Source organism: Lontra canadensis, unplaced genomic scaffold (assembly GCF_010015895.1).
Source record: "Lontra canadensis isolate GAN:19392208 unplaced genomic scaffold, GSC_riverotter_1.0 scaffold18, whole genome shotgun sequence".
NCBI lineage: Eukaryota > Metazoa > Chordata > Mammalia > Carnivora > Mustelidae > Lontra > Lontra canadensis.
In genome coordinates this window covers 13,074,012-13,188,831 of record NW_022631012.1, presented here as the reverse complement: position 1 = coordinate 13,188,831, position 114,820 = coordinate 13,074,012, and the positions used below count along the sequence as shown (strand labels likewise).

General features: G+C 37.9%; 3 protein-coding genes across 10 annotated transcripts in view; 2 read left to right on the top strand and 1 right to left on the bottom strand.

Annotated features, from left to right (window-relative positions):
• Positions 1-4,371: 4,371 nt before the first annotated feature.
• Positions 4,372-75,036, bottom strand: FAM126B (family with sequence similarity 126 member B). Of its 4 annotated transcripts, XM_032860098.1 has the most exons (14): positions 74,863-74,984; positions 74,217-74,250; positions 49,054-49,149; positions 40,594-40,687; positions 39,778-39,879; positions 34,657-34,836; positions 30,286-30,366; positions 28,596-28,711; positions 23,083-23,178; positions 19,187-19,303; positions 15,258-15,345; positions 11,930-12,089; positions 11,009-11,176; positions 4,372-6,718 (listed from the first exon to the last, which is right to left on the bottom strand). In XM_032860098.1, exons 4-14 carry the CDS (start codon positions 40,642-40,644, stop codon positions 6,120-6,122), a joined length of 1,758 nt encoding a protein of 585 aa, XP_032715989.1. In that variant the 5' UTR covers positions 40,645-40,687; positions 49,054-49,149; positions 74,217-74,250; positions 74,863-74,984; the 3' UTR covers positions 4,372-6,119. The 4 variants fall into 4 exon arrangements, with proteins under 4 accessions (XP_032715989.1, XP_032715988.1, XP_032715987.1 ...); XM_032860097.1 differs by lacking the exons at positions 74,217-74,250; positions 74,863-74,984 and adding an exon at positions 75,016-75,036 and having other exon boundaries at positions 40,594-40,671; XM_032860096.1 differs by lacking the exons at positions 74,217-74,250; positions 74,863-74,984 and adding an exon at positions 56,400-56,424 and having other exon boundaries at positions 40,594-40,671.
• A 316-nt stretch (positions 75,037-75,352) lies between these two features.
• Positions 75,353-83,809, top strand: NDUFB3 (NADH:ubiquinone oxidoreductase subunit B3). The gene is made up of 3 exons (XM_032860101.1): positions 75,353-75,472; positions 81,338-81,479; positions 83,522-83,809. Exons 2-3 carry the CDS (start codon positions 81,340-81,342, stop codon positions 83,676-83,678), a joined length of 297 nt encoding a protein of 98 aa, XP_032715992.1. The 5' UTR covers positions 75,353-75,472; positions 81,338-81,339; the 3' UTR covers positions 83,679-83,809.
• A 27,746-nt stretch (positions 83,810-111,555) lies between these two features.
• The window catches only part of CFLAR (CASP8 and FADD like apoptosis regulator), a 43,874-nt gene continuing 40,609 nt past the window's right edge, over positions 111,556-114,820 (top strand). For 2 of the 5 annotated variants that reach the window (XM_032860092.1, XM_032860088.1), the window contains exon 1: positions 114,227-114,369. The gene's annotated coding sequence lies outside the window, so the exon portion shown is untranslated. Of the gene's footprint in view, positions 111,648-112,047; positions 112,313-112,398; positions 112,741-114,226; positions 114,370-114,820 lie in introns of those variants that run through there. The other 3 variants (XM_032860093.1, XM_032860091.1, XM_032860087.1) reach the window with 3 other exon arrangements.

Below are 114,820 nucleotides of genomic sequence, written 5' to 3'. Positions count from 1 at the left end.
TTGTTTCCCCCCCAAAATCATTACTTAATAGTTTAAGTAAATCCACTGTTCTTATTGGTCTATACATCTAAAAAATGAGTATTTTAGCTCTTTTCTGCAAAGAAAAAAAACACCCAAGTGATCATGTACATAAGTTACGTAAAAACATACCATTTTAGGCCAATATCATACTTACTGGAAATAACTCCCATTACTTAAAAGGTGCAGTTCCAGAACTTCCCCCTCAATTTTATTTTTAAAAATCCATGATCTCATACATACAATATACCAATTTAAGGAGTTTCCCCCTCTTTTTAATTCAATACTGACGAGTAGAACCCTTAATTTGAGTTAAGGAGACCTGAAAAATGTGTCATAAGAAATAATATTTGGCCTTCTCAACTGGTACTTTAGCTGGAGGTGCAAAATGTTGACATAAGAAAACCTCAAATGGAATCTTGTAGGAACTGTATACCTATGTTGCAGAGCAAAGAATCTTAGAGTATTTATTTCCCCTAGGACTAGAAAGCAATCTTATGTTAAAGGGACCTCACTCTTTCGCAGTTAGGTACTTTAAAAATTATATTTGGTTGAGACATTTTCTTTGGTAAATTTTATAATCAACAAAGTTGTAAAGAATTTTCTCTGATACAATTAACACTGAGCTGTTGACACTCGAATACAGCAAACCAGTTGGATATCAATTCTGTAGTTAGGGATGGATTGTCCAATTAAGTTCATTTCTCTTTGAAAATAAAATAATTTCCTTATTGAACCTACCTCCAGATACACAATTATTAAAAAAAAAGACTCTTATATACTGTAAGTGACACTTAACTTTTTTTTTTTGTAAAAACCTATAAGCCTAATAGCATAATAGCAGACATCTGTATGTGCCTTAATTTGTAAACATTTTCTCAAGATCCAAAACAAAACATAGAACCTACATTTCTGTACTATGCTGCCAGTTATTTCACATCATTCCCAGCTATCTGCTAACTTCTATTCTGAATTGTTTGCTCTTGTGTGTATTTCTCATGTGACTAGTGGTTAAGAAATACTGAAATGACTGAAGTTTCCAAAAGTCTGTAGTTGTGTGGACAGGTAGGGAAGGAATGTGCCTATACGGGTAGGGAAGGCTTGGATAATGAGGGCTCCTCTCATTCTAATGGCAGGATCATCATACAGATTTCTGGCACCACCAAAAATCTAATATAGTTTAAGTGCACATTGGTTGATTTTATGAATTTATTTCCTATGTATATTCAGTGCCAATACAATCTACCAGTTAGGTACACAATGCAGGTAATACTAAAATTTATGCCTTGTAGTATCAACATGACCAACTAGAAATGGAAAATTGTACCAATCTGGTGACTCATGATTTTATGAGCACTGTCAACAATTTTACACTGCATTCCATCTTATAATCTGGCAAATATTCTAATTTTTGAGAGTTTAAGTTATCAGTAACTTCTAGTAGGTTTTCAAATAACTTGTTTCTAGAAAGCACTTTAATTAAAGCATTACAAATAAGTGTCTCAACCAACTTAGTGGTTTGAAACATGACAATAATCATTCAACTTGAAAGATCGAAAGTTTCATATTCAGACTTTAACACAGCCATATTATAGAAAAGTTGCTCTAAAATTCTTACAGATTTTCTGACCACTGGTATGACCTATTAAACATTTTTAACCTGAAAAACAAATATATAACTGGAATACTGATTAAAATAAAAACTTACTTTGTAATCCAAGATCAGAAATGGAGAGCTCCTCCTTGCCAGTGTTTATATAATAGTATAACTACCCCCTAATGACAGATACTAATTTTTTAAATTTACAAATGAACATGCAGAGAATTAAATGAGACAACTGATTGTCAACTGAAGTACTCAAAAATGGACGCATACAAACCTCACAAGTGAGGTAGCAAAAAACACCTCACTTCATTAAAAGTCAAAAAATAGTACAAAAAAAATCTGAAAGTTATTCTCAGTATTCCAGTGTCTAATAAATAGTTACAATTAATTTAAAGCTATTGAGTGGAACTTGAGAATATACATCAGAAATATTGAGCTTATATAGCTGAGACTACCCCATTTAAGACATTTTATATGGTATATACACTTTAAATGACATAATGGTCAGCATTCCATTTTGGAATCATAAGCTTCACACTATAAACCTTTATCAACCACATAAGGAAATATTGCTTGTATCTATCTATTCTAAAGAACAAGTAACGTTCAATTTTTTTCAACATTAGAAATTAATGGAGTAAAATTTATTTAATCTTTACTTTGCAATACTCCACTGTGCAACACAATTAACTTGCTACCCAGGTGACTGTGAAAGCTGGCTGATTCAATTACTTTTAAAATAGCTAGAAACACTGATCAAAGCCATTTCTTTGGGTTTATTTTTGCATTTACATAAATCCCCAGAAATATAATCAACTACAAAATGGCAGCATACAACTGTTATGTGGCAGAAAATAGTAAGGCATAAATTAGAATAAGAAAAATGTATCTATCCGTACATCTGTGGTATAGATACCTACATTTCTAACACTTCCCCATCTGTTCATTACTCTACATTTTTTCTGGATTAAGTACTTTTCTTAATGTGCTGTATTCACCAACTACTAGACCAGAACTGTAAAGAAACTGCAGAAATGGAGAGTGTTACATACCACATTTACCATAGTACGAGTACAGGGAGGCAGTGGGGTGTTAATACGCATTTGACGGGAGACAGGAGTTCTATTCTGGCTCTGCTTCTTAGTTATGTGATTGTGATCATGTCACAAGCTTTTGAGCCTCAGTTTCCTGAGGACAGCTATGTGGGGAGGGAGCACTGGGCAACTAGCTAGATTATTTATAGGGTCTCATCTAGCACAAAAATTCTGACTCTATAATAAACGGGCACAGAAGAATAATTGGGAGAGTAGGAGTGGGGGCAAGGGTCAGGGTTTTAAATTATAACCACTTCCCCCTTCAGCTTCTCAAAATATTTTTATATTTAAAAATCTTACTTCTAGGTTAGCTTTGCACACTTTACACTTTAGGTTGATTTCTAGTAACATAATTTAAAATTAATGTAATAGAGAAGAGTTACCAAAAGCTTCAGGTATTTCTTTGTATTTCTTAATTCAACCTGGCATAGATGGCATCAATCAAATTGATTTATTATAGAAAACAGGTATTTTCTCTGTAATAAGCTTTTCCATAGAGGGACAGACCTTTTCTTAAAGGTATAGAACAACAGGTTGTTAAAGAATAAAGTATGAATATTGCTGATATATATTTGTAATAGCTGTTATAGATCTGAAAACTATTTTGAATAACAATAAACAATGCAAATGAATATTTAAAAATTCTTTAAAAATTTGACTTATAATTCACTGAACTAAATTTTAACGTATCTTATATAGGAAACCTGTTCTAAGACCCTGAATGCACAGTTTGAGCTAAATGAAATGTTACTTCATTAAGGCCAAATCACATAACTTAAAAGAACAAAATGTTACAGGGTTATGAAACATTAACGGGTATGCATACATACAAAATATGTCTGTATATACACAGATAAATGACATCCTCTAAGTTGAAAGTTCTCCAAAACCAACTTTTCAAGTCGAAGATTTTTAACAAAACAAGAGAGATTTATTTTATTTATTACAGCTTTTGCTGTAATTTGGTACTATTTTAGGTGGTTTTTGTGTGTGCTTTAACTAAATCATGTTAGATTTAGATGCCAATAAACGCACAACTTGAATTCAAAACAACCTGCCAGCCTCCTAAATAAACCAGGCATTTCTGCCATAAAATGAATGACCTCCAGCCATGGCCAAGCTCTTACCCCTTGGTAAGAACAATGCTCTTTTCTTTTCCTACCTGAAACTTTCCTTTTCTCAATATTTTAGAGATCTCCAGACCTCATTTATTTTGGCTGCTTTCAAACTCATTTATCTGACATCCCTTAAATTAAGGGACATCTAACATGTTTTTGTGATATATACATATACACACCCTGCACACGCGTGTGTGCACATGCCCATGCACAAACACACATGCACACGCTCGCACGCACACACACACACACACACACACACCAATACATTTCTATTTATAAACTTTTCACTTTATCCCAGACTTTGGCAATGTTGTAGTAGTAGTACTAGTTGTACTAGTTCAGGTTCTAGTTTTCCATTTTCTAAGAGCTGAAAAGTGTTACAGACCACCAAATTCAAATAAGCATCTCATTGTTCTTAAAAAGATTCTAAAGAAAATCCCCTCCAAAACAAAACAAAACAAAACAAACCCTCTTACAATAAAATAAGAGGAGGAGGGGAAGGTTCTCGATGTGGAAAAAAACAAGAGGCATTTTTCTGGTTATTTTATCAAAATCTATTGTAATTTTAATTGATAGAGATAATATTTTAAACTTTGTTAATTAGGAGAATACTTGCTTTCTATAAATTCAGTATATTTTTCTTTCACAATAAAATAAAAATGTCTAAATGTACAAAGCGCTAATACCTCTGATGTATTTTGTGGAAGGATAACGTATAGCAGTTCAAGTCATAAAATGATTTTCAAAAACCAATATATTTTCTTTTTTTCAATCAAGCATTAGAGCCTGAGACCCAAAAGAACTTATAATGAAATCTTACCCAACCAAATCAGAACTAAAAAAAATTTTTTTTTTTTACTAGTAATGCATTTTTGTAGCCTCTTAGCACAGTTACCAAATGCTACTTACATACATTCAACATCTAGCTTACTGGCATGATTTCAAACTTTTATAAAAATGAGAAACTTCTGCAGATATATGATTAGAAGTTACACAAATTGCATTACATTAAACACAAAGGCAGTGTGGTCCTTGTAGGAGAAATCAAGTCAGTACCTCCTGGTAGAAATGTTCTAAAAAAGTGTCACGTTGAAGCATCAGTGTTTTCAGCCAATTATCTGTCCCTGATGTGTTTCCTTGGAGTATATGATCTATTAGGACTTCAGGTTTCTTAATCCAAAATATCTGACTGAATTTAGGTACATCTAGAAAGCAGCTGAAAGGGTTTCTCCAATAGTCTGACATCACAGAAAGTGGGTTGAGAAATCCCTCTCTTTACCTGAAGACGTACTTGTACTACTTCAGTCATCAGCTCACAAAGGAAAAGAAAAAAACCTATCAAAACTTCCCCTCACACACACAGTCCCACACAAGCTAAACAAAAACCACCCCCTCCCCCCCGCCACAAAACCCCAGCACCAAAGTGTCAATCATTCCTGGGAAATAGAACATGCCCCTTGGATTCTCTGATTTGTTAGTTGTTCAAACTTTAAGGACAGAAATGACCTATGTCCTTGAGGGGAGGAGGGAAGACATGTTAATAATGACTGTAGAGCCATTGAGAAAGTGCATTATCAATTACACAAACAACTTTGAGCCCTGCCCTCCAAAGGAGGGGGCTACAACTTGATTTAAATGCCTCAGTAACTGAACATTTGTGTCCTCGAAATAAAGGGATGGGGGGGAAAAAGAACCACCCACATTTTAATGAAAAAGTGCAGCAGTCTACCACCTTTCCCCATGCTTCTCAAGAAAATGATTGCACAGACTCAGAGAAGTCCAAAGTCATACAGCAGAATCTCTGAGGCACTCCTGGTTAAAAGAGAAAAAAATATGATCCAGTAATCTCCATAATTCTATAGATTATGAGAACAAACCCGTTTTGTTTTCTTTTTTAAACGAAAGCCAAAGAATCATTTCATAGGGATCATATACACCATTTCCTCTAACATATCCTCAGTCTCACAGTGTTGAAATGGGACCGATCAGCCTACGATGGATTGCACATCACCCAAGAAGGAAGGAAGGCATGGAAAATGCTTACATTTTATACTGCTTCACAAACGCATTTACAAGGAATAAGGTGAAGAGAAGATATAGGAAGGAGGAAAAAGAAAACCTTATTGCTGTTTCCATACAAAATACAGTATGAAGATACCTAAACTAAATCAGATCTGATTACGATGACCAATATTTTCACAATGTGGGATGAAGTGTCTTCTTATACAATGAAATGTTCAGTTTAAAGGGTAAGCAGAAAGATGAGAGAGGAGGTCAGAACTACACCTGGGATATTAGCTGCATATTGAAACTTGGGGATCGAGACTGCTTGGTTAAGGGGGCTCCTGGGCTGAGGAGCTCTTTACCTTCTCCAGCTTGACCTAGCCGGTCTTCCTGCAGACTGATAGTTGAGTATCGATTAACCTTGTTAGCTGCTAAATTAGTAACTCCCTCAGTGCCAACCCCAATGCTGGTACTTGCTTGACTGCCATTTACATAGTCAAATGATTTGCTTGAGGAAGCACTGGCTGTCCGGATTAGACTTATACTACTGGTTTTTGGCACCACCTGGCCAGCAGGCAAGCTCAGGTGTTTCTTCATCGGTGTCAGCTCGATTGAATCTACGCTAAGATCAGTTGGTTGCTGGACATACTGCCTGCGAATGACTGCATCTCGAGGGCTCTCACTGGATTTGATGACAGAAGCTGTTTCTTTATCCTTAGCTGAACGCCCCGTTGCTACTTTCCTTAAGCTTCCCCTCTGAGAAGAGGAGGATGGTTTGGTCCCAAATGGCTGACTGCTGAGGGAAGCCCCTGATGAAAATCCTTCATCTGCATCATTTAGGTTTACCGACTCTTCTCCATTTACACCCTCAGCACCTAAAAAACAAATCAGACAGACTCAGCAATAGCTAAATTAACAGAGAAGGAACTGAGAATAAAAACTCAACTGACCTTATCTCTTGGGTAATCTTCGCTACAGTTTGGCAAGGGCCCTGTTGTCAACGCTTCTCCTAAATAACTTAGGGGAAGAAAGCTTAATCTACACAGAATCCTAGTATGTTATTCACTGTGTTCGTTCAGCTTTAATTAGTCCAGCTTTTGTAAGACTATCCACAAACGAACTTAGTATCGCAATGTTTAGGCATATAAGACAACTTTAGGTGAAGTACAATTCGTTACAAAATCTTTATAATATACCCTTGTCTGAGGTGACCATATCTATTTAAAAAAAAAAAAATCAAAAATTTTCCTCGTATCTTCCTTTGCCTACCATAAAAAAGACCATACAAAAGAGACCCCCTTCTGACTGCAGTCACCCAGAATAATGCCAAACTCATTATGAACCCTACAAGCCAAACCCTTTTTAAGGATAGTACATTTTTACATTTACTCAACAACCAAGTGCTTCTACATGGCTTAAAAACCTTTAACATGGAATTACTAGATTTTCTAACTCAAAAAACTGTACATCACTTCTAGTAATTTCATACTTATATTTTGTCTTTTGGAGATATCTACTCAACTTGTTTCCATTTTTTCTCGACCAATTAATGTGAAGAAAATATCTGATTATCAGAGAATAACTAGCAGGGATAGTTAAGAAGAGTTTTCACTTTCTATATTATGCAGCTGTAATAATTTGGATTTTTCATCTTGAGATGCATTATTGTCATGATCACAAAATACAATGGTGTCCCATTACATTTTATGCAGAAATACAGTTAATGAAATAATCCTTATCTTGGGATTTTTGTTAGAAGGGGAGAAGCATATCTAATACATTCAATTTGGGTTTTCCGGAAAGCCTAATTCTCTTATCGAAAGTATGATCAACACCCTCTTGGAAAGTAATACACTTGCTTCTTTCAAAATGGATAGCAGTTCACTATATTATTATGTATGTTTGCCAGACAGCAAGAAGGTTTAATCTGAATCCACATACAGATATCAATATTACAGTTAAGGTAAAATATTAGGAAAGAATTCTAAACAAATATTACTTTGAGATACAGGTTATCTAAGTAAAATATACATAAAATATTTAAACACAATCTTTATTTAACATAGTACCTGGAAAAATAAAAATATTTTCTTATATGGATTAGTTATTTCCTTCCTTCAAAAGAACAAAATAGTCTATCTTTAAAGCAAAAGGCATGTTATTATATCCAGCAGTTTAAAATCTTCAACCATCATGCAAAGCCATATGAAAATGCAGCTGACACCACTTCTCTCAACCCCTTCTTCGAAACAGTATATAATGTAACTCAAAATGAAACTCTAAATTATATTTACATGTTATCATCTTAGCAATTTACTTACAGTTACTATAAATAACTCCAAAATGCCCAAGATAAGATATTTACTGGTTCACAACTGGCATGAGTAATAGAAAACTGGAGTGAACAGAAATGTATCATCAGATATATTATCTATGCATACTGAGGAAAGGAGACTGAGAGACTTAGTGCTAGCGTCTAAATCTTGCCTCATGCACATCTGATGCCCAAGCAGTATGGTCATAAAAGAGATGATAGTAACATAAAAGCCACCATGCAAAAGAACCCACTGATATTTTATACACTCAGAAATGTTGTTTCAATACAGTGGAATACTGACTATACTTTAATCACAGGCATTGTCCTCAGTTTAGCAATAATTTTAAATCCTAAAAGTCACAAATAAAACGTTACTCGACCATCAGGATAAGGCTAGGTGATAGGCTTATAGCCTCCCCTTCGATTTCAACATATAACAAATATAATTTTAATTGTAAACTGATTTAAAACCATCATACTAGAAAATTCTTTTAAAAGGCCAAATATTAATGTCAATACAAAAGCTCCAGCTGACTTCAGAATCACTAAAACTTTTCATAGGTTTTAGTAATTTCCTTCCATTTAAAAAACCTCAAGGAATAAAAAGGCAATTATGTCTTACAACTTTTTTTCCCTTTCTAATTTTCTCCCTGGGTGATACTACTACTCATGATCTATAGGGAAGATAACAAAAAAGGATCTTTAATGAACTTACTTTCATTCTTTCTTTTTAAAGATTTATTTATTTGAAAGAGAAAGTGTGTGAGTGGAGGGAAAGGCAAAAGGAGAGAGAGAGATAAGCAGACTCCCCACGAAATGGGAAGCCTGATATAGAGCTCATTCTCAGGACCTTGAGATCATGACCTGAGCCAAAATTAAGAGCCAGGTGCTTAACCAACGGAGCCACCGTGCACCCCTGTAGTGAACTTTTCTATTCAGTCTGCCTTTCCTTATAAATTTAGCTCCTATTAATATTGATTTAATGATACAATTAATCCAGATTAAAAGTAAAAGTAATTCTTGAGAAATTTCAAACACACTGAAAGAAACTACTCCTTCTTCCTTGTGGTGATACCCCACCCTCACAAACTGAAATTTTTATGAGTGATAGGAGATATTAAAATATGGTATTTTAATATTAAATTAGATAGTTTACTTTTTATTTTTTTAAGGATTTTATTAAGTGATCTCCACACCCAGTGTGGGGCTTGAACTCACAACCCCGAGATCAAGAGTTGCGTGACTCTACCAATGAGCCAGCCGGGCACCCCTTAATAGGATATTTTAAAAGAACTACTATTTTGGTTCCTTTTTCAAACTACATAACTTCTGATGAATTGGAAGAAATGCTTCAACCTAATCCCACACTCTAGAATTTTATCAAGTCTTAACTATCATAACATAGTACTACATTTAGCACAAACAATCCAACATTCTAATAATGGTAGTGGATATAGCAAGAGGCTCATTTAGTCACCAGGAATGTTGAGAAACAGGCTTTTGTTCAATGTAGGCCGACTCTGGGTTTGGCATCTATACATATACTTATTTTTATTTCTTCTGACTACCTCAGAGAAAGAGAGAAAATGAAAAGGGAAGGTTACATCTTTCACAGGATCTTGTAAAACAGCATCAACTCCTTTGGGTCCCTAGATCATGCACATGCAACACTGTTAAATGAAGTTAAGGTCAATGTGGGCAAATGGGCAAGGGAACAGACGGCAGATTTAGATTCTTACTGAGCATGCTCAAATTTCCGATGCACCAAAGAGTAAGATACTTCCTTAAGGTGGAAGGTAACTGCTTCATGTATGTTTGGTCTTATGTAAAAATATATAACCTATTTTTAAACTATTGGCTATATTTTATTAAAATGTATGAAGTTTCCACAGTAGCAATACATTAAATAATGAAAAACCATTAGGCCACAGTTCGCTCTTTCACAAAGTCAACTCCTATGGGCATCACATGTAAAACAGCAAATAAATAGTTTTCTATTGGAGAGAAGTATTCTTTTACAGATGGTGGTGGTAATGGTGGTGGTGGTAGTGGTAGTGATTTGGGGGTAAAAAAAAATTTTCATTTTGAGATACCTACATTGTAGAAACAAGGATCTACTAGGATACCTGAACTCTAATATATTTAAATTCTGTTTGAGAGCTATAGAAAACAATCACTATTTACAATAAATGACAAAATGTAGTGTGGACCAGTATAGCACATTTATAGAGGGAAGAAGCTAGTAGTTCGTTAGTCAGACCCAAGTAACTTGACCCACAGATTATAAAAAGTGATAAATACTGGTTTACTCTGTCAAAGAAGTAAGAAATTCTTGTTAACTGACCAACTTGGAATTAGAGATAAATCGGCCAGCTCCACTTTAATCCAATTTCTCAAGGATAATGTATTTATGTTTTAAAACTTTCTTCATGTATTTTTAAGGAACAAATTATTATATAATTGAAATCAATTTATATTGACTAAAGGCTCATGTCCATTGGGTACATTTTTCCTTTCCTAATGTTAGAATAAACATGCTCAGTAATGAAAAAATCCCAAGCATTTGCAGACCTTTTGGAGACAGGCCTCTGCCTTGTTAGTAGCCATGCCAAGCTGCTCTTTGATTACACAGAATGCAGACTCCAGGCCAGCACAAATGGTAACTAAAGATCGTACTTGACCTGGCGCTAGGCATATGGGGAGGTGTGCTTTGCAAGGAGGAGCTAATACACCCTAGGATAGTGGAAACACACACTAGAATGAAAAGATGTTCTGCTTGGGGATAGAGAGCCAGGATCCTTCTCCAGCAACTGCCTCACTGACTTCTGCCTCCTCATCTCTGTCCTACCCTCTGTTGTGGCTGCTGCTGAGTTGGGCTCCGGTGAGCCGTGCTCAGGGGTCCTGCGCACCAGCAGCTCCCCCTCTTGAACACGTTTGATCCCTAGGTCAGTGGAGCCGTGTTGGATCGGGGAGCCAGGAATACTCGAGTCAGCCTCGTTTGAGAAGTCAAAGCCATCTGGGATTCAACATATAAAATTTTAGTGCTTTTGTGCTGCTCTATTCTTTTCTGAGCATTTTGACCCAGGCAGATAAGAGAATGTATATATGGATATGATAAAAACACAAACACTATTTATATAGTTACATGTGTGTGCACAGCATGCACACACATAAGGCGGCAGATGAACAATGTGAGGTTCGCAAATGAATAGCACAGGAAAATAGGGATCATTAAAGTGGCAATTAATAGATCTTAGGCAAGACAGCTTGACTATTCAAGTACCATATGCCTATGAAATACTGCTGGATTCAGCACCTCCAAAAAAAGGAAAAGCAAAGATAAAGATCGAAAATACAATAATCAACTCTTTTATAGATAGCTTGTATTTCACCATTGGTTTGGTCAGTTATATGATTTTTTTCCCACAGTGCTCATACATGCACCTTTTTTCCCATTACGATAAAGGCTTAAAGAAATTTCTTCCCTATTCTTATTCCTAGTTCAAAAAAAGACAAAAATTAACTTGATCTTATTTTTTGTTTTAACATTCCCAGAGCAATCTAAATTAACATCTTTCTACCTTATAAAAAAAATGTATCTGTATCAAAATAAATTCAGGCATTTAAACACATTTCTAGCACTATATTTAAAAAATTAAATTTTACTTGAATTATACAGAGTACTAAAAATCATGTGTTAACTTAGTTTATAAAAACAGTGATAAATCTGCTAGAATCCATGAATGGGCCATAGGAATTTTATACTCACCTTCTCTCCTCCATCTATGACGACGGATTGAAGCTGTTGTAATCGCAGTCCGAGAAATCCTCGGCACTGTTGGAGTGACTTCCACTTTAAGTACCTTCTGGCCTTCTTGTGAAGAATCAGGAGCATCAAAGGGTAATGAGTTCTTCATGGCATTGGCAACCTAAAATATAATATAAAGTCTATACGTATTTACACCAAATATATAATTTATGCTTATTTTACACTTCACGTTTCCATAATTTTTTGAATATGTATATAAAATGGTACTATAAAATGTAGAAGTACACAATGTGTTAGAAAAGTAGGTGCCTCCATTGTTCCTTTGTTTTTGTTTTTTTAATGGGGGGAGATGGGCAGGGAAAGAGAGAATCTTAAGCAGATTCCATGCCCAGCATGTGAGCCAGACACAGGGCTCAATCTTACAACCCTTATGTCCTGAGCCAAAATCAAGAATTGGACATTTAATCAAGTGAGCTTAATCAAGTGAGCCACCCACACACCCCTGTTCTGTATTCCTTCAGGCAGGCTTTTAAAATGAGAATTTACTTTTAAAATTTGGAGTCACATACCCCAGAGATTCCTTAAACTTGTTCACTTTCAAAGAGAGAAGGCATTCTGGGGCGCCTGGGTGGCTCAGTGGGTTAAAGCCTCTGCCTCTGGCTCAGGTCATGATCCCAGGGTCCTGGGATCAAGCCCCACATCGGGCTCTCTGCTCAGCAGGGAGCCTATTTCCTCCTCTCTCTCCGCCTGCCTCTCTGCGTACTTGTGATTTCTGTCAAATAAATAAATAAAATCTTCAAAGAGAAAAGGCATTCCAAAGAAAGAAAAATTATCTAACATCTGAACCCTGTTAAAGAAAATTTAGAAGTTTCTGATTCTTCAAATGAAAAATGACATGCAAAATTTGATTTCTCTTAAAAAAAAATTAGCTTTCTTTCCACTCCTTTGTTTCCAAAAGGAGAAATTTTCCCTGAACATGTCTGGGATTTTGCTTTCTGCTCCCTCCACAAAAAAGGAAAATATCTGGCTGGAAAGTAACTATCATCGACTGACCCATGTTTCTTAATTGGGTAGCGTTAATCTAGCAAAGATCTTGAGCTGAAGAACTTTCTCCTTTCCTCTCCACTTGGAAAGGACAAGTAAAATGCAGCAACCTGGACAAGTGTGCCAGCTCTGCCAACTCAAACTTCTCCAGAGGGCTGTTCTGACATACAGACCAAGAGGTGGGGAGGTAAGTCTTTCAATTTAGCTTTCATCAGGAATAAAGATGAAGCCTGTCTCTCTACCTGCCAACTATTTTAGCTGTTATCACCTGCTCTAGATTTTAAGAAAGGAGTGTTGTTTGTTAGCAAATTATTGTAAATGCTACCTCAATAAATTAATAAAGTATAAAAAATAATAAAAAGAAAATGGCTTTAAAACTTGTACTCCTGGGGACACCTGGGTGGCACAGTCAGTTAAGCCACTGCCTTTGGCTCAGGTCATGATCCCAGCCAGGGTCCTGGAATTGAATCCTGCCATCAGGCTCCTTGCTCACTGGGGAGGCTGCTTCTCTCTCTGCCTCTGCTGCCACTCTGCCTGCTTGTGCTCTCTCTCTCTCTGACAAATAAATAAATAAAATCTTTAAAACAAAACAAAAAAAACCTTGTACTCTTGGGGCACCTGGGTGACATACTTGGTTGAGTGCCCAACTCTTGGTTTCAGCTCAGGTCACAATCTCATGGCTCTGCACTCAGCACAGAGTGTACCTGAAAATCCATCACCCTCTCCCTCTGACCCTCCCGCTTGTGCTCTCTCCGAAATAAGAGAATAAATCTTTTTAGAAAGTGTAAACTAATATAATTGCAATTAAAATCTAGAAATAAACTTGATTAAAAAATTGTACTCTAAGTTTACAAATTTTAAAATCATAAATATTCTTAAAATACCATTATACTACTATAAAAACCTTAGAAAATACAAAACTTACAAAGAAAAACCATCCAGAGTTGAACCACCGAGATAACCGTAAGCCTTGGTATGTTGCTTCTGTCTTGTCCAGATTAAAAAATAGTTGTAAACTGCTTGACCACTTGACATAAGCTAGCATTTTTCTTTAGTACAAAATTTTTGAATATATAATTTTTTTTTAAGATTTTATTTATTTATTTGACAGAGATCACAAGTAGGCAGAGAGGTAGGCAGAGAGAGAGAGAGGAGGAAGCAGGCTCCCTGCTGAGCAGAGAGCCCAATATGGGGCTTGATCCCAGGACTCTGGGATCATGACCTGAGCCGAAGGCAGAGCCTAACCCGCTGAGTCACCCAGGTGCCCCTAATATATAATTTCATCAAGTAAACATAATCATTCTCTGCTGTGAAACACCTTTTGTTTTGATTCCTCCGCAATTAGAAATAACACTAATGTTGTGCTTATAATACATTTAAAAAAATTCAAAGTAGTTTTCTGGGATGTGTTGCTAGACATGGGGTGGCAGATTAAAGAAAAAAAAACACATTACTGAACTGCTTCTGCAAAGGAATGTTCAGAGTTGTGTTATACTGCTACTGGTAATAGAAAGATTTTTTTAGAAATATATTTATTTTGTGGAAGAGTACGAAATCTTTTTATTTAGAACAAAATATTAATTGGCTTTCTTGTCATGCCTATTGAGAATCTTTTTCTCAGTTTTTGCAATACATATTAATTTTGTTTTTAAAAAATCTGGAGGTTTAGGGCGCCTGGGTGGCTCAGTGCATTAGGCTTCTGCCTTTTGTTCAGGTCATGGTTTCAGGGTCCTGGGATCCAGCCTTGCATCGAGCTCTCTGCTCAGCAGGGAGCCTCCTTCCCTCTCTCCCTGCTTCTGCCTACTTGTGATCTCTCTGTCAAATAAATAAATAAATAATCTTTTAAAAAACAAAATAAAATAAATTAAAAAACTGGAGGTCTAAAAAAAAAACCAAACTGGAGGTTTTGAATTTAGATGCTGATGTGGTCAAAAAAGAGCCCAACCCTTTTTTTGGTGACTTGTCCTATTACTTAAGCTTAGAAAATCCTTCCATCTTTAGAAATTTGAGTAAATGCTTCTAACCTTTTCCTCCTCCTTTTCTTAAAGGATTTTAAAACATTTAATTCTTTAATTTATCTGAACTTTATTTTTATTTTTGTATGTGGTAGTAGAGGATCTAAATCAATTTTGTTTTCTCTCCAACAGTTAACCAATTGTTACGGAATAAACCTTTCTCCCTCAATGATTTAGACTGCCTCAATGTTATATACTGAATATTTTCACTCACTAGTGCCGCTTTCAGGCACAGGTATGTTTCATAAAGAATAAATATAATAACTTACCAACAGTGGTTGAGAAAAGAGTTCTAGCTGAGCTCTATAAATGATGTCATCAAGGACTTCTTGGCCAAGGTCCCACTGCCCATTATACCTGTGGAGAAGCCAACTGTTTATTATCTTTAGCAAATTCTTCTAATATTTAACAATAACATTTTCATTGTTTCAAGTCCTACCTATAGGTCCAAATCCTATTTTGGTTCTAAAATGAGATTTTCACATTAAGTTTTGCATCATTTCATTTCTAAACTATCCCACTTTTGGTTACAAGAACAAATGAAGAGGGGCACCCTAGGTGGCTCTGTCGGGTAACAGTTCAACTCTTGATCTCAGCTCAGGTCTTGATCTCAAGGTCATGAGTTCAAGCCCCAGCTGGGCTCCACATTGAGTGTGGAGCATACTTAAAAACAAACAAACAAAAAACCGCACACACAAAAAACAACAAAGTGAGGATTTCAAATACTAATGTTTAAAATTGTTTACAAATATCTCTTCACAAACTAGTTTTTATCATGTGTTGATATTTAGGGTAATCTACTTAAATGCATTCACGAAAACTTGGGTTATGAACTATGTAGAAAGACAGTTTTCCAGAAAGCAAGCCTGACCAATTTCCAGACACCAATTTATTGACTAGTTATATTTGGGCTATTTTAAAAAGTACTAAAAGGAATATGAACAATTAGACACCAACAGACTGGACAACGTAGAAGGAAAAATTCCTAGAAACATACAACCTAGCAGGACTGAATCATGAAGAAATAGAAAATCTGAATGGACCAATTACTGGTAAAGAAACTGAAGCACTGACCAAAAACCTACCAACAAACAGAAGTCCAGAAGACTAGAAGGCTTTACAGGTGAATTCTACCAACATTTAAAGAAGAATTGGTACCAATCCTTCTCAAACTCTTCCAAACAAGAGAAGAGGAGGGAATACTTCCACATTCATTTTTCAAGGTCAGCATTATCCTGATACCAAACCAGACAAGAACACTACAAGAAAATAAAATTATAGGCCAATATCCCTGGTGAACATAGATGCAAAATCCTCAACAAAATATAAGCAAATCAAATTCAACAATGTTTTAAAATGATTATATACGATGGTCAAGTGGGATTTACTCTTGGGTGCAAGTATGGTTCAAAATCTGCAATTCAATCAACATGATACACCATTTTAACAAAATGAAGGATAAAAAGCATATATCTCAACAGATGAAAAAAAAACATTTATGACAAAATTCAACATCTATTCATGATAAAAACTCAGTGAAGTGGTTGTAGAGGGGACATATCTAAAAGTCATATATGACAAGCCCACAGCTAACATCATACTCAATGGTGAAAACCTGAAAGGTTCTCTAAGATCAGGAACAAGACAAGGATGCCTACTCTCCCATTTCTAAAAATTCAACATAGTACTAGAAATTCTAGCCAGAGCAAATTAGGCCAAAGGGGCGAGGGGAAATGCACCAAAATCAGAACAGAGTAAAACTGTCTCTATTTGCAGATAATGTGATATTTACAGGAAACCCTAACAATGTCACAAAAAAACTATTAGAACTAATACATACAGTAAAGTTGCAGAACAGAAAAATCAATACACAAAAATCTGTGGCATTTCTATACACTAATAGTAAGCTATTAGAAAGAGAAATTAAGAAAAAAATCCCATTCACAATTGCATTAAAATAACACACAGGAATAAATTTCAACAAGAAGATGAAAGATCATGTACTGTACACCTGAAGTTTTCATAAAGACACTGATGAGAGAAATAGAAAAACACACAAATAAATGGAAAGAGACTGTGTACTCATGGGCTGGAAGAATTAATAACGCTAAAATGTCCATACTACCCAAAGCAATATACAGATTCACAATAATCCCCATCAAAATTCCAATGGTATTTTTCACAGAAATAGAAATAACCTTAAAATTTGTATGGAACCACATAAGACCCTGAATAATGAAAATAAACTTGAGAAAAAAGAACACAGTTGGAGGCATCACGTTTCCTGATCTTGAACTATATTACAAAGCTATAGTATCAAAATAGTATAGTACTGACATATAAAACAGGTAGATCAAATGGAACAGAAGCCAAGAAATAAACCCACACATACATGGTCAGTGAATTTACAACAAAGGAGCCAAGATTATACAACCAGGAAAGGAGAGTCTCTTCAATAAATGGTATTGGGAAACTGAATAGCTACATACAAAGAAATGAAACTGGACCTCTATCTTATATCACACACACAAATCAACCTAACGTGGATGAAAAACCTAAATGTGAGACCTGAAACCATAAAACTCTAAGAAGAAACACAGGCATCAGCCTTAGCAACACTCTCCTATGACTCTCCTCAGGCAAGAGAAACAAAAGCAAAAATAAACTACTGGGACTACACCAAAATAAAAAAGCTTTTGTACAGAAAAGAAAAACACCAACAAAACGAAAAGGCAATCTACTAATGGAGAAGTATTTGTAATGATATATCCAATAATGGGTCAATATCCAAAATATATAAAGAACTTATACAACTTAACATTTAAAAAAATAATCTGATTAAAAAAGGGCAGAACACCCAAACAGACATTTTCCAAAGAGCACATACAGATGGCTAACAAGCACATGAAAATGTAACTGACATTACTAATCATCAGGAAAATGCAAAGCAAAACCACGATGAGATATTATCTCATACCCGTAAGAATGGCTTTTACAAATAAAGAAGTAAGTGATGCCGAAGATGCGGAGAGAGGAAATCCTGTGCACTACTGGTGAAAACATAAACTGGTGCAGACAGTATGGCGAACAGTATGGAGGTCCCTCAAAAAATTAAAAATGAAATTACCGTCTGATCTAGCAATTCCACTTCTGGTATACATCCAAAGGAAACAAAATCACTAACTCTAAAAGATCTGCAGTCCATTCATTGCAGCATTATTTACAGTAACCAAGACATGGAAACAACAAGTGTTCACTGACAGATGAATGGATAAAGAAAATATATTGTGTACAAACACACGAGTATTATTCAGCCATAAAAAAGAAAGAAATCTTGCCATCTGCAACAACATAGACAGATCTCGAGGGCATTATGCTGAGTATAGTAGGTCAAACAGAAAGACAAATACTATCAGAGCTCACTTATATGTGAAATCTGAAAGAAAAAAAACCCAAAATCACAGATACAGAAAACAGACTGGTGGCTGCCAGAGGTGGGGGTGGGGGGTGGGGTGGTATAAAGAGTGAAAGTGGTGAAAAGGTACAAACTTCTAGATGTAAGATAAATCAGTCTGGGGATGTAATACACAGTATGGTGACTAGAGTTAACCACACTGTACTGTGTTATTTGAAGTTGCTAAGAGAGTAGATTTTAAAAAGTTCTCGGGATGTCTGGATGGCTCAGTAGGTTAAGCATCTGCCTTCGGCTCAGGTGATGGTCCCAGGGTTCTGGGATCAAGTCCTGCATCAAGCTCCTTGCTCAACGGGGAGCCTGCTTCTCCCCTGCTTGTGCTCTCTCTCTGACAAATGAATTAAAAAAAAAAAAAATCTTAAAAAGTTCTCATCACAAGAAAAAAATTTTTAACTATACATAGTGATGGATCCTAATTAAACTTATTGTGGTGATCATTTCACAATATAAAATTATCTAATCATTATATCGTACACCCAAAATTAACAGTCTTATATGTCAATTATATCTCAATTCAAAAATTGTTTTTAATCATCATCATACTGCTTTCAAATAACAAGTATATATTCATTAAAAAAATACTAAAAGGAATTCATATTGGAAAAAGAAGACAACATGTCCACCATGGAACAAGATTCAGTGTTGTGCAGCTGATAAGGAAAAAGAGAAACAGTAAGTTTCCAAACATTACATAAATTCACTCAGTTTCATAGTCTATCTACTTACATGGCATAATAAACCCCTGTGAGAAGTTGCACCATGAATTCAGGATCCAATACTATTCGACCACAGAGTTCTTTCCAGTGTTTTTCGTGTTGCCGTGGAAACCCACTCACACAAACCCTAGGAAAATACGGCATTTGCCATGTGTGATTTCCTGATTCATTAAACATTTTTCCTTTCATAAATTCATTCATTCAGTTATTCATTCCTCATATTTATTGACTACCTACTTATGTACCAGTCACTGTCCTGGGCCTAGGCAGATAGTTATCAACAGGCAAAAAGATAAAAATAAAATCTGTGCCCTCACAAAGTATACACTCTAAAGAACTATATCCATAAAAGCAATACTTTTTCTCAAATAGCTTTGTCTGTCATCTTTCTCCCTCTTAAAAAATGTATAACTTTTATACATCCCAAATTTCATCAGGATGAATGAGTGGGAGATACAGAAATCTCAAAACAAAGGGACATTTCAAAATACCTGATGTCTATGAGGCCACTTTTAAAAAGATTTTATTTTTAAGTAATTTCTAGACCTAACATAGGGCTTAAATTCAAAACCCGAAGATCAAGAGTTGCACGCTATACCAACTGAGCCAGCCAGGAGCCCAGTGAGGCCATTTTTAAATTAAATTTAAAATTTTTAAATTAAAGTGCCACAACAATTCTTTGTCTTCATCTCATTAAGAGATGCTTCTAAAAGTTATGTTGAGTAATTATCAAAAGTTGTAATGTACCTATATTATTTTAATCAATTAATTTGTTTGAAAAATTATAATGCTGAGTCCAAAGAAACTTTTCAATGTTTAGTGCATTATGATCTCAAATTTTTTTAATTAATTATTTATTTGACACAGAGAGAGAGAGAGAGAGAGAGAGAGAGAGATCACAAGTAGGCACAGAGGCAGGCAGAGAGAGGTGGAGGAAGCAGGCTCCCCGCTGAGCAGAGAGCCTGATGTGGGGCTCGATCCCAGGACCCTGGGATCATGACCTGAGCCGAAGGCAGAGGCTTTAATCCACTGAGCCACCCATGTGCCCCTCTGGAAATTTTTTTAAAATCTCAATTTACAGGGCACCTGGATGGCTCAATGGGTTAAAGCCTCTGCCCTCAGTTCAGGTCATGATCCCGGCGTCCTGGGATTGAGGCCAGCATCGAGCTCTCTGCTCAGCGGGGAGCCTGCTTCCCCCACCTCTCTCTGCCTGCCTCTGTGCCTACTTGTGACCTCTATCTGTCAAATAAATAAATAAATAAACAGATAAGATTAAAATCTCAATTTACATACATATTTTTGTAGCAGAAATATACAATGAAAAGATCAATAAAAGACTTGGAAGCATAGGGGCATCTGGCTGGCACTGTCAGTGGACCATGTGACTCTTGATCCTAGGGTTGTGAGTTCAAGCTCCATGCTGGATATGGAGTCTACTTAAAAAAAACACTAACCGAACCGAACCAAACCAAACCAACCAAAAAACCCAGAGGTACAAATAAAACCTACAACAATGGTTAAATTGAAGAAGAAAAAAAAAAAGACTTGTAAAGCATAATATAGCATTAAGATAAAATGTGAGTAAAGTGGTAGGGAATTCAATTTTAAGGAGAAAAATAAATAATATAATGTCAGACTATTCAAAGCCTGTTCACCTATTCTTCGTATGGATGATGGTTGGTATTTACATTATACACATTTAAAATACTAACCTAGCAATTATTTTATTATGTCAATATTTACATACTAGCAATCATACCATTTGCAACTAGTTAAGATAAAATGAAAAATTTAAATGTTAACTTCAAATGTGTGAGAGCTATACAGATTTTTTAAATTCTTTATGGGATATATGAACGAAAGTGGGAGGATCACTAAACTCTATCATTTTTCCTATTAAGAAAATCTATTTTTAAAAGTCTATTAAGTGCCACAAAAATTATAGATTTGGCAGGTTTTGTTTTAATGAATCAACAATAGTCCCTTATAGACCTAACTGTAGATAGGCAGTAAGTGCTTAAATAGTGTACTCTCCTGATAACAGTAACCAGGTTAGAGATAAAAATTGTTAGTCATTCATCATATTATTATAGGCAAGTGAAAATAATACAGCTATTTTAAGAGAATCAATAAAATCAAACTTTTAGCTAATTAAATTGGCTTTTCCCCAAGTAGCAAAAACAGTTTTATTATAAATAGGACCCTACTCTCTTCCCAGTTAACACAAAAGCATGAACTTGAACAAAGCATTTATGGGTGGACAATCTCCTGGGGCGGCCATGAATCCCTATGATCCCTCTGTCCTGGTATTCACACTCTGTATATCCCCTAGTATTGAGTACGGGTGGGAACTGTGACTTGCTTCCAGCCAGAATATGGCAAACATAATCGGATTTCCATGACTACACGTACATGATTATATGATTATGTTATATAACGAGATTGTACTGCCAGGTCTTAAAAACTGGAGTCATCATAGGTTGCCTATGCTGGGAAGACAAAGAACTGAGGCCAGCCTTCAGCAGACAGCCAACCTGCAACTAAAAGAACTGAATTCTGTTAACAAAAGCATATAAACACCTCAACTGAGCCTCAGATAAAACTGCACTTCTCACTGACATCTTAACCACAGCTTTCTAATACCCTAAGCAGAGGACCCAGCTAATGCATGCCTAGAATCCTCACCCACAGAAACTGTGGAAATAATAAATACGCACTATTTGAGCTGCTAAGTTCATGGTATGTGGCAACTTGTTAGGAGGCAATAGGAAACTAATACAGCATTTGACCTTTTTTGAGGGGCTCAGTCTCCTCAAGTAAAAATCAGCGGGACAATCAACAGATGAATGGATAAAGAAGATGTGGTACATATATACACAATGGAAACTATGCAGCCATCCAAAGAAATGAAATCTTGCCATTTGCAACAATGTAGAAGGGACTAGAGGGTATTTGCTAAGCGAAATAAGTCAATCAGAGAAAGACAATTATCATATGATCTTTCTGATATGAGGAATTTGAGAGGCAGGGCAGGAGGTCCTGGGTGGTAGGGAGGGATAAAATGAAACAAGATCAGATCGGGAGGGAGACAAACCATAAGAGACTCTTAACCTCACAAAACAAACAGAGGGTTGCTGGCGGGTGATGGGGTAGGGACAGGGTGGCTGGGTTATGGACACTGGGGAGGGCGTATGCTGCGGTGAGTGCCGTGAAATGTGTGAGCCTGATGATTCACAGACCTGTACCCCTGCGGCAAATAATACATTATATGTTAATTTAAAAAACCAATTGGACGGAATGAACTAAGGGTTCCTTCTATAACTGAAATTCTCTAACTCAAAAGCTACTCTGACTCCAAACTAATTTATATTACTTAACTTTTTTTTCCTACAGTGGATGTTTACTTTTCAGCTCAGCTTAGCTCTGTCCAAATTATTAGAAATTCTGATTTAGGAATGACTAGAACACACAAATACAAATGAGACATACAGATAATTGGTGTTATTGCTAATCTTATCCAAAGCATTGTTATTTGTGAAATATATAAATGAAAAAATTCATATTCCTTTAGACTTTCTCCATATATAGGACTATTTATTCAAAACTCTCCAAATGATTTATAAAACTTGGCATACAGGCAGTGATTAGGTGTATCACTCAACCACCCTAAACGTACAACATTTTGGATTGATGTTCAGCTAGAAAATACTTTTTTAATGCTGAAATATTTTCAAAAGTCATGATACATGAGGGATGATAAGGATTCCTACAGGAATGTAAGCTTCCAGAGTTTTGTTTACTGTTATATCACAACAAATTAGAACAACACTTAACCACAGAATATGTGCTCAATAACTATTTGTCAAATAAATTAATATGAAAGTTGATAATAATTATTCTTCTCACCTGGAGCCCATCCGACAAAGAGACTGGTAAGATGAAGCAGGCATATACACAATAGCAGAATTATAACACAACATGAGGAAACTCAAGACTTCAAACCTAGAAAAAAATAAAACAAAGGAAAATTATTTCTACTGGAAACTGATTTCTTTGTTGGGTAGTTATAACAAGAATGCACGTAATAGTGACCTTCCTGAGTTCTCAATCAGATTGCTGTGATATCCTCCTCAATGGTTTTTCTGTTTTCATTTTCCTTATTAAAGATCACATTCCTTGCTACCATCTAGATTTTCTTCAACCAAAAATAAACAATTGCGCTTGAACAGATGACTCCTTATTACATTAATCCACTGTTCCCATTGACTACATGATAAAATCCAAACTCATCATGGCATAGAAGGCCTTTAAAATCCACCCTTGGGGTGCCTGGACTGGTTATGAGTGCCTGGACTGAGTTGTGCCAACTCAGCCGGCTGGGCGTCCAACTCTTGATTTTGGCTTGGGTCATGGCCTTGGGGTAATAAGCTTGAGCCCCACATCAGGTTCCGCACGCAGTCTGCTTGAGGTTCTCTCTCTCTTGCCCTCTTCCTTGTACTTTCTAAAAATAAGTAAATAAATCTTTTAAAAATACAAAACCCACCCTCAACCTACCTCTCCAACCTTACTTCCCTCCACTACCTAATACACCATACTACCTCAATCTTCTTACCACTCCATGAATATATCATAACTTTTCATAATTCCTTGCTTTTATGGAGGCTGTCCTTTCTTACTAGAACTTAATTTTTCACTTAGGAAATTCTAGCTTAGGTTTCAAGTGTTGGCTCAAATTCTTAACTTAGACATAATATCATTCTTAATTTTCCTGACTAAAGGAAAGAGTTCCCTTTGTTGTGTACCTAATATGTATTAGATACAGCATTTATGGCAGGGAATCATATCTTTGTCTTTACTGATGTTTTACCTATTTAATAACAAGCAACTTTACTCATTTATCACCTCTATCTCTAGTGTCAAGCACAGTGTCTAATACATTATAATTGCTCAATAAACTTTTATTGAATGAATAAATGATTTTATTTAATGAGTAAAGATTTCTCTTTTTTTAATTTATTTTTATTTTTATTACTTTTTTTTTAAAGATTTTATTTATTTATGTGACAGACAGAGATCACAAGTAGGCAGAGAGGCAGAAGCAGGCTCCCTGCTGAGCAGAGAGCCCGATGTGGGGCTCGATCCCAGGACACTGGGATCATGACCTGAGCTGAAGGCAGAGGTTTAACCCACTGAGCCACCCAGGCGCCCCTCTTTTTTTTTTTTTTTTTTTAAACCAGGGATTTTTTTTCTTATTTGAGACACGGAAAGAAAGAGCACATGCGCACACATTAGCAGGGAGAAGGGCAGAGGGGAGAGGAAGAAGCCGACTCCCTGCTTAGCAGGGAGCCTGAGCCTGAGCAGGGACCCCGAGACCATGAACTGAGCTGAAGGCAGATGCTTAACTGACTGAGCCACCCAGGTGTCCCTGAGTAAAGATTTCTTAATCTATACAGTCTCCAAGGAAGTGATTCCTTAACCTGGATGTACACTACTGTTACTTAAGGGTATTCTGGAATGATATACTCCCGTGCCTCAACCCAGACTGACCCAATTAGAATCTTTGAGGGCATGACCCAGGAAAGTTTTCTTCTAAAAAGCTTCCCATAGGTGGTAAAGAGTAAAAGGAAACTCTTTGTACTATTTTTTAAACATTTTTTGTAAGTCTGAAATTATTTCAAAATCAAAAGTTAAAAACTGAGTTGAAAGTCTGACTTGGAAGCAGTCATATCTTCAGATCTCTTCTCCTCTATGCTGTAGGTTTACTGAAGATTTATTTTTTTAAAGGATAAAAGAAGTTTCTACTTGAGAACCACCAAGCACAATTGTGGTTGGAGTGAGGGTTGGGGGAAGGGATACCATACTGAAAACAGGAAAATTAAATATTTCTTACTGGATATTGAAACCTGGGGCACCTGGGTAGCTCAGTGGGTTAAAGCCTCTGCCTTCAGCTCAGGTCATGATCCCGGGGTCCTGGGATTGAGCCCCACATCAGGCTCTCTGCTCAGCAGGGAGCCTGCTTTCTCCTCTCTCTCTGCCTGCCTCTCTGCCTGCCTGTGATCTCCGTCTGTCAAATAAATAAATAAAATCTTTAAAAAAAAAATAAAAAAAAAAAAAACAAAGAAAAACCTGAAGCTCTTCTTCCCTTCTTGACCACCAGATGCTAGGCAAGCCCTCTGAGGGCCCAGAAAGCGTTTTCTCTCAGGAATTTGACCACCCTAAGAGGAAAGACTTAAGAGGCAGAGATCTGGGAAGTTCTCCAACTGAATGGTTCAGTGAAGTTTACGGTCAACTGGCCCTACTCACAAGGTCAGAGCTGTGCATAGTTTATTTCCTTTCCTTCATCTTCCGGGGATGTCTAGGGAAGATTATCAGACATCTGAGGAACCCCACTAACATGAAAATGAGATCAAAATAAAGAAATACAAAAAGGGAAAAAAAACTTTCAACAGGGTGCTTGGGTGGCACAGTCAGTTAAGCATCTGCCTTCAGCTCAGGTCATGATCCCAGGATCCTAGGATTGCCCTCTGTTGGGCTTCCTGCTTAAAATGAGCCTGCTTCTCCCACTCCTTCTGCTTCCTGCTCCCCCTGCTGTGCTCTCTTGCTCTCTGTCAGGTATGTAAGTTAAAAAAAAAAAAAAAAAAAAACTTTAAACAAAGTAAATTATCATTAATAGTCTCAAAAATATAAGAGACGTTGTTTTGGGGAAAAACAACAACCAGGATCTATTTTAAAAGAACACTTAGAAAACCAAAAAAGCTAGATATACAAAATATAATGTCCAAAATTAAGAACTCAAGAAGACTGGTGGATGAAGTTGAGAAAATATCACAGAAAATAGAGCAAATGGAAAAAAATACAGCAGATGCGGGAGAAAAGAGGACCACTCCAAGAGTTCCAACATCCAAATAATAAAACCACCAGAAGACAGATAGTATAAGACCAAAGAAATAAAAAGAGACAAATAATAAAAGATCAGATAAAACGGAGAGGCTGAACTAATTAACAAAACAATTCAAGAAAATTTTCCCATATAAAAGGAATGAGTTTCTAAATAAAAAATGGGTCTACCTGGGGCGGGGAGGAGGATGGGGGAGCCAGGTGGTGGGTATTAAGGAGGGCACGAATTGCATGGAGCACTGGGTGTGGTGCAAAAACAATGAATACTGTTACGCTGAAAAGAAATTTAAAAAAAAACAAAAAAATGGGTCTACCTAGAGGGGCACCTGGGTGGCTCAGCAGGTTAAGCCTCTGCCTTTGGCTCAGGTCATGATCTCAAGAGTCCTGGGATCAAGCCCGAGTCAGGCTCCCTGCTCAGTGGGGAATCTGCTTGTCCCATTTCCCCTTCCCCCCATTCATGCTCTCTATCTCTTAAATAAATAAAATATATTTTTTAAAAGATTTTATTTTTATTTATTTGAGAGGGGGGAGAGAGAGAGCAAGCAAGAGCACAGAACAGGGGGAGGGAGAAAGTTCTCTGCTGAGTGGGGAGCCTGATACAGGGCTTGATCCCAGGACTCCAAGATCATGACCTGAGCAAAAGGCAGATGCTCAACCCACTAAGCTACCCAGGCACCCCTATGTCAGATTCTTAAAAGGATGAAACCATTTGTTGGTGAGACCACTCCTGCTTTTAAACCTGATAAACCTGCAAATCTGAGTGGCACTGTTCTACGAGACATTGTGGTAACCTGAGAGAAGAACAAACTGCAATAAGTTAATGACTGCGACTTCAGTTATGTGCCAGTGTCTGACTCATTCTTCAGGTCACACCTACTGCCATTCTGTGATATGCTGTAACACAGGCATGGTTGGTAAGCTTTAATACTCATATTGATGTACTAGTAAATTGAGTTAAAGCCTCCTTAGGATGAATGCTAAGAAAATGACTGGCTTGAGGGACTGGACCTAGTTTATCATCGGCTAATTTCTATGATCAGTATTTCTGCTCAAGTTGATCATAGGGTACAAATAGTAGTAGATGAGGGATAGGATGGGGTGGAAAAGAATCAATGATACAAAAATATGAAAATGTACATAGTGGCTTTATAGAACAAATTAAATTGCTTCTTCAAATCTATTCCTAACATACACTGGCTCTTCAAATGTTGGGCACATTCATAAGGATCATACTGATGTCTGTTATCTGTCACAGAAATGCTATACTAAAAGTAGATGCCCAGGTAAACACAACTATTTTTGTTTGAAAGAGCCCAGGTCAAAAGCCAGGGCATTATCTGTATAGTAAAGAATTTGGCCTTGCCCAAAGAAGTCTGGCCTTTGCCCCCTTGCTAGGAAGAAACCTAAGTCATACCTGACAGAAGTGTCTTTATTTAGGGTAAGGACTAGCCACATTAGAAACAACTACCATGGAGTGCCTGGGTGGCTCAGTCAGTTGACTGGTTAAGTGGCCAGCTCCTGATTCAGCTCAGGTCATGATCTCGGGGTCCTGGGATTGAGCCCAGTGCTCAGGGAAGAGTCTGCTTAGGATTTTCTCTCTCTCTCTCTCTCCTTCTACCCCACCCCCCCCAGTGCTCTCTCTCTCTCTCTCTCTAAAGTAAATAAATCTTTGAAACTAAAAACCAACAAACCACCATGTGATTTAGGGTGGGTCATACAGCCTCAACCAACCAGGAGGCTGAGATCAACCTTGCAAGCAGTCAGTCTAATCAATCGTACCTACAATAACGGAGCACAGTGAGAACTCTGGACACTGAACCTGACTCTAGGCATACTGTCACATGTTGATGCTGGGAGGGTAGTGCATCCTGACTCCATGGGTGAGGACAACAGAAGCTCTGCATTTGGAACCCTCCAGATTCTGTCCTATGCATCTCTCCCTTTGGCTTATTTTAATCCATATCCTTTCCTTTTAATAAACCTTAACTCTGAACATAACAGCTTTCATTCAGTGAGTTTTGAGTCCTAGCAAGTTATCAAACCTAGGAGTGGTTATGGGAACTCCCCAAACCTGCAGTTGGTGTCAGAACTGAGGGCAGTCTTGGGGCCCAGGCATTCAAACTTTGCAGTTTATCTAACTTCAGGAAGGTAGGTACTCTCATTCACCCATTCTGCAATGAAGAAAGCAAAGTGTAGAAAGTAGGTACACTGCCTGAGAGGACAAGCTTCTAAGCTGTAGTGCTAGAAAACAAACCTTGGCTTAGCTGACTTTATGCCCACAGTTTTAGTTTTTACATTACCTTATGCAAGATGATCACACACAGTACCGTGCATTAGATGGACAGGTATTTAACCATTATAATGTATTTCACTATTATGACATCTTATTTTTTTAAAGATTTTATCTAGTATGACATCTTAAACCTCTTGCCTCTTATCTCATCAAACTTGAACCAAAATAATTATAGTTAACTATTAAGCACAGATTAATAACTATTACGGTCTATAGTTTTGACCATTACCGGTTTTGTGCAGTGAATGTTTCCCTTTGAGGATGAAGATCACTATAAACAACCCTGATGAGATCATGCTGACACAAAGCCCCTTCTGTCAAAGCCATGGATCCAATTGTTGAGGGCTACAAAAAAAAGATAAAGTATCTTTAAGAGACACAGTATCTCTAAAATGAAGTAAAAATCTGTATCATGTAAGGATATTTAATTTTGCTTTAACATTGAGCCCATTTCTTGTTCAAAACCTTTCCATTTTTCAGTTGCATACATTCTATAGTTCTTTTTGGAAATTATATTTAATATATAAAACTAAAAATATACTGCTTTATTTTTTGAAAGATTACAGGATCAATCTATATTTAGGACAAAGAATAAGAAAAGTTGCTGGAAAGACTAAAGATTACAAATATACCACTTTCATTATTTTTTATTTTTCTCAAATACATCAATTTTGTCTGCACCCCAGAGCACACAGCAGTTCTGAGACTGCGCATTTAAATTCTGTAGTTTGTCTAACTTCAGGTAGGTGGATATTCTTATCAATCCCATTCAATAATGAAAAAGAAAGGTGCATGGGTTAAATGGGTGAAGGGGATTAAGGATACATTTGTCATGATGAGCACTGGGTGCAGTATGGAATGGCTGAGTCATTATACTATACATCTCAAACTAGTAACACTGTATGTTAACTAACTGGAATTAAAATAAAAACTTGAAAGAAAAAAGAAAAGCACAGAGAGTTATTTAACACAAACAATAATGAAGACTATGATCAAATGTTTAATAGTGACATAACTGATTTCATGTTTCTGAGGTTAGAAGCATCCATTCATAACTGTTTCACTATCCTCCATTTTATTACATAACATGATACACAGAACTTAATTAAAATCTATTACTCAGAAATATTCTATGCTAAAACAAGCCCATTTTATTGGAGGCATTCTATTTCCAATACAAAATGAAGTCCCAGGAGAATTAATTAAGAAAATAAATAGCTGCATGGAGCTGTAAGACAACTGAATACTGTCTGGTACTGTTAGTAAGAAAACGGAATATAATTTTTGAATTGCTGGTGAAGTTTCTTTAAATGCTTTCCTTATACTTTATACACTAAAGGTCACTATAGACCAGAAACTTGATTCATAACATATATCCTTAAATATAAACATACACCCTTAGATCTGGGATTTCAGTTCAACAGGAGTCTCCTACCTATATGATTATTAGTGTTCTCTCATTCTTCAACCAAATAAATATAAGCAAAACTCAGAAGTATAATGTATAATGTTAACGAATAGCTACAATTATATATATATATAATTATAGTGTTAATATCCTTCTAAGTAGACATTTTCCTAAAAAATAATAAAAAATTAAATTAAAACAAATTTCCAATTATGGGAGACTTTAAAAACTGAAAGAATATTTTTAAGAATTCATAAAAGACTAATAAAAAAGTGAAAATGACAGCGATGGAATAATAAGAAAGAAACAAGAACTAGAGGAAAATTTTTCCAACAATTACTTTCTACCTCTCTTGATAAGAGCTTGGCTTTAGATCACTAGTTATAAACAACTACTTTAAAAAAAGTAAATCCATAAAGATGTGTTAGGAGCATTTATCTCTGGTAAAAAATTGACTTTCATCTCTTAATCAATATAATTTTAATAATTCTACCTTTCTAATCTTACTTACCTCATGGTATATTGAAGGCTTGGATAAAGAAGGGATAGTAAAAGATAGAACTTTATTGTTTCCATCTTTATCAGCAATTTCCTATAGTTAAAAAATAATATACAAAGATAAATAATCACAGGACTATACTGTAAAAAATAGTAACTTCTTTCTTAATTTGCCTAATATATCACTGGCAACTAAGGAAAATTTTTAGAAACAGTAGTATATAAAGAATAGGGATACCTGGGTGGCTCAGTTGGTTAAGCATCTTTTAAGCATCTGCCTTTGGCTCAGGTCACGATCCCAGGGTGCTAGGATGGAGCCTGGGGATGGAGCCTGCATCGAGCCTGCATGCTCAGCAAGGAGCCTGCTTCTTCCTCTCCCATTGCCCCTCCCCACCCCCGCCCCCGTCTTCTCTCATATAAATAAATAAAATCTTAAAAAAAAAAAAAGACCCTCATTTGAGAGGTGCCCTCCAAGAAGAAAGATGCATCCTTTTCTCTGAAGAACAAGAAACTTTAAGAGGAATCCAAACAAACAGGCCTTACTAAGTTTCTCCCAAGTTTACCCTTAATCATTCCCTTTATGTCCCATCACATTTTCCCACAACTTCCCACTCTTCATCAAACCTAGTATAAAAATACTCAGGCTTGGGGGTGTCTGGGTGGCTCAGTCGATTAAGCATCTGCCTTTGGCTCAGGTCATGATCCCAGGATCCTGGGAGATCAAGTCCCACATTGAGCTCCTTGCTCGGTGGGGAGTCTGCTTCTCCCCTTGCCTGACACTCCCCCTGCTTGTGCTCACACCCTCTCTCTGACAAATAAACAAAATCTTAAAAAAAAAAAAAAAAAGAATATTACTACCCTAGTGTATCTTTTCTAACCAAATTTACACAGTTTAGTAGTTGAGTTACCCTTTGAGAGATATGGAGCACAATACTATAGCTAAATCAAATGCAATGTGACAGCAAAGACATGAAGCAGGTACACAAATCAATTTTCATGTTAAATATACAGACAGGACAGGGAGATTAAGTGATTAGATCTGAGTCAAAACAGATTATATATGTTTTAGCCAAGAAATACACTTAAAAATGAGAAAAACATAATATTTTAACACAGGATGAATCCTGACTAAAAGAAACTGTCACAATTATTTAGCAAAAGACTAATGACCTGAATTAAGTTAAATATTAACATAATGAATATTAGTCCTTGTGATTAAGTTCATAATTAGGTAATTTCTACTGAACTGCAAAAAAATTCTTGTGCTTTCTTTTAAAAGCATTTTATCTGGGACGACTGGGTGGCTCAATCATTTAAGTGTTTGCCTTTGGCTCAGGTCATGACCCTAGGGTCCTGGGATCAAGTCCTGTATCAGGTTCCCTGCTCAGCTGGGAGCCTGCTTCTCCCTCTATCTGCTGCTACCCCTGCTTGTGCTCACTATCTCTGACAAATAAATAAAATCTTAAAAAAAAAAAAAAAGCATTTTATCATTCAATGAAAAGGACAATGGTGTCCTTCATTTCTACAGTCTCTGGCACTTCCAGCTTTCTACAGTTATCAATAAAGATCTGCCTACAGACGCTAGCAAATAGAGGGCTGAAATCCTCCAGCATCACTCCTTTTCTCCACTGCCTCATTTTAGTCTGGTTTTTTTTTTTGACAACTCTTATTAGTATACATAACTAGCATAAAACCCAGAGAGAGAAGGCTGCCCCCCGCAGCATACCTAGAAGTTAGAGAGAGACTGAGCAGTTACACAGCACAAAAGGAAGAAACAACAATAAAAACTAGTCAACAAAACACAAACCCATAAGAAGTTCCCTGTAGGACTCATTTCTGAGTTTAATATGTCACAGGAGAGTACCAATTATATGTGAACAATGGCCGTACCTCCAATTTTGGCAGGAAAATGGGTTTAAAAATTCCTTAGGGAGGTCATTTTATGACTGTATAGTCAAACTAGTTACTACCACATTTGGGCCATTATGACTCAGAAAGTCTACAGTAAGGTGAACGGACCTAATTTAAGTTAGGCAATAAAACTTTAATTTTTATTCCTAAATTTCAAATTAAACCAAATAATTTTTATTTATATTTACATATATCTCTGAAGAAGGATGTTCTGAAATTTGTTTAAGCTGAGGGCAATATACAACTTCCCCTGGGGCTATGTGAAGCAAGGGAGAAGTTCTGGGGAGGGCAGGAGGAGAAAGAAATACATGAAAGAAACCCAGTGCAATAAGAAAAACTGAGGGCCACAGAGGAGAGAGAACACAGACAGAAAGGGAAATAGAAGAAAGAAGCCTGGTTACACTTCTGAGATATAATTGAGCATTTACTTTATAGTACCCATTTCTAAGATGCTAAAAGATCCAACACCAACAAGCACTGTCAAGAACTTGTCAGTATTCTGCTATAAAAATATTTGCTTCATTTGTCCCACTAGTGAATTTTAGTACACTAACAAATTAAAGGATAACTTAATTTTCAGCATAATCTAAAACACTAAATTTAATTATTAAATCAATAAACATCTATTAAGTGCCTGTGCTAAACACTAGAGGAGTGGGTAATATATGAAACAAATTTCCTGCTTTATTTATTTATTTTAAAGATTTTATTTATTTATTTTAAAGATTTTATTTATTTATTTGACAGAGGGAGAGAGACACAAACGGAACAGAAGCAGGGGGAGTGGGAGAGGAAAAAGTAGGCCTCCCACCAAGCAGGGAGCCCTAAGTGAGAATCCCAGGACCCTGGGATCATGACCCGAGCCAAAGGCATACTCTTAACAACTGAGCCACTCAGGCACCCCTAAATTTCCTGCTTTAAAAGAAAAAACAATCAGGCAAGTTAGAAACAGACTTTTATACCTAGACTAGTTTTTCATGTTAAAAAACTCCCCCTTAATTTTCATACTACTACTGCTGCTGTTGCTGCTGCTGCTAATGACATTTATTAAATTCCTCAGGCAACATGCAGATTCTATTTGTTTTTAATTCAACTAATCATGTTTTATTTCTGTTTTACAGATGAGGCAACTGAAGTGAAGATATTAAGTAGCATGCCCAAATTTAATGCAGCCAATAAATTACTAGGTCTGGTTTTAAACAAAATACAAGTGATTCCAAAGGCCATACTGCTTCCTCCAGATATATGTTACAGTGATAGAAATGTTTTCTAGGGGCTCCTGGGTGGCTCAGTGGGTAAAGCCTCGGCCTTCACCTCAGGTCATGATCTCAGGGTCCTGGGATCAAGCCCTGAATTGGGCTCTCTGCTCAGCGGGAAGCCTGCTTCCCCCTCTCTGCCTGCCTCTCTGCCTACTTGTGATCTCTGTCTGTCAAATAAATAAATAAAAATTTAAAAAAAAAAAAAGAAATGTTTTCTAATGACTTTTTTTTTTTTAAAGATTTTATTTATTCATTTGACAGAGAGAGATCACAAGTAGGCAGAGAGGCAGGCAGAGAGAGAGCAAGGGAAGCAGGCTCCCTGCTGAGCAGAGAGCCCGATGCGGGACTCGATCCCAGGACCCTGAGATCATGACCTGAGCCGAAGGCAGCGGCCCAACCCACTGAGCCACCTAGGCGCCCCTCTAATGACTTTTTAAGGGATAATACTTTGAAGACTAAGCAGTGGTATAGAAGCGTATTTATTTACTGGGAGATTCAATGTTTTATGAGGTACTTTATTACCTCTCAACTAGTAAACTTAATTTTATTATGTGGAGTGCTTGTTTACTATGAGTACTGAATACAGAGAAAAAGAGCAGGAATTTCAATACCAATGTTCTAACTGGACACTTGAAGAAAAAAAACCCAGAATAAGATTTATGGTAATTAAGAATTTCTTAGAAAAAGAGTTTCAAACAGTAGAGTATCAAAAACATATTATCAAATGATTATTAGAAATAATTTCAAAAATTTTAAACGCAGCACATTCAGAAACATTGGTCAAATAAAAAAAGTTAAAGTCACAAAATATTAACACTATCAATTCTAGTAATTTCACCTACTTTATAAAATACCATTATCAGCAAATACTTATTAAGTCTCTCTAGACTCAATTATATTAACTTAAATAAATTATTCAGTAAACCTTTCAATTCATTTTTTTGTAAGTATTCTTTTGGTGTCTTTTTTTTTTTTTGAGAGAGAGAGAGACAGAGTGTGCATGCACATAAGTGAGGAGGTGAGGGATAACGGGAGAGGGAGAGAATCCTAGACGTGGGGCATGATGTCATGACCCTGAGATCATCACCTGAGCCAAAATCAAGAGTCAGATATTCAACCCACTGAGCCACCCAGGTGCCTGTAAGTATTAAAGTATTACCTCAGAAGACTTTAAATAAAATATACTTAAAATTTCCCAATCATTTTCAACTTACCAAATTATAAATTCCTAACAGAAGTGCTTCAATGCAACCATTACTCTGTCTGTCTCGGCTAACTGTGAGCCGTAAATAAACCCACATCAATTCTGGCAAGAACTGCAGTGTGAACCTCTTAAGTCGAACTTCAGAGCTACGATAGAGCTCAAACAGCTGGTGGCAGACAGGCTCCAGAAGCTAAAAGAAAAATAAAGTGCATTAGCTATTTCCATTCTTTTGGCTGTCACTGTGTTTTTGTTTTTGATGCATATATACATGTATATTTTAAAAATAAATTCTCAATATTAATTTTTGCATTGTTGAATCAATGGGACCCAAACCTTAATCTCTATGTACAGACTACATATTAAACTGACCAATCTACTGGCTATAAGAATTTTGTGCCCATATCAACATATTTTTCAATACACTGTATCATTAAACTTATTAATTATTTCACCAATGTACTACATTTGTATTTAGTAAGTTTCTTTTTCTATTATTACTAGCCCTTCCTATCCTCCATTTGGAGGATATTCCATATTGGAAGAAAATAACTTCAAATGCTCTTGTTGGAAATAGTCTTTAAATCTCAACATAGACTATGATTTAAATAAAATCAAGAAAGGGATTTTGCAATTTATAATATTTAGACATCCAAAATGCTAGCTAATATTTTAAATACAAGTAAAACAAATTACTTTTATGTTTTAAGACTGACTTAAATTTTAATTACATGTATTTGAAAGCTTTTTGAAAAGAAGGCAAGTATAGAGAAACAGCTTTTCCAGTGTTTAATTTTTCATACAGTTTCCCTATGACTTATGAGGATCTTCATCACCTTGAAAACTAAAGAAAACAAGTTGTTTAAATAAACCTCTCCCTTTTTCCTACTACCAATCTAGATGGTTTTGTTGAAATAACTACAGTCTATACAAAACTGGGTATGATTTTACAGTGCAAACAAAACACTGATAGGAAACTATAAAATTATGTTTAAATTTTAATTTAAAAAATGAATCATTCAGTATTTATATGCTTAGCTCTATTTATATGCTTAACTCTGATTAAATAATGCATACACATTTGGAAATCTGCTTAAATGTAGTTACATATGTATGTAATAATCTAACACTCTAGAATAAGTCAATATTTTCACAACTGTAAATTAAAAGTAAACAAATCCAATGTTAATCATACAGTTAATGTATTTAGAGGAATTAAGCTTAGCTCTTAAGGAAAGCTAAAAAAAATTTAAAAATACAAACACCCTAGTATCTAGAAACTACTAAGGCTCTTTATTTGAAATCACTACTATAGCATATTTTAAAAGATTTTTTTATTTTTAAGTAATCTCTACATCCAGCATGGGCTTGAACTTACAGCCCCAACATCAAGAGTCACATACTCTTCCAACTGAGCCAGCCAGGCACCCCAGTAATATTTAAACTCTTTAAAGAATTCCAATTTTCCCCTTACACAGAAATCTCAACCAGTCAGACAATGTGCCCAAAGTCACAAAAGTAGTGGTAGAAGAAGACACTTAAAATTCAGGTCTTCCGACACCAAGCTGACTCCCACTACACCCCATTTCTTATACTAGAATAAAGGTGGAGGGTAGAAGGTGAAGATTGTTTAATTACAGAGAGCATATTCCACTTAGTGTCAGTGATGAAGTAATTTCTGAAAATAGTCAACTGCTGACATCTTTTTAAAGTACTGACAAAATCAATCAGTTCTTTTGGGGAATTAAAGATCACTGGTCTCATAAATTTATTTATTAAAAATATATATCCGTGTTTCAAATTATTTTTCTCTTCAGTAGAGACTCCAAAATTGCTGTCTCTAAATTTTATTAGCCATAGTACAACTACAATTTTTTTCCTTTTTAAGTAAACTCTACACCACACGTGGGGCTCAAACTCATGACCTTGAGATCAAGAGTCACACACTTGACCGAATGAGTCAGCCAGTCACCCCAATTACAATTTGCTTCTGTTATAAAGACCTTAAGTTCCCTTCCTCAGTAGCAAGAACCACAGTGGCATGTAAGAAACCACATTTTAATTAGGCATAGCAAAACCAAAATTTTTACTCTGCTTTTTTTTTTTTTTTAAGGGGGAGGAGGAGTAGCTGGCAATCTAATAATTTTGGTGAGAAATCAATGATGAGGGAAAGGAAAGGTGTAATTGCAGGAACAATCTTTGAGGTGGCCAGAGAAGCTGTGATCCAGGCCCAAGTGGAAGACAGTCTTCGATGCAAACTGGGACACTTCATCCATCGCAGCAGAAAAGGCAGGAGAAGGCAGGTGGAGAAGCTGGTAAAGTGGTAGATATGAAAAGAGAGTTCCCAATTACCTCCTTCTTTTTTAATGCTATAGAAAGCAAGCTGAAGATGACGGAAAGGAGGGTAAGACTAATGAGGAAAGGGAATGTGTAAAACCCACAGTGGGGACAGTGTACCAAGAAGGTAAAGCAAGACTGCAGGACAGTATTATGTGACTGAGATTTTTAGTCCTCCATTTTTTAAAAAAAGATTTATTTTAGAGAGAGGGAAATGGAAAGAGAGAATCCTCAAGCAAACTCCCCACTGAGCATGGGGTCCAATGGGAAGCCTCAATCCCAGCACCCTGAGATCATAACTTCAACCAAAATCAAGAGTTAGGACACAACCAACTGAGCCACTCAGGTGCCCCAACTTTATGCACTTTAAATGCAGGACTAGGGGCGCCTGGGTGGCTCAGTTGGTTAAGCATCTGACTCTTGATTTCAGCTCAGGTCATGGCAGACTCCCTATTGAGTCTGCTCTGTAGCAGACTCCCTGTTGAGCCAGAGTCTGCTTCTGATTCATTCTCTCTCTCTCTCTCTCTCAAAAACTAAATCAATAAAAGATAAAAGTGGAGAAAGTCAACAAAGTTGTTGTTGCAGCTGATTTCTCCAAGTATGTTCAGCTGCTCAGGTATAAGCATGAAGGTGAACAGCTGGGTTTTATCCAGTGTTGAGATTTTCCCAAAGAAGAAAAATTAATGGAATGAGAAGCAAAGGAGCTAAGAATGTTTGCAAGGAAACAGACTATGATGTACCATGAAAATTTAGCTGGGTGAAGACAGAAGTGAGATATGTGAGGAAAGAAGGAAAGGCAATCAAATCAGAAAAAAGTGATAGGATTAACAGACTGGATGGAGAGCTCCTTGAAATGGAAGAACTGCTAGTGTGTCCAAAGGATCTGGAACAAGGGAAAGGAGAAAAACTATGCAATACGTTAGTCTAGAGATTAAAACTTCAGGTGCAGTACAGGTTGGATATGACATATAATACCAAACTAGGAAATTCACTTTTTGAAAAACTTTAAAGGTCTTTAAAGCAAAACTGTTCTTAAGACTGTCATATGTTTCAATTAATATTATATATGGCATGTGATAATTTTCTGAAATAATTTCCTGTTAACTAAATAAAACAGGTGATTGTGTTTCAGAATATAACAAAATCAGGACTAAAAGGGCTTCCTTTTAGGACTAAGGTCCAGAAATGGTTTGTGATGCTATAGAGCTAAACATTCTGCTTTTCTGAAATAGGACGACATGGTTAGAACCTAATGAACTGACAAGAGAAGACGTGGAAAAACAGATCTGCTCTGGTAACTGGATGATTACAGTGACCGCTGTTGAGCCTGAAGCGCTCAAGCTGTAATTTTTCCCAGTTCTAGCCATGACAAGGTCTCACACTTAAGTATTGCAAAGTATTATAAAGAAATGTGAATAACTTTTTTAATGTCATATCTTCTAAAGTATAAAGGAAAAAAGGAAACCAATCCTTTTTATATACTTTTGAGTCCTAAAAAATACGATAGCATTTCAGAATGTCATTTTGTGTTTTACTATTCTTCTACTTAATATTTAAGCGTTTATCATGTACATGACAAAATATATTCTAGGAAAGTAATAAATATAGAATATAAGACCACTGCCCATGAAGAGCTTACAATCTAAAGAGAAAGCATAAAACAAATTTTAACAAGCAAAGCTTAAATGTTAAGACAGTGCAAAACAAGGGGCAGGAAATACACACATTCATTATTCAAACAGAATTCTGAAAACTCCTAACCAAAAAGGATATGAATATATATATAATACATATTACCACACCTAAAGTTGTAAAACATTCATAAATACACAGCAAGAGAAAAAGCAGCAAATGATCCCACAGCTGCCGCTACAAAGAGCAACAGATACAAGCCCAACTGAGAGCCGATCCGTGTTTAGGAGACAGGAGAGAAGGAGGTCAATAAGCAAGCTTTTAGTGGTAGGACAAAAATTAAGATGCACTTTAAATTAAGCTGCTGGTTAGGAGATGATTACCTGAACTTCTTCAAACTCATTCCAGTACACAGCAGAGGCACTCTTGGAGGCTGTATCTGGGAAGATAAGAAGCTACTTTCCTGTGTGTTCCTTTCATTTTCATTTTAAAGCATACACGAATCCAGTGGTGATACAACTGTGTCTACTATTGTGTTAATGGAAAGATACTGTGTGTATTTTGCATAAATTAACATATAGATAAAATAGCAGCATTTCCCCCTTCAATCGCAAAGGTGAGTAATAGGAAACTCTTTTTCTAAGTTTACTGATCTTTACTATTTACGCTAAATAGTGCTTTCTCCAATCATTTCAAGCTAATTTACTAGCAGCATCATTTCATGTCACCAGTTTGAGTTCACAGATAGGAGAAATATACACAGTTCTGTATCATCAATAGAACAACTGCAAACAATACTTAAAATAAAAAACTTTGAATCAGTGTATGGCTAAAATTCAGATTCCAGAAAAGGAAGCATTCCAAACAGGAAACAGAGAAGTTTCAAATTAAATAAGTAACCCAATGAGATGATGGTCATTCAAATCAAGAATCAAAACATACAGTCCTGAATAGAAACAAACCTGATCAAAACATTTAAAATAATAAGAGGGAGGGCAAAGGGAAGCCAAAGCAACTATCAGAATGAAACACAGCAGAAAGTTTTCCAGTCCCATAAGAAGGATTTTTAAAAAGAGAAGGGAGAACTACAAAACTTAGATATGCATTTTAGTACACATATTTCATCTTACTATGTTAAAACTGCTTTTCTTACAAACTTTCCTACCTCATTATTTGAATCCTGAATAACTTTATAGAGGGCTGGTACCAGTGTTTTTTTCCGGTGTAAAGTTGCTGCATAATTGGTGATCTGAGTGTCAGGTAATGCCTAAAAGAAATATCCAAGGAAATCAAAAGCAAACTTAGTATTTGGAAAATGAGGAAATTTGTTTATCCTCAGTTCCTCTTGAAAAGATTTATGATAGAGTCAACTAAGAAAAGTAAAAATAATACAAGAAATAACCACGAGAATTAATAAAACAAATTAACTTGGAATGTTATAGTATATAGTTCTTCAAACTATTCAACCAAGAAAAATGATTAGAAATCACACATTATATCAAGATTTGCTGAAATAGGTCACCCCAAATAATCTACTCTAAAAAAAAATTAAGTGTAGGATATATTTTAATTCTTGGATTTTATGTTTACAAAACATTTTTTTCTATAGTATTCAGAAATTACAGTTTTAAATCAAATCAATGGGTGATTTTTAATTACAGGAAATAAAAATGTAAGGCACAAATCCTACATCTGTGCCTTATTAAAGCTTGGAAGCTTCCCCTTTTATTGAATGTATTTAAAAATTCATATAACCTCTCAGCAATCCTATTTTTATTTTTATATATTACCTTCTAGTCATTATTCACCTTAGTGCCTTTTTAAAGAGTTACAAATATAGAAACACATTATTTCATATTGTGCCATTTCTACTTCATATCATAGCATTTATTTCAGTTTCTCCACAGAACACTTGGACTTATTGTTTGAATTACTGACATACAGAATCATATGACACATTCTTATCCTCAATCCAACTTACCTTGAATTCTGATAACCATTCTTCCACAACACCACGTTCAGATCCCAGCATCTTCTACCCTCTATTCCTCTTTTATTTCTGAAAGAAAAAAGCACTGAACTTGAGGATAGCATTGGGTACTTAAACTACCAAAGGTAAACGATGTGCACCTTTCTTCAACAAAGAAACTAACCTAGCACATACTTCAGACTGGAGCTCAATTAAAACAAATTTATATTTAAGAAATAAATTCTATTTTTAGTGGTACATCTGAAACCTATTTCCCTAGTACTTTGTTTTAAAGATTTTATTTATCTATTTGACACAGAGAGAAAGATCACAAGTAGGCAGAGACGGGGAGGCAGACTCTCCACTGAGCAGGGAGCCCGATGTGAGGCTGGATCCCAGGACACTGAGATCATGACCTGAGCCGAAGGCAGACACTAACAACTGAGTCACCCAGGCACCCTGTCCCTACCTAATACATTTATATTTTCCTCGGCAATCATATTTCAAAGTGGCAAAAACAAGTTTAGTGAAATCAAACTGTACGTTACCCAAGACGAATGAAAAGTCTACCTTTAGAGCCTCTACCAAATATACAACTGGAATTAGTTACATATCACAGAACAAACCATGTGACAGATTATGATGACAAAGACAGAAAAGCTAGAAATCAAGGGTCACATATTCAGCAAACTGATTATAAATGTATATGTACTATACGAATAAGGCCTTTGAAGAAAATGGATTTATATGTTTTCTATAATGGAAAGATGTCCAAGTACAAAAAGCAAGTTGTACAATTATATAAACTATAATTCCATTAAAAACACATATAAAATGTGAAAAAAGCCTGGCACATATATACTAAATTAAATTGTCTACCTCTGAGAGAAGGAATATTGAGGATATTCTAATCATGTAACCTTGAATTATAGAAAAAAAATGTATTATTTTTAAAGTGAGGAAGACAAAAGGTCTTCGTTTTTAATTAAATTTAAAGGCTCAAAAGAGGGGCGCCTAGGTGGCTCAGTGGGTTAAAGCCTCTGCCTCTGGCTCAGGTCATGATCCCAGGGTCCTGGGATCAAGCCCCACATTGGGCTCTCTGCTCAGCAGGGAGCCTGTTTCCTCCTCTCTCTCTGCCTGCCTCTCTGCCTACTTGTGATCTCTGTCTGTCAAATAAATAAATAAAATCTTAAAAAAAAAAATAAATAAAGGCTCAAAAGAACTAGATGAAATAAAGAACTTCTTTGAAAGGGAAGGAAACATCTTCAAAGCAACTGAAATAAAAAAGTTTCTTTATTAAAAAGATAATTTTTCCTAAGACTGTGTCAAATTTCACACTGAATTTCTACCTTAAAAAAAAGGAATCAGGGACGCCTGGGTGGCTCAGTTGGTTGGACGACTGCCTTCGGCTCAGGTCATGATCCCGGAGTCCCGGGATCGAGTCCCACATCGGACTCCCAGCTCCATGGGGAGTCTGCTTCTCCCTCTGACCTTCTCCCCGCTCATGCTCTCTCTCACTGTCTCTCTCTCAAATAAATAAATAAAATCTTTAAAAACAAAACAAAACAAAAAAAAAGGAATCAGATTTCCTTATTCTACCCTTCAATTCCAAAAGGATTCTTCAATGTCTCTATATAATGCACTATACCAAGTATAAGGGAGGAGTACAAAGAGTAAGACATGTCCTTTATTTTCTTTTTTTTTTTTAAGATTTTATTTATTTATTTGAGAGCGAGACAGTGAGAGAGAGCATGAGCGAGGAGAAGGTCAGAGGGAGAAGCAGACTCCCCATGGAGCTGGGAGCCCGATGTGGGACTCGATCCCGGGATTCCGGGATCATGACCTGAGCCGAAGGCAGTCGTCCAACCAACTGAGCCACCCAGGCGTCCCACATGTCCTTTATTTTCAAGTAGCAAATGCTGTAAAGAGAGACTGATGAATTTAGTCAAAATAAATTGCCGGAGAAAAAAGAGACAGTAGGGAAACCTACAGATTAAGAGAGATTAAAAAAAATCAATAGCCAAAGAATAAATCTCTTTTGGACTCTGATCCAAACAATTAAAAAGAACATGACACAACTGGAAAAAGCTGAACATGACTGGTTATTTGATTATATTAAGGAATTATTATAGGCTATTTTGTATTTGTTAATGGTATTATAGTTAACTTTTTTTTTTTTTTAATAGTGCTTGTCTCTTAGAGTTACATACTAACATATTTACTGGTGAAATAATGTCTGGGATTTGCCTTAAAATAATCAGGACAGGGGCAACCAAGTAAGGAAAGTGAATTAGGTATAGATGAAATACGATTGGCCATGAATTAATACCCACTCAAGCTGAATAACTGGTACACAAATTTCACTGCACTATTATCATCACTTTGTTGTAAATTTGAAATGTTCCACAACAAGCTTTTGTCTTAAACAAAAAGGATTAATGAACACTACATAAAAATTAAAATGCTATACCTACACATATTCAATTTTGCAAGCAATTTCTGGGAGTTCAGATCAACTAAAGCCATTATTAATAAACATGGACACCCAAGTTACAGACTCTTGCTGAAGAAATGAGACTCTTAAAAATAACTTCGCAATGACGTGGATGGAACTAGAGGGTATCATGCTTAGCGAAATAAGTCAATCAGAGAAAGACAATGATCATATGATCTCCCTGATATGAGGAAATTGAGAGGCAACAGGGGAGATTTGGGGGGGTAGGAGAAGAATAAATGAAAGAAGATGGGATAGGGAGGGAGACAAACCATAAGAGACTCTTAATCTCACAAAACAAACAGAGGGTTGGGGGAGGTGGGGGGGGTGTGTGGTTATGGACATTGGGGAGGGTAGTGCTATGGTGAGTGCTATAAAATGTGTAGACCTGGCAATTCACAGTCCTGTACCCCTGGGGCTAATAATACATTGTGCATTAATAAAAAAATAAAAAATTATAATAAAAAAATAACTTCACAAAACAGAGCACAACCATACATCCAAAATATAATGCCCTTCAAAAAAGTCATTTTCTAAGTTTCATACATTTATTACAATGATTATTCAAATCAATGTCAGAACTCCTTTTTTTCTTTTATACCAACTAAGTGGTAGTAAATACTTTCTGAAACCTAGTTCTTCACCTAAAAATGTATTCCATTATATAACTATGATTAATGTGCTTCTTACTCTATGCAAATTATACCTCAATAAAAAATTTTTTATGAACAACTGTCTAAATATCCTAAGGTAGCTGCCTCTGATAGTTTCTCAGAATTCAAGGAAGCAACTGAATAAAAAGCAAAGGCAAGAGTCAGTCAGAAATTCATTGATCCATACCATAAATATTTCTTAAACACCAACTATAACAGCCATTATCCTAATAGTTGGTAATACAATGATAAACAAAACCAGACATAGTTTCACTATATAACAGATCATTTATCTAGTGTAGGAGACTAAACACAAATTTTGGAAAGAGATGAGAGTAAGAAGAAAAGACACACAAAAGCATAATAAAAGGAACCTAATATTGATGAAGGAATCAAAAGACTTCTCTAAGGTAAGTTGAGGTAACAAAGATCAATAGAGTTAAGGAATTTGGAAAAGAACATTCTAGAAAAAGGCAATGACCTATATACAGGCCCTGTCACAAGAAGAAACCTAGAAGTTATAGAATCTAAAAGAAGACCAGGAACACAGAAAGCAAGGGACAAGAGTTGAAGGTGGGAAAATGGTATAAATAGGAATTTGTAGTCTGCATTAAGTGTGGAAAGGGCTAAGGTTATTAAGCAGATGAATAATAAAATTCAAGGCTTGAAAAACTCATCTGGGATGCCTGGGTGGCTCAGTCGCTTAAGCAGCTGTCTTTGGCTCAGGTCATAATCCCAGGGTCCTGGAATCAAGTCCTGCATCGAGCTCCTTGCTCAGCGGGGAGCCTGCTTCTTTCCTTCCCTCTGCCTGCCACTCTGCCTGCCTCTGCTCTCTCTCTCTCTCTGTCAAATAAATAAATAAAATCTTAAAAAAAAAAAAAAAGAAAGAAAGAAAAGAAAAGCTCATCTGGCTACAATGCAGAGAAAGGACTGGTATCCCTTTTCAAAGCTAGATACAAATTTCCCAATAGTATGAAGACTAAAAATTCCAGGCTTGCTACAGTATTTGCTCTGAGAGTTCCTACCAAGTGTCTGGAAATTAAAACACCTGAACAGCAATTGACAAGAAAAATGTTTTTTTACTTACAAAGTACCTGGAAGATAGGTAATCTGGGTTACATTTTTATTAAGCTTCAAATGAAGTATAGTAAAGCAAAACCTACATTAGTTTCTCCCGCTAACATCTCCATTCTTCTCAAGTCTCTTATGAAGGTATAAACAAAAGGGGTTGTTTTGTTAACATAACTTGTAACGTCTCTTTATCACTTCATTATTTCCAACAAGCTCAGTGGACCACAAGATTAAGGGGAAAAACAGAACTTTACACACTCTCTGAAGAGTGCTCCAGAAAAGGAGGTAAATACTTAATGATATATTTATTACCATGTAAGGAAGAAAAGCATAATTTCATTTTAGTGATGACAAAAAGGACTTATTTCCAATAGACAAAATGGAACTGAAAAATAAACTCTTGTATCTCTATTACTGGATTTCTCTTTTTTATTTTTTTAAAGATTTTATTTGACAGATCGCAAGTAGGCAGAGAGACAGGCAGAGAGAGAGGAGGGGAAGCAGGCTCCCCGCCGAGCAGGGAGCCTGATGCAGGGCTCTATCCCAGGACCCTGAGATCATGACCTGAGCCGAGGGCAGAGGCTTAACCCACTGAGCCACCCAGGTGCCCCATATTTTTTTACACAAATGTTTTAAATCGAAATTTTATTTTTCCATAGCAAAAACAAATTTGGTGGGATGCCTGGGTGGCTCGGTGGGTTAAGGGGCTGCCTTCAGCTCAGGTCATGATCCCAGGGTCCTGTAATCAAATCCTGTATTGGGTTCCTTCCTCGGAGCAGAGCCTGCTTCTCTCTCTGCCTCTGCTGGCCACTCTGCCTGCTTGTGCGCTCTCTCTGACAAACAAATAAAATCTTTAAAAAACAAAACAAAACCAAAAAACCAAAATTTGGTAAGGAAAGTAGTGTTTATTGTTTTACGTATTTTGCAAATCTCATAATTACTTCTGCATTTAACTGGCTGATGAAAACCTTCACTGTATATTTATCAGAGAATGACAATGAAGGCAGCAAATACTGTTTGACCCTACAAACCTACTTAAGGGATCTCTAGAACACACTTTGAGCATGGACTCTGGAAACGGTCTAAGTTTAAGGTCACTTACTACAGCTATGTGTAAGCCCTCTTACCCCCTTCCTAGCTATACTTAATTCCTCTGTGCCTCCTTTCTCTTAGTTCGAAAAGGAAAACAGCAGCACAGTACTAATTTCATACAATTATTATATACTTAGAACAGTTCTTATCACAAAATAACCACTATAAATGTTTGCTACAAGTATTATATACTTAATTTTCCTGATACTATATGCTACTTTAATATGGCCTCTGTTATTCCCAAATAATAGACAAGAAAATTAAAGTATAAGGAGGTCAAATGACCCACACAAGGTAACACGGTTTAACTGGCAGAATTCAGATTTTAATTTAATGTCTACTCTAAAACCAACAGTTGAAAAATGTACCTTGGTCCCTTTCTTATAACTCATACTATTCCCCACACAGCCTCCTATATCCTGGCCATACTCACCTTTCCGTTTTTTCCATAGCTTTGTGCACCCCTTTACCACAGGGATTCTGTATAGACTGTGCCAGCCTAGAATGCTGTCCTACTACTGTTATTTACATAGCTGGCTTCTTCCAGTCCTGTCAGTCTCAGCCGGCCAGTCTTAACAACTTTATCTAAACAGCATTCCTTTCTCCCTTTTCTAGTATTCTCCATTCCAACAAATATGTTCATTTCCTAGTGCTTTGGATTTTGTACCTTGCTTCTTAGATCTTATTACTTATTAGTTATTGTCTATCTTCCTCAACAAGATAGATAGCAAGTTACATGAAAACAGGATCCATGTCGGTTTCGCTCACATCTGAATGTTCACTATGTACTCAAAGCTAACAAGCACAGTAAGGTATCTGGACTTATAGCAGATAATTATGCGTGTTTATTTAATCAATGAACCACATGGCTTATATGACTTTGGACAAATCACTTAAACCCTCTGGGCTTCAGTTTTCTACAAGAGTAAGTTACTTACTACATTTAAAATCCTAAAAATATATTTTAGTACCTTTATTTGAAAATAGAATTGTATAGTTACAGAGAAATTTGTAAATATGGATTTCTGAACTATTCCCAGTATCTTAGTATCTAGAGGTAGCTGTGAATACAATTACAGATGTACTGCAGGTTTTCTCTTTACTTATCCATACAATACATAATTTTGAAGTTTTTTTCTGTTGCATATTATATCCATCCCCTTACCTGGGATATAAAAACTATATTTAAAAGCAAACATTGGGTGCCTGGGTGGCTCAGTGGGTTAAAGCCTCTGCCTTCAGCTCAGGTCATGATCCCAGGGTCCTGGGATCGAGTCCCGCATCTGGCTCTCTGCTCAGCGGGGAGCCTGCTTCCCTTCCTCTCTCTCTGCCTGCCTCTCTGCCCCTTTGTAATATCTGTCTGTCAAATCAATAAATAAAATCTTTAAATAAAATAAAATAAAATAAAAAATAAAAGCAAACATTAAGGGCTCCCTGACTGGTGCAGTCAGTAAAGCATGCAACTCAATCTCAGGGTCACAAATTTGAGCCCCATGTTGGGCCTGAAGACTACTTAAAAAAATAGTGAAATCTTAAAAGCAAAACTCAAGCCAATATTCCAGCTTGCAGCTCAATTCAGGCCATACTGCCTCAATTTCATAGTATTTAACAGTAAAAAAGATATCACAGAAAATAGTTATCCTTTTGGTGACCATGGTAATGGCAACTTTTATTAGCAAGCCCTGACGACTATGTCTTAGCTGACAGTAAGCATGTATTTTTCTCCCCAAGAAACTGTCAATTTACAGAAAATGAGATAATAAGAGGCAGTACAGCCTAATGGTTACAGTATGGGCACTAGATTGCCTGAGTTTGAATTCCAATTCTATGACCTTTGTACAAAGTATGTATCCGAGGAAAAGTAACTTATTAATTATATTGATTTTACTGATTTATGGCCTCAAATTCCTCATTTATAAAAAGGGGATAATGGGGTGTCTGGGTGGCTTAGTCATTAAGCATCTGCCTTTGGCTCAGGTGATGACCCAGGGCCCTGGGATCAAGCCCTGCACTGGGCTCCCTGCTCAGCGGGCAGCCTGCTTCTCCCTCTCCCACTTCCCCTGCTTGTGTTCCCTCTCTCGCCGTGTCTCTCTCTGTCAAAAAAATAAAATTTTAACAAAATAAATAAATAAATAATAAAGAGGGAATAACAGAAGTACCTACATCAAAGGTTTTTTTTTTTCTTTACTTAAATGCAATTTAGTTAACATATAGTCTATTACTAGTTACCAGGGTGATTCATCAGTGCATATAACGCCCAGTGCTCATTATATCAAGTGCCCTCCTTAATGTGCATCATCCAATTACCTCTTCTCCCCCACCTACCTCCCCTCCAGCAAACCTCAGTGTATTTCCTAGACTTCAGCGTCTCTTATGGTTTGCCTTCCTCCCTGTTTTCATATTTTATTTTTCTCAAAGGTTTTTTTTTAAAGATTAAATAATACATCAGTGAGAAAAACTAATTATGAAAACTGCTCTCAAGCATTTCTAGTAGACCAACGTTATTGGATAAGCAAAGCTATACAATTATCAGGGAAACATGAAATAGTAAAAAGTGGTTTTACAAACTAGGCCAACAACTATGAAAATATTTCAAGGTATAATTCTGAAATTTAAGCATTCAAAGACACATGATTATTATAAATAACAACTTCTTTAAGAAAAAACCTACAGTGCACCATTCAATATGATAGCCACTAGCTACATGTGGCTATTTAAATTTAAATGAATTTAAATAAAATAATATTTAAAGATTCAATTCCTTCATTGCACTAGCTACATTTCAAGTGCTCAGGAGCTACATGTGGCTATTGTCTCCCATACTGGAGAGCACAGACATAGAACATGGACATCATCACAGAAATTCTATTAGACAGCACTTATCTCAGTGTAGCTACATAATATGATTTTGCTGAATATATTCAATTATTCAATAACTGTAAAGATCTGGCAACAAGGTTAAAAGGCACAACTATTAAAAAAGAAACACTTTCAAAAGTAAAACTCAGGGCAATAATTAAGATGCGATTATTTCAAGTCTCTTAGGTAAAACTGCTAAATAAGTAGAAGCTACCCACCAAAGATAACCAAAAATTCTAACACGTCTAATTGTGTGGAAAACTCATTCTTTATCCTTTAAAAAGTTAAATTCCATAATTTTACCTCTGTTCTAAGATCAGTTTTCTAAAGGAGGAGGTGGCACAGGAATGCGGCAGAATTCAAGTGTGGAATTCATTTGTTGAGACAAATTTTCCAGCGCTATAAAAAAAAAAAAAAATTGAAAACTACTAAATACTGAGATGGTATTCTTAGAAATGTAACAAAAACAACTTTAATAAAAAACATAACACAATTATCTATTTTTATAAATAATGAGGGATTAAAAAACTTTCTATAATAACCAGCATATACTTGTGTACCATCATCAAACCTAATTTTAAAAATACCAGATTTGGGGAAAAGGAGTCTCACTTTTAGTTTCAAATTTCCCATTAATTATCCATAAGACCTTAAATACGTAACCTAAATATTCTGGAGCTTCACTTGAATTATCTATAAAACTAAGTCCTTTTCAGTCAAAAATTCTATGAATCCAACTTTTGAAACATGTTACAGTGATATCACTCTCGTACATACATGTACAAACACTCATTAAAATTTCAATATGCAGTATAACATCAAACTTAAGAAGTATCAATGGCTACAAAATCATTTTGGATAAGATTAACAGAACTGAAATTTTATCATTTTTTTAAAAGAACACAGAAAATGCTATTACTTGAAATTTTAGTACAAAACATACAAAAGCTTTTCTGATCAGAGAGAATCCTTTACAAATTGCTAAAAGTATAGTTTCCTCATAAAGTAAAAACTATTTTCAAGTAGTTGCTGACATTATGCTCTACCATTTTGACTCAGAACTGTACCACAACTTTAAATTCTAAAATACCCCAAAATGTTCATTAACGAAATATGATTAAAAAAAATACAAATAATGCAATAAAATTCTCTTGGAGTTAAGTTACATTATCATCTGCAAAGTCTCTGATGTTTTTCAAACTAAAGATGCATTAGGGCCTCCTAATAGAATGATAGCAACTGACTTGTTAGCTCTTATCTACTGACTGTCACATACGATTTTCATTTCCTGATTTCTGTGGGTTAAAAAACTTGAAAAGGACTAATATAATATCTCTGGAAAGATACACCAGGAGCTGGTCATACTTTGAGAAGGGATATTTGATTTCAAGGAAACTCATTGTCTCCCTTTTCTTAATATTTTATTTTTAAGTAATCTCTATACCCAACATGGGGCTTGAACTCAACTCTGAGGATCAAGAGTCCCATGCTTTATCAACTGAGCCAGCCAGGAACCCCAAGGAAACTCTTTTTGTACCTTGGGAATTCTGAGCCACCAAGACAACTGTCAGATTTTGAAGCAGTGTAAGCTGGCAGTCTTGAAAGCTATACTGGGAATCTCTGTAGAGATGGGTCTCCAACAATCTTTCAGGGTTAATGAAACAGATATTCACTAGGTTCTCAATTTAAGAAAGAAAGAAAAAAAAAGTATAGGAAATGGAGTTTTATTATACTTTAACACAGCTCGACTCCTGATAAACTGGAAAAAATAAGCCCCTCAGTCATTTGAACAACAGAAAAAACATATCAGGAAGGTAACACTATCTGAAGCTTCTACTGTTCTTTCATACATAAGGTCTGGCATACGATAAAAAAATTACTAAATATGTTCTTTCATATTCTTTTGAAATTATGTTCAAAAAATTACTAAATATGTTCTTTCATATTCAATGTTCTTTCATACATAAGGTCTGGCATACAATAAAAAATTACTAAATATGCTAAGTGACAAATATATGACCAATAATTAAGAGAAAACTACACAGAGTCAGATCCACAGATGATCAAGTAAGATTTAACACACAAGGACAACAACTGTAAATAATTCTGAATAACATACTAAAGAAAATAGAGGAGAAAATGGACAAAACTGACGAAATGAAAAATTTCACCAATGAATTAGGATATAAAGAAATAATTAAATGTACATTGTAGAACTGAAGAACAGAATATATGTAATTAAGAACTCAATATATTGGATTTATAGCAAACTGGACACAGCAGACCATACAATTATTAGACTAAGTCAGTAAGAAATACTGAACTATAGCTAGAGAAAGAAAGTAGGAAAGACGACAGAAAGAATAGAAGGTAGGGGGAAAGTTCAAGGAGAGGTTTAAGAGAAATGGAAGACATGCTCAAAATGTCTAATATACATACAACCGAGGTCCCAGACAAGAGAGGAGATATAACCGGGACACCTGGGTGGCTCAGTTGGTTAAGCAGCTGCCTTCGGCTCAGGTCATGATCCTAGCGTCCTGGGATCTAGTCCCACATTGGGCTCCTTGCTCTGCAGGGAGCCTGCTTCTCCCTCTGCCTCTGCCTGCCATTCTGTCTGCCTGTGCTCGCTCTCTCTCTCTCTCTCTCTCTCTCATAAATAAATAAAATCTTAAAAAAAAAAAAAGAGAGAGGAGATATAACCAATATTCAAAGAGAGAATAACAGAATTTTATAAAACTGATGAAAGAATCAGAGATTCAAGATACTCTGCCAACTCCAAGCAGAATATACTCAAGGAAAACCATGCCTACAATATCATAATTAAACTATGAAAGGAAGGAGTGAAGGAAAAGAAAAAGTCAGAGATATTCAAGAAAAATTTTAGTTGACCTTCAAAGAAACAGTAAGACTGACAGCAAATTTCTCAACAGAAACTAAAGAAACCAGGACATAACAGAATGACAGTTAAAGGACAAAAGAAATAACTACTAATCTAAAATACAGTAAATATCCTCTAACTACCTAGCAAAAACATCCTTTAAAAATTTAGGGAGTGGGGGGCACCTGCTTGGCTCAGTTGGTTAAGCCACTGCCTTCGGCTCACGTTGTGATCCCAGAGTCCTGGGATTGAGTCCCGCAATGGGCTCCCAGCTCCATGGGGAGTCTGCTTCTCCTTCTGACTTTCTCCCCTCTCATAGTCTCTCTCACTCTTTCTCAAATAAATAAATAAAATCTTAAAAAAAAAAATTTAGGTGGAGGGGTCCTAATGAGAAAAATATGCAGCCAAGAATACTTGATCCAGCAAGGCTGTCATTCAAAATAGAAGGAGAGAGTAAAAACCTCCAGGACAAAAAAGAACTAAAAGAATTTGTGATCACTAAACCAGCCCTGCAAGAAATATTAAAGGGGATCCTTTAAGAGAAGAGAGAGCCCAAAAATAACAAAGGACAGAAAGGAACGCAGACAATATACAGAAATGGTGACTTCAAAGGTAATACAATGGCACTAAATTCCCATCTTTCAATAGTAACTCTGAATGTAAATGGGCTGAATGCCCCAATTAAAAGATAAAGGGTATCAGACTGGATAAAAAAGCAAGACTCATAGGTATGCCGTCTGCAAGAGACTCATTTTAGACCCAAAGACATATCCAGATTGAAAGTGAGGGGGTGGAAAGCCATATATCATGCTAATGGACACCAAAAGAAAGCTGGGTTGGCAATCTTTATATTGGACAAATTAGATTTTAAACCAAAGACTGTAACAAGAGATGAGGAAGAACATTATATCATAATTAGCAGATCTAGCCAACAAGAAGATCCAACAATTGGGGGGAACTGGGTGGCTCAGTGGGTTAAAGCTTCTGCCTTCAGCTCAGGTCATGATCTCAGAGTCCTGGAATCGAGCCCCACATCGGGCTCTCTGCTCAGCAGGGAGCCTGCTTCCTCCTCTGCCTGCCTCTCTGCCTACTTGTAATCTCTGTCTGTCAAATAAATAAATAAAATCTTAAAAAAAAAAAAAAAGAAGAAGATCCAACAATTGTAAATATTTATGCCCTTAACATGGGAGCAATTATATAAATCAATTACTAACAAAATTAAAGAAACACACTGATTATAATACAATAATAGTAGGGGACTTTAAAAACCCCCTCACTGCAATGGACAGATCATCTAAGCAGATCATAAGGAAACAAGGGCTTTGAATGACACATTGGACCAGATGGACTTCACAGATATATTCGGAGCATTCCATCGAAAAGCAACAGAATCCCCATTCTTCTCAAGCGCACATGGAACATTCTCCAGAACAGATCACATACAGGGTCACAAATCAGATCTCTATCAGAATAAAAAGACTGGGATCATTCCCTGCATATTTTCCGACCACAATGCTTTGAAACTTGAACTCAATCACAAGAGGAAATTTGGAAAGAACTCAAATACATAGAGGTTAAAGAGCATCCTACTAAAGAATGAATGGGTCAACCAGAAAGTTAAAGAATTTAAAAAATAATGGAAGTAAAAAATGAAAACACAACTGTTCAAAACCTTTGGAATACAGCAAAGACAGTCCTAAGGGGGAAGTATATGGCAATACAAACATCTGTCAAGATCAAAAAAGGTCTCAAATACACAACCTAAAATTATACCTAAAGGAGCTGGAGAAAGAACAGCAAATAAAGCCTAAAACCAGAAGAAAAAGAGAAATAATAAAGATCAGAGCAGAGGGGTGCCTGGGTGGCTTAGTGGGTTAAGCCTCTGCCTTCGGCTCAGGTCATGATGTCAGGGCCTTGGAATGGAGCCCCACATCGGGCTCTCTGCGCAGCAGAGGGCCTGCTTCCCCCTCCCTCTCTGCCTGCCTCTCTGCCTACTTGTGATCTCTCTCTATGTCAAATAAATAAATAAAATCTTTTAAATGAATGAATGAATGAATATCAGTGTAGAAATCAATGAAATAGAAGCCAAAGGCCAGTAGAACAGATCAACAAAACTAGGAGCTGGTTCTTTGAAAGAATAAGATTGATAAACCCCTATCCAGACTTACCAAGATCAAGAAGAGAAAGGACTCGAATAAATAAAATCATGAATGAAAGAGGAGAGATCACAACCAATACCAAAGAAATACAAACAACTGTAAGAATATATCATAAGCAAATATATGCCAACAAACTAGGCAATCTGAAGAAACAGATGTATTCTTAGAGACATATAAACTACCTGAACTGAAACAGGAAGAAATAGAAAACCTGAACAGACCCAAAACCAGCAAGGAAACTGAAGCAGTAATCAAAAATCTCCCAACAAACAAGAGTTAGGGCTGGATGGCTTCCAAGGGGGAATTCTAACAAACATTTAAAGAACTAATACCTAGGGGTGCCTGGGTGGCTCAGTGGGTTAAAGCCTCTGCCTTTAGCTCAGGTCATGATCCCAGGGTCCTGGGATCAAGCCCCACATTGGGCTCTCTGCTCAGCAGGAAGCCTGCTTCCCCCTTTTTCTCTCTGCCTGCCTCTTTGCCTACTTATAATCTCAGTCTTTCAAATAAATAAATAAAATCTTAAAAAAAAAAAAAAAGAACTAATATCTATTCTTCTGACGCTGTTTCAAAAAACAGAAATGGAAGAAAAACTTCCAAACTCTTCCTATGAGCCCAGCATCACCTTGATTCCAAAACCAGACAAAGACCCCATCAAAAAGGAGAATTACAGACCAACAGCACTGATGAACATGGATGCAAAAATTCTCACAAGATACTAGCCAATAGGATCCAACAACGTATTAAAGGGATTATTCACCACCACGTGGGATTTATTCCTGGGCTGCAAGGGTGGTTCAACATCCACAAATCAATCAATGAGATACACTACATTAATAAAAGAAAGGACAAGAACCATATGAACCTCTCAACTGATGCAGAAAAAGCATTTGACAAAGTACAGGATCCTTTCTTGATTAAAACTCTTCACAGTGTAGGGACAGAGGGAACATACCTCAGTATCATAAAAGCCATCTACAAAAAGCCAACAGCAAATATCATTCTTGATGTGGAAAGGCTGAGAGCTTTTCCCTAAGATCAGGAACACTGCAGGGATGTCCACTAACACCACTGTTGTTCAGCATAGTACCAGAAATCCTAGGCTCGGCAATCAGACAACAAAAATAAATAAAAGGGATCCAAATCAGCAAAGAAGTCAAACTCTCACTCTTTGCAGATGACATGTTACTTTGTGTGGAAAACCCTAAAGGCAACACCCCAAAATTGTTAGGACTCATACAGGAATTCAGCAAGTGGCAGGATATAAAATCAATGCACAGGAATCAGTTGCATTTATACACACTGACACTGAGAGAGAAGAGAAACTGAGGAGTCAATCCCACTTACAATCACACCCAAAATCATAAGATACCTAAGAATAAACCTAACTGAAGAGGCAAAGGATCTGTACTGAGAAAACTATCGAGCAGTCATGAAAGATATTGAAGACACAAATATGGAAAAACGTTCCATGCTCATGGATTGGAAGAAAAAATATTGTTAAAATGTCTATACTACCCAGAGCAATCTATACATTCAATACAATCCCCAACAAAACACCATCCACTTTTTTCACAGAGCTGGAACAAATAATCCTAAAATTTGTATGGAACCAGAAAAGATCCTGAATAGCCAAAGGAATGTTGAAAAAGAAAACCTAAGCTGATGGCACCACAATTCTGGATTTCAACCTCTATTACAAAGCTGTAATCATCAAGACAGTATTGTACTGGATCAAAAGCAGACACATTAAATCAATGGAACAGAATACAGAACTCAGAAATGGACCCTCACCTATTCAGCCAACTAATCTTTGACAAAGGAGGAAACAATATCCAGTGGAAAAAAGACAATCTTTTCAACAAGTGATGTTGGGAAAACTCAGACAGCCACATGCAGAAAAACAAAACTGGACCACTTCCTTATATCATATGCTTTATAGACTTAAAATGGATGAAAGACCTAAACATGAGACAGGAATCCATCAAAATCCTAGAGGAGAACACAGGCAGCAACCTCTGTGACCGTGGCTGCAGCAACTTCTTGATAGACACATCTTCAAAGGCAAGGGAGACAAAGGCAAAAATGAACTATTAGGACCCCATCAAGATAAAAAGCTTCTGCACAAAGCGTGCCTGGGTGGCTCAATTGGTTGAGCAACTGCTTTCAGCTCGGGTCATGATCCCGGAGTCCTGGGATCGAGTCCCACATCAGGCTCCCAGCTCCACAGGCAGTCTGCTTCTTCCCCCGGCCTTCTCCCCTCTCATGCTCTCTCTGTCTCTTTCTCAAATAAATAAATAAAATCTTTAAAAAAAAAAAAAAAAGCTTCTGCACGGCAAAGGAAACAGTCAACAAAATCAAAAGATGACCAGTGGAATGGGAAAAGATATTTGCAAATGTCTTATCAGATAAAGGGCTAGTATCCAAAATCTATAAAGAGTTTATCTAACTCAACACCCCATGAACAAATAATCCAATCAAGAAATGGGTAGAAGACCTGAACAGACATTTCTCCAAAGAAGACATACAAACAGTCAACAGACACATGAAAAAATGCTCATCGTTTGGCATCAGGGAAATAAAAATCAAAACCACAATGAGATACCACCTCATACCTGTCAGAATGACTAAAATCAGCCAGTCAGGAAATAACAGATATTGGTCAGGATGTGGAGAAAGGGGATTCCTCTTACACTGTTGATGGGACTGCAAGCTGGTGTACCACTCTGAAAAACAGCATGGAGCTTCCTCAAAAAGTTGAAAATAGTGCAACTTAGCACTAGCACTACCATACAAATGAGATAACATTTGTATCTTTGTGATCTGAAGGAGCACTTGCACCCAGCAATGTCCACAATAGCCAAACTATGGGAAGAGCCCAGATGTCCATCAAGAGAGAAATGGATAAAGAAGATGTGGTATATACACAATGGAACGTTACACAGCCATCAAAAAGGGGGGAGGGTGTTGCCATTTGCAACAATATGGATAGAACTAGAGGGTATTTTGCTAAGTGAAATAAGTCAATCAGAGAAAGACAATTATCATAGGATCTCTCTGATATGAGTAATTTCAGAGGTAATGTACAGTTACCAACCTTGACGTTTACTTTGTTGTCAACTGCATGGAGTAAAAGAATTTGCTTATGTTTTGGAGCACACAATGTACAAAGATACAATCAACAACTGAAAGGGGTGGGAACAGACCAGTAAAGAAGCAGAATTTTTGTATGTTATTGAAGTTAGTATAAATTCAAATTACAGTGTTTTAACTTTAGGATGTTAAATGCAATCCCCATAGTAACCACAAACATACACACACAGCTGCAGAATATACACAAAAGAAAATGAGAAATGTAAATATTTCACTAAAAAAATCAACTAAATGCAAGAGTAATACAGAAATGAGGAACAAAAAAGTGATAAAATATACAGAAAACAAATAGCAAAACTATAGAAATCCTTATCAGTAATTACAATCAATGTAAATGGATTAAATTCTTCAAAAAGACTAAAGTTTTGCAGAACAATAAAAACACATGATCCAACAATATGCTGTCTACAAGAGTCACTTGAGATCCAAGGACACAAACAGATTGAAAGTAGAAGAATACAAAAAGATAATCCATGCAAATAGTAACTAAAAGATATCAAAGATGGCTATACTATTAACTGATAAAATAACCTTTAATTCAAAAAAGAGACAAAGGAGGACTTATAAAAGATCAATACAGCAAGAAGACATAACAAATATTTATGCACCTAATGAGAGACCATCAAAATATATGAGGCAAAACTGACAGAAGTGAAGAGAGAAATAGTTCTATAATATCTGGAGACTTCAGTACCCCACAAAAGGATTTAAGGCAAACAGAGGATGTAAACAACACAATAATCCAACAAGATCTAACACATGCATACAGAACATTCTACCCAATAAAAGCAGATATATTCTTCAAGTATAACTGGTTCATTTTCCAGGATGGAAAACATGCTAGGCCACAAGTTAAGTTTCAGTAGATTTAGGAAAAACAGGTATCACACATAGTACTTCCTGTGATCATAATAGGAAGAAGTCAGAAATGAAGAAAATTGGGAAAATCCACAAAATTGTGCAAATTAAACAACACACTTTAAAACAACCAAGAAGTCAAAGAAGAAATCACAAAATAAATTGCAAAATACTTGAGACAAATGAAAATAAACACACAATATACAAAACTTATGAGATGCAACAAAAGTGGTGCTAACGAGGAAATTTGGAGTTATAAATGCTTACATTAAAAAACAAGAGAAAAAAAAAAAAAAAGAGGGATGCCTGGGTGGCTCAGTTGGTTAAGCGTCTGCCTTCGGCTCAGGTCCCTGGGATTTAGCCCCATGTTAGGCTCCCTGCTCAGTGGGAAGCCCGATTTACTCCTCTTCCTCTGTCTCCCTCCCCACAACTTCTGCTTTCTCACATGCGCTCTCAAATAAAATTTTAGGGGCGCCTGGGTGGCTCAGTGGGTTAAGCCACTGCCTTCGGCTCAGGTCATGATCTCAAGGTCCTGGGATCGAGTCCCGCATCAGGCTCTCTGCTCAGCGGGGAGCCTGCTTCCCTCTCTCTCTCTCTCTCTGCCTGCCTCTCTGTCTACCTGTGATCTCTCTCTGTCAAATCAATAAATAAAATATTAAAAAAAAAATAAAATTAAAAAAAAAATAAAATTTTAACAAATATGTTTTAAAAATAGCCACAATATCGTTACATATAAGAAATTTTAAAGTAATTCCTTAATATAATCAAATACCCAATTGATGTTCAAATTTACAATTATGCCAATTTTTTAAAACACTGAATCAGTATCCAAATGAAGTTCACATATCAGGACTGGATGACATTTTTTTTTTTTTAAGATTTTATTTATTATTTGAGAGAGAGAGAGAGAGAGAATACAAGCAGGGTGAGTGGGAGAAGGAGAAGCAGGCCTTCTGCCAAACAGAGAGCCTGATTCGGGGCTGGATCCCAGGACCCTCGGATCATGACCTGAGCTGAAGTCAGACGTTTAACAACTGAGCCACCCAGGTGCCCCTGGATGACATCTCTTAAATCTCTTTTAATCTACAGTTGTGTGTATCTATCTTGTAATTTATTTGTTGAAGAAAACAGTTATTTACCATTTTCCACATGTCTGGATTTGGCTGACTACACCCTTATGATGATTTAATATATTCCTCTGCCTTCTGTAGTTCTCAGATTGTGGTTGGATATAGCAGTTTGACCAGATTAGGTTTATTTTCAGGGAGTGGGAACCATTCATATTGTCTGTAACTTTATAACATCTGGTTGTCACGTTCTGTGATATTATCACCCTAAGGTTCCTTAGAGATTACCAAATGGTTATAAATAATTACCTAATTCTATTATTCTTTCTTCTTTAATTAGTTGGAATATTTCTAGAAAGAGAAATTTCTCTATCTAGTATTTGGTTACTTAGTAATAGATAGCATTTTTACAGGAAAGATGGGATAAATGCTTAATGTTTTCCCCCCCCCTTTTTTTTTTTAACCAGCTTCCAAAATGAGTTGGTTAATGAGGATCCTCTACTGGTAGGCAATTAGTTTTGCTTTAAGTATCATTATAAACTCATGGGCTAAATATACTTGGTATGTTTCAACCCACTATAGTTATTATTCTTACCAATACTCAAACTGTCCCATCTTTGCCCAGTGGAAGCCTTTTCATGCTTCACTCCTGTCAAGGCAATAGTTAATTCAGCAAGCCTACCTGTTCAAACCTTGCACATTCCCAAAAAGGGTTTGTTACTGTGGCTACTGGTTAGTGTATTGCTTTCCTAAGGCTGCCATAACACAGGACCACAAACTGCATGGATTAAAACAGCATAAATTTATTATCTCACAGTTCTGCTGGGTGCTAGAAATCTAAAATCAAGATGTCAGCAGGGCCATACTTCCTCTGAAACTTGCAGAGAATCCTTCCTTGTCTTTTCAGGTTCTGGAGTTGCCAGCAATCCTTGGTACTCCCTGGCCAACCGCTGTCTCTGTTGTCACACTGCTATCTTCTTACTGCACCTGTGTCTTCTCTCCTCTTAGAAAGACACCACTCATACTGGATTAAAGGTCCACCCTCCTCTAGTATGACTTCATCTTATCTAATTACATTTGCAACGACCCTATTTCCAAATAGGGTCAAATTCTGAGGGAATGGGAGTTAGCCTTCAACATAATTTTGGGTCAACACATTCAACTCTAACAGCTCCTGGAAAATGAACTCCTGAAACGTTCTGGTAAGTGTTTTGCATTCTTGTGGCCTTGAATCAAACTGCATCAGTCTGTCAAAGTAGTCTATATGAACAACAGGACTATGGTAAAATCAGGTTTTCTTGAGGAGGTCTGAAATTTCATTAACTATGGTATGTATGACTGATACCCCAATAAAAACCACGGACATCTAGGCTCAAAAGATCTTCCCTGGTAGGCAACATCTTACACATGTTGTCACAACTCATTACTGGAGAAATTAAGAGCATCCTGTTCAACTCCACTGGGAAAGGACTCTTGTTAAGCTCGCACCTGGTTTCCTCCAGATTTCATCTTGTATGTCTTTTGTTTTGCTAATTTTTATCATTTCACAGTAATAAAGTATAACTGAGTATAATGACCTATGAGTGATTCTAACAAATCATGAAACTTGGAACTGGTCATGGGAACCCCCAACATAGCTCAAAAGCTCTTTTGACATAAACCTAGTAAATGACAATAGTCTTCTAACTTCCTGATACAACTAGAAGTCACAGGCTCATCTTGTACAGCTCTTGCCCTAGACAGGATCAAACACTTCTCTAAGGAAGCCTTGCTCCTTTCAGTGGGAACTAATCGAGACCATATTCTGGGTGTAAAGATGGGCATGCCTTAAATACAACTTATTCCAGGAAATTACGATGAATTTTAGAAAAAAATCTTTCAAATAACAAATAACTTTTAAAAATACTTGGTATTTAAAGAGTCAAGGAAGGGGGCGCCTGGGTGGCTCAGTGGTTTAAGACTCTGCCTTCGGCTCGGGTCATGATCTCAGGATCCTGGGATCCAGCCCCGCATCGGGCTCTCTGCTCAGCGGGGAGCCTGCTTTCCCCTCTCTCTCTGCCTGCCTCTCTGCCTACTTGTGATCTCTGTCTGTCAAATAAATAAATAAAATCTTAAAAAAATAAAAAGAGTCAAGGAAGGCAGCAGTATCTAGGTTTAGTGGCATTCTTACCTCTAAATAATTCTCTTCCTTACCTAGTTAACTGACAAAGTTCAGGAGAAGCTCTTCCTGAAGGCAAAAAATATTTGAGGGAGAGGCACACTCCTCACTGAGCAAGGAGCCCAATGTGGGACTTGATCCCAGGACCCTGGAATTAGGACCCTGAGCTCAAGGCAGAGGCTTACCGGACCGAGCTACCCAGGCACCCCATGAGTTAATCATTTTTAACTATAATCCAGAGCTACTATCAGGAAAAAGAGAAAGCAGGAAATTGGATAAAGGAGGATAGAGTAGAGGTGGGCATCTAAGTGCCTAAATATTTCTTCCTTTCTCCTTATCATGACCATTACTTCTTTTGGAATTCTACAAGAAAACAGATATACTGTTTCTAATTTTAAATATAATTAAATGTATACAAAGGAGTTTATCTTTAAACTTTAGATTTACAAATTAAGAAAACAGTCACATCTGTCAATCTTTTTTTCTTTATAGCATTATCCTTTTGTTTTGTTTTTTTAAGATTTTATTTATTTATTTGACAGACAGAGACCACAAGTAGGCAGAGAGGCAGGCAGAGAGGAGGAAGTAGGCTCCCCGCCAAGCAGAGATCCCAGGACCCCGAGATCATGACCTGAGCCAAAGGCAGAGCCTTAACCCACTGAGCCACACAGGCGCCCCTGCTTTTTGTTTTTTTAATGCATTCCTTCCCTATGCTAAAGTTAAAAACATACCCACCTTAGGGTACCTAGGTGGGTCAGTCAGTTAAGCCTCTGCCTTTGGCTCATGTCATGATCCCTGGGTCCTGGAATCAAGTCCCATGTCAGTCTGGGATTGAGTCCCATGTCAGGCTCCCTGCTCAGCAGGAAGTTTGCTTCTCCATCTCTCTCTACCCCTGCCCGCTGCTCTGGCTCTCTCTCAAATAAATGAAATCTTAAAAAACAACAACAAAAAAAAACCCGCTTACATTTTCTCCATAAAGATTTTATATTATTACTAGTATTATTTTATTAGTTAATACTTATACAACATTTATTATATGCAGGACACTATTCCAAGCATATTTATTTTTTAAGAGCCTATTTATTTTTTAAGATTTTATTTAGGAGAGGAGATTTTATTTTATTTTATTTTATTAAGATTTTATTTATTTGACAGAGATCACAAGTAGGCAGAAAGGCAGGTAGAGAGAAAGGGGGAAGCAAGCTCCCCACTTGAGCAGGGAGCCCGATGTGGGGCTCAATCTCGGGACCGTGGGATCATGACCTGAGCAGAAGACAGAGGCTTTAACCTACTGAGCCACCCAGGCGCCCCAGGAGATTTTATTTTTAAGTAATCTCTACACCCAATGTGGGGCTCAAACTCAGAACCCTGAGATCCAGAGTCACATGCCCTACTGACTGAGCCAGCCAGGCATCCTCTAAGCATTTTTAAAAATTCATCTGTTGGGCGCCTGGGTGGCTCAGTGGGTTAAGCTGCTGCCTTCGGCTCAGGTCATGATCTCAGGGTCCTGGGATCGAGTCCCACATCAGGCTCTCTGCTCAGCAGGGACCCTGCTTCCCTCTCTCTCTGCCTGCCTCTCTGTCTACTTGTGATCTCTCTCTGTCAAATAAACAAATAAAATCTTAAAAAAAAAAAAAAAATTCATCTGTTTATAAAAACCCCATATGGTTGGCACTGTCCTTATCCCCAACTTCTAGATGAAGAAGCTGTCACTAACAGGTTAAATCACTTGCACAAGGTCACTTGGCTAGTAGTGGTGAAGCCATGTCTTATCAGTCTAGATTACAAGACCTCTGAACATCTCACGAACCCACAGGATATTATACTTGTTTATTACACTGAGAACATCATGCTTATTTTACCTGGTTAGTAAGATACCTTGGAAAGATATAGGCATGCCAGAGAGTGGAGAATCACACAATAATTTAAGAACCTGAGACCTTGATGAAGTCTCTAGGGATCTAGTGTCTAGAGTATGCCAAGACATTCTCTTCAAAATTAAGGACATGCTGTCATGACTTAGTCCATCACCACCACTTAGAAAGAAACATGGTCCTTGGTGGACCTCTTTAAATTCTGGAAACAAAATAAACCATTATTTTAAAGCGCTGCTCTGTCCCATTTCTTGAAAAGCCAATAAAGCTGCTAGCTTTCAATGGGGCCCAGGATGTGACAAGGCAGTGACGCAGGCCAATGTGGCAGGGCAAGACACACTGTTATTTGGGCCTTAAGATCCAGCAAACTCAGTGGTGTTTGAAATGTCTCTGGTAGATGATAAAGCAGCTGTATGAAGTTACCAATAGGCCCTGATAAGAGAATCACAACACAAACCTCTAGGCATAAAGCCCCACAGAGAAGACGGTTTTTCAACATTGGTACAATTAGCAGATTGGTCACTCCTAAAGTTGTAAGGGGCTGTCCTGTGGCAGGATGTTTACCAGGATCTCTGGCTTTTCCCCCACTCGATACAAGTAGTACCACTCCCAAGTTGTGATAAAATGTCTACAAACATCGCCAAATATCTCTTGGGAAGCAATATTGCCCCTGGTTGAGAATCACTGCTTTAAAAATATTTTATATATATATATATAGAGAGAGAGAGAGAGAGAGAGAGAGAGAGAAAGAGAGAGAGGGAGAGAGACGGACAGCATGAGCAAGTGAAGAAGGAGAATCCCAAGTCAACTCCATGCTGTGTGTGGAGCCTGACAGGGGCTCAATCCCATGACCCTGAGATCATGACCTGAGCCAAAAACCAAGAGTTAGGCACTTAACCAACTGAGCCACCCAGATGCCCTGAGAATCACTGCTTTAGAATAAAGCTTTGCCCTCTTCTATAGATGATTATGCTACTTTTGAGAAAGAACTCCTTGCCTGGCTTTTGGGTCCTGATAGAGACCCAAAATGGGGCACGAAAGTGGCCGTATGACCTGATCTATCCTAAAGAACTGGGTGTTGTAACCCACCAAGCCATAAAGTGGAATGTGCTAGCAGCATCTCCATCATTAAGTGGAAGTGATACTGTACCAGACATTAGCTCTTCCTATCCTTTAGGGCACATGAGATGATAGTTCTCTACCTTCTTTAAGTCAGACGTGATCCCATGACTTGCTTTGACCAGAGAACAGAAATGATTCCTGTAGAGGCATTTAATTGCCAGTAGGTACTCTCCAGCTTGTTCTTCCCTTGCCACTATGACAACAGAAGCAGAGAAAAATATAAAGATGTACTGCATACCCATCATATAGAAAATAGCTGCCCTGCAGTCACCCGGACTTGCAATGCTTTACATGAGAAAACACAAATCTTTTTCTTTTTTACAATTTTAAATCATTATTTGAAACTGGTTATTACCACTACAGAAATTGCTGATTCTGACTATGAAAGGTTATACGTAAGGTTAGCACGGCCCTGAAAGCACAAATAAACCTTAAAAACAAATAGCAAATACCCTACTCAAATACCCATGGCACACAAATGGCTCAAATACCCTATTAAATGTCAACATTCCCTTAATCTATGAACTTGCAGAATCCCATATGATCAAGAAAGAAAAATTCTGGCCTGGTTTACACATGGTTCCACAGGAGATGCAGGCATTACCCTGCCACAGAGGTGGTCCTGAAACACATGATAAAAGGGAAATCCTCCCAGTAGGCAGATTTACATGTTCACCATGCCTGAGCAGAAAGACGACCAGAGGTACCTATCTAAGGACTGGCTACACAGGCTCTGTCACTGTACTTGCTTAATCTGCTCATGAAAAAACTGGCCCAGTCAGTAGGAACAGAAATTATGCCCTGGCTCGACAAAGATGTCCCTCATCAATGTTAACCTATAATTCCATGACACGGCAAGCTATCTCACACCTCCATGCATTTTCTTAAGCTACTCTCCTCCTCTCTAGAATGCCTTCCATACTACCCTCTAGCCAACCACCTTACTCTTACTCAAGACTCAGATAGACAGTCACTTTCTCTTCAAAGCCTTTCTTAGCATACAACCCAGTATCCATTCAAAGCCCTGCTTTCCCCCTCATTCACAAATTCTCAACCTAGAATACACAGAACCCCTGGAATCTGTGAATCAAACTCATAAACTTTGATAGGAAGACAACTGTATCATTCTTTCTATTTTTATGTTTTTTCTTAAAGATTTATGTATTTATTTTAGAGAGAGAGCATGCACGAGTGGGGGGAGGGGGAGGGGGAGAGAATCTTCAAGCAGACTCCCCACGGAACATGGAGCCTGACATGGGGCTCCATCTCACTAACCCAGAGATCATGACCCTAGCCAAAACCAAAAGTTGGTCACTTAACCAAACTGAGCCACCCAAGCACCCCATATCATTCTTATTATTAATCTCTAAAATTTATCATTTCATTTTATTATAAATGTAAGCAAAACAACAAAACAAAAAAATGCACAGCATTTTCTGTGTCTTGGGTCACAAACAGGTATCACAGGTGGTTTCACATCAAATTACAGTTGTTGCAGACACCAAAATATCATTGATACTCATCACTACTTCATGCCACATATCTCTGGCTAAAGAGCTTCTGCCTCATGCTGGAAAAATAAAAGTTTCCACCAACAGTCTCTCTTCTTAAGCACACAAAACATCAATAGTGATTCTAATATTTTTTAATTTTTTAAAAAAGAGATTTTATTCATCCATTTGTCAGGGAGAGAGAGCACAAAATCAGGGGAGTAGCAAGCAGAGGGAGAAAGAGGCTCCCTGCTGGGCAAGGAGCTCGACGTGGGGCTCAGTCCTAGGACCCTGGGATCATGACCAGTGCTGAAGGCAGATGCTTAACCAACTAAGCCATCCAGGTGTCCCTAGAGTGATTCCTTTAGGACCTCTTTCTCTGGCGTATGGAGAAGGGAAACAGCCTTCATTCCTCTCCCCTAGGAAGCAGGGAACAGCTGATTTCTTTTCATTACTATTACTCTTTCAAAGCAATGACCTCTCCCTCTCCATCTTAAGTCTCTTGTAAATCGATGCAATAGGCAGAATCACAGTAGTAACTAGTCCTAACAGTACACAGTACTTAATACTTTTCATTCCCAGAAACACGTGTACAGGCTTATTAGTCCTATTCTTAAACTACAGCTTCTCTAGGGCAGGGACTACTCCTCCGTTGTGTTTGCATTTCCAGTTCCTAACAAGGCCTAGCACATAGCACTTATTCAAGTATACTGGATGAACCCCTTAACAGCAACAACTGGGCAGTCAGCAGCAGACTCAGCAGAGAGAGAAGCAAGCACGGCAAAGACTCCTGGTTCCCACCCAATACAAATGCCTACCTGCACCCCCGCTGATATAGTATAAATGCTCAACTATTTCTGAACCTCACTTGTAACCAAATACGGCCAAATGACTAAGTTCTGGTAAATGATATCAGAGGAAGTACTGTGTGAATAATTCTAGAAAGGCTTCTTAAAAGATGAGAGGTGTGCCCTTTTGTTCTCTGCCTTTCTTCCTTCCCTTTGCCATGAACTTGGATGTGATGACAGGATATCCAGTAACCATCCTGTGTCCTTGAGAATGGAAGCCACATGCTAAAAATGGCATAGGAAAAAGGCAGGAGGAGCCTGGATCCTTGATAACTTTGTGGACGTGCCTTGTTAGTCCTAAACTGCCAATTTCTGATTTTTTTCCCCACAAGACAAAGAAATGAACTTCTATCTTGTTTAAGCAATGATTATTTCTTATCTGTTTCTAGCAGCTAAACACAATTCCTCATTGATAAGGTGAAAAAGAGACTCAGCAACAATCTGTGGTCTAAGATGCCAACAGCCATCTCAGCTCTGCTTCAACTTGATGATCATAAAATATAAGACATTTCCACAGAAACGGGACAGACTAGGAAGCAAGATAAAACAAGGAGCCTATACTCTATGAAGGTACAGCACCATTATAGCTCAGCTGGAGGGGTGTTTATAGTAGTTTGCTACAGTGACAAGATTTCATAATGCAGTACTGTAATTTCTTGCCAACATTTAGGAGTTATGTTCTAGAAAAGTAACATGGCTTATAAAACTGTCTCTGCCAAGACCAAATTATATGAAAATAAGGGGCTAGGAAAAATAAATATTTTGATGAAAGATGTTAAATCAGCTATTTAAAAACTGTTCAGTAACCTTTCTACAGAATAACCCTTCAAGTTTTCAGGTAATACTGTTGTATGCACAACTATCAAATAAGGTTGATTTCCCATATATTATACAGACTACTGTACTTCATAAATATTTTGAACCTGCCCTACCTCGCTTGCCATTTAACAACTTTATATTATACTTACGTTATTTGTACTTGTTAAGTCTCAATGTTTCAAATTCTTAGTGAATGTACCATTTTCTTTGGACTGTTTTCCATCCTTATGTCAAGAAAATAAAAAATAATTTGAATGTCTGTGTCTCACCAAAATTTATATATTGAAATACTAATTAACCCCCAATATAATGGTATTAAGAGGTAGGGTCTTTGGGATGTGATTAGATCATAGGGGTAGAGCACTCAAAAATGGGATGTATACACTTAGAAAAGAAACCCTAGAGAGCTCTCTTACCCCTTTTGCCATCTGATAACACAATGAGAGGACAGCCATCTCTGAACCAGAAGTGAGCTCTCAGTAGAAAAACAATTTGCTGGCACATTGATCTTGGACTTCCCAGCCTCCAGAACTGTGAGAAATAAATTGTTGTTTAAGCCACCTAGTCTATCATACTTTATTATACAGCCCAAACTTACAGAGACAGAGTTCTTTTTCTATTTCTCCATTCCCCTGAATTTAGGCTAGCTTTGCGAGTTGCTTTAACCAACAGAATGTGATGGAAGGGACATCATGTAAGTTCCAGAGGCTAAGCACTAAAGAGTTGGAGCCCTGCAGCTTCTACCTTCACCTTTTTAGAATGCTACCCTGAGGGGCGCCTGGGTGGCTCAGTCGGTTAAGGGTATGCCTTTGGCTCAGGTCAAGATCCCAGGTCCTGGGATCGAGCCCCACATTGGGCTCCCTGCTCAGCAGTGAGCCTACTTCTCCCTCTCCCTCTGCTGCTCCCTCTGCTTGTGCGCACACTCTCTCTCTCAAATAAATAAATAAAATCTAAAAGAAAAAAAAAAAAAAGAGGGCACCTGGGTGGCTCAGTGGGTTAAGCCTCTGCCTTCGGCTCAGGTCGTGATCTCAGAGTCCTGGAATTGAGTCCTGCTTCAGGCTCTCTGCTTAGCAGGGAGCCTGCTTCCCCCTCTCCCTCTGCCTGCCTCTCTGCCTACTTGTGATCTTTCTCTGTGTGTCAAATAAATAAATAAAATCTTTAAAAAGAAAAAAAAAAAAAAAGAATGCTACCCTAAGCCATTAAGATTGCCAGACTAGCCTACTAGAGAATGAGAAGCCACCCTTTAACGGACAGCTAGCCCCAGTGTTAACACGTGAGTGAGGACACCCTCGACCTTCCAACTCAGTCAATTCCCCAGGCAGATTCAACTACATGAGAGAGCCAAGTGAAACCAACAGAGGAACTCCTCAGTCAACCTAAACACGATGAAAAACAAGAAATCTCTTTGCCCTAAGCCATTAAGTTTTGCTGTAGTGTGTTGGGCACCAATACCAAAAACCACAAAAAACTGAAACAAACAAAATCCCAACTTTAAAATAACAAAACTTAATAGTTCCTTAAGATGAGAAAAACCACTCAAGATTTTTCTGTTTTTATCTTCAATTCACCTATTGTAGTATCCCCAAGGTAATGCTGATTCCAATGCTTCATTCCACTATGATTAAAAAAATAAAATTAGGGGCGCCTGGGTGGCTCAGTGGGTTAAGCTTCTGCCTTCGGCTCAGGTCATGATCTCAGGGTCCTGGGATCGAGCCCCGCATCGGGCTCTCTGCTCGGCGGTGAGCCTGCTTCCCCCCCTCTCTCTGCCTTCCTCTGCCTACTTGTGATCTCTGTCTGTCAAATAAATAAATAAAATCTTAAAAAAAAAATAAAATAAAATAAAATTAGAGGCACATGGGTGGCTCGGTCGTTAAGCATCTGCCTTCAGCTCGGGTCATGATCCCAGGGTCCTGGGATGGAGCCCCACATTGGGCTACCTGCTCCACGGGAAGCCTTCTTCTCCCTCTCCCACTCCCCCTGCTTGTGTTCCCTCTCTCACTGTGTTTCTGTCAAATAAATAAAGAATCTTAAAAAAAAAAAAAAAAAAGAAAGAAAGAAATTAATGTATGAAAGTACAACAGGGAGCCACTTTTGCATGAAGTATTTTGCATGAAGTAAGTAATATGTGATAGGTACTTCAGAAAGAACACTCGGGCTGCACTCTAGAACGGACTGGCAGGAGGTAAGACTGACTCCAGGATGACCCATAAGACTGCTGGAATGGTCCTAGTGAAACGCCTAGAAAGAGAGGAGAGGCCTGAACTATCACTGCTGCTGGGGCCACTACTACTACATTTATTATGTATTTCTGATGCACTAAATACTGTAATAAGAACCTTACTTACATTTGCTCATTTAATGTAATTACCCTTCAAAATTTTTATTTTTTTTAAATAAATAGACTCACAAGAAGTTTCCAAAATATGTGCCAGGAGGTCCCAGGTACCTTTGGTCCAATTTCCCCCAATGGTAACATCTCGCATAAATATGGTAAAATATCAGGAAATTCACACTGGCACAGTCTACTGACGTTATTCAGATATCAGCAATTATAAAACCACTCACTTGTGTGTGCAGTTTTATACATTTGTGTAACTGTTGCCACAATCAAGATACAGACTGTTCTATCAAGAGTCTCCCCTCTCCCTGATCTTTAACTCCCAGTAATCATTAATCTACTCTTCATGCCTATAATTTTGTTATTTTAAGAACATTATATAAATGGAATCATAGAGTATATAACCTTTTGAGAGTGGCTTTTTTTCACTTAAGACTCTTCCAAATTGCATGTGTCAACAGTTCATTCTTTTTTATTGCTGCATAGTGGTCCATGTTATAAAATGTGCCAGTTTGTTTAACCATTCCCTTGAAGAACATCTGAGTTGTTTCCAGTTTAGGGTTATTAGGAATTAAGTTGCTATAAACATTCATGTACAGATTTTTATGTGAATATAAGTTTCAATTTCTCTGGAATAAATGCCCAAGAATGCAACTGTGCAGTTGTACTACTCTGTTTTTAATGACAAAGAAATTGAGGCTACAAATGTGAAGCCAGAATTCTAATCCAGACAGTACACCTCTAAGTCCTAACTCTTCGTACTTCTAAAGACTGTAGAAATTGAGAGAAGTAAATGATATTTAAAAAGTAGTAAGAAGGTATAGTCAACAGAAGCCAGCATTGCTGAGATGAAGGATATATGAATAAAGTGTCAAAGATAATACCAGGTTCCAGCTTCAGCACATAAGATGATAAAAGATAAAATATGAATTCACTTTAAGACATACTGTATTTGGGGGACCTGCAAGTCATCCTCATCCAGCAGGCAATTAGATTATAAAACAGGAACCAGAGATCAAAGAAAAGCTCTGGATTAAAGACAGACTTAAGTATCATCACATTTAGATGCTAACTGAGAGAATAAAATCAGAGGAACAAGGTACAGAATGAGAAGAGATTTGACCACAGAATTCTGAACAGAAACATTTGTTCCTTCTAGGTTTTTTCCACAAACAATAAATAGTAAGTGCTGTGACAGACTGCAAGTTCATACTAACTTTAGATTTTACAATCATCAAGTAGAAAGTACAGAGGTATACTCCCCACTCCCTTTTTCATTTAGAAAGAAAAAAACTACAAAAGGAATATTTGCTGGTTAAAAAGCCTCACTACTATTCTGTTTAATATCATAATGGTGGATACCTGTCACTTTTCATTTGTCCAATATACAAGGCCAAGACCAAACCCTACTGTAAGCTATGGACTTTGGGTGATAATGATGTATCAATTTAGGTTCATCAATTGTAACAAATGTACCACTCTATGGGGTAGACTGATAATGGAGGAAGCTATACATGTGTGTGGGGTGGGTATGTGGTATATTGTTGTACCTTCCACTCAATTTTACTGTTAACTTAAAACTGCTCTAAAATATAAAGTCTGATTAAAAAAATGTTTTTAATCCTCCATACAAAAGGACATATAAAAAGATTAGTTTCATTCGCCACTCAGCATCCAACTCCCTCCACACATTTTTTCAAAAAATATATGGGGAAAGGAATTTAAAGAAGTAAACTGACAAATCTTGGTAGCTAACAAAAGTCTGTATTAATTATGAACCAAGCACTATCAGGAATCAAGGATTATGTCAATTATACCTCAATATAAAAAAAAGAGTTAAGGGGCCATAATAACAAAAGTGACAGATAAACTGAATTCAAACACTTCTGGGAGTTAAGTGTTTTACATAGAACAAAATAAATATTTTGTAACCCATGCTTTGCCATTCAATAAATTGGTGTCACTTACTATATTTTATGAATTTTTTAGCAGTTATATTTCAAACCTAGAAAGAACTATAATTCTGTAAGTGGTCAAAGTCATACCTCTTAATACATTACATAATTGAGTTTTTACATCTTTCTCCAAAATTAGTCTACTCATCTACTTTTTCTTATACTTGTCTCCATGGCAGAGACCCAAACAGAAAAGTTTAGACTTTGTTAAAGATGGACCATGAATTTCTTTCATTTTTTTTTAATTAACATATAATGTATTATTTGCTTCAGGGGTACAGGTCTGTAAATCAGTCTCACACAATTCACAGCACTCACCATAGCACATACCCTTCCCAAATGGATCATGAATTTCTAAAAAGGGTCTATATTCAACACACTCACAGTTTCAAGTTTTAACATATATTAACATATATATTAGTAAATATTTACACAAAAGATAAATGTGTATCTTCATTGTATCACAGCAATATCCCAAAAGAACTTTAATCAAGAAAACTTCCAATTTGTATTTTCCAGTGCTATTTAATTCTAAAACTAGATAGCTTTCAGACATTAAGAGAACAAGATATGACTCAACATCTGTACAAATTAGCCCAGGTCTGAATTGTGGAAGAAATTAGTTTGGTTTATGGAAAGCAGCTAACTGTCAAGTAAAAACTATTCCAAAACATTCAGGACAATTTTTATGTTGACAACTTTAGCTGCTGGTCAGAAAATCTAGCCTGTCTATGACATTAAAATGGTGAAATTTTATTGAACTATAAAAATATTGATAGATTTAGTAGCCCTTTCTTTCAAGTGAATACTGTTGCTATTTCATCCCACAAACATGAGAGCCATAAATTAGATCACTAATTCTAAAGTGGATGCCAGCGGTGAACCATATTACCTAGGAGATCTTTATTCCTTCACGATATATCTACCTCCCTTCACATTCCTCCTACCGCTAAGATTCTGAAGGGAAGTGGAGATAATATAATAGGTATATGTGTATGCCTATTTTTTTTAACTCCCAGGTTATTCTGATACCTATGTAATTCTCCACCTTCAGGAGAATTTGTGAATTAGGTCCAACTCTATTTTTTAACACTGTATCAACAGCAGACAAAGGACCAGAGCTACAAAGAGCTAAGAGCTTAGAAGGCTCTGCAGGTTAAGGGCTATATTCACACCAGTTGTAAGCCACCTTCAGAGCTTTCTGTGTCAGCTCCCTCCAGAATTCATGATGCTATATTTTAGACAATGACAAATACTCAGTTCATCATCCTGAGAAAGGCACATAGTCTACTAGCCAGATAAAAATATAAAAAAGCTATTTTGGACATCAAAAAACTAAGAAACCACAGGGAATGAAAGACAGAAATTCCTCTGTTCTTGAATTAAAAGAACAACAGCAAAGTACTTTTTTTGGTCCAGCTGATAACTTGTTTAGAGACTTTCTGTCCATGTTTTATCATTTTAGCTTTTTATTATGTAACAGCATTGGTTTTTCTATTATAAAGCTCAGTCAAGCTGAAAATCTTAATCATTATAGAATTTAATAAACTACTGTTAAACACCAAAGCTGAGAATTAAAAACAATCAATCTTAAGTCCCTACTGCATGTCAAGATGGCTTAAGAGATGGATTTAAGAAGCTTTGAATAAGGTCTATTTTAAAGCAAAAATGATACTTCTTTACAGCTAGTGTTTCAAATTTCTTATAAACAACTCCAATACTGAAATATGTCAGAAAACTGGGCTTCTAATGATGCATAAATAATAAGCCAATTATTATTACATTCTAATTCTGACTACTGTTTCTTAAATCACTGGGTAATTTCCCACTCAATGTGCAACTTCGTTGCATTCTACAATGACACCTACTGGTCATTCAAAATCAGCCATTAGTTCTCTAAGACAGCCCTAGTAGGCTGGTTACATAAGAAGAAGAAACACATACACACAGAAACACACACACACACACTCACACCACCCTGCACAAAAGCAGAGATTTGTTCACAGGTACTCACTACAGAATTCTACCTAAAACAGAAAGTATTCTTTCTGACTAGATAGTACCACTCTTGCAAAAAGATAGGAAGACAAAAAGGGAAACACCAAGTATCAAAATTTTTAACTTAAGTCTTGATAAATATCTCCATACTAACATTTCAGAACAAACTCCACCTCTTTTTGCCAAATGATACTTACAACAAAATGAATCTTTTAATTTAGGTTCTGGGATATACTAATATAAATTATCATTAACACAAAAAGGAAAATTACACACTTGCTCTACTACATTGGTCCTCATCTTCTCAGGTAAAGGCTACATTTCAATCAGCGTACACGTTATCAATTCATAATGCTTCTTTTAAAGTTTTCCAGTGTGCTGTAAAATCTCATTTTAAATGTAGTTCGTCCTTCCGTACAAATATACTGAATGAAATTCCTGTTTTACTCTACATTCCGTTGTGCAAACAATTATAAAAACTCAGAAAAAAGATAATAATTTACAGTTCATTGTGTCTGTAAATACATTTTACCTCAGCTGGAGAGGTTCAAAGAGCATAATTCCTAAACCTAAGAAATAATTCATAACTAGTTTATCAGACCTAATAAGCAAATTACTTAAAAGAGGACTTCTTCTCCCCACCCTATCCCCCTTCAAACCACCACATTATTTTCACAGTCCCTAACATCCACAATATGGGGGGGGGGGTGTCTAACAACTAATTTTCTAGTCATGTTCCAACTTGCACTTACCTCCTACAATAGATTTTTGAGGCTCTCCACTTTCCTGAAGATAAATATATATATCTATTTAGAATCAGCCGTCACCCTCAAAACAAATTCATGAACTACAAAACATGAACCTGGCTACTAGTCTCAAACTAACATTTCTCTCAACCCAAGTCCGTATTTGGGATAAGCTTCCTATCCTTCATGCTTCTTCACCGATAGGAGCCTGCCGACGTAGTAAGAGCTCAAACCAAGGAAAAAAACTATTCTAACACATCACCAGGTTGCAAGACCTCCTCTTCCAAGGGCGACAACCTAGTTGTTTGGGTAAATAACAGCCAAGGGTTACATAAGTATAGCTATAAAGAGTTTGAAGGATCTGACCGCCAGTAAATTATGTTTCTTCTCCACACACCCTTCCCACCCCGAGAAATGGCCATAAGAAGCAATTCCAGGATTTCTCTCCGGTGCCTGCAATGCCGCGTCCTTTCCTTAGAGCTTCGTGCAAGGAACTCCTCCATCCCTCACGATGTCGTCTGGCTCCCGCCTCTCTCCTCTCTCTGCCATTGCCACCGCAGCCCCTCACGCCCTAGGCCCCCACGTCGCCCCGCAAGGTTCAGCCTCCACCAGCCTCAGCGGCTTTCTCCTCACGACCCTTCCAAGCTGCTACCTGGTCTACGCGAGGTTCCGGAACCACCAACACTCCAGCTACCGCCTTCCAAGACCACCCTCGTCACATCCTCTCTACGGTTCCCGCAGCCCGAGGAGAAAATCCCTCCTGATCTAGCACTCCGCGTCCCCCAAAGACAGCGCCGCCGCCTACCTGTCACCCCGCTGCCTCCGGCTTCTCACCGCCACCGCCTCCCGCAGCAGCCTGCCAACTGCAGCGCAACAACCAGCCTTCCCATTGGCCGCTTCCACGCTCCAACGACGGCCTCACTTACTGGCTGGAGCATGTTCGCGGCCCTCCCCTCTGTGCAGTGTCTAAGGATTCCGGTCTCCCAGCAAGGAAAACATCGCCTCTTCCCTCCCATTCTCTCCTCTACAATTATTCTTACCTCAGTCGGACCCCCTATGCACAGATGCGCGGAAAGAATGTCGATTTCTAGCACCCTTCATGTCCTCCGCACTCGGTCCAGGAATCCGTGACCTAGTGCGGAACGTTAAATGGCACCTCCGCTTTCCTGCCGTAAGGCACTGCAGGGGACAACTTCCGTTTCCGCTTGGCGCCGGCTGGAAGATTGACTCTTGAGTGTCGTGAGAGGTCAGATTGCTGACAGGTAAATTAGAGTTGGTGGGAGGCTTCTTGGTCAGGAATAAGAGTGAGACTCTGTTCTGGGGATTGTAGAAAAGGGTGAGGCTAAATGGAGAATGACCTTGAGCGTATGTACCTCGAGGGAAGGGAATCGAAGAAGTAGCAATAGTGAGGGGTACTTTGTAGAAGGATGCGGTGAGAGTTACTGTGGTTAGGTCCATACGCTTTTTTCCTCCTTTCCCACCCGCAAACCCCCGCCCTGTGTTTTCTGGCTTACCTCTGAATTGAATAAAGGCAGAACAGCTCCAAATTGAACAATCCTAAAATAAGAATAATTGCAGTGCCTGCCTCACAACACTCATATATGGTTTCAAGTAAGGCTTTTCTGGTGTGAATGTTTATGATAACGTTAAAGTGAAAAAAGCAGGATACAAAATCCCATCCATTTTTAGAATGATTACTATTTTTAAATTGCATGTAAGTAGGCGCAGAGACTGGAGGAGACACTAAAAGTTCACTTGTCTTTTATTTTTTTAATGCCCTTAGTCACAATTTTAAAAATGAGGGCTAGTTGGGTTATATACTTGAAGGTCGTTGGTAAACCATAAAATTACTTGTACTGTAAGTGGCATTATCCTCTTATTTTCTAGTTAGGGAAAGTATGCCATCCCCCAATAGTGGAGGTGGAGTCGATCTCCACGAAAGTAGAGATTCACTCCAAACCCAAGTAGCTAGCTTTTTAAAAGTTTCATGATTATATGTGTTTTCTTTGTTGAACTAATATAAACTTACTGTTTTTTGTCTGAACCGTTCTGAAACTAAAATAATTATCCGATGTTGAATCCTTGGCATAATCTGTCACTTATCTGATTTTAGTTTTTATTGTGAAATATACATAGCAGAAGGGTGTATAAAATATAAATATGTTTAAAGAGTTACAATTAAGCAAACCCTATGTAACCACCCGTCGGGTTAGAAAATAAAACATTGCCAATAACTTAGAACTTGCATTCTCAGCAGAGGTGGTTATCCTTCAAAGAGATGAAAATTGGCTCTTGGAGGAGAGGTGAAAAAAATCTTAAAGACTACAATGGCTGGTGGCCCTCCAAAGAGCCATGGTGCCTTAGCAGATAAGTACGGTATATCCGTGGTATTAAAATTTCACTGGGGCAGGAGGTGAAAATGTGTGAAGGAACAAAATATCTGAAAAAGCTCCTTTGGGGTGCAAGAATTAAAAATAGACTGGAAAGTACTGCCTTAGATGCTCCCTGTATGAGCTTCTGTGATTCTGTCTCTTCCACCAAGAGTAACCACCATCCTGACTTGTAATAAACATTCACTTTTTTTGCTTTAATTTTTCCATCTATGGTGCATTTCTTAAAAAAAAAAAAAAAAAAAAGGTCCTTTCAAATAGGATGAAAGTGTATGTATTTTTGAAACTCAAACTTTGTTCATTATTTGTGAGATTTGTTCATACTTTTGCATGTGGTTTTTCATTGTGTACTCCATAGCGTGACTTCCATAAATGATGCATTGTTACTGTTGGATATTTGAGTTGTTTACAGTTTGGGGTTAGCCACATAAACCTGTCTAAGAAGATTCTTATAAAATAGATCTGTTGTTAGGGACGCCTGCGTGGCTCAGTTGGTTGGGCGGCTGCCTTCGGCTCAGGTCATGATCCCAGCGTCCTGGGATCGAGTCCCACATCGGGCTCCTTGCTCGGCGGGGAGCCTGCTTCTCCCTCTGCCTCTGCCTGCCTCTCTGTCTGCCTGTGCTCGCTCACTCTCTCTCCCTCTGTCTCTGACAAATAAATAAGTAAATAAAATCTTTAAAAAAATAAAAAAAAATAAAATAGATCTATTGTTAAAATATATATATGTGTGTGTATATAGTTACACACATAAGTTTTTAATAACAGTGCTGTCCAATGGAAATATAATGCAAGACTCATATGTAATTTACAATTTTCTAGTAGCCATATTACAAAGGTAAAAAGAAACAAAGTTAATTTAATTATATATTTTGTCTAAGCCAGCATATTCAAAGTATTATTTCAAGATATAATCAGTATTAAAAGTTATTAATGAAATATTTTACATTTTCTTTATACTTTCTCAAAATTGATGTATTTTACACTTAAATATGTTTGTATGTTAAGTTTTCATAAATATAAACACTTGATCTATGTTTATATTTTGCAAAATTTACAACTAAAAAAATAAATCCATATACCTAAATTGTTCCAAACACACTAAAATTTTCCAATAACTGATTTGAGAAGCAACTTAAAATTTAAATTAATTAAAATTAAATAAAAGTTGTGATTCCCAGTTGCACTAGTCACACCTCGAGTGCTAGTGAAAACCATATTGAATAGTGCAGATCTAGACCATAAGGTATTCAAATGTTCAACGTTTCTAGTTCAGACCAGTTTTTCACAGTGGTTGTGCTAAGTCACATTCTCATCACCTGGGTGTAAAAACACAATGTGATGTGTTTCCTACAAATCTCACAATCTTGCAAGATAGGTTTTATCCTCATGTTATATGAGGAAACAAGTTCAGAGAGATTAAATTATTTGCCCAGAAGTTTATAGCTATCAGTGGTGCATCCAGGATTCAATCTGTATAGCACCAAAGTCTGCACTGAAGTAGAATTCCAAACTTCCTTCAAGTGATCAGGATATCATTGTTTGATTTATGGCTATTTTGAAATAGAAATAATTTTTAAAAGAAAATGAAAAGTTCCCTAGAAATTGTGTTGTTCTGCTCTTTGAAAAGTCATTGAAATATTCTACTTAGTAAATGCCTCTAAAGGGACACTTTCTGAAATATTTTAATGAGGTAGAAGAGAAAATGCATTGAATTTATTAAAGGAAATTAAGAGAAATTAATATGTATACTTTTTTTTTCAAAAATTTCTCCCAAATTACTTAATGTTTTGAACATAGTAATATTGTAATTTAAAAATAGCCTTCATATATGGTAATGCATCCATTTTTCTTTTTTTTTTTTTTTAAACAGGGGGGTGGGAGGGTTAGAGAGAGAATGTTAAGCAGGCTCCGTGCCCAGCGCAGAGCCTGTTGCAGGGCCTCATCTCACAACCCCGAGATCATGACCTGAGCTGAAATCAAGAGTCAGATGCTTAACAGCTGAGCCACCCAGGAGCTCCTCCATTTTTATTCTCAAAATCAAACTATTTCACCAAAAGATTTTGACATTTGTTTTGTATTCTTTCCCAGGTATGTTGATACTCAATTAGGGTTAGCATTCTAGAACTGACATTTGCCAAAATCAGGGTTTGTCTTGTAATCTCTTTAAAGATTTTTGGAATGAAACATTAAAAAAAATTTTTTTTGTAAACATGGTTTGAAGAAACCAAGATATCCTAATTAAACACTTCTTAAAGTATTTCTTTTATAATAATGTATTGAATCTCAAAATCAGCTTGAAATCTGAAATGGTAATTTTTTTTCCTCTATTATTAAATCCACCAAATAATAATCAAATGTTTCACTGAAATTGTGAATGTTGTTTTAACTTGCGTTTGGTGAGAATTGGTTTTCATTCTTTTTTAAATGTAAAAAACATCAAAATAATGTTTTGTGATTATCTTAATATATTTAAATATAAAGTGTTGGTTAATTTGTCAGAATTACTATGTATAACCCCCTCTCCAATATTCTGGGAACTATTGTTTAATGGAATGAACATTCCACATGATATATCTTTAGTATACATTGTCTAATAATTACCTCTGTCTTCTAAAATGCAGTGTAAGAGCCCTGCCTTATTATTGGGCCTGCTCAGAGTTATAAATGCAGACATAATCGTAATAATTATTTGGTTTGGTTTTATTTCTGGAGAGCAGTGATTATAGACTTGCTACTGCTAACCTTATACAAAAGGGGTATTAATTCATACCTCCTTAATTTGAAATTCATAGCAATTTAACTTGGGACTGAACTGAAGTTTATTTTTACATTATCTATGCAAATAACACTAGTGGGGTGCCTGGCTGGCTCAGTCGGTAGAGCATGTAACTATTGATCCCTGGGTTGTGAGTTCAAGCCCTGTGTTGGATGTAGAGATTATAAATAAATAAACTTTAAAAAATAACACTTAATAAAACGGAAATCTTTATTATAACCATTACAGGCATATTTTTTTTTTAAGATTTTATTTATTTATTTGACAGGGACAGATCACAAGTAGGCAGAAAGGCAGGCAGAGAGAGAGAGAGAGAGGGAAAGCAGGCTCCCTGCTGAGCAGAGCGCCCGATGCGGGACTCGATCCCAGGACCCTGAGATCGTGACCTGAGCCGAAGGCAGCGGCTTAACCCACTGAGCCACCCAGGTGCCCCTATAAATAAATAAACTTTAAAAAATAACACTTAATAAAACGGAAATCTTTATTATAACCATTACAGGCATATTTTATTTAAGGAGCCGTAGGGGTCCTAAGTTCTCTGTTGGTATAGTTCAGGAGTCAGCAAACCGTAGCCTGCTGGTCAAATCCAGCATATTGTCTGTTTTTATCCTGCCCATGAGCTAACAATGGTTTTTACAGATGAACATTGGCTAACTAAGGAACCCTAACTTTGAGCCCCAGTTAAGCAAAATGTTATCCCCAGAAAAAGGAATTTCATTTGTTTCATCTGACCTATATTACAAAAAAATTGTACTCACTTATTATTATATCTTGAATTTATCAGTAAAGTTTTTTTCTCTTGTTATATAACTACCTACAAGATATCCTTGATTTTACCTCTTGGTCCACAAAGCCCAGGATATTTACTATCTGGCTCTTTACAGAAAAAGTTTTTGTGATCATAGATATTTAAACATAGTAACACTGCATTTTAAAAGAATCTTCTGAACAATGCAGGCAACAAAATAGTATGTACATTTTCATTATGCATATTTACACATTGTGAAAGGACTAAAGCAAAGGAAACAGTATTGCTTAGAAGTTAGGAGCAGGTGCGCCTGGGTGGCTCAGTTGGTTACACATCTGCCTTAGGCTTGGGTCATGATCTTATGGTCCTGGGATGGAGCCCCACATTGGGCTCCCTGCTCGTTGGGGAGTCTGCTTCTCTCTCTGCCTCTACCTGCTCCTCCCCCTGCTTGTGATTGCTTTATGTCTTTCTCTCTGCCAAATAAATAAATAAATAGAATCTTTGGGGAGAAAAGAAGTTAGGAGCAACGGCTCTGAAACCAAACTACGAAGTTAAAAATCAATTGTACCATTTACTGTTTTTGTTACCTGCAAAAAGTTCCTTACCTTGTTGGAGCTTCATTGTCTTCATGTGTAAAATGGTGATAATAACTGTAATTTAAGTTCAAAGAGTTGTTTTAGGAGTAATGGATTTAATACATGTTAAAGCACTCTGGTGCACCTGGCACATAGGGCACAATAAATATTAGCTCTCCTTACAATGAAGAAAGGAACAAAACAGTAAATGGTTATCTCTGAGTGGTGGGATTATTTTTTAAAAGATTTTATTTATTTTCCAGAAAGAGACAGAACACAAGCAGGGGGAGAGGCAGGTAGAGGGAGAAGCAGGCTCCCTACTGACCAAGGAGCCCGATGTGGGACTTGATTCCTGGACACTGGGATCATGACCTGAGCCAAAGGCAGATGTTTAACCAACCGAGCCACCCAGGTGTCCCAAGTGGTAGGATTATTGATTTTTTTTTTCTTTTTTATATTTTGTATATGTATATTCTCTGTGAGTATACACTAGTTATGTGATAGGATACTGTTTTATAAAACCTGTTAACTCAGAATTTTCAAGTATTTATTGGCTCTCCTTTAAAACATTAACAGTGTTTGGGTATTTAATATCTACGATTGGCATAGTTTTCTTTTGTGTTAATCTTATCCTTTAGACATGGCCCACGGACATGGGCATGAACATGGCCATAGTAAACTGGAACTTCCAGATTATAGACAATGGAAGATAGAAGGGACGCCATTAGAAACTGTCCAGGAGAGGCTGGCTGCACGAGGGCTAAGGGACCCATGGGGCCGGTAAGAATAATTAAATAATTTAGATAGAATTTATTCTAAAGGATCAGTATCTATGTTCCTTTTTTTTATTATTATTGTTTTAGCTATTCTAGGTTTTTTGTATTTACATTTGAATGTTAAAACAAGCTTTTCAGTTTCTACAAAAAAGCTGCTCGAATTTCAATTAGGATCACATTAACTCAGAGCCGAACTGAGGATAATTGATGTCTTAACAAGTTAAATCATTATATTGTATACCTGAAACTAATATTACACTGTATGTTAACTAACTAGAATTTAAATAAAAACTTAAAACAATTCACATCTTAACAACATTGACCCTTCCAGTCTATGGACAGTTCAGATTCTGTGGAATTTTCTCGGTAGTGTTTTATTGCTTTAAAAAACCAATCTATTTTGTTAAATTTATCCCGAATTATTCCATATTTTATGCTATTGTAAATGGTAGTGTTAAATTGCCAATATTCTCTGCTAATATGTGAAAATACAGTGGAGTCCTATACATCTACTTTGTATCTTGTTACTTGGGTAAATTCACATTTTCTAGCAGATTTTTTTTTTTATAAATTTCTTAGAGTTTCCTTAATAGATGATCATTTTGTCTAAAATCAGTGTTCTTACTTTTCAATTCATAAACTTTTTCTTTCTTGCATTATTACACTGGCTACTAGTACTATACACTACTAGTATACTGTTGGATAAAAGCATTAGCTGACATCCATGCCTTGTTCCTTTTTTTTTTTTTTTTTTTTTTTAATTTATCTCTTTAAGTAATCACTGCTCCCAGTGTGGGACCCTGAGATCAAAAGTCACATGCTCTACCAACTGATCCATCCAGCCAGGAACCCTTGCCTTGTTCCTAAATGGGGGAAAGCACTCAGTCTTCTACCACTAAGTATATTCGTTGTAGGGCGTTGTGGAGTTTCTCTTGAGTGTTGAATTTTTTTAAATGCTTTTTCTGCATCTATTGAGATACTCACATAGTTTTTTCATTCTGTTAATATGATGAATTACTCTTACTGATTTTAAAATATCAAACCAATCTTGCCTTCCTTTTTTTTTCATTCTCGCATTCCTAAGGGAAACCCTTCATCATAATATATTATCCTTTTATATGTTGCTAGAATCAATTTTCTAAAATTCTATTGAGAATATTTATATCTGTGTTCATGAAGGATATTACCCTGTAGTTTTCTTCTAATGTCTTTGCTTTTAGTATCTGAATTAGATTTGATTAACTCTCATATTTTCTAGTAAGTCAGATTTTTAGAGTTAAGTGGGGGTTTTTCCATATAACATAATTTTTTCCACTCATTTATCCCTACCTGTGAGAGTAGACTTTTTTTTTTTACTACAGCTCTCTGAATTCTGTTTACTTCTCTGTTCAGGATACTCAGAAGAATGATTGCCAGAGCAGAAAGTCAGTCCTCTTTTTTTTTATTAAGAAGTCTTCTAAAGCTTAGGCAGCTATGACAGGGAAAAGCCCTTGATTCTCTGGAAGAATAGTAATATTAAGTGTTACATACTCTTCTGTGCCAAAATATATCATACATTACCCTGTTGAATCTTTATAACAACACTATAAGGTAGATAGTAATCACCATTGAGTAAAAGAGGAAGCAAGCCCTGACAGGTTAAGTAACTTGACTACCCTAAAAAGTTGTGAATGTAAGTGACAGAGCAAGGTTTAATACCCAAGTTTCTAACTTCCTCTTTAAATGATACTGTAATGACTGGTACGGGCAAAGTCACACAGCTGACCTCTCATGAGTAGCCTGAAGTGAGTCTTGCATTTAGGAATTCTGTAAAATCCTAGGTATTAATGGCTGTGAAACCATCAAGTCTTTTTCTTCTGTTTATGTGTGAAATGTGGGCATATAGACCTAATTATCTTATGTCACAGAAAGATTTATACTATGATCCACTTAGATTATCTTAAATAAGGTTGCATTTAAGTCTATTAGAAAGATGAAAATTAAATCTGTTTTAGTGAATATGTAATTTGTATGTGATTATAATTTTTCCCTTTTTTTCCCCTCTAGCAATGAAGCTTGGAGATACATGGGTGGCTTTGCACACAATGTTTCCTTTGTTGGTGCATTATTAAAAGGATTCAAATGGGGATTTGCAGCATTTGTGGTAGCTGTAGGGGCTGAATATTACCTGGAGTCCAAGAATAAAGAGAAGAAACATCACTGAAGATAGTACCTGGAAGTATCTTAAAGGCTTCTTAACTGTCTTATAAAAATAAGCTTTCTTCAATGTACCTACTCTGTGTGTTTTTCCCTTAAAAAATACAAGTAAGATTTAATAAAGTAAGAATGCATGTGCTAGTCTGTTTTTGTCATTCTTTTAAAAAAAAATGTCTCAGGGCACATGGCTGGCTCAGTTGGCAGAGCACGAGACTTTTGATCGTGAGGTCGTGGGTTCAAGCCCCATGTTAGCTGTGGGGATTACTTTTTCAAAAATGTGTTAAGCCGTATAAGATTTGGTTTGAAATATGTGGGGCGACTGAGTAGCAGCAGTAGTGCATTTTGCATATGGCAGAAAGCCAGCATATATTTGATTGTTACTTTTTCAAGTTTTTTTAGTGTGGTAAAGTTTGTCATCTTAACTGTTTTTAAGTGTGCAGTCTGTGGTACTAAATACATTCAAATGTGCAACCATCACCACCATTCATCCCCATAACTCTTTTTACCTTTTAAAACTGAAAATCTATGCCATTAAACAGTAAGTCCTCATTACCCCTTCTCCCAGCCCTTGGCAGCCACCATTCTACTTTTTTTCTCTGATTTTGACTACTCAAAAGTACCTCATATAAATGGAATCATACAGTATGTATCTCTTTGTGACTGGCTTATTTTATCACAATATCCTCAAGTTTCATCCATACTGTAGCATGGCCAGAATTTCTTATTAAATCTGAATAGTATTCCATTGTATGTATATACTATATTTTGTCTTTCCATTTATCCACTGGTGACCACTTGGTTTGCTTCCACATTTTAACTATTGTGAATAATGCTACTATGAACATGGATGTACTCTGAGTTTTAAATGGGAATTAGCCTTGCTGTTTTTAACCATCCTCTACAAGTCCTTTAGATTATGCTATAAAACACTTGCTGCCCAGTTCGGACTGACATATCCATATATCATGTTCATTTGTCTTTATTGTGATATTATCTACTCTTACCTTAAAGCCCTCATTATCCCAATGATTTGAAAAGTTTGACATTTTTTTCTGTATCTCTAACAACAAACTACACATTCTTCCCACACTGAAGTTTTGAATTTTTTAAAAAAGATTTTTGGGGGGCCCCTGGATGGCTGAGTGGGTTAAGCCTCTGCCTTTGGCTCAGGTCATGATCTCAGGGTCCTGGGATCTGCGGGCATCAGGCTCTCCACTCAGCATGGAGCCTGCTTCCCCCTCTTTCTCTGCCTGCCTCTCTGCCTGCTTGTGATCTCTCTGTCAAATAAATAAATAAAACTTAAAAATATTTTTGGTATTTATTTACGAGAGAGTGAGTGTGTGAGGACAAGCGGGGGGAAGGGCTGAGAGGGAGGGAGAAGCAGGATCCCTGCTAAGCAGAGAGCCCAGTGTGGGATCCTATCCCAGGACCCTGATATTATTACCTGAGCTGAAAGCTTAACTGACTGAGCCACCTAGTTGCCCCAGATTTAAAATTTTGATTAATTAATTTATAAGTTAAGTTGAGGCATAAACTGAAACTTCTTGAAGTGGTAATATTATTGCTTGAATAACAAAGTTAATACAAAACTCTAGAGTAGTTTTTTTTCTTTATAAATTTCTTCTTTGTAAACATAGACTTGAGAAATCGCTAAATACATGAGACAAGAATTCCTAATAGTGGTAAATGGGATGTGGTAAAATGGAATAATAAAGACTGCAAATGATAAGGAAAGTGTTTAACAGGCGATAAAGAACAATATGAAAATACAAATAGCAAGATGCTAGATTTGATCATATGAATAATTATATTAAATATAGAACGGTCAAAGTGAAACTCTAAAATATTTCAATTAAAACAAGTTTTCAGCTTACACAAAAAAGTAAGACGCAACTATAAGCTGTTTACATGAAAACTCCTTTAAAACATAGGGTAATAGAAAAAATACACTGTGCAAACAGTAGTGAAAAGAATATTGACAAAATAGGGCACCTGAGTGGCTCAGTTGGTTAAACAACTGCCTTCTGCTCAGGTCATGATCCTGGAGTCCCAGCATCGAGTCCCACACTGGGCTCCCAGCTCCATGGGGAGTCTGCTTCTCCCATCTCAAGCTCTCTCCCACTCTCTCTCTCTCAAATAAATAAATAAATAAATAAAAATCTTTTTAAAAAAAGAATATTGACAAAATAATATTCTCACTCAATAATGGAGGATTCAGTCCATTAAGACATAAAAATCGGAAATGTATACGCACAGAGCTTTATTTTTTTATAAATATGTCCAGATTTGTTTATTAGTGATCTGAAACCAGGCCATTACAATAAAGTATGACAGCCAACAGGAATTTTTAAGTAAAAGATAGAAGGGGTTCCTGAAGTTGCACAGAGCTTTAAATTATATGAAACTAATAGAACTAAAGGGAGAAATGGGCAAATCCACAATTAAGTTGACGGTTTCAACACTCCTTTCTCAGTAATTGATAGAAAAAGTAGAAAATTATTTAGCCTATAGAAAACCTGAATAACACTATAACTTGATATAATATTTATAGACCATTCTGCTCCAAAACAGAACATTCATTCTTATCAAGGGCACATGGACCATTTATCACAACAGACTATATTCTGGGCCATAAAACAATATAATTAGGAAGACTGAAATTACACAAAACATATTCTCAGATCACAAAGAAATTAGGCTAAAAGTATCTGAAAAATCCATCCATATTTGGAAATTGGATGGCACACTTTTAATTCCCCCTGCTCAAAAAAGAGGTCTAGGGGGGCGCCTGGGTGGCTCAGTGGGTTAAAGCCTCTGCCTTCAGCTCTGGTCATGATCCCAGGGTCCTGGGATTGAGCCCCGCATCAGGCTCTCTGCTCAGCAGGGAGCCTGTTTCCTCCTCTCTCTCTGCCTGCCTCTCTGCCTACCTGTGATCTCTGTCTGTCAAATAAATAAATAAAATCTTAAAAAAAAAAAAAAAAAGGTCTAGGAAACTAGAAATTCTTTTTATTCTTTTTTTTTTTAAGATCTTATATTTTTTTTATTGATTTGAGAGAAAGAGAGCAAGAGTATAAGAGTGGAGAGGGAGGGGCAAAAGGAGAAGCAGGCTCCCAGTGATACAGGAAGTCCCATGTGGGACTGATCCCCAGAACCCTAGGATTACGACGGGAGCCTAAGGCAGACGCTTAACTGACTGAGCTGCCCAGTCATCTCAGGAATTTAGAAATTCTTAACTGAATAAAATGAAAACACAAATACCAAAATGTGTGGGATGCAACTAATAAGACTTAAACTCTACCCAAACTGATAAAAAAAAAAAAAGAATATTAGTAATGAAAGTAGAGACATTACTACAGATCCTAGAGACATTAAAACAATAAAAGCATTTTGCAAACAACTTTATGTGAATAAATTTTGATGATATTGACAATGGCCTTAGAAAGACAAAACTACCAAAGTTCACTCAAGAAGTAGATAACCCAAGTGTGACTCTTGATCTCAGAGTCATGAGTTTAAGCCCCACATTAAGTATAGAACTTAGTTAAAACATTAAATAAAAACAGTAGATATTCTGAATACCCATAAGTAAACTCATTTGTTGGGTTAGGTGAAAAAAAGATGGAAAGTGCAGTGCTTGACATGTTTATAACAGAATAACAATAATTTTTCTCTTCTATTTTAGAGTATTTCTTATCCATCATAATTTTTTCTGGAAGCAAGGAGTAAAGTTTTTCCTTATATTTTCTTTATTTGAAAACTATTGCCTGAATTCCTTGGGAGCTGCAGAGAATACAAACCACTGTCATCTTAGCTCTTGCCATTACTTGGATTAGAACCAGTTAAATGTAATATTCCTTATTAAAATGTATGACCAAAGTCCAATTGGAAATAATGTTAATTATGTGTTTGCTAGCCTCATAAATAAACACTGTAGATGATTCATGTAAAAATATTATTAGCTCCATTTTGTATGTAGGGCAAGTCCTTGGTAAAGTAACAAATCTTAAAATGGCACAGCTAGTAAATTCCAGAGTTAGATTTTCAATCCAGGTCTGACTCCAAAATAACCACCATATTGAGTTACCTAACATGTTGTATGTGATAAGTACTATAAGATGCCATAAAATTATTCTTTTAGATCTTATGTCAAAACTGTCTAATTTTACAGTAATTTCATAGTCTTTCTGTACTTTGAACAAAACTATTTTGATACACCTACTAAAACAGATTCATACATTTTTTAAAAACATGAGAGGGAAAGAAAGTAACATAGAGGACATCAGGGGACAAGGTGGTATAGAAAATGTGCATAAAGACAAAAACATAGGAACAATTAGTATTTATACACGTGAACGGTCAATATGATAGAAGAAACAAATTAGGAGAAAACAAAAAAGGTAAAGAAGGGGTTGCAGCATATTGGCATAATGGAAGCAGTAGAGACAAGCAGAATTTATTCTTCAGTGTATATTTACAGCCATAGGGTGCATTTACAGTATCCACTTGCTGCTTCAGTCAAATGTAGATTTTAATGATACTGTGGAAAGGAAGATGCTTTCCTTTTTTTTGTTTTTGTTTTTAATTTTAGAGGGAGAACGCATGTGAATGGGGGAGGGGCAGGAAGAGAGGGAGAGAATCTCTAGCGGACTCCAGCACTGGTGCGGAGCCTGAGGCCAGGCTCAATCTCATGACCCTGAGATTATGACCAGAGCAGGAATCAAGAGTCAGACTCTTAACTAACTGATTCCCCAGACACCCCCAAAGGAATATGCTTTCTATTGGGTTTTAAAGGAAATGTGCAGTCTGCATATTAAAGTAAATTTGTTTAGCTTCATAGAGACATAAAACATTGGCAAGGCCCACTTAATTAGGGGGCAGAGAGAAGTATTCTAGGAAAAATAATTTGAGTCCCACCCTTCATTCTTCTTTTTCTCTTCCCTGTTTCTGGTAATATTTACCATTTTTCCTTTAAAAATTTGGTTATCAGAGAATAGACTCATTTTCTAACATGATGGCCCCACAAATGGGATGCATATAACTTAGGGAGAGAAGAGAAAATATTTAAACTTACATATATATTTTTTCATGTTTAATAAAAATGAATTCAATTTTGCTGAAGTTTATTGTACAGATTGACAGTGAGATTTTCCCTTATTTGGTGGATTCCAAGTGGTCACATAGAATTTATAGTAAATAGGGTATCTTGAAGGGAAAGCAGGAGCTCTACTCTCCAAAGGAGAGAATAAAGGAACTTCTCACCAACTTGCTACAGACTGTATGTTGTATGTGCTTGGTTTGTGGAATTTACTATCTACTAGTTTTAACTCAACTAATCTTCATGAAGTAGATAAGTGGCTTAGAAAGATTTTTACAAAGAAAGTGCTGATTGAAGCTAATACCGATAATGCAAAAACAAGAGACAAGAAGAAAGTAACAGAGCTATGAACTCTTGTCAGCAAAATTACTAAGTAAATACAATGATCTAATCATGAAAACAGCCAACCAAAAAAAAAAAAAAAAAAAGGCGAGAAGACTGAAATATGGACTTGGACCCACTATCAGTACAATGGACCTTGCCGTAAGAGTACATCGATCTGAAAGAAAGAGAAAGAGAGAGGCAGAGGAAAGAAGGCAGAGTATAAGAGACTCTTAACTATAGAGAACAAAATGAGGGTTGTGGAGGGGAGACGCAGGGGGATGAGCTAAATGGGTGATGGGTGTTAGGGAGGGCACTTGCCATAATGAGCACTGGGTGTTGTATGTAAGTAATGAATCACTAAATTCTACTCCTGAAACTAATATTGCACTATATGTTAACTAACTAAAATTTAAGTAAAAACTTGGAACATGAGGAGTACTCTATCTATTAACTAATGATAACACATAGTTGATGAGGGAGCAGGAGACTGGCTGAAGATAAAGCAAAAGCAAAAGCTTTGCACGCCCCTCCATCCACTTCCCCTCAGTCATGTGTGTAGCATTCCTCAGGCACCCCTGACTGCCATGAACGATAAACAAATAGTTAACTTGCAGAAATCACAATCCTACAAGATAGGAGTTTCCCTTGGTTTACAAATGTCCTAGAGATCTACAAACAAAGAAGTTACCTTATCAATAGCACAATTTCCAGAGGCAAATAACTCAGTTCCTCAAGCCCTAAATAAAGTTAAATTTCTTCTAAACCCAAATCTCACTGACAAAGATACTTGATTGCAGAAATGTGAATGGCTTGCCAAAAGACAACATTGATCAAGCCACAAGGCCTCTAGTATCCTGGTATCCTGGCACTTTGTAGGCCCTCTTTAGCATATGAAAGCTCTGTTGAAACCTCCCTTCCCCTCACCTTCCCCCAACCGCAGGGTACATAACCTGCCATCCCTCACAATCCGGGGCAGCAGCTCTTCCTGCCCACGGGTCCTGTCCCAGTGCTTTAATAAACCACCATTTTGCACCAAAGATGTCTCAAGAATTCTTTTTTGGTCATCGGCTCCGGACCTCAGCCCACCAAACTTCACCTAGGTTCTAGAACTTCATCATAGTCATCGTGATAAGCACATATTTTTAAATGCTTAATCTTTTATTTTAAAAAAATCATTTATTTCAGACAGAACAAGCTGGGAAGAGGGGCAGAGAGAGAAGCAGGTTCCCAGCTGAGCAGGGAACCCGAAGTGGGGCTCGATCCCAGGACCTGGGATCATGACCTGAGCCTAAGGCAGACACTTAACCAACTGAGCCACCCAGGTGCCCCTGATCTTTGCCTTAACTTTAACTTCTACGTTTGTGTATTTTTAAAGTACAAAGATGATAATATTTACATATTACGCATAAAATGTTAAAGATTTGTGTTTAATGTGACTTCTCCTTATAAGTCATTGTCATTAAAAAATAGCATTCAAAAAATTCACCAATTTTTAAAGTATTTTTTCAATGTACAGCTTATTACATAAAACCCAGGTAGTTTACAACAAAAATTGAATGTTATTTCATGAAGACTCTCATTCGGTTGGCAACATGAGCTTCAAAATTTGATATAATCCTGGTGATCTTCAAAATCCCTAGAGTTGCAAGGTATTTAAATTCAAATAACTATGCTAATGGAAGTGGAATCCTCCTAGTGAGTTTTGGCTTACCTCCAATACCAGTTTGGAAAGTGGGGGAAGAGAGTTTTGGTGTTGGGGGGTTTTTTTGCTTTAAAATTTTTTGTGTGTGTGTTGGAAAATCAGCTTCAGAAACTAAGAGACTAGAACACCTAATGGAAAATACACTTACTTGCCAATGATTCTATCAGAAAGGATATACTGCAGAGACAAGCTTTACCTTAATTTTATATATTGCATTATATGTAAAAGTATATATTTTATTTTTACATTGTATTACATTATTATATATTATAAATATTGTATATAATAAAATATTCAAAATGTTAACTCAGATACAGATTAAATTATTAAATGCTGTGTATCGTCTTAGATTGAATTACCTTGGATACATGTAATTTAAATCATAGCTGCAGCCATTTAAAAAAAAAAAAAGACAAAATCAGGGCACCTGGGTGGCTCAGTCCATTAAGCATCTGACTCTTGATTTTGGCTTGGGACGTGACCTTAGGGTCTTGAGATCCAGCCCCACTTCAGCTCCTTGCTCAGAGCCAAGTCAGCTTCAGATTCTGTCTTTTCCTCTGCCCCTCCCCCTGCTTTCTCTCTCTTTCCCTGTCTCTCTAAAGTAAATAAATAAGAGCCACCTGGGTTGCTCTGTCAGTTAAGCTTCTGCCTTAGGCTCAGATCATGATCTTGGGGTCCTGGGGTTGAGCCCTACTTCAGGCTCTCTGCTCAGCAGAGAACCTGCTTGTCCCTCTCCTGCTCCCCCTGCTTATGCTCTCTTTCTCTCTCTCTGTCAGATAAATCAGATAAATAAATAAATAAATAAATAAAGTATTTTAAAAAAATAATAAAGTAAATAAATAAATCTTAGAAAAAAGACAAAAAAAACCACTCTTGTCTCAAGGTCTGTGTGTTTTTCTGTTTAATCTTGCATGGAAGAAAAAAGAAAGAAAGAAAGAAAGAAAGAAAGAAAGAAAGAAAGAAAGAAAGAAAGAAAGAAAGAAAGAAAAGGAAAATGAAGTAACTCTTGAAATGTGCCCCCAAATTACAAAACTAATTGAAAAGAATTTTGGTCTTTGCAAAAGACTACTGTTTCTGAGAATTTATTACAAAATAAGGAGACTACATACACTTCAAATGTAATGTAAATCCGTTTTTCTGCCACTTGGAAAAGTCACACATTTTCATCCTGTGTTTTAAAGCTGTTAGGGGTAGAGTTCTAGTTAACTCTACCCCTAACATGGGGCTCTAACATCATAACCCCAAGATCAAGGGTTCAGACTCTACTGACTAAGCCAGCCAGCACACCAGGAATAATTTTTAGTAATATTCCAAACAGTTCTCTTCAAATTATGGCTAAAAGAAATATTTTGCTTTTAGATTTTTACCAATTACATTAGTTGTAAATTAATTAAATCTCATTATAAATAAAGCATTTATACCTCCTACAAATGTTCCACCTACTCTAATTTTAATTACTCAATTCCCAAACTGAATTTGGAAATAATAAGGGCATTAAGCCTACAACTTCCTGTTGATCTGTAAATAATCCAACATCTCTCTAAATTTAGTTACTTAAATACATTAATTAGACATTTTTACCTTATTGTAAAAGAGCAAAGAGATTGGGGAAAAAATGTTTGCTTCATACATTAATTTTTTTAAGTTTTATTTAAGTCTTCTCTACACCCAACATGGGGCTGGAACTCACAACCCCAAGATCTTCCAACTGAGCCCCCCAGGTGCCCCTGCATTATCCACTTTAATGAATTACACAACAAAGTGACTGTTGTGTGATTGTAGCTCTTCTTGTGCTGTACGTGTGGTATATTTTATTTCATTTATTGCTACCAAAATTCCGTGGGAAATACTAACTGTTCAGGGATGTAGTACTGAAGGCCAACTTTGTGGTTCACAGTAACTCTAAGAGTCCTGAAAATAAAGAATGCCTGTGGTAGCACACATGGGATCATTTCACCGAGGAAGAATCAGGTCCACAGACAGTGGTAGCACCTAGGCCTGGGAATCCCGCATCATAGTAACATAAAAGCGTGAGGGTTTAACACAGATATAAAGTCTTAAAATTAGATCTTATGTGGAGACCGGACTTCCTAGTGAAACAAAATTAAAACTAAAACTCTTATCTGTAGATACTGATTAAATTCTAACAAAGAAACATGTCACAATTTATGGGAATTCATAATGCCGGGCTGAGTAAGATTTAATAAACACATGCCTCCCTGGATGAGACTAATTGAAAAGCCAAGAAGGAGTATCCAGAAAACAGGGCCTCCTTTGTCATTTCTGGGCTGAAAACAGGACCTCATAATGGCCCAATGTACTCATCCAGGGGAGAAACATTTATCTTGGGCCGTCATGTACAACATGTACTCCCTTACCTGCACACGTGTCATGAGCACAACTTGCTCCAATCGCACTTTGCTCCCTCTGTCACTGTCCTGATTATTAAGGCCTCTCCCTCCTTTTCGTTTTTGTTTTTTTCTTTTTAAGATTTTATTTATTTATTTGAGAGAGAGACAGTGAGAGAGAGCATGAGAGAGCAGAAGGACAGAGGGAGAAACAGGCTCCCTGTGGAGCTGTGAGCCCCGATTCGATTCGGGGCTCAATCCTGGGAATCCAGGGTCATGACCTGAGCCGGAGGCAATTGCTTAACCAACTGAGCCACCCAGGCGCCACCTTTTTTGTTTTTCTTTTTCCCTTGTGGTACTGATAACATTCACAGTGAAAGTGGAGGCAAAGTAGGGCAGACGACCTTTTCCACTAGAGCATCTGGTCCCCCCTCACCTTTTCCTTTCTCCTACTTAGATGTCTGGAGTAATCTTTTCATTCACTGCCTCAGGGTTTGCTGGCCAAACCCAACAACAATCCATATATTTAACAATATAGGGATTAAACTCAAGGTATTAATTCCTTAATTCATAACCTGTAAATCCTTCCTTATATTTCATCTGAGTTTGTGCATAATTACATCCATTGACTAACCCACAAATCACACAGGTTTAGCGGCAATGCCATAAGAATTCCAAAGCTCGCCATCTAGCAACTTGTTGAAGGCCAGGCTATATTCTCTGAATTCCCACACTCCTTTTCACTCCATCCATTCTGGTTTATATTAGGATTGTACACATAAGCCACATACAACTCTACAATAATACTTGAACATTGTTTGTACAGCAAAAGTGTGTCCCAGTGTTTTTAACAAAGAACAATATGATCTGATAGCCATGTATGTAGGTTAGGTTTCAATGATAGCTTTAGAAGCAAACAATCCCTCCAAAATTAAATTTTTGCAGTAATACAAAAGATATCAAAAAATACTTTATTTGGGGGTGCCTGGGTGGCTCAGTGGGTTAAGCCTCTGCCTTTGGCTCAGGTCATGATCTCAGGGTCCTGGGATCAAGCCCCGCATCGCATCGCATCGGGCTTTCTGCTCAGCAGGGAGTCTGCTTCCTCCTCTCTCTCTGCCTGCCTCTCTTATTTGCGATCTCTCTGTGTCAAATAAATAAGTAAAAAACCTTTAAAAAAATACTTTATTCAACTTTATTTACATAAAAGCATCTTGTTATAGAGTTAGTATTTGTGTCATTAGCCATGGTAGTTATCACTCAATTTTGACTGAGGCAGTAAGAATATAGCTATTTGTCTTTGGACGTAATTGATGTGAAGGCCTATTTTTATTCAGGCTGCATATTTATACAATTGAAATTCTCAATTTTCAACTTGATAAAACTTCCATAGCATGCAGGTAGATCCCAACTTTCCCTAGAGTTTGACCACATAGTCAGAAATTTTAAGTTATTTTTGGAAAAATTTTTAACTGAGATATAATTGATATACAACATATTTTTTTAAGTATATGAAATAATGATTTACAATATGCATATACTATAAAATGATCACCAGAATCATCATATCACATAGCTAAAATTTTTTTTTCTGGTGATGAGAAATTTTAAGATCTACTCTTTGAAATGTTCACAGGAAAACTGGTAGGTTGGCATTTGATCTATCCGGCCCTAAGGGCTGGGGCAGAGGGCATTTACCCAATCAGGTCTGGAAGGAGTACTGAAAGCCAAAGCCAAAAAATCCTGTCCAAATGAATTGTGCAAGTAAAAACGATGTGAGGATAGATTAAAACTCAAGGGAACCACCAAGCCAGGTAGGCAAAGAAGATAAATGAAACAATTCTGCTTCTTGTACTTGGGGTTCATTGAGCTTCTTTCATCTACGGATTTGTAGTTTTTATTTAGTTTGGAGTTTTCAGCCATTATTTCTTCAAGTACTTTCTTCTGCCCCTCACATATTTCTCCAGGGACTCCAATGACATATATGCCAGACTGATTAAAATTATATTAAAGTTTTCCTGATAGGGGCACCTGGGTGGCTCAGTTGTTAAGCATCTGCCTTCAGCTCAGGTCACGATCCCAGAATCCTGGGATTGAGCCCCGCATCTGGCTCCCTGCTCGGTGGGAAACCTGCTTCTCCCTCTCCCACTCTCCTGCTTGTGTTCCCTCTCTCACTGTGTCTCTCCCTGTCAAATAAATAAATAAAATTTTTTAAAAAAGTTTTCCCGATTGTGTTTTTTTCTTTTGGTGTTTTTCCTCTCTGTGTTTCATTTAGCCTAGTTTCTATTGCTATGTCTTCAAATTCAGTGGTCTTTTCTTCTTCAGTAGCTAATCTATTGCTACCCTCATACAGTACATTTTTCACCTCAGATGTTGAAGTTTTCCTCTAGAATTTATTGTGGATCTTTTTATATCTTTCATGTTTTGGCTTAATATGCTCAACCTTACCTCTGTCTTTTTGGACATATGAAATATGGTTATAGTTGTTTTTTTTTTTAAAGATTTTTTTTTTTAAGGATTTTATTTATTTATTTGACAGAGATCACAAGTAGGCAGAGAGGCAGGCAGAGAGAGAGAGAGAGAGAGAGAGAGAGAGGAGGAAGCAGGCTCCCCGCTGAGCAGAGAGCCCGATGTGGGGCTCGATCCCAGGACCCTGGGATCATGACCCGAGCTGAAGGCAGAGGCTTTAACCCACTGAGCCACCCAGGCGCCCCGAATACGGTTATAGTTTTATCTTAATATACTTGTCTACTAATTCTATCATCTGTGACATTTCTGGAGTTATTCTATTGATTGATTGCTATCCTCATTATGGGTTGTATTGTCCTGGTTCTTTATGCTTTTGTAATTTTTTTTTAAAGATTTTATTTATTTACTTGACAGAGATCACAAGTAGGCAGAGAGGCTGGCAGACAGAGAGAGAGGAGGAAGCAGGCTCCCTGCTGAGTAGAGAGCCTGATGCAGGGCCTGATCCCAGGATCCTGAGATCATGACCTGAGCCGAAGGCAGAGGCTTTAACCCACTGAGCCACCCAGGTGCCGCTGCTTTTGTAATTTTTAAATTAAATGCCAGGTAGTGTAAACTTTACCTTGTCAGGTGCTAGATATTTGTATTTATAATTTTTTAAAAAGATTTTATTTGTTTATTTGAGAGAGAGACAGTGAGAGAGAGCATGAGAGAGGAGAAAGTCAGAGGGAGAAGCAGACTCCCCATGGAGCTGGGAGCCTGTGCAGGCCTAGATCCCAGGACTCTGGGATTATGACCTGGGCTGAAAGCAGCTGCCCAACCAACTGAGCCACCCAGACACCCTATAAATATTTTTGAGCTCTGTCCTGAGATGCTGTTAAAATATTTGTAAGCAGTTCAATCTTTTTGAGGCTTGCTCTTAACTTAGAATCCAGAGCAGCTTTGAGTGTAGGGCTAATATTCCTCCACCACTCAGTGATCCATGAATTATAAGATTTTCTACTGTGTGGTACAAACTTGATTCATCCTTGTCTCTGGATGAACTTTGAGAATTGTTTCTTCTGCTTCTTTCAGGTAGTTCTTCACACTTGGATGGTTTCTCCCCTCATGTGCACTGATTAGGAGTTAGCTAGAAACTTCAGGGGAAAAAACTTCAGGGGTACTCTCTAAAGACCCCTAGAGCTGTCTGTGCATTGCTCTCACCTCTGGTACTGTGCTCTGCAAACTCTAACCACTTTAGCCTTCCAAAACTGTGCCTCCACAGTTTAAGGAGATGACTTGGCTTTGCCTGAGTTCTCTCTCCCTGTGCCACAACCTGGAAACTCTTTCCAGGCAGCAAGCTCGGAAAATCATAGGGCTCACCTCTCTCAAAGATCGCTGTCCTACACTGTTTGATGTTCAGTGTCTGCACTGTTGTTTCACACATTTTGTTCGTCTGGCTTTTTTTTTTTTAAGATTTTATTTATTTATTTGACACAGAGATCACAAGTAGGCAGAGAGGCAGGCAGAGAGAGGAGGAAGCAGGCTCCCTGCTGAGCAGAGAGCCCGATGCGATGCGGGGCTCGATCCCAGGACCCCTGAGATCATGACCCGAGCTGAAGGCAGAGACTTTAACCCACTGAGCCACCCAGGCACCTCTGTTCGTCTGGTTTTCAAGTTGTTTCAGATGGGAGGGTACTCTGGGCCTTCCTACTACATCTTGCCAGATAAGAGCTATAAAATCAACAGAACCAGCAGGGGTTGCTTGAACTGCATTTGAGCTTCTCCACATTCTGAGATTTAGATGGTCGTATATTGGCAAGAATAATGCAGTCCAGGAAACATTATTCATTCACTGAACAAACTCATTCATTCACTCAACATTCACTCAATAAACATTCAAACACTATGGCATAGATGGTTAGCTGTCTACTAAAATCCACTTCCTTTCCATATTATAGAATTGTCCTTGGGAAGTGGTTGCCAGCTCAGGCACTGTGGTTTTCCAGACACCCCCTACCCTCCACCCACAGACACACACATCTTGCCTCTCAGTATGGCCATATGTTTAGTATTCACCAACGGAATGTGAGTGAAAAGGAGATGTATGATTTCCAGGACAAAGATTTTAAGAAGCAGGTATGCCTTCTTCACGCTCTTTCCCCTTCTATTGACTGACTACTGAGGATAACAAATCCCTCGGGAATGATGAAGCCAAAACATGAAAGGAGTCTCAGTCTTAGTCTCTGAAATCACTGCATGGCCGGAAGCTACCTGCCAGAAATACCTGCGTTGTTTAGCAAGGGAATGATCAAGTAAGTTCCTATGCTACTAAACCACTACTATTTTGGGACTACTTCATTAAAGCAGTGAGTGTTACCTAGCTTAGACAGGGGCCCACTATATCCAAGCACTGTGCTAAGTGCTGAATGTATGATGAGAAGCAAAGGAATCATGGTCCCTGGTTCATGAGTCTTTTTATTTTTTTAAGATTTTTTTTTTTTAAACTTGTCAGGAGAGAGAGAGTGTCCACAAGCAGGGGAAACGGCAGGCAGAGGGAGAAGCAGGCTCCCTGCTGAGCAAGGAGCCTGATGCTGGACTTGATCCCAGGACCCAGGGATTGTGACCTGAGCTGAAGGCAGATGCTTAACCAACTGAGCCACCCAGGTGTCCCTGGTTCATGAGTCTTAAAAGTTAGTCATGAAGGATAAAAATAAACAAGAAAAAAAATACATATACAGTCACTTCCTGCAGGATACCTCCCTGATTCCTGTCTTCCCTGTAGAATATATCTTGCTTTTTTTTTTTTTTAAAGGTTTTATTTATTTATTTGACAGAAAGAGAGAGAGAGAGATAGCAAGAGAGGGAACACAAGCAGGGGGAGTGGGAGAGGGAGAAGCAGGCCTCTCGCTGAGCAGGGAGCCCCATGCAGGGCTTGATCCCAGGACCCCAGGATCATGACCCGAGCTGAAAGCAGTCGCCTAATGACTGAGCCACCCAGGCACCCTGTATCTTGCTTTTTATTTTATTTATTTATTTATTAAAAAGATTTTATTTATTTATTTGACAGAGATCACAAGTAGGCAGAGAGGCAGGCAGAGAGAGAGGAAGGGAAGCAGGCTCCCTGCGGAGCAGAGACCCCGATGCGGGGCTCGATCCCAGGACCCCGGGATCATGACCCAAGCCGAAGGCAGAGGCTTTAACCCACTGAGCCACCCAGACACCCCATGTATCTTGCTTTTTAATAACCAAACTTCAGAGAACATATTTTTCCCCTGATACAGTGTTTAATATTTGTATAGGAAATGTTTATATTTATATCCTTCCTCCAAACTCAATACTTTTTTATTTTTTTAAATTTTTATTTATTTATTTTAATTTCTTTTCAGTGTTCCAGAATTCATTGTTTATGCACCACACCCAGTGCTCCATGCAATATGTGCCCTCCATAATACCCACAATACATTTTAAGACAAAATGATGTGTATAAAATATCCTGCATTTTATTTCAAATACAATTGGTAAAGTATCAGAATCACAAATAGATATTTTTTTCAACTTTTAATTTTCAAACGTTTCAAGTCTGAAAACCAGAGAAGTTTAAAGAACACACGTATCTTCATCCAGAGTGACCAATTGGTAACAATCAGACATATTTGTTACATCTCTCTTTCTTTTTTTTTTTTAATTATTTATTTGTTTGATAGACAGAGATCACAAGTAGGCAGAGAGAGGAAGGGAAGCAGGTTCCCCGTTGAGCAGAGAGCCAGACGCTCTGAAGGCAGAGGCTTTAACCCACTGAGCCACCCAGGCGCTCCTATATCTCTCTTTCTAAACACGCAGGTATGTGCGAGAACACACACACACACACACACACGTACACACACACACTTTGCTGAACCATTTGAAAGTAATTTGCAGGCATGGTGATACTTTATCCCTAAATTCCTCAGTATTTATCTCCTATGAACAAGAACATTTTCCTACATGATCATAATACCACTATCACACCGAAGAAATTAAAGATAAATGCACAATATTATCTAATATACAACCTATGCTAAAATCCCATTTGCCTATAGCTGATTTTTATTAACTTATTTATTATCCCTTTATCTCCAAAATAATACTTCTGCTCCCCAATAATTATAAGTCCTCTCCAAACCTAAACCAATCTTAACTTAATCCATAGACTCTGTGCAATTTCAAACAAAATCCCAGATCATAATACTTTACAGATATTGATAAGCTGATTCTAAAGTTCATAGGGGGAGCCAAAAGACCCAGAATAGCCAACATAATATTGAAGAAGAACAAAGTTGGGAGACTGATGTTATCTGACTTCAAGACTTACTATAAAGCCACAGTAATCAATACAGTGTGGTATTGGCAATAATAGATCAATGGAAGAGAATAGAGAGCCCAGAAACAAATCCCCATAAAGACAGTCAACTGGGAGCTCCTGGGTGGCTCAGTCATTAAGTGTCTGCCTTCTGCTCAGGTCATGATCGCAGGTTCCTGGGATCAAGCCCTGCATCGGCTCCCTGCTAAGTGGGAAGTTTGCTTCTCCATCTCCCACTCCCCCTGCCTATGTTCCCTCTCTTGCTCTCTCTCTCTCTGTTAAATAAATAAATAAATAAATAAAATCTTAAAAAAAAAAAGACAGTCAACTGATTGTTGACAAAGGAGCAAAGATAATGCAATGGACCAGTTAGTCCTTTCAACAAATGACGCTGAGATAACTGGATCATATACAGGCAAAAATTAAGTCTAGACACAGATCCTACACTGTTCACAAAAATTAACTCAAGATGGGTCATAGACTTAAATGTAAAATGCAAATTATGAAACTCCTAGAAGAAAACATCAGAGAAAACTTAGGTGACATTGGGTTTGGCAATCACTTTTTAGATACAAGACCAAAGACACAATTTATAAAATAAATAAATGATCAGATGAACTTCACTAAAATTAAAAATTTCTTCCTGTGAAAAACAATGCCAAGAGACTGAGAAGAGAAAAATCACAGAATGAGAGAAAATATTTGCAAAAAAACCCCCACATTTTACTTTTATTCAAAATATAAAAAAGAAATCTTAAAACTTGGAGCACCTGCGTGGCTCAGGTTAAGCCTCTGCCTTTGGCTCAGGTCATGATCTCAGGGTCCTGGAATCGAGTCCCATGTCGGGCTTTCTGCTAAGTGGGAATCCTGCTTCCCACCCTCTCTCTTCCTGCCTCTCTGCCTACTTGTGATCTCTCTCTCTCTCTGTCAAATAAATAAATAAAATCTTTTAAAAAAGAAATTTTAAAACTTAACAAGAAAACCATCTCATTTAAAAATGGGCCAAAGACCTTCAAGGGCATCTTATCAAATATGGCATACAGATGGAAATAAGTACATGAAAAGATGCTCTCCAACATATGTCATCAGGGAACTGCAAATTAGGACAACAAAGAGATGACACTACACTTTGATTAGAATGGCCAAAATCTGAAGCAATGACAACACCAAATGTTGGCAAGGATGTGGAGCAACAGAAACTCACATACATTGGTGGTGGGAATGCAAGATACCAGCAATTTGGAAGACAGTTTGGTGGCTTCTTATAAAAATAAACATAGTCCTGCCATACAATCCAGAAATCCTGTTTCTTGGTATTTACGCAAAGGAGTTGAAATTTTATGTCCACACAAAAACCTGCACATAGATGTCCATAACAGCTTTATTCGTAGTTGCCAAAACTTGGAACTAACAACATGTTCTTCGGTAGATGAATGGATAAATAAACTGTGGTACATCTGGACAAGGGGCTATTTTTCTGTGCTAAAAAGAAATGAGCTATCAAGTCATGAAAAGACATGCAGGAAACTTGACTGCATATAACTAAGTGAAGGAAGCCATTCTGAAATGACTGTATACTGTATGATCCCAAATATGTGACAGTCTAGAAAGGACAAAACTATGGAGCTGGTAGACTCCATACAAAGTGGGAGGAGGAGGCATTCTATTTCTTTTTTTTTTTTTTTTAAGATTTTATTTATTTATTCAACAGACAGGGATCACAAGTAGGCAGAGAGTCAGGGAGAGGGGTGGGGGGAAGCAGGCTCCCTGCTGAGGGGAGCCCAATGTGGGGCTGAGGCTCGATCCCAGGACTCTGGGATCATGACCTGAGCCGAAGGCAGAGGCTTTAACCCACTGAGCCACCCAGGAGCCCCAGGCATTCTATTTCTATTCTATTGTATTCTAGCTACCTCTAGTTAGCAACAATCGACAAGCCTGACCGCCTGGGCTCTAGATTTAGACTCCCTGCTTTTCAACTAAAGCCCTGCCAATTGTTTGAACTCTGGTTACTTACTCATTCCACCTCTCTAAGCCTCTGTTACTTTGATTAGTAAAATGAGGACAATGGTTCCGACATAGAATTACATGAATTGATGTGTATAAAGAGCATATTAATGTGCCCAGGATAAAATCATAGCTATCACATACTGCATGCCTATTTTCAAATGGCAGCTCCCCTTGTCAAAATAATTTTGCAGGCCCCAGGAGGGCATATGGGCATATCAGTTTCTCCACTGGAGTCTGCTCTGAGCCATGGGGGCTAGCCCTATTTTTAACTTCAGTGTTAGACCCCGAAACTGTGTGCATTCATCGATGTCTGAATTCTTGCACTCAGCATAATGTTTTGTTTCCTAACATTTTGTCATAAAATGTTCATTCATAAAAACGGAAAACCAGAGTGTCCGAACATTTACTTTGGGTTAGGAAAGGGCTCCTCACTGTGGGGCAACAAATGGAAGTAGGTCATTGCAAGTAAGGAACAGCAGCATGGAAATAGCCACATCTGTACCTAGGCTTGGCCCACATCTGTGTCAGCCTCTCCCTCCAGGCCTGGGACATCACTGAACCAGCTGGTGGCCTTGGGCTCTGATGATTTCTCTTTCCTCTGCCCTTGACTGTCTTACTCTGTCACACTCTGTACTCAACATATTCCTTTAGTCCTTCATGAAAGCAGATAACAGAACTCCAACAGACCAAAGGAGAAATCAGATGGACATGGAAACTAGTGAAATACAGTAGAGGGATGCGTGATCACTGCAACAAAAGATAATTAAATCCTGGTTAACAAAAAGAAGAGGGTCAAGGACTGAGCCAACACTTAAGGAGCAAACGAAAGAAAGGAAGTCTATCTATAAAGAGACCAGGGATGAACAAAGAGATGGGAAGTTAATCTGGAGAGAGTTGGCTCCTAGAAGCAAAGGAAGAAAGGAAAGAAAGGGGGAAAGAAAGGAAGAAAAAAGAAAGGAAGAAAGGGAAAGAAAGGAACAAAGGGTTTCAGTAAGTGAGAAGGGGGCAGATCAAATGTGACCAACTAAGATGTGGTATGCCTATCAGATTAGGAAACCTCATCAATCTTTTTCCATTCCACTTGGGAAGCTCTGGCAGCCAGGCCTTTCTTTTGCAGGTGGGAGATTAAAAGAGTCATCCCTGATAAATCTGAGCAATTTAAAGGAAAACTGAACATACTGACAATGGCATTTCCCCTAGGAAATAGCTCAACCAGATCCTCCCTGAGATGTTCAGAACGGATTAGACCTATTTAGAAGGTCAAAGCTTCCACTCCACTTTTGTTTGCCTGTTTTTTGTTTTGTTTGTGTTTTTTAAAAATTATTAAAAATTTTTTTAAATTTTATTTTATTAAAAATTTTTTTTTTTATTTCGCAGAGAGACAGAGAGGACAAGCAGGCTCCCCACTAAGTAAGGAACCTGATGTGGGACTCAATCCCAGGATCCTTGGGATCATGACCTGAGCCAAAGGCAGATGTTTAACCAACTGACTGTCCCTGCCTGTTTGTTTTAAAAACAACTTTATCAGTGTGTAATTTGCATAGATAAATGCAATCATTTAAAGTGTACGGTTCAGTGACTTTTGACAAATATATACCGCCATGTAACTACCATCTAATCAGTGTACAGAATATTTCCATCACCCCAAAATTTTTCTTGTGCTCCTTTACAATCAACACTTTTTCTCAGGCAAACACCGGTTTACTTTCTGTCACTATAGATTAGTTTTGTGTTCTAGAATGTCATATAAATAAACTATACAGTACTTTGTGTACTGTAAAATAAACTATATTTGTAATTTTTGTGTGTCTGGATTCTTTCACTCAGCACTATGTTTTCTTCCCAAACCTTTAGTTATAAAAATGCTCAATCATAGAACAAAACTGAAAGAATTTTACAGTAAACACCCATATACTTACCGCTAGATTATACTACAGTTGACCCTTGAATAATGTGGGGGATTAGGGATGCCAATCACCTGTACAGTCAAAAATCCATGTACAACTTCTTTTCTTAAAGACTTTATTTATTTTTTTTTAAAGATTTTATTTATTTATTTGTCAGAGACAGAGGGAGAGAGAGTGAGCGAACACAGGCAGACAGAGAGGCAGGCAGAGGCAGAGGGAGAAGCAGGCTCCCTGCTGAGCAAGGAGCCCGATGCGGGACTCGATCCCTGGACGCTGGGATCATGACCTGAGCCAAAGGCAGCCGCTTAACCAACTGAGCCACCCAGGCGTCCCGACTTTATTTTTTTAAAGTAATCTCTATTCCCACCATGGGGCTTGAACCCACAACCCTAAGATCAAGAGTCATGCTCCACCAGCTTAGCCAGCCAGGTGCCCCCATGTATAACTTGTGACTCCCCAAAAGCTTAGCTACTAATAGTCTACTGCTGACCAGAGGCCTTACTAATAACACAAATAGTGATTAACACAGAGTTTGTATGTTATATGCATTATAGGCTGTATTCTTTCTAAAAAGTAAGCTAGAGAAAAGAAAATGTTATTAAGAAAATCATAAGGAAGAGAAATACACTTACAGTACTGTAAAAACTCTGCATAAAAGTGAACTTGCACAGTTCAAAGGTGTTGTTCAAGTGTTTACTGTATTAGATTCTACTATCCTTGCTTTCATACATCCTCGTGTCCATTTATCAACCCATCTTATTTTTTTCTGTATTTTAAAGACCTCAGTACATTTCCCCTAAATACTTCAGCATGCATATCAGACAAAATTATCCACGTTATTGCATGAATCTGTTGCTTGTTTCTTTTTACTACTGAGTAGTATTCCATTGCATGGATATAGCACAGTGGTTTATCCATTTACCTATTGATGGATATTTAAGTTATTCCCAGTTTGGGGTTATTACGAGTAAAGCTGCTATGACCATTCATATACAAGTCTTGTAGAGATATATGCTTTCATTTATTTTGAGTAAGTACTGAAGAGTACATATTTTGGGTCATACGGTAAGTATACGTTATGATAAATAGCCAAACTGTTTCCCGGGTGGTACCATTTTGCATTTCTGCTAGCACTGTTTTAAAGTTGTAGTTGATTTGGGGCACCTGGATGGCTCAGTGGGTTAAGCCTCTGCCTTCGGCTCAGGTCATCATCTCAGGGTCCTGGGATCGTGCCCCAGATCTGGCTCTCTGCTCAGCGGGGAGCCTGCTTCTCCCTCTCTCTGCCTTCCTTTCTGCCTACTTGTGATCTCTCTCTATCAAATAAATAAATAAGATCTTAAAAAAAAAGTTGCGGTTGATCTCTATTCTCACTGATACTTTATATTGTCAGTTCTTTTGATTTTAGCCATTCCAGTAGGCATTTATTTATTTATTTATTTATTTTAAAAGATTTTTTTTTTAAGATTTTATTTATTTGACAGACAGAGATCACAAGTAGGCAGAGAGGCAGGCAGAGAGAGAGGAGGAAGCAGGCTCTCCGCTGAGCAGAGAGCCCGATGTGGGGCTCGATCCCAGGACCCTGGGATCATGACCTGAGTCGAAGGCAGAGGCTTTAACCCACTGAGCCACCCAGGCGCCCCTTATTTTAAAAGATTTTTTATTTATTTATTTGACAGACAGAGATCACAAGTAGGCAGAGAGGCAGGCAGGCAGAGAGAAAGAGAGAGGGGAAGCAGGCTCCCTGATGAGCAGAGAGCCCAATGTGGGGCTCGATCCCATGACTCTGGGATCATGACCTGAGCCAAAGGCAGAGGCTTTAACCCACTGAGCCACCCAGGTGCCCCGGCTTTTATTTATTTATTTTAAAGATTTTATTTATTTATTTGACAAGAGACAGCGGGAAAGGGAACACAGCAGGGGGAGTGGGAGAAGGAGAAGCAGGCTTCCCACCATGCAGGGAGCCCGATTCGGGTCTTGATCCCAGAACCCTGGGATCATGACCTGAGCAGAAGGCAGAAGCTTAACCTACTGAGCCATCCAGGTGCCCATCCGTTAGGCTTTTAATTTGTATTTCCCTAATAACTATTAATATCACGTATCATTTCCTGTACTTGTTGGCCATTGTGTATCCTATTTTGTGATGTGTCTGTTCAAATATTTGGCACATTTTAAAAGTGGGTTATTTATTTTATTATTATTGTTCATATATTCAAGTTTTATGTCCATGGCGAGATCTATATTGGAAATATTTTCCCCTGGTCTATGGTTTTTCCATATTTTTATTTTCAGTCTACTTGTATCTTCGAATCTAAAGTGTTTTCCCTATAGACAGTTCTAGTTGGAGTCTTAGTCCAGTCTAACAAGGTCTCCTTTTGACTGGATTATTTAGTGCATTTCCATTTATTGATACAGCTGGATTTGCATGTGCATTTTACTTTTACTTTTTGTTTTCTACATGCCTTGTGTCTTTTCTGTCCCCCTATTTTTCTTTTACTGTCTCCTTTTGCATTAAGTGAACATTTTTTAATGCAGCATCTTAATTTCTTTTTTTTTTTTTTAAAGATTTATTTATTTATTTATTGGACAGAGAGATCGCAAGTAGGCAGAGAGGCAGGCAGAGAGAGAGGAGGAAGCAGGCTTCCGCAGAGGAGAGAGCCCGATGTGGGGCTCCATCCTAGGACCCTGGGATCATGACCGGAGCCGAAGGCAGAGGCTTTAACCCACTGAGCCACCCAGGCGCCCCAACATCTTAATTTCTTTAATGATTTTTCAACACATGTTTTTGAGTTCTTGTTTTAGTGATTTCTCTAGGATATACCATATACATCTTAACTTATCAGAAGCAGCTGGGATTTACATTAGATAGTTCCAATGATACGTAGAAACGCTACTCCTACAGAGCTCTATTTCTTCTTTCCCCGCTTTGTGGTATTTTGTTATACGTATTGCATCAATTAATGTTACACATCCCAAAGTACATTGGTACAATTATTGCTTTACCATCTGTAGTAACTTCCTTATCCGGGTATATCTTGGCTTCTACCCCCCTTCTTTGTGCTATTATGGCAGATATATTTCATATACTTTAATTTCTATTGTTATAGTCACAACAATTATATTACTTTATGCAATTACTTCTCAAATCCATTTAGAAGGAAGAGAAAAATAATTAATATTGTTTTTGCTTTCTTTATTTTTATTTTCTGTTTTTAATTGAATTATAGTTTACATATAATATTATATTTGTTTCAGGTGTACAACATAGTGACTTGACAATCATATGCACTATGAGATGCTCACCATGATAAGCATATTTACCATCTGAGTTATGTCAGCATAATACCCTCTAGGTCCATCTAAGTTGTCCCAGATGGTAAGATTTTATTCTTTTGTTATGATTTAGTAGTATTCCATTTTGTGTATAAACGTGTATATATGTATGCATGTATATATGTGTATCACACCTTCTTTATCCATTCATGTATTGACAGACACTTGAGTTGCTTCCATATCTTCACTATTGCAAATAATGCTGCAACAAATATATAAATATATATATATATCTTTTTGAATTCGTGTTTTCATTTTCTTTAAGTAAGTACCCAGCAGTGGAATTACTGGATATTACGGTATTTCTATTTTTTTTCACTGTTCATAGTTTATTCGGTATTTTAGCTGGTATGATACTTAGATAGTTTGTTGCACAGTTTTGTTACATTGTATGGCAATATACACTGTATTCTGACATAGATAGTACACAGAATCAGATCCTTTAGCCCCGTTCAGTACAACAGATGCAATATTGAATTTAAGCATTGGATCCCAGGCTGTGACTGGAGAAAAAAGGATGGGCTAGGCATGTTGGGCTTGGGGGAAGAAATCAGGAGTTTTCTAACACCCAATGAGTACATATCCGGTTTGAAGAGCAGCGACAGCACGTGCAGTATCGGCCGCGGCGCCTTTGGGACGGTAGAGCTGTTTTACTTTAACCAGTTTAGGACTACGCAAGACAGATACCATCTAGTATTGGGATATAGCTGCAGGGTTTGGTGAGCCATTCCTATTCGTAGCTTTAGGAAACTGATGTTTTTCCTAGGCTATTTTTTTAAGGTTTCATTTATTTATGAGAAAGGGAGCAGGAGCGAGGAGAGGAGCAGAGGGAGAAGCAGGATTCCTGCTGAGCAGGGAGCCCAACGTGGGACTCCATCCCAGAATGCGGGGCTCCATCCCAGAATGCGGGGCTGGATCTCAGGACCCTGGAATCATGCTCTGAGCCAAAGGCAGACACACTTAACTGACTGAGCCACCCAGGCTCCTTTTAACCCAGGTGGGAGGTGGGGGGAGCTGCTCATTAACCGTGGGACACTTAAACAAGGAGCTAGATCTGGGGGTCTACAGCCCTTTTGGTCCCCCAGGCTACCAAACACAGGTCTGGGAGGAGCCCGCTACCTTTTCTCACGTGAACATCTACCTGATAGGTAGATGGGCACGTGTATAAAAGCCTGATTGGGTGACAGGAGTGTGGGGGAGGGGCTTATCAGATCAAAACAGCCAATACCAAAGAGTTCTCGGGTTCCCTCCCTATTCGTGAGCTTCCTACCGTCAATAAAGTTGGCTTTGGGGTCCACAGCTCTTCCATTGGTCTGCCTCTTTATTCTTACAATTGGCAGGAGCAAGAACCTAGGGCACCAAAGGAGAAGAAATCTTGCAACAGAACTACCACCTCAGAAGCCGATTTAAGGGTGATTTAGGACCATAGTATTCCAGCACTCTTGGCCAAGGTAGGTCCTCTCTGGAAAAGGATCCTCCATCTCTGAACCACACTTAACCTTGAATTTAGCCTCAGTATCAGGCGGCTAGGGGCAGGGTGAGAATTGCGGACATCCTGCTTCTCCCACTGGGATTGTGGGGAGAGGAGGCCCTGTGTTCTTGACTGCAGCAGATGGGTCTCTGCTGAGGTGGGGGTGGGGTGGGCTGTCAGGTGGTCTTGACCGAAATACCACAGATTCTCACTCACTTTTCTTATCAAATGTTCATAGATTTTCTTGAATAGATGTTTTTTCATTTGCTCTTCTCTCTTAGGACTATTTCCAAGGCTTTAAATGATTGTTGCTTGCTTGCTTGTTTTAAAATGATCTTCATCAGGAGCGTCTGGGTGGTTCAGTTGGTAGAGTATAATAGGACTCTTGATTTTGGCTCAGGTCATGATCTCAGTTGGCATCATGAGATGGAGCCCCAAGATGGGGCTCTCTCTTGGGATTCTCTTTCCCTCACCCTCTACCCCCTCTGACCCCACGCATATGCAAGCTCTGGCTCTAAAAAGTAAAAAACGGGTGCCCGAGTGGCTCAGAGGGTTAAAGCCTCTGCCTTCCGCTCAGGTCATGATCCCAGGGTCTTGGGATGGAGGCCGCATCGGGCTCTCTGCTCAGTGGGGAGCCTGCTTCCCTACCTCTCTCTGCCTACCTCTCTGCCTTCTTGTGATCTCTGTCTGCCAAATAAATAAATAAATAAAATCTTAAAAAAAATAAAATAAAAAATAAAAAAATAATTTTCATCCGTTTCACTAGGGAGTAGGTAACCTGAGCTCCTCATGTTGTCATGCCAGTAGTTAATCTCTTGGCGGTATTCTTGTAACTTTCCCATGAGCTTAAATTGAATTGAAAAGTTAAGAAATTTTAAAAAAGGCAAGAAAATGGTTATTAGGAATAAATAGATTAAAATGTAAAGTGCTTTTACATTTGCTATTTATTCTTTTTTTTTTTTTAAAGATTTTATTTATTTATTTGACAGACAGAGATCACAAGTAGACAGAGAGGCAGGCAGAGAGAGAGAGGGAAGCAGGCTCCCTGCTGAGCAGAGAGCCCGATGTGGGACTCGATCCCAGGACCCTGAGATCATGACCCGAGCCGAAGGCAGCGGCTTAACCCACTGAGCCACCCAGGCGCCCCTTTATTCTTTTTTTTTAATTCTTTTTTTTTAATTCCTTTTTTTTAAAGATTTTATTTATTTGATAGATTACACGAAGACAGAGAGGAAGGCAGAGAGAGGAGGAAGCAGGCTCCCGGCTGAGCAGACATCCTGATGTGAGGGTTGGATCCCGGGACCCTGGGATCATGACCTGAGCTGAAGGCAGAGGCCTTAACCCACTGAGCCACCCAGGCGCCCCTTTTTGCTATTTATTCTTATTCCCATGCATTGATAACAAACACTAGCAGTGCTTACCTGACAACCACAACTACTTCAAACAAACGTCCTGAGTTCAGAGCATATCCAGTTACTGAGAAAGAGGACAATTTCACTTTACCCTTCAGGGTTCTCTTGTCTGGTCTAGGAATTAAATTGACACATGACAGATTAACAGGAGAACATAAAATTTATTTGCCTTCCTATCAGGTAAATCAGGCATTTGAGGCTTATCTGTTATCCAGAGGTCAGGAGAAGGGGTCAGAGGTCTGGGACTTCAAAGGGAAGGAAGATGGTTCACAGGAAGTTGAAAGAGTAAATGTTTGGTAAACAAATGTTTGCCAGTTGCACAGAAACAATGGGACCTAGAGAGGAATTTTAACAAACAGACTTTGCTAAATTCTTCCCTGTCTAAAACACCTAGTTCATATTATACTTTAGTTGACTATGGTCAGACACCTTCCTGCCCAGAGCAGGTCCTACACCTGTGTTCTTCTACACAGTTACAGGGACCTAAAATGTTCAGATAAAAATAAAAAATAAAAATAAAAATAAATAAAAAAATAAAAATAAAAAATAATAAAAATTTTTTAAAAATCACCTAAAGTTATCCACATGCTAAAGGGACACATTTTGGGGTTCTTTCCTACATGGTAGTGAGGCTGTGGCACAGGAGTGTTTTAATTCAAAGGGACTCATTTGGTGAGTGGGAGGGATGGGGTTTTGGAATGTAGGTGAGGTTCAGCAGAGTGCGGGTCGGGAACCCAGGGCCAAGAAAGAATTCTTGAGACGTCTTTGGAGCAAAATGGTGTTTTTATGAAAGCCCGGGGACAGGACCCGTGGGCAGAGAGAGGTGCTGTCCTGGGGTTGTGAGGGGCGGCTGATAATATACTATGAGGTTGGTGAGCTCACACTATACCAAGGAAAAGGAGGGTTTTAAAAGGATTTTCCTATGCTAAAAAAGACTCACAGGATACCCGGAGGCCTTGCCATTGTCAATCAAGGTTGTTTTTTCTTCTAGCGAGGCAGTAACAGGAAGAAGGTTGGGGAGGTTCCTGGCGGAACATTACATTCTGCCGCGCCCGCTTCAGGTGTCTGCCAATGGGGTACAGGTTATGCGGACGTTTAATTGCACCTACATTTCCTTCCGGAAACTAGGTTATTGGTAGAAGTGCTTTGTTCTTATAAATTGCTAAGACATACTGTAAAGTGAGGGAGACTCTTGTCTAGCAGAATTGTGATCTCTATAGGTCAACTATTGGTTTTTCCTTTCCTTATCTTCAGGGCAGCCAGGAGTCTGAGTAATGTCACATATATCCCATCTGGGGGAGGGGGTTGTAGGATGTCGCCTTCTACTTTGTCCTCAGCTAGCCTTCTCCTCCCTCATCAGGTGGTGCGGGGCGATCTCTGGGCCCGACACAGTGAAGGGTAGGTCATCAACATTTCTCAGTGTAAACCGGAGAGAAGTCTTAAATGAGAAAGGCCAAGGGAGGCGGGACTGGGCTAGAAGACGCCACGTCCCCTAGCAGGGTTAGGCTTTCGGTTTCTTTTTCCCCATCCTGCCGGGGATTTTTCAGGCGTCACTGTCAGCGAAGCTTAAGAAGAGCCCCGAGGTGAGCACGACCGGTATGTGCCCAGACTTGCCCCCTTGGCTCCCTTCCCAACCATCCCCCGATCCCAGAACCTTTGCTGAGGGGCCCTGGCGTCGCCTCTCCCGCCCCTCCCAGCTTCTCCTGCAATAACTCTTCCCGGAACTGGACTGGGGCAGGCCGTGCCAGAGCAGGGGTTAGGGAGAAGTGGGCTTTCCAGGAGATGATGACTCAGTCCCTAGGGTCCTCATTTGCTGTGTGTGGGGCAGGGACAGGTGCAGGCGGAGGGAGGGGCAGCCCCGGGACAAACCTCCAGACAAACAGGCTCCCCCCACCCCAGATTTCAGGTGGGCCCCAGGAGGCAGCAGGAAGCCCGGATGCTGTCCAGCGCGCCCCCGCGCACCGGGTTCTTGCCCCACACCGCAGCTCGGGAGGACGTGTAAACGTTGCTTAAAATAACCCTGAGAGTTCCTGGGGCGCCCTCACTTCTGGGGCAAACTGTTCAAAGGTTCGGCAGCCGCCTTTCGGAAAGCTGATGAGAAGGAAGACTGTTGCTGCTCCACGGTGGTAGCTGGCCTGGCCTGCAATTTTTACTCTACTGCGGTAGCCGGGCGAAATAGTGCCGGGTTGTTTTGCACAGCAGTGTAAGATGTATTTCAGCAAACTGCAGGGCAACTTCTTTGCTAAAGTTTGGCATGACTGGTAAGAGTTTTGTAAAGCCTTAACATAGATAGACTCGTTCCCGGCTCCCAGCCTTTCCCCTTCTTCAGAACAAACAAACAAAAAACCTCAAAACAAAAAAAACGTTAAGTTGATTTCAAGATGTTCCTGCTTGATGGTGTCCGGATTTGGACAGGACATGTTCTTTTTAAACATTAACAGGGGAATGCAATAGAACAAAGGCCAGGGAGGTCTGTTTTTGTTCTAGAGAACAGGAAATGAGTAGGGCGTGGGTTAGTAAGGGCTCTAAAGCCCTCTCCAATTATTTTCATTTGTTGACATTTGAAATTTATTTACGCTATGAGACTTCAGTTCCAGTAGGGAGAGCGCTGTGTCGCGTGTTTCGGACACGGACAAACCTGGATAATCTAAAACTAAGACTGGGCTCTGGTGGGCTTGACCTACTTTAGGTAAGATACTGCAGAGAAGAGGGACAGAATTTTTGGTATTTTCCCTCTAAATAATTTTACAAAAAAGTTTCATTGGGGGCGCCTGGGTGGCTCAGTCCTTAAGCGTCTGCCTTTGGCCGAGGTCATGATCCCAGAGTCCCGGGAGAGCCTTGGGATCGAGCCCCGTATCCGGCTCCCTGCTCAGCGGAGAGCCTGCTTTTCCCCCTCTCCCACTCCCCCTACTTGTGTTCCCTCTCTCGCTGTGTCTCTGTGTCAAATAAATAAAATCTTTAAAAAAAAAAAATGCATTGGGAGAAAATTTGGCTTAACTCCAAAATTACAAAGGAAAAAAAGAAAAGAAAAGCCTCAGGACTGGAGGGGAATTTTGAAGGTTTGCCGTGGAGGAGTTTTCATGGTAACACCTGTCTTTCTTACAGCTTCTAGGATGGACGTCCTGATTAAAATGGCTTTTTCTAACGACTAAACGTTTTCTATTTTCTATTTTTAACTGACATTTGCACTTCTCTTTAACACTGTGTTACTTACTAGCTGGCACCCGCTTTCGAAGGTGAGTCTGCAGCGGTGGGGGGCCCCTTGCGGTCCGGGAGTTGCGCACGACCGCAGTGGGACTCAGGCGGGAGCGTCGTCCCCGCTGTCCGCCGCGCGGGGGGGCCCTGCTGGAAGCCGCGGCGGAAATAGGTTTCGTCTCTGCGGCGCGCTGGAGTCGCGGCTTTGCAGAGGTGGGGACGCATTCGCAGCGCCTACTCATTCCCCTCCCGCAGCACGTAATTTCCCCGAGCTCCACGTGGTCCTTTGCTTACCCCAGGGGGAGTTTCTGGACTGTCGTGGGTGTACTCTTGCAGAGTTTTTTTTAGGTGCGGGGGCGGAGGGTTCTTAAGTCTTATGTCTCTGGTGGGCTGCCTGGAGGAGGCTTCCGGGCTTAGCAGGAGGAGGGTCCCGGAAGCCACCTGGAGCGTCCACCTGTTGATGGGTGCGACGCTGTCCTCCCGTTTCCGAAGTACTCGCAACGCCGGTTTCCCGGAGCTGCAGGTCCCTCGCGGGTGGGTCTCGTTCCCGCCCGCGACCCAGCGGGAAGAGCCGGGGCTGCCCGGGCGTGAGTAGACTGTGAATCCTGTCCGTCTCTCTTCTCTCCACCTGCGCCCCGTGCTGCAGTCACCGGGGCTCCCGGGGTGTAAGGGCACTGGTCCTGATCCCCCTTCCCCTCGCATTCAGAAATGGATTGAGCCGCTTTTAGCCCTTTTGGCCCCCTGGGGAACTTGCCTATGGCAGTCCCGAGTCACCAGGGCTGTCACTTGTTCAATCTCAGGAATGGACTCCGTTTGATTATTTTCTTCCTTGTAGGGCCGCCAAGGCTAATTAAAATCGTGCTTATGGACGGGACTGACTCCTTTCCTTTGATTCAGTGTAATCCTGCCAACATTTATTGAGCTCCTATGGGCCAGGCTGAGTTCTGGGTGCTGGGGACATAGAGATGCATCTGAACTTGATTCCTTACTCCAGAAGCCCGCAGAGTGGTTGGGGAAGATGAGCAAAGTTACTTCCGCGGGTAACTTAGATTCAAGGCAGCCTAGACAGGGGCCAGTGATGGCCAAGAATGAGAGGAAGACCACGTTGGAGAAGTAATGACAGGTAACAAGCAGCGTGCACTCACGCTCATTTTTGCTTTCCTTACTATATACATCAGTGAGGTTAAGAAACTATCATTAGGTTAATGCCCTATTTCTCCTTTATGTTCAGCTCCTGACACTTAACTCTAGGAAGACTTCATAACCCACCACCATATGTTCCCTTCCTCTCTACTTTCATACAGTTGGTGGCTGTCTTTACACTTACCATAAATAACACTCTGTATTGTATTGCTTTTCTTCAAAAACTTTTCAGTTAAGTTGTAATATAATTATCTGTGTTAAAATATATGCCAAGTAAATAGAGAAAGCCCTTAGGAGTCCCCTATTCCCTAAGATAATGGAAGGTTGAAGTTTAATGTTTTTTTCCCAGACATTTTATGCACACAAATACAGACTTTGAAATGCCTATATATATATATATATATATATATATATATATATATATATATATT

What these genes read in the sequence shown, in the direction of transcription:
- FAM126B (XM_032860097.1), bottom strand. Translation starts at nt 40,644, where the DNA reads ATGCTGGGATCTGAACGTGGTGTTGTGGAAGAATGGTTATCAGAATTC. An exon ending in TGTTAGGAATTTATAATTTG is followed by an intron (nt 30,367 to 34,656) that starts GTAAGTTGAAAA and finishes TTTTAACTATAG; the next exon opens with GAAATTGCTGATAAAGATGG. An exon ending in AGCAGCAGCCACAACAGAGG is followed by an intron (nt 6,719 to 11,008) that starts GTAGGACAGAGA and finishes TTTGTTTTTTAG; the next exon opens with GTGCTGAGGGTGTAAATGGA.
- NDUFB3 (XM_032860101.1), top strand. Translation starts at nt 81,340, where the DNA reads ATGGCCCACGGACATGGGCATGAACATGGCCATAGTAAACTGGAACTT. An exon ending in CTAAGGGACCCATGGGGCCG is followed by an intron (nt 81,480 to 83,521) that starts GTAAGAATAATT and finishes TTTCCCCTCTAG; the next exon opens with CAATGAAGCTTGGAGATACA.